At 40.9% G+C, this 144,179-nt stretch overlaps 1 protein-coding gene across 1 annotated transcript; it reads right to left on the bottom strand.

Moving 5' to 3' along the window:
- Positions 1 to 6,223: 6,223 nt before the first annotated feature.
- Positions 6,224 to 97,690, bottom strand: LOC116514615 (AF4/FMR2 family member 3-like). The gene is made up of 4 exons (XM_032226232.1): positions 97,593 to 97,690; positions 55,780 to 55,900; positions 52,465 to 53,259; positions 6,224 to 6,283 (listed from the first exon to the last, which is right to left on the bottom strand). The coding sequence occupies exons 1-4, from the start codon at positions 97,643 to 97,645 to the stop codon at positions 6,224 to 6,226; spliced, it is 1,029 nt and encodes a 342-aa protein (XP_032082123.1). The 5' UTR covers positions 97,646 to 97,690.
- Positions 97,691 to 144,179: the final 46,489 nt, after the last annotated feature.

Raw genomic sequence — 144,179 nt, forward strand, 5'->3', positions numbered from 1 at the left:
CGCACTTTGTTGCTTGAAGGTCTCTCAGATAATCTCCTTGCCCACCAGTTGCTACTAAAGTTAACTTGTCTTTGTTTGTCAATCTTGCTTCTGAAAAAAATTCTCTTCTTATGTCTATCATCATTAATATTTTTTTCTCTTCTGTGTCCTGGAATCTGGGGTAGAGCTCCAATTCGTCGAATTCCCTTTCCCATATTTCCTTCTTTCCATTTTCACCCACATTTGCTGCATTAAAATTCATCTATTATCTTATCTTTATCTTCTATATCTTCATTCTTCCCTTTAATTTTTGGGGATCCAACCCCATCATCTTTTGAAACTTCTTCTCAATTCTCCCATATCCTTCCAATAGATTTTGAATTCCAGCCAAGATATTTTGGAATTTTAAGGTTTCCTCATCTAAGTATTGACCCATGTTTGCAAAACAGAAGAGAGAAAGAAAAAGAAAAAGAAACTAACAATGCCTGCGACTCTAGTCTTCCAGGCCTCTCCTACTTTTATTTTAAATTGACTTGAACACACGTTCTTTTATACTCTTCAAAGCGGAAGGGTTCTGTTCCCCCCTTCCTTCCTTCCTTCCTTCCTTCCTTCCTTCCTTCCTTTCTTCCTTCCTTCCCTTGCCAAAATAATTCTCAGAAGCACCTGTGACAACAGTTCATGCCCTTGGTGATAAAATCAGTTTCTGTAAACAAGTTGCAAACCCTTCAGCTGCAAAGTTGGTGAAGTCAAGTAAGAAGAGAGATACGTTGTTTAAAAAAAAAACTCTTGAGTGGCAGATAATTTTCACCTTCTGTAGGAAACAAAGTTCTTTGGATTTCTTTTAGTGTGGTTTAATAACAAGTAGTAGGAAGAATTGTTAAAATAAAAAGGAAGGTTTTAATCCAGAAGTCAAAAAATAAAGCAACAAGAAGCAGAAGAAAAAAAAACCAGTCTGTTCACTTTAAAAGGAGAACGTTACGAGCATTTCAATCCACAAAAAATAGTTAGAAAGACAAAGGAAAAAAAACTTTCCACAGTGATCCCATTTGGATTATTTTCGCCGCTCAGTTCTTTAGTTTAAGGATCTAATTTGGCTTTAAAGAAACATTTCTTTGGGCAGTCTTTACCAAATAGAAAAAATACCTCACCAGATGGACTCACTTTCTCTTTTCACTTCCTTCCTTCTGGAGCGTCCCGATTTCATCAGCCTAGGAGCTGCCTGTTTTCCGCGGGCTTGAAGCACTTCCCTTGGGTCTATCAGGGATTTTGTGATATCCCTGAGACCAGCAAGGCTTTGTCTTCCTGATCACCGTCTCTACAGGACAGTTTAGGTCTCAATGGACCCCCCAGAGGCAAAAGTATCAACGGTGGTCTCAGAGTATCGAGACAGCACGTTGTAACATCGCAACATGGTTCCTCCCTCTCCACTATCCAACATCTTCTTAAAGACTTCCAGTGTTGGGGCATTCACAACTTCTGGAGGCAAACTGTTCCACTGATTAATTGTTCTAACTGTCAGGAAATTTCTCCTCAGGTCTAAGTTGCTTCTCTCCTTCATTAGTTTCCACCCATTACTTCTTGTTCTACCTTCAGGTGCCTTGGAGAATAGTTTGACTCCCTCTTCTTTGTGACAACCCCTGAGATATTGGAACACTGCTATCATGTCTCCCCTAGTCCTTATTTTTATTAAACTAGACATACCCAGTTCCTGCAACTGTTCTTCATATGTTTTAGCCTCCAGTCCCCTAATCATCTTTGTTGCTCTTCTCTGCACTCTTTCTAAAGTCTCCACATCTTTTCTACATCATGGCGACCAAAACTGAATGCAGTATTCCAAGTGTGGCCTTACAAGGCATTATAATATTACATATCACATTATAAAATGTTTTTATGACAATGAAAAATATTAGGCTAATAGATAACAAAAGCACTATAGGTAGTCCTCAGTTAATGATGGTAAGTGGGACTGGAAAGTGTGACATTACATGACAGAAATTCTGGCGCTTCCAGTTGTCATAATTAAGCAAATCATCATGGGACATTAAGTAAGGATGTCTAAGGTTGCCATTTGCAAACTTTTGCTGATTTCCTTTTTGTCTTTGCTTATAGGAAGCTCACAAAGAACATCGCAAATGGTGACCACATGACTGTGGGGCGCTGTGACATCATAGCTGTGACTGAGTCAAGCAAAAATACTACAACCTATATAGGAGAAGACCAAGCTGAACCTAATGGCAGGGCCAAACACATTAATTGTAGTTAAAGGAAGATTACTCTGAAGAAAAATAAAATATTTCCAAAAATCATGAAACAAAGTTCTCTTCATTCATGCTGTGATTTGTAATGGATTGTGGGAATGACCTTGGGGAAAGAGGGAAGAGGTGCTGCCCAGGAAACAATCAGAAAAGAGAAGCAGGAGTCCCCAAGGGTTTAAAGGTTAAAAAAAAAACCTTAGAGAGGATTTTTGAATGGAATAAGCAGTTAAAAGTGGCAATGAAAAGTTGCTTTTTCAGGATTGCAAGGTTCTGTTAATGTAGTTTTTCACTTTGGATGTTTGAAGGTAGGTAATAACAAGATCCATTATCTCTCCAATTTATAAAAAATAAATTAATATTGGAAAAGTTTTGGTAGTTCAAATGATCACTTCTTTATTTATAAAATATATAAGTGAGATGGCTACTATGAATAAAAATTAATTATTAAATGTAACTAATTAAAGACTGAACAGGCATCAGAAATGGGTAAATGTCTTAATTTTACATAGTTTCCCATTTTTAAAATTCATTTCATAATTTATTTCAGTCAATGGCGTCATAGCCTCGAGGACTTAACAGTTTGTATATCAATTTCCAATGTTTATACAGGGCCATAAAATTGTTATGCTTTATATTCACTTTGGAAATCTGATACTTTTTTTTGTACAATAGTTTCACTCATTGAATATTTCAGCTATACATCTATATATGAATTACTTGACTGGAAAACTTAATCACACAATATTGTAAGGTGACCAGACGTCCCGCTTTTGGCGGGACAGGAACGATTTTTCATCGGTTTTCCCGCGTCCCGCCCGCTTCTCAAAAAACCCCGCTTTATTTCGGCGCTCGCTGGCTCCCCCGCCCATCATCAGCTGCCGCTAGCTCGCTCGTTCCGTTCCCCAATCTATTCTATCTACACTTTCATATCTAAGCCAGCCCAGCCTGCCGCTCACTGATTGGCCTGGACTCCAGCCAATCAGTGAGCTGGCTGGGATGGAAAACTTTAAGCACGCACGAGGGTGCTTAAAATTTTCCATCCCAGCCAGCTCACTGATTGGCTGGAGTCTGCTTAAGCACGCCGCACGAGTCGTGACTCTCACGAGTCTCCATTTCATTTCGCCTTCGCTGTTTGTTTTTGCTGCACTGCCCTGGTGAGTAACTCCGGTGCCAGTGGGAATCGGGAGGCTTCGCCGCTTCGGGTGGGCGGCGGCGGCCTTTAGGAAGGGAAGGGAAGGCCTTCCCTTGCGAGCTACTCATGAGAGGAACTGGGGGGGGGGACCGGGCAACCTGAGAGAGGGGAAGAAGATCGTCCCTCCCCGCAACTCTCCGGATTTTGGAAGCCGGGTGTGTGTGGAAGGCGGGGTTTTTGAGGAAAGCGCTTGGCCGTCCCTGTTAGCCGCAGCCCCAGACAGAGGAGCAAAGCCCGAGCTTTCATTGCCGTTCCCGCCAGTCGCAGCGGGGAAGTCGGCATCGGTGACTCCGAGGTGCACTAACTGAAATGCAGTCTTCCTTCAGTCTCTGCTTGCAGCCTCTGGGATGATCGTTGGCGGGTGGGGGAAGCGAGGGCGCAGCTGAGTCGGGGAGGCAGAGATGAGAAGTGAGGGCTAAAATGCAAAGCGCGCCGAAGAGAGCAAGCGAAGGATCCCCAAAGCGAAGGACGGGCGGGAAGCGCTTGACCAGCATGTGAGAAGGCAGGCTGGAAGTGGCCGCGGAAGGGAAAAGAGGCGGCCACGTGTATCGGTTCTCCTTGCGGTAGATAAGGGAAGTTCGTAGCAAGGGTCCGCTGGCAGGTAGGCTTGGGTGGGGCGAAGGCCTCAGTCGGGGGAGCGAGAATGGGCGGGGAGGAAATGAAGCCGAGCCCAGGGAAAGCAGTGAGACTAGCCGCGAGGAAGCCACGGTGCCTGCCCTCCAGCTCAATGGATACCTGGCCGGTAAACTCATGGTACGGGCGAGGGTTGGCTGGCTGGGGGTGGGGGTGGCTGCTGCCGAGGCCTCCAGCCTTGCAATCCTGGGCAGGGAAGGCGAAGGTTAGCTCCGGAGCTGCGGAAGACCATTGCACCGGGAGGCCTCCGCCCCAGGGATCCCCCGCTCCACCCATTCGGATTAGCCCCAAACCCAAAGGAGCCTGGGCGCAGGGGTGCAGGCCAGGGAAGACGGGGTTTTGGGGGCTCGGAGGAGGAAGGGGTGATCTCCCCCTCCATTCGTCTGTCCCGCTCAGAGCCGAACGGGAAGAAAAGGCGCTGCAGGCCTGGGGAGTGGGGGAGCAGGAGGAGCGCTGGTGGTTTGTTTTTGGGGTGGGGGGCGTGACGGGGAAGGGGGTGACTGCGCGGAGAGGCTCAGAGGCGGACCGTGCAAGCTCCCTTTCCCAGCGCACACCCCTCTCAGCACCGTCCCCACCGACTGCCAGGCGTATCCACCTCTGAGCCTCTCTGTTTTGTTCCGAGAACGGGCTGCTCGGTGAGAGGAAAGGGAGCTCCCTGGGAAGCGAGAGCAGCGAAGAGGTGATGCAGTTGCAGAATTCCCCGACACTCGCTTTTTTAAAAAACCCAGCCTACCTCGTAGGGTTGTTGTTACGGGGCTAGACTAGGAAAGGCAGCCTCTCTCCCGTTTTCGAGAAAAAGTAAGGATGTCCATCTGGTAGAACAACCACCTGTGCAATTTGGTGGCGATCCGTGAACGTTCAAGCCATGTAATGCGTGGGAAGGCATAGAATAAAGTTAGCATACTTGAAATGAAATAGGCTTTGATTATGTTTAGGTTGCATTAGCTAAAATGTGCCAATACCGTCCTTGTTGGTAAGAATTGTTGTCATGTTAGAAGAATGACTAAGGCTGACAGCCTAATCTACTCTGTGTTAAATAAATAAATTGGATGGAAGGAAATGAAAGAATACAGAAAAGGTTGGTGAGGCATTTAGTGGCCTATGGATGACAATGGTGGCTGTTTAGTAAGAAAATCTGTTTGGAATGTGCATATATATTCATATGTGGCCATAGCAAAATAATAAATAAGAGCCGAGGTGGCGCGGTGGTTAAATGCAGCACTGCAGGCTACTTCAGCTGACTGCTAGATCAGCAGTTCAGCGGTTCAAATCTCACCGGCTCAGGGTTGACTCAGCCTTCCATCCTTCCGAGGTGGGTAAAATGAGGACCCGGATTGTTGTTGGGAGCAATATGCCGACTCTGTAAACCGCTTAGAGAGGGCTGAAAGCCCTATGAAGCGGTATATAAGTCTACTGCTATTGCTATAAATAGAAATAAAAAAGCATGAGTGATTTTTACTGTTTTTGATGAAAGTGAGAGGATTAGTGAAGGCTTGGTGCAGCAAGGATCCCACTATCTTACTATTTTATTTTTCTTTATGTACACTGAGAGCATATTCACCAAAGACAAATTCCTTGTGTGTCCAATCACACTTGGCTAATAAACTATTCTATTCTATTTTACTCTACTCTATTCATTTCTATTTCAATTCTAACAAGGAGTTTAGCTTCTCTCTCTTGAAAATGTAAGCTGGCATAAGGCATTATAATGCAAGTCTCAAACAGTTCATTTAGTGACCAAAGTTACAATGGCATTGAAAAAAGTGTCTGATCACCATTTTCACACTTAGCGACCATTTTCACACTTAGCGACCGTTGCAGCATCCTCATGGTCACGTGATCAAAATTTTGATGTTTGGCAACAGATTCGTATTTATGATGGTTTCAGTGTCCTGGGGTCATGTTTGACAAAATATAAAATTTTTAATCACGCCCCCCCCCCCCCCCCCCCGGTCAATGGTGTCCCTCTTTACCAATCTGAAAATCTGGTCACCTTACAATATTGAGAACAGAGAGATCTATTTTACTTCACATGTTAATTTTCAAACAGTAAATTAGGATTAATTAGATTAAAATGCAATTTAGATTTATTTAACTAAACTGAAACATTTTTCTAACTAGCATCAAAAAAGACACATGCTAAACTATGAAATAACTGGTCAATTCATTTTAGTCCTACCCGTAAAATTTCTTCAACACAGTCATCATCACCTACTCCACTGTCCTGTAAACAAAGAGGAAATAGATATAAAGTTAGAATTAATAGCCACCATACATGAATACATGCCTTCTGGCAACATTTATGCAATGCTGGTGGATTGCTTCTGGAAATCATGCCATTTTTCTTAAATGTGTTTTAAAATAGAACACAGAAGATGAATATCTGAGAAGATGAATATACAATTATTATATATGCCTCTTTTCAAAAATGGTAAAAGATAAGAAAAAATGTAAGTGTTGTTTTTTTCACCAAGTATAACATTGGAAATATTATCTCTGCCAAAGCCCATTTAAATTAAAAGTGCCCTACCACAGGTTGGCCATAACCCATTGGGAACTTCTTTGCTATAACAGTCATTGAAATTAAATGACTACTATGTAATTTAGTGTCATGGATATTATACTGGAGATGTTTAAAGTTGCATAACATTTACATGTACTGACACAGTCTGCCAAAACAGTATCTTAACTGATTCTGGCTGCACTTAAAATGAAAGCAACAATTCAACTGCAGATGAAACTAAAAACAGCATGAAAATTACCATCTCCATTGTATAATTGAGCTATCAAATAATATGAGAATATCCTATCTTGAAAAAAACAATGTATCCCAGTTTTTTTAAAAATAAAATATACTTATAATTTAAGAATGAGATTAATATAATGAAAAAATAACCCCCATGTTTTTAAAAGATTGGATATCAGGTTTTATACTTGCATTGTAAAAGTATAACTCAAAATGCACCAAAGATCCCACATTGTAAGAAAATTGAGCGATTTTAAAAAATTCATATGATTTGGTGTAGTCCAGCCATATTTCTATTTTGGTTTTAATTTACAACATACATTAACACAATTTGACAAGTGGGGAAAAGTTCTAAGTTAAACACACTGGACCCTCCATATACTCTAACCCAGGGGAGGGCAATTATGGTTCCTTTATGACCTGTGGATTTCAACCCCCAGGATTCCTGAGCCAGCCAGGAATTTGAGGCATTGAAATCCACAGGTAGTAAAGGGGCCATAGTTGCCCACCCTTGCTCTAACCCAAGCCTGGGGGAAAGAATCAAATTTTCTGGAAATTTTAAACGTGGCCAGGGAGAAGAAAGCAGATTCTTTTATTTTATTCATTGCTGGAGAAAAATTACTGTGCCACAAAGCTTACATATTTATTGTTCTAGATTTGTCCTGAACTTCAAGATAAAAATTAATTCAAAAGCTTATCTTATGAAGGTTTTACTTCTTAGTTAAATTCAACTGTTTGAAATCTGAAAGGAGATATTATGGCTTCATGGAAAGGAAATGCCAGATGCACATGTTTTCTCTTCCTATTATGGGATCTCTACATACTAAAAATAAAAGCTGTCAATGTAATGTATCATGACAAGGAAGTTCCTTCAGGGGCAAAAGTTCACTTCAAATCATCTTCTTGTTTACCAGTAGTATGCTTCTTTTCGTAAGCAAAAAAATATTGAAATGCCTTCTTTCCATTTCATGTTCCTGAACTATACAAATTCAAATTATATGGAAAAATACCAGATCCAGATTTGTTCTGCTTATAACAACACATATTCTGTATGAATTGATGCACATTTAACAACGAGCAGACATACTGAATTAAATAGCCCTTACTTGTGAATAAGTATTTGGGTAGGATTACAATGATGATGATGATGATGATGATGATGATGATGATGATGATGATGATGATGATTTGGACCTTTTGGACCGAAAAACCAAGAAACTAATGACAATGCACTACAGTTTACATCCACGTGGTGATACTGATAGACTTTACCTGCCACGAAAATCAGGTGGCAGAGGATTATTACAAGTGAAGCAAACAGTTGAAGAAGAAAAACATGCACTGGCTGATTATTTAAAAGAAAGTCAAGAACATCTATTAATTGAAGTAAAGAACAAAAATCTACTGAAGGCCCAACAGACCAAACAAGAATACAGAAAAGATGTGATAAAATCAAGAATGGAGAGTTGGCAGAACAAAGCACTGCATGGCCAATTTCTGGAAAAAATAAAAGATAAAGTGGACAGTGAACAAACTTGGTTATGGTTAACAACAGGTACATTAAAGAAAGAAACAGAGTCACTAATCCTGGCTGCGCAAGAACAAGCTATCCGCACAAATGCCATTAAGGCCAAAATCGAAAAATCCTCTGATGATGCCAAATGCAGACTTTGCAAAGAAGCTGATGAAACTGTTGATCACATACTCAGCTGCTGTAAAAAAATCGCGCAGACTGATTATAAATTGCGGCACAATTCAGTAGCACAAATGATCCATTGGAATTTGTGCAAAAATTATAATATCAAAACAGCAACAAACTGGTAGGAACATCAGCCTGAAAAAGTCACCGAAAATCAGATGGTCAAGTTCTTGTGGGATTTCCGTATACAAACCGACAAAATACTGGCGCATAATACACCAGACATCACATTGGTTGAGAAAAATAAGGTCACAATCATAGACATCGCAATACCAGGTGATAACAGGGTCGCTGAGAAGGAACATGATAAAATCTCAAGATACCAGGACTTAAAAATCGAAATTCAACGACTATGGCACAAACCAGCAGTGATAATTCCAGTGGTAATTGGCACACTGGGTGCTATACCAAAAGCACTGGAATTACATTTAAAACAGTTAAAAATTGACAAAATCACCATCAGTCAAATGCAAAAAGCCGCACTGCTTGGATCTGAACGCATATTACGAAAATACGTTACGATGTCCTAGGCCCCTGGGTGGGGCCCGACTAGTAACCAATGCCAAATCCGGCGAAACAACTGGCCGCTGTGATACAATTGTATAATAACAACAACAACAACAACAACAACAACATAATTGCATAACTTTTTCATATGTTTCATCTGTTTAAAACCTTCAAACACTCATTAATGTATTTTATCCTGTATAAATACATACAACCCAGATAGGATAAAAGAAAAGACATAACAAATACATTGTATGGGTTGTGCAAAAAACAGCTTTGTGAGCAAGTATCCTAGAGTATGGGAATTGAAATGTCAATAACTAAAGGTGACATTATGGAAGAAATGTAGCAATATAATGTGAACATAAAATGCTCTGATCAAGTTATTGAAATTATTTTGATTATCTGTGTGGACAGATTGATATGACAATTAAATAATTTTTGACATTTTGTAAAATAACAAGTGAACTTACATAAGAATAATCCTTATTAATTTTTAATTGTAGCCCTGAATCAGTGCTTTCCATGGAAACTATTAAAATCTGCAAGATGGCAGTCATAACAATGTAAGCCCCACCCCTTTTGTGTGCTGGGTAGGGCTTCAATTACAACAATGTATTAGCCATCGTGTAGATTTTGACAAATCACTGTAAATGCACCTGCTCTGAATCTTGAGCAATTTTTTAGAATGTTATCATCATAATATATATGTGAGCTGAGGCAACCCTGCCTGAGATGCTTTCTATTCTGAAGAGAAATCCAAACTGAGCTAATTTGTGTTCAGCTGCCAGTAATATAAACATGCTGGTTAGAATTCTTTCTACAGCAGATTCCTTTGTATTTCATATTTCAAGTAAGTTAATAAGCAGATGTCAAAACTCTGAATTAAAATTCCCAGAAGAGGGAAGAACAAAGGACAATAAAAATGATTTTTAAATAATCATAGCGATAAATAGCATCTACTTCTGATAAATATAAATGCTGGCATAAAATGTTATTAGGCTACAGAGATGTTCTTTTGTTTCAGAAATATGTTTTGTTCTTCAGCAGTGTCATTCATCATCTTAACAAGCTCTCCATATGTAAATTAAATAGCAAAGTTTGATTCATTCAAATACATTTTTGTATTGTGTTAGATCATTTTTTAACATGTATTTCATTCCTTTCACTGCTGAATACCTTCAGAGTATTTGTGTAATTTAAGGATTCAGTTCATACCCTGGAAATGTTTTCTCATTAATGCTTATTCAGTTTTGCTTTCACTATGAAAATTTAAAAATCTTATTTAGGACTATAGTGTACAAATTAATATTGGATCCACTCTCTTTTGTGTTTCTTTTAAACAGAATTGTGTATTTTAAAATATATATATATATATTGTCCTTTTGCATCACCACCCCCAATTAACTTCAATGATTTTATAGTTAAACATGTACAATTAACTGACATGTCAAGTATTTATAATTACCACTTTCATGATCTTTGTAGAACAAGATGTTATTATTTAATTTTCTGGTGGTAGAAAAACCACACAGTCATATTGTATGTTTCTCTACTTTGGGGTAAATAAGCATTTCTTTAGTATTCATTAAAGCACCTAATTTTTTAATTTTATTTTCAAAACTTACCTAGCCCTACTGGCCAGAAATAAAAATAAGTTTCATATTTAAGTTAGTTGAAAGTACTGCAAAGAACGCATATAACATTTTTTTCCAGAGAACTGGAAAAGGTATTATCATTATCATTTGGATATATCATTTGTTATGTGATTTAAAAAGATTTAAAGAAAAATAAAGACAAATTTACATTAAATTCAATGCAATTTAAAATTTACATTTTGCTTATTTAGCCATATCTGAAAAGAATTTTAAACACTGCTTGCATTTTTTACTATGTGGGGTTTAGACAAAACCACCCAAACTTTCTGAAATAAATGAAGTTTAATGCAGTGAGTTTCTCTAGTTATAAGAAACATTTGTGGACTTTATATGCCAGGAGTGGGTTCCAGCAGGCACTACTGCTTGTTGGTTCCTATGCGCGCTGCGTGCTTGATACAATTAAAATTGTTCTGTATATGGGCAGAACTGAAAACAAGATGGCAGCACCTACAGCACCACCTGGGGAACCGGTTCAGAGGCGTGGCAGGCCTGGGTCGCTGCCAGTTCCAGCAACCCAGGCCGCCAAACCACTACCGGTTTGGGCAAACTGGTCTGAACCTGTAGGAACCCACCACTGGTGTACATGAGTATAAATTCATGGAATAGGGTTTCCTGCCTAAGCAGGGGGTTGGACTAAAAGACCTCCAGGGTCCCTTCCAACTGTTATTCTATTATATTATTTCAACTGAAATAATTATATTCAAGGAAGTTTTCAATGCAAAGAATTTATGACATAGGATTGATGCTCAAAACATGGCCTATAATTGCACCAAATATGTCCATGTGACTAAACTTTCCTATGAATTTTGCCTAGATGAAAAAGAAGCTGACTTTTTATGATTACAATTAAACACAAAATCATTTGGTTTATGGGAAATGTTCTGGAATGGTTATTAAAATTCAATATTACAGGAAAGCAAAGAAATATAAAATGCAAAAGCGAAACATTGACAGAATCATGTAGGGTGTAAGGAGGGGAGAAAGAAGCATGTTTCCACTTTATATAACAATGTGAAGTTACCAACTGACATTCCAAGTCAAATGTGATGCAGCCTGCATGTTAAACTTTTAATTAGATTTTAAAGTTAACCAGAGATCAGGCAGCATAATTTTTTTTAATGTTTAGCCCTCAGAATTCCTGTGCTAGTATATGTCTACAAATAAAATGCCTTCTGTTCAAGAAGTAAATGTCTTGGGCAGGCACTGATGTTGTTATATTTCCTTGTTCATTTTCCCTACTTGGTTGCCACGACTGTCATGAAATATTAAGCTATAGCTGTGATGAGTGTAATATGAAGAATGCTTTAGGGTTTTGTTATTTTGTCTGCTCTAATTTATCAGAGATTTATTTGACTAAGACTTAGAACAATTATGAGTCAATCTGTATTTTAAATAAAGCTGTCATTTTAAAAGCCTGGATCCCAGGTGAAAAATAGCAGGGATCTAATACTGGGGTACCACTTTGCCCAAGAGGTTAATAAAATCTGAACAATGAAGCAAACAAGATAGTTAATCAATACCATCAGACCACTACTTTTATCCCTTAAGATCTTCATTTTCAACTCAATGAACATCATTACAGCAGAGAACCTGGACAGTCAATCTCCGTGTACCGACACAAGATAAATAAATTAATTTAGATGGTCATAAAAATTACATTGCTGCATTGTGCCATCTGACCTTTTAAAAGTATTACTCCTGGTGTTAATAACCATTCTAAATAAAAAAGTGAAGCAGCACATGTTATTGCTTTTAGGTTTTTAATACACAAAAGGAAATACTACGTATTATATTTAGGGTATGTTGAAGGACTTTGTTTTTAAGCAAAGCAACTTAATTCATACTTCTTGCACTAATATGGTAGTCAGACTCCTTCAAATTTTTTGTCTTTCATTTATCACAGTCTTATTTTAATGTATGTGTCTGTCTGTGTGTCTAAAGAAGTATAAAATATAAAACATTCATCACTATGTACATTTTTATTATTTTAAGAATTATACAGGGTCATCCATCATAAGAAACACAGCTTGGAGTGGTTCACAACACTGTTTATGAAGAATAAATTAAAAATCATTGAAATAAAATTATTATCTTAGAATGTATTAACGCAGAAATGAGACTTTCTGATATTCATCAGAAATGAGTATAAATTACAAATACACTGAATATTGATTTAGTAATACAGATCACTATAGTTGTAGTTTTTTAGTAATATATCAGTACCATTTCCCTGACAAATTGTTATTTTTCCAGCATGTGTCCTTCACAAAGAGATATTTTGTGCAAGAAGTAAAAGTTATAATACAAAAGGTGCCATCTTTCTTTAAACCATTGTATCTCATTTCTTGAGTAAATATCAGCAGTACTTTTTTCCCACTAAAAGGATGACAAGGGGAGACACCCCCATTTCTTCTTGTACCAAAAGAATGAGGCATATTTTTTCCTCCTTAGCTCAGAACACTTCCTTAATGTAATATCCCTTAATCGCATCAACCAACTTCTTACTATTTTACCCAGATCTGAATGAATACAGATAGTCCTCAATTTACAATAGTTCATTTAGTAACTGTTTGAACTTACAACAGCACAGAAAAAAATGAGTTATGATTGTTTTTCACACTTATGACCGCTGCAGTATCCCCATTGTCATGTGATCAAAATTCAGAAACTTGGCAACTGATTCATATTTATGACGTAGTGACCTAGGCTCATGTAATCCCATTTTGCAACCTTCTGACAAGCAAAGTCAATGGGGAAGCCAGATTTACTTAACAACCATATTACTAACTTAACAACTGTGGTGATTCACTTAACAACCTTGGCAAGAAAGATCAGAAAGTAGGGCAAAAGTCACTTAACAAATGTATCACTTAGCCACAGAAATTTTGGGCTCAATTGTAGCCATAAGTAGAGAAGTGCCTGTAATAGTTTGAATTATTTTTGATGGCCAGACATACAGAGATAGGCAACATTAGCAAAGGAACATATATATTTTTGTTCCCCAAGCTTTGGTCCAATACTTGTAATATCATCACCTATCAGCTACTTCAACACACAAGGACTTTTCTTTCTTTAACAAGATACATACAATCATCTGCAATCAATGCCTCTCTAGATTCTGCACAGGACAAACAAAAAGAATTACTGGATACAAATTTGACATCAGGACTCCAAAACAAAGACATAGTAAAAACAGAACATTTTAATCTGAGAAAATTTTGCACTATAGATTTTAAAGTAGTGCTTTTTGAACAAAAAAGCCATCACACATTTAAGCATGGGGTAGTAGAACTTGAAATCTGAACAAAGAGAAATACAATATGTCTATAATATATTACAGTGAAGAAGAAACCACCTTCTTGGGATGAGGTGTCCTTGGTACTTTCTGAGCTTGGTTGTTTTTTTTGCATATGTTTTATTACCCAAACTAAACTCAATTAATATTGGTAATGAAACATCTGCAAAAAAAACAACCAAGCTCAGAGATCACCAAGGAAACCTCAATCAAGTCCTTGAGTCTTACAAGATTTGTTTTTTGCTTCAACTTCCAGAATTCTCCAGCTACCATCCTTTTGAAATCCACACATCTTCAAGGGGTTGAAGTTGAAAAACACTGCTATATATATATAATAGTCCATTCATTTCCAATGTAGACTTTTCTGTAGTCAAAATGATATCACTGATAACATATGTTTAAGTTTAAGTTTAATGGAATTTATATGGCGCCCAATCCCGAAGGACTCCGGGTGGCTTACAAAAAGAATATAATGGGCTTTGAGGAAATACTAAAAATGTATACAAATCATTATTTCCTTTCTGAAGTCTATGGGATGAAATCAGATTAACCGATAAAACTTAAGGAAGAAAATCAATCTGTCTTCAGTCAGAATCCCAGGGAAAAAGTAGTTTTGCTCAGGTGGTATTAAACACTCCAAATACTAGTAAAGTATCAAAGGTATGATTTCCTTAGAGAGGAATGAGGCCTTCCATCCTTCCGAGGTCGGTAAAATAAGGACCCAGAATGTTGGGGGCAATATGCTGACTGTGTAAACTGCTTAGAGAGGGCTGTTAAGCACTGTGAAGCGGTATATAAATTTAAGTGCCTTTGCTATTGCTATAATCAACACTGTTCACATGTTCACTGCTTAAGAAGATACTACTAGCACAGGATTATTGTGACAGCAATTACTGTTGATACTGAGCAACAAATACTTCACTCTAATGGGACTAGTCAGGTGTAAACATCTGGAAAATGACTAATACAAGTGCTTCCCAAATCTGGGTTAAATTAAAATAAAAATTGTGTAAAAATGTTTTTCTCTGGATAATGACACAAAAAGCCATGTTTTTCTGGATAGTTAGTATTTTACCTACAATGATAAAAAGAATTGCCTGATAAGTGGTTTTGGATAATGGTAAACAAGAACTTTTTGATAAGCAGGGGAATGAATGCAAAAGTTTCAGAAGCATTGGTATAATATTTTCAAACTTGCAAATGTGAATAACACAACCAGGAGTGAAAAAAATAGCATTTATAACAGGGGTGGGTTCCTCCCGGTTCGCACTGGTTCACACAAACCAGATCGTTGGTGAACCCGGAAGTAATTAACTTCCTGAATGCCGGTACCACTCCTGGCCCCTGTCGCTGGGTGCCTGCAGGGTTTTTCTTTTTAAAAAACGCCTCTCCGGATGATCTTGAAAACCTGCAAGGTTGCTTTGGAAGGGGACAGATGGGCAGCATTTCCCCCTGCCCCCCTCCCTGGGAGCCTGCAGCCTTAAAGCAAGCCTTTGCACAGTAAAGAAAATCTCACGAGCGAGAGAAGTTCTTAATTGCCTTTACTGTGCAAGTTGCGGAAGCTTCCGAGGCTGCAGACAACCAGAGATGGGGTGGGGGAATGCTGCCTGTCTTCCCCCTCCCAAAGCAACCTCGCAGGTTTTCAAGATCGTCTGCAGAGGCATTTTTAAAAAGAAAACTGTGTTCTTGGGAGGGGGAATGGGCTGCATTCAGAGGAGCCGGCACTTGGGGCGCCCTGAAACAACACATCCCGGCCGCCTCGTTCTACTCAGCAAGTGGGGACATCCCGTCTGTGCCCGCTTCTGCTGCCGCCACCTCCGCTCCCAAACGCAACTGTCAGCTGCAAGCAGGTGCCTGAAGCTGCTGCTTGCAGTCATTTACGGCTGCAGATAGATTGTGCCTGTAGCGGGAAGCTCTTCGCCCTGTAAGAGCTCCTCTCCAGCACTCCTAGTTTGGTAACATCATCAGTGCTAGAAGGGAGTGGGGTTGGGGGGGAAGGAGGAGAAAGTTAGGACAAATTTATTTATTGTTTATAGAATGTTTATTACAAGAAATGTTATTCCTTTTTGCAAATGTTTTATTTGTGATGCAATATGTTGCTTTTAAGAGTTCAGATCAGGTTTATGTGTCTCAAAGTGGCTGCTTTTCTATGGGTAGGCCAGGTTTGTTGCAAGGCAGTGTGTTTCACCCTCCTTGTTTAGGTAATTCTGAGGTGGTTGATGGTTCTGTGAGCGCCTGTCCTTTATAATTTTCCACATTGCCTTGATGGTTTTTATTCCAGTGACTTTGTCTTTCCTGTCCTTAGGCTTAGGAAAAAAAAACTGGTTTCATTGGCAGTCTTTTTTTGGGGGGAGGATTCTTATTTTTTTGGTGTTTTCCTAGCACTGTCATAGTTTGTGGGTGTGGGTGTGGGTGGGTGTGTAATGTCCCGCAGTTATCTATGCATTAATAATGATCTAGTAATATTAATAATATCTAGTAATTAGTAATATCTAGTAATAACATCGTCTTGGCCACTCCCACCAGGTCACATGGGTGGCAGGCCACTCCCATCCAGTCACATGGGTGGCAAGCCACCCCCATCCGGTCACATGGGCAGCAAGCCACTCCCACAAAGGAGGCCACGCCCACAGAGTAGGTTTGAACAATTTTTGAAACCCACCCGATTTATAACTATATCAAGAGAAACTATTTTCTCATTTTCCATTACTGAATTTTTACTATAGATAATCCTCTATAAAACATAGTATGTCCTTTTCTTTTACTTTTCTTTTCTATCTTTATTTTTCTTTTCTATCTTTCTATGAAAAGATTTAATTAATGGATCCAAGACTTTGCTTTGCCATAAACATAATGCCATTATTTCCATTATGTACAATTAAGAAACATGGATGAACTTTCAGGGCTGTGACTCATTTCAATGTTCTGCATTTCTGTAATAAAACTGTCTTGTTCATTTCATCTTTACAGCAAGCTATTAGCTAACCAGATTTTTTTTTAAAAATCTGCAAGCTTTATATTGTGAATGTCAATATCTCTATTTTTTTAAAAAAAATCACACAATACTGCACTCTTCCAAAAAAGGGCTTAATAAAAACATACTCTAGCACACACTCTCTAATTATAAAATAAATATACAATCTGATAACAGTATTCTAGAATCAGTTTTCTTTTCCTTTTATATGACTTCAGCTATAGGGAGTATTTTCTTCATAAAAAGGTTCATGCATTTTAGCTACAAATGAAAATTTCACAAGTATTCAACTCAAGATCAATATAAATGCTAAATATCTATGCTGCTACTTCTCTTAGCTCTCTCCTGTACTCAATTCAAGGATGTCAGCTATTTATTTGAACCACTGGAATATCAGATATTTTAGAAAGGTATTGATTTTGTTAGTGAAGTGTGACTAAAGGGATAAATAAACTGTTCTTGGTGTCAATCGATCCATTTTTCTTTATTGTTATTTTAGGAGCAGTCAAAGCAGCATAGATTCTGATATATGTTAGACTGTAAGGAACATAGTTTAAAATTATGCTATTCCCTGAATTTCAAAATTGAAATATTATCCCTAATAAGGGTTAACTCCACTATGTGACTTATGATGCTTTGGCAAGGATTTTTTCCCCAAGTTACTGGTTCTTCAAACCAAAATATACAAAAAAAAATTGAAAACTGAAATAAAAATATGAGTTTTTTTAAAGCATTTTCTCACAGATCTAAGTTTGGCCAACAAATACCATGCATTCTGCATAGCTTTAATTACTCTTTAATTATATTTTTATTAATCATTTTCAAAAAAAGAAAAAGAAGAGAAAAAATAAAATGTGATAAATAGGCATTTTATATAATCACAGAATTATATTTAATTTTTTAGTATTTCTATAATTAGTTTTAAGTAACTAAATACATTAAATCTATAGGCCACTGTTAAACTATAGACCACTGTTAAAATTCAAACAATGCATAATATGAACATGTGTCAACATACAGTGTAAATGGTCAAAAGTTTGCATGTTACACTAAATTCTATTAAGTCAGGTGTGACCAACCAAGCCCACCAGTGTTTTAAAAAAAGCTAATACAATCCTTGGTTGTATAAACAGAGGCAAAGAATCAAAATCATATGCAGTATTCGTACTGCTTTGTAAAAACTTAGTAAGACCACTCCTTAAATGCTGCAAAGAATCAAAATCATATGAAGTATTCGTACTGCTTTGTAAAAACTTAGTAAGATCACTCCTTAAATGCTGCATCCAGTTTTGATCACCATATAACAAAAAAGATGTTGAGACTTCGGAAAAAGTTCAGAGAAGAGCCATTAGGATCACTTGGAAACAAAAACATATAAAGAATGGCTGCAGGAACTGAGTATGGTCAGCCTAGAAAATGAAGGATTAGGGGTGACATGATAGCAGTATTCCAGTGTTTGAGGGGCTGCCACAAAAAAGCCGCCAACTTATTTTCCAAAGCAACAGAAGGCAAGACAAGAAATAATGGATGGAAACTAATCAAGGAGGAATTAAACTAATCAACCTAGAATTAAGGAGAAACTTCCTAACAGTGGGAGCAATTAACTAGTGTAACAGCTTGCCATCAGAAGTTGTGGATGCTTCATGACTGGAGATTTTTAAGAAGAGATTGGACACAGTTAATTGTCTGAAATGGTATAGGGTCTCCTACTTGAGCAGGGGGCTGACGAGAATATCTGCACAGTCCCTTCTAGTTCTATTCTGATTGAAATTTTCAAACTAGCTACTTTATTGTTCTCTTACTAATACAGGAATCTCGCCAGACTGGCAGCTTTCACCTGAAAAATACTAGCTAAGGTTCAAACACATTCAAGGGGGTGGGTCATGTTCTGTTATGTTTATGTAAAGAGTCATATAACTTATAACATTTTGAGATAACTTCATATCTCAAAATGTTGAGATATTCAACTGCCCCAGTTGAGAAGAAGACTTAAGCAGACTAATTTCCTGCTTAAGTCTTCTTCTCAACTGGGGGAGTTGAATATCTCAACATTTTGAGATATGAAGTTATTTAAGACATCTTCAGTGAAGCTTTAAGTTACATATAATGTACTTTGAGCTGAAAAACAGAAAGTAAATTTAATCATAATCATAATTATATATATACACAGTAATACATATACAGAGAAACGTGTGATGTAAGTATTAAAAAAAATGACAGGTGTCATTTTTCATAGAGAGTGTAAAAGCCATTACGATTTCGGAAGCCTCAAGTGTGAAGTATACATTACATAACATGTCCACATTAATATGCATTTCTCCCATCCTTGAGTCTGAAGCAAATTTTGCTGGCATAAATTGAAGACCCCCAATAGCTTAACATATTTTCCCTCTAAAATGAGGGAAAATATAGAGCTGAGGTGGCGCAGTGGTTAGGGTGCAGTACTGCAGGCTACTTCAGCTGACTGTTATCTGCAGTTCAGCGGTTCAAATCTCACCAGCTCAAGGTTGACTCAGCCTTCCATCCTTCCGAGGTGGGTGAAATGAGGACCCAGACTGTGGGGGCAATATGCTGACTCTGTAAACCGCTTAGAAAGGGTTGAAAGCCCTATGAAGCGGTATATAAGTCTAACTGCTATTGCTATTGCTAATGAGACCAGGGAATGGTGCTATATTTCCTATTTTAACGTGGAACAAGTTAAGGGAAGAAGCTTCATTTATTGTCCCAGCAAACATAACTACTTGGTTGAAAGAGCATCAATCCATTACTTTACAATGTGGATAAGGCTGGAATGGAGACGAAGATAGTTAAATTAGCACCTTAGCTCTTTATTTAGTTTTGTTCAGGTATTCATGAAGATTGTTCAAATAATTCAACATTTTTGAACACAGATTCAGCCTTGTTCCAGAGTAGCCCTACTCCATGGGCAGGCTGTTGGATGCTGCTATGGCTGGCCAACATTTTATTTATTTATTTGACATGTTTACTGCCCATCTCACCTCGAAGCGACTCTCAGTGGCTTACAATAATTAAAAGCCAATTAAACATTGAAGCAATAAATACTCATAATAGTAATAATTTACAATTAACAAAACGGGGAGGAAGGGAGCAGGACCAGATGTCTGATTTCTCTGATGGCAAGTGAAATGAGGAAAGATGGCTGTTTACTATAGGGGGAAAAGCAAGCTATGAAACAATAAAATTAAAGGAGAATTATTCTGCAAAAGAGTGCACAGAAATAGAAGGGAAAGTGTCTGCCGCAGCTATAATGGACAATGGGAGCTGTACATATATCAGTCCTGACTGCATTATCAATTATATCATCAAAGTATAAATTGTGTCCAGAAAAGAGGGCACTATTTCAAATTAGTTAAATGCATTTTTGATGGCTAAGAGATGAAACAAAGATACATCATTTAAGAAAATTTGTTAGCAAGATGTGGAGATAAACCCTAAGAAACAGTGAAGAATTTGTTTTAATTATGTCTTTGGATAGATTCCAACTGTTAAGGGCAGAAAGGCAATAGATTTATCTTCTAGGATTGGTATCAAGACACTGAATAATGTTAAATAGGGAAAAAGCAGCAAACGATTCTCAGCCTTTCCTCCCTTTTATATATTTGCAAAAAGAAATTGCCTAAGGCAATAATCATAATCTTGTCACTGAAATCTGATGGGATGACAGGCTATTGTTATTCATGATTGGTTCACAATCACCCTTGCTTTTACAACTTTATCAAATTCCTAGTAGATTGCCTAAATCAAGATTGAAAACAGCTTCATGGCATCAAGTAAATATACTATAATGTTTTGTTAATAATATTTGTAATGTATTATATTTACATACAGTATAAGATATAAAACTTAAATTGGTCTTTCTTTGGAAAATATACAACTAAAATTTTATACTACCATATTTGTAATTTTTTCTGAAATATGTTTTTTCACTGAATGATGGAGATATGTTTTAAACTTTCACCTCAAGAAAAAAAGTCATTTAATTGAAACTAATTATATTTGTCACTCACAACTCTTTAAAAAACTATATGCACCTCTCAACATGTATTATAATTATACATGTTCCATTTATAATTTTCAAGGTAATTTCAATAACAGTATTTTTCTAGAAAATTTTCTAGAAATATTACACTTGTATTAAAAGTTTCAGAATTAAGCAATTCACACGACACACCTTTAATATTTATTATATACTGTATATTCACCTGAATATAACAGTGTAAACTGTTTATATTCTTTATTTTCCGAAAAGACTTTTCTGAATTAATGAAAATTTCTTCTCTAGCTAATGTTGATACATTTTAATAATCACACTAGACTCTTAATCTTATTGCAATTAGAAGTAATTTGAGTTAGAATCAAATTATGGCTACGAGATTAGTGACCATCAGAAGCCATAGTGCAGGAGTGTCAAATGCGCTGGCCACGCCCATGCCCAGTTTAACAAAGGGGGAAAGTCATGATATGTCACGTGATACCACCATCATATAATGTGACTTTGACATCCCGGCCATAGTGCAAAAGTTTGTAATGTGTATTAAAAGTCATAGTTCATTCTCAATATGTCAATTATTCCACATTTCTCTTTGAGTCATGCAATAGTTACAAAAACTGCTGCTCACTTTCTCAAATATGTTGAAAATATGGTATGAAAACAAACAAACAAAAATATTTACAGTTATGTTATGTTTCAGATGCAATTCTGAAAGGATATCTCCAGTATAAAATGGTTTCCTACGACTCCTTAATGCAACTGGATCATTTTTTAGGAACATGTCTCTGTCCTCCACAAAGTTCTAATATAAATGTTACAAGCTCAGAGTAACAGTTTCAGTGACAGGACAAACAAAAGTAGGCTTTATTACAACTTACAGAGTTCTAGGCTGTGGTTCTCAAACTTAGAAAAAGTCCCACCAATCTCTTTATTAAAGAAACTTGATTTCATCACGACAATATAAATAAGAGCTTACTTTTTCTAAAATAAATACTGTAATATTATCCTATAAATATATTAATAACGTGCTTAATTAAAAATATTTAATTAAGCGAATTATGGGTGTTATTTTAAGTTTAAATTAACAAAGAGGTTTTTAGATAATGAGTTACATGCATTCCACCTAAATCACTTCTGAATTCTACTGGTGGATGCCATTCTATTGGTGTTTGATATTATGATACAATCCTGAATTATTATTATTTTTTAAAAAGCTACCCTATTTATTTGAGTTATATTTTTCAAAATTGTTCTTTCGTTGTACTAAATGTCTAATAATAAAACTTTGCTGAAGTGATAAATAATGTAAATAGCCCAACAATACTTTTTGTGATATCTATGCTCATGGATACATATATACAGTTCAGTGATTATATATACATTCACACATTTACAAAAACATTGATCTATACTGTTTTATTTGCTAAGATTTGAGAGAAATACTGTCACTATCATGTTTCGAAAGATTTTAAAACTTAATAGAAGCAATGAAGTTTAATGTCCTTTTTATAGCAAAAGACAGGAAATGTTATATTCTTTTAAAGGGGAACAAATTTTGATTACTTCAAGTGATTAGTCTATAAAATTTAAAATTTCTCATTTTTTAACAATCTTGCATTATTGAGGATTCAGGGCAAAGCCAGTTTGACCTGTGGAAAAGTATTGGCTCATAAAAAGAGTAGATCAATATTTCTGTACTTAATTGGAGTTTTATGTGGGATGCCAAATGCAGTTCATAAATGTCACTTCATTTTTTGCAAGATGATTACCAAATGTGGTACACTATTGACATAAGTAAAAATCTTGCATTAGTTGTTCTGTAACTCATTATCTAAAAACCTCTTTGTTAATTTAAACTTAAAATAACACCCATAATTAGCTGTTTCTTCAAAGCAAGGATTTTTCTCAACTGTGAGTTCATTATCTGCAAAAAATAACTTCTTGAACTTACAGTTGAGAAGATCCCTTGCTCTGAAGAAAGCAATAGTTTACAAAATCAAAGAAAGCAATAATTTACAAGAACCATTAAACTTAAATTAGTAAAAAAATTAAATAATGAACAAAATTACAGCTGTTTTATTATGTGCTGAATATAATCTATACCACATTCATTAAATACATTAATACTATTAATTAGAACTACTGAGAGTTCAAAGGTACAAGCCTGTGCAAGAAAATCATTACTGCTTAGCGACTTTATGTTCTATTTCTTCTGTAATAGCTTTTAAATTGTGCTATAACTTTCTTGTTTATCAGTGGGAACTCTTAAAAGTCTTATATAAAGGGATAGCTCGGCTAGCATTTTTTTATTGGATCCTGGCTAGTGAAGTTCAAATAGACTCAGTAGTTCAATACTTATGAAGGACTTCAACATTTTAATACCCACTGAAACAGATTACCACAAATATGGGAAGGTTGACTTGTTGCAGAAAATCAGGAGATTTGGACTGTGAGATCAAGAAAAAGCTTTATTTGGCCAAATAGTTCAGATAGAGATAGCAATTTCTAACATCTGAACAGCGTTCTAATCCAAACATGCGTTCTTATAGTGTGTTCAAAGCATCAAAAACACAGAAATAATAAAGCATTTCAATTAGTTAAATTCCTTATTGCTGGGCAGAAAAGCATGCAGGAAACACTAGTTTCATTCTGGTTTTTGTGGTTAAGCTATATGCCTGACTCGCAAGCGAGACCTCCAATTGACTTGGCCTACTTACAACAGGTGTCACGGTTTGACATTTGAATTTTCTAAGTTCAAGTTTCCTGTTCTTCTTCAAGACTCAGTAAATGTATAACAAGATAGAAGGGATAAATGCCCCCCCCAAGAAATCCTCTAGTCTGACCCCATTTCATGTTCACTCTTACGTCCAAATCTCGCTTTATGTCCTGCCTTAGACTCAGCCTTCCATCTTTCCGAAGTAGATAAAATAAGGATTCAGATTGTTGGAGGCAATATGTGAGAAATATGTAAACCGCTTAGAGAGGGCTGTAAAGCACTATGAAGAGATATGTAAATCTAAGTCCTATTGCTATTATTCTTCAGTTTTTCCTGGGGCTTTCACATGGATTAGTGAAAGATACATGGTTCTTCATAGCTGCTCATGTCTGTTCATCTGATATGTTTATTTATAAATCTATCCCCTTTCTTTAATAGATTATATTTTTAGTCAGCATAAATCTTCCTCTAACTAGCTTTCAATCTGCATTTTATGAATAATGTAAAATTTCTAAACATCTGTTATCTTAATTTTGATTAATTGATTATGTGCTAACAGGTCAATATCAATTCTAAACAGCCACATGGATAGTTTTTCTCTAGCAGAAATCTGTCCTCAGGTCTTCCAATGGTGCATCACTGCTGTAATTGAGTTCATCTATCTTGCAACTGATCATGCATCCTCTCGATCTTTCTTTCTCAACATTATAGACTACAAAATTTATAGAGTTTTCAGCCCTTGCATTGTGTGTCATAAGTATTGTAATTTGATCCTGTTCATTTGTGCCTTGAATAAGAATTCTAGATTGATTTGTTAAAGGATTTTTTTTTCTATGCATGATATTCTAAGGAGTCTTATTCAATGCTAAAGGTACAAAAATCTCAATATTTCTATCATGCTGTTGCTTCCATAGAGTGTCACGGGAAGAAAAATATCTGCATGATCTGATTTTTGTCGATAATAAGGTATAGGGCATCTAAGCATATTGGTCAAAGCCTCCATTTCTATTCATACAAATGCTAGTATGCAATGCATTTCTTGATTGTTAGTCATCTTAACTCTCTTGAAAAATCTTCAATGCTGGGAAAATGAAAAGGAGCAGAAAAAGAGAATAACCAGCTGCAAGATAGATAGATTTGACTATAATGGCAATAAGTCCACTGTTGGAAGACCTTGAAGGCCCAGGGTGGGAACAGATAATTTCAGGGGAAAAAATCTATCCATGTGGTTGCTAAGAGTTGACATCAATTTGATGGCATATAATCAATCAATCAATCATACACAAAAATATTTTGTTCAAACCTTTAAAAATATTTTTAATTATGTACCAATACAGATAAAATATATGGTATTATAAAATCTCAGTAAGAAATAAAAAATGCAGAACTTACTAAATCTAAGATAAAAGTACCTTTCTTCATTTGCATTAAAATAGAAATCTAGCAGTAAATCTTCTATGGATGCAAATATGTATCTGTATCTATATAAATTGTTCACTGGCCCATGTGTTTAGACATGATCCTGCTAGATACTCTTATTTTCCATTTTAACCAACATGAAATCTCCAAGTGCCCTTAAACAGATTTCTCTTGTGACCTCCCTTTTAATACTTTCTCTGAATAGGGAGGCTCCACACCGGTTCCATTCCTTTTTACAAGTTTTTATATATTATACATGAAGCAAAATTTCACATAGCTTAAATGCATACACACATTTATCTTCCTAGAATTCCACAACCTTTGAAAATATATCTCTGTCCACCTTTGCAGATTCTGAATCGTCTGCTTTTGTTTTCTTAAAAAAACTAAATATTCTGAATCTTTTGGTCTTTGTGTTATCATTTTTGTCCTAACTCATGTTCATCAGCCATGCAATAGCTATGAATGCAGAAGTCATAAGACAACATATATATTTCTGTATGTAATTCTTCAATAGTGGACATATTTCTCTTTGTCTGCATGCGTATTCTCAGTTGTCAAAGCTAGACTGCTAGTCTGTTGCTTAAGCAGAAAAATCTCCAGAAACCAAGCTCACAATTCTGTATTCTGGTATCCAATAGGGAGAAACTGTCTTATACCTGCAGGCATGTCAGAAATAATTGAAACATTTATTACAGAGATTAACCTATTCAAAATTTTGGCAGAATAATCTAACAGTTGTATGACTTGAGTGTATTTTATATTCAATTCTAAATTATTAGGTAATGAATTTTAATGCAAGTTACTTTTACTTGATCCGTTACATTAATATTCATTATACTTTTATATTAATTTTTACTTTATTTACATTATTCATATAGACTTGCACACACTTGCAAGATCTCCTGAACAAATGTGGGGATAGTTTTGAATATTGCAGACAGATGTTAAGTTCATACTCATATAAGCTTTGAAAACTCTTTTTGGAAATCAAATCCTTTGTATAGCCCTACTATACAAATAGTCCTCAACCTGCTACCGCAATTGAGCCCCAAATTTCTATAGCTAAGCAAGACAGTTGTTAAGTCAATTTTTCCCTATTTTACAATCTTTCTTTCCATGGTTGTTAAGTGAATCACTGCAGTTGTTAAGTTCATAACACAGCTGTTAAAGTGAATCTGTCTTCTCCTTGACTTTGCTGGTCAGAACAGATGATCACATGACCTCAGAACACTGCAACCGTCATAAAGACAAGCCAGTTGCCATGGGTTCAAATTTTGATCATGGTCTTTGTGTTTATCATTTTGGTCCTCCTAATGACCATGGGGATGCTGTAATGGTTGTAAGTAGTAAAAAAATGGTCCTAAACCATTTTTTTCTGTATCACTGTAACTTTGAATGGTCACTAAATGAAGGATTGTAAATCGAGGACTGTACATACATGCATACATACATACATACATACAGAAAAATATATTTTCACTTTATTTATTTATTTGACTGGGTGGTTTAAAAGCAAAGTAACAAAACATCACAATATAAAAAATACCAAATGTCAATAAAAACAAACATAAAACATAAAAAACATAAAAGGAATAAAACATGAGTGTGTCCCAAGATAGTGGGAGGACAACTATCATTTAGCCTCAGTCAACTACTTTGAAAATTTTCATGGGATCTCCAGGATTGATGGAAGAACCATGTTTTCAAGGTTTTCCAGAAGATTAATAGAGATGGGGGCAACCTCACCTCTGGAGCATGATGGGGCACAATATTCCAGAAAGCACAGGCTATGGCAGGAAAGGCACATATCCTGAGTCCAGCTAGATGGAACTCTTTCACAGTTGGGAGCATATGTCTTCTGCTGAACCTGGGCTTTAAGGGTCAAACAAAGCACTTTGGTTGCATCTGGAAGCTAACTGGAATGCAGTTTGCAGGGTTATAATGGGTGCTGTCCTGGAAGAGCACATAACTGTCTGTACATCCCTAATCTGCACTAGCTGAAGCTTCTGGATGCACTTCAAGGGCAGCTTCATGTAGAGCGCATTCTGTGAGTTACCAAGACATGAATGACAGTGAATAGAGCCTCATGGTCCAGGATTGGTGCACAAGACTAAGATGTGCAAAAGTCCTCTTAGCCACAAATGTCACTTTCAGCAGGAATCAAGATTTTAGAAGGATCTCCAGGTTGCATATTGCATAATGCAATCCCATCCAAAGATCCAGAAGGGCCTAAAGCCACTCTGTCCAGATCTCCACAGCCTCCAAGCATCAGGACAAAACATCAATGGCATCACTTAATTCATCAGAGCAAAGCTGAATGGAATGGAATGGGATAGAATAGAATAGAATAGAATAGAATAGATGGTATTCCTGGCTTGAGAGTAAACGTAAAACTTAAGACATAAAGGGTAAATGTATAATATATAGAGAGTATTTAAATAAGGATATTATTTAAGACAGTGATGGCGAACCTATAGCACGTGTTCCACAGGTGGCATGCGGAGCCATTTGTCAGGGCACGCGAGGTGCTGCCCTTGCGAGTTCACCCTTTTTTTAAAGCCATTTTTCGCCCTCCCCAGGCTCCAGAGGCTTTATAGGAGCCTGAGGAGGGTGAAAACAGCCTCCCCCCCCCCCGGAGGCCTTTGGAGGCTTCATGAGCTTCCCTCAAGCCTCCGGAGCACAAAAAACCGGCCCTACGGGCAAAACGGAAGTTCAGGAACGGACTTCTGGTTTGCTCAGAGGGTCGTTTTGACTTTTCCAGAGGCTTCAGGGAAGCCTCCTGAATGTCCCTGAAGCCTCCGGAGGGCTTCCGGGGGCGGAGGATGCTGTTTTCACTCCCCAGGCTCCTATAAAGCCTCTAGAACCGGGGGAGGGAGAAAAAAGCATGCAAAAAATAGGGGGAGTGCCTGTAGTGCGCACATGCACACTGGGGGGGGTCGCGCATTGCATTATGGGTGTGGCATGCTTGCACACAACGCCCACTGCACTCCCTCCACTTATGGCACGTGAGCCAAAAAAGGTTCGCCATTGCTGACTTAGGACAATCATATAGAAATAGAATTTTTGGTAAATAGGATTGTTATGAAAATATATGGAAAAGCTGTTACAAGTGTAAATTAGTGTTTTGTGTTTTGTGTTTTGTCTTTTAAATGTTGGGAAATGTAATAAAGACTATTTTTAAAAAAAAGAATAGAATAGAATAGAATAGAATAGAATAGAATAGAATTCTTTATTGGCTAATTGTGATTAGCCAATAAAGAATTAGCCACAAGGAATTTGTCTACCAGACATCATCAGTATGCTGATGATGACTTCATCCTATAGCAAGAAATGCTCATCCCCAGTAGTTTCATCTGAATGTTAAAAAGAAGTGAGATACTACAGAACCTGCAGAATAAGAGTCAGAAGACATCAATCCATAGTCCCATAGAAAGGAAGTGAACCAGTGCAAAACTGTGCTCTACATTTCAAGCCCTGGAACCAAACCATAAGGATACCATTGTTGATAGTATCAAAGGTTGCTGAGAGATCAGGAAAAATAAGGACAGGAGGAGGAGCCAACGTCACGATACGGACGTGCGGTCTCGATGCGCTGAGACCCCAGCCGATACTTTTGTCGCTGGGTGGTCCAATCGGACCTAAACATCCCGCAGAGACGGTGAACAGGAAGAATACATCTTGCTGATCTCAGGGACATCACAAAGTCCCTGATTGATCCAAGAGAAGTTCTTCAAGCCGGCAACAAAAAGTCCAGCCACCAGGCTGATGAAGTCGGGACGGCTCCGAAATGGAAGGATACGGAAAGAGAAAGTGTTTCCAGCTGGTGAGGAATTTTTACCGTTTTAAAAGAGACTGGCTATAAAAAACTTAAGTTAATTTAAATTTGAGAACAGAAGAAATAAGCGGTGGAATTAAGCTTTGAATGGTTTTGGACAATGGGTTATCTTACTTTTTAAATGTTATTTTCATGGATGGAATATATGCACGCCTTTTAAAATGAATGGATTAAGTTTTCTTCTTCTTTTTTCATTATTATTTTTTGCAACCAATGGCTAAAATTCTCCGTCATTACTGCATGTCTTTTCCCTTCCCTTCTTCTCTATTTCATTCAGGAATTTGACTTTTTTTAAAAACTTGGAATAAAAAAGATACAAAAAGCAACAAAGAAAATTGTAACAACAGAGGGTAAGATGACACTGCTACCCGGAGGTTGGAGGTTTGTGTATTGGAAACAAAACACTTTTACTTTCCTCACTGATTATTCTGGCTTGGCACTTCAAGCTCTCACTGTTTTGTCTATAGAGTGTGATAAGAAGAAAAGCATACAGATCCTACCAGTTCGCACCTATTCAGTAGAACCGGTTCATCAAATCTATTGAACCGGTTAGAAGAGGTTTCACCAGTGGACCTGGAAAGCAGGCCAACCTACAGAAGAGGTTCCAAAAATTTTTGAAACCCACCATTGGTCCTTGGATATGATTATTCTGCACTATCATGCTCATATTTATAAAACTCAGTGCCTCTGTGAAAGGTAAGGATGACTACTGCGTTTGTGGTGCAATCAGAACATTGCGTGTGTTGAAGTTGTTTTAACGCAAACCAAAGATGCCTTTTAAAAAACAAGTTTACATCATATCCTTATGCATGCCAGTGCTGTGTGAGAGGTAATTTAAGGTGGTTCTGACAAGTGTCGTCAGCATCTTCATATCCGGTCACATGGGGGGCAAGCCACTCCCATCCAATCACATGGGCAGCAAGCCACTCCCACAAAGGAGGCCACACCCACAGAGTAGGTTCGAACAATTTTTGAAACCCACCACTGGCGAGATGACAAATAATAAATAACAATCTTTAAAATGCTAATAATCAACATAAAAAGTCATATATTCTTAGTTGAAGTTTAATCTAATATACCTATTAACTATTAAAAAATCATACCCATATGTTTAACAAATGTAATCCTCAAATCCCCCAGTCAAAAGTTCACTTTTCTCCTTTTCCTATAGGAAATCTATCAGTAATCTCTAAACTACAAGACTACTGAAACTGTGTGCATCTGGTTGGGGAACAGCAGATTTTAGCTGAACCCTAGCAAGACTGAGTGGCTCTGAGTTTGGGGGCACTCTAGATCTGGGATGTTTTCATCTTCGGTATTGGATGGGTTAGCACTGCCCCAGGCAGACCTTGTACACAATCTGGGGGTCCTTGAGTGGTGTGCTTTAACTTAATTTAATTTGATTTTTTTTTTTTTAAATGTTGCTTTGTTTTTTCTGAATTGGTCCATCTGAACATCTACGATGTTAGAAATACTAGGAGGTTTTGGTTTGTTTTGCTATTGCACCTGTGCTTCCAAAAAAAAAAAAAATCTGTACACTGCAAAATAGGTTTATGCATTCAAGTCTCCTCTCTGCTTAGTGACTCAGTTCTCTAAGTTTATCCAAGATTATCAAGGTTATTCACCTTTTCAAAATTCTTTTTCTGTTGCATACAGCTATTTTTATATCCTCCCCTTACTTTTCTATAATTTCTGGTCCAGGGAGGCACACTGCAACTTTTAGTGCTTCTTCAAATGTTCACAAAATAAAACGAAGGGGCTAATTTCTTCTACTCAAGGTCCCAGGGAAAGTGGATGTAAATTGTAAACAGTGATTTGGAAAGGAGGATTAGAAATTTTTGTTACTAAATATTATGGATGTTTAGCCAGAATAGGCCATAAGGATTCAGTGTTATTGGAAGATGTTAGAAATAGCAAATGAAATGCCAGTATGTGGTTATGTTTTAAATCTTGATATATTTTATGATGATGTTTAAACAATTATAGTCAAATAAAAATGGAGGTATGATGATGGTAATATGTATAACTATATCTGAGTTAAAATACTTGAGTTAATATGAATTATGGTTGATGACTGTGGAAGAAATGCACGAAGGTCTTTTCTAACCAACTGATACATTTTCTACAGTATGTAAAGAAGGAGGATTCTTTGTGTTGTGTCTATTTTGAAAAGAAATTTTTTATATATATGTATGTATGTATGTATGTATGTATGTATATATATTTAGTGTCACAACCCCTGGTATGCCCCAATTATGGGAGGGAGCTAACTGCTTCCATTATCTGTCTATTGGCTCGTCACAAGAGTCCATCACGAGAGAAACCCAATATTTTTACTGTTGCCTTTGTTACATTTGTGTTGTATTTGTGCTGATAAATAAGCCTAAGATGTAATAAGATGTAATACAGCACAGGTTCGAATCCCAGTAAGGGTATGGCTAGCTGATGAGAGCTAAATAGCTTGAAATAGATCTATACTAGTCTCCCTTTATTTATTTATCAGCAATATATATATATATATATATATATATATATATATATATATATATATATATATATATATATATATATATATATATATATATATATATATATAATGTTTTTTTATTTGTGCTGATAAATAAATAAAGGGAGACTAGTATAGATCTATTTCAAGCTATTTAGCTCCCATCAGCACAAATAAAAAAACACAAATATAACAAAGGCAACAGTAAAAATGTTGGGTTTCTGTCGTGATGGACTCTTGTGACGAGCCGATTGACAGATGATGGAAGCAGTTAGCTTCCTCCCATAATTGGGGCTTACCAGGGGTTGTAAAAATCTAATATATATATACATATATATATATATACACATACATACATACATACGTACATACATACATACATATATATGTATATATATGTTGTATTTGTGCTGATAAATAAATAAAGGGAGACTAGTAAAGTCACAACCCCTGGTATGCCCAAGTATGGGAGGAAGGTCACACTTCCACTCTCTGTCATTAGGCTCGTCACAAGAGTCCATCCAGACAGAAACCCAATATTTTTTACTGTTGCCTTTTTTGTTACATTTGTTATATTTATGCTGATAAATAAATAAAGGGAGACTAGTATAGATCTATTTCAAGCTATTTAGCTCTCATCAGCTAGCCATACCCAAGTTTTTGGGAATCGAACCTGTGCTCTATTGCCTCCCAGGCAGGGAGTTAACCATTTGAGCTACAGAGAACGACTCCTTATCAGCCAGCCAGGGAGGGAGGTATATACTTAAAGTCACAACCCCTGGTATGCCCAAGTATGGGAGGAAGGTCACACTTCCACTCTCTGTCATTAGGCTCGTCACAAGAGTCCATCCAGACAGAAACCCAATATTTTTTACTGTTGCCTTTTTTGTTACATTTGTTATATTTATGCTGATAAATAAATAAAGGGAGACTAGTATAGATCTATTTCAAGCTATTTAGCTAGCTGATGAGAGCTTTTCATATATATATATGAAAAATAAGGACAGATTTACCACCCAAATCCTTCCAGAAATAATCCAAAAGTGTACTCAGTGTGGTCCTTCTCCCAGGCTCAAACCTGAATCCCAAATGAAAGGGATCCAAATAATCTGCTTTATCTAACATTAAAGAATCATCTTCCCCACAACCTTCCCTAAAAATGGAAACTGGAGAAACGTGTATGGTAGGATCCAGCAGCCTATTCATGGATGCAATAAGACTGAAGAAGTATTGTCACTTTGCCACTCTTACCATCACAAGATAGGCATTAATAATTGGTCTCACCTGTGTTCAATCAAGCCATTTGATCTCTAGCGGTACTCCAGATGGCTCTTCTACCATTTCATCTCCTTCAGCTCTTCCATGAACCATGGGAACCAATGGAATTCACAAGGGAGAAGTTCCATGGAAATGATCTGATCCAACGACATAGCTGCCCTCTCATGCCAAATGATGACCAAGATTTCACTTGGATTTTGCAATGGACCTTACACTGCTCGTGAAAGAATACCTTATGCCACCAGACTTGAAATTTTGGGCTTAGACAACTTAGAACAATGTCACCTTCGGTCTGACCTAAGCATAGCATGATTTAGCCTCCTGAAGCCTGGGAAGGGTGAATAACGGACCTACCAGGCCCACCAGAAGTTGGGAAATAGGCCATTTCCAGCCTCCTGGGAGCGGCAAGGGTGGCTGTTTTTGCCCTCCCCAGGCTCCACGGAAGGACATGTGCGGGGCACAGCAGAAGGACATGTGCACATGTGCAGGTGGGCACAACGGGGGGTATTTAATTACAGGTATGGGCATGCGTGCTTATGGCACCCGAGGGGGGAAAAGGTTTACCATCACTGCCTTAGACTGTCTACTGTCGAAATTACCCCATTCCTAAGAGGTCTGTAAGGGGCGTGCATAAGCACACCAACGTGCCTACTGTCCCTGTCCTAATGTTTCTTTTTATTCGTATCCATTTCATGTATCCAAAATCATGTTTATACTTATATATATTATCTAATACATGCTCGACAATATAAATAAATAAATAAATAAATAAATAAATAAATAAATAAATAAATAAATAAATAAATAAATAAGATATTTATGTAATGTTACTCAGAATAAGGAAGTAAAAACCGATTAAAAGAATATTAATTAAAACAATGCTATAAATGAAATTTGAATTAAAGGTAAGCTCTTTAACTAAAGAATGTCCATTGAGCAGCTACTAATTTATTTTAATCAATTTGTTCATTTAATGTATTTCTTAGCTGTCTCTCCAGGCCATCTTCCCAGGGCAATTTATAATTAAAAACTGTAAAAAAATTAGACTGAACTATAACAACACCTTAAATTTAAAGCACTTTAGAATCAGTAACCATTGAATATTTTTAGATAAATTAACATAAATGTGAAATAAGAAGCAACTCAGAATCACCAGGGATATCAAATTGGGTTCATTAACCAGATGAACTTGGAACATTCAGATCTCTTGTTTCTACAAGGAATACGTTTCCTGGGAGTCATGATTCTTGGCTTCTGAATTTACAAACATAAATTCAGCAATAGAGCCATTTATTCCTTTTAAAAAGAAGAGATGGCAATATTCTCCCTGCTAGACATCATAAGACTTTATTCACCATACTTTATAAAGTATCATAAAACACTGTAATCCATCATATAATCCATTTTCCTCCCTCAACCATCTCCACAAATAATGGTAAATTGTTTGTTTATTTATTCTATTTATATAGCCACCTGTCTCATTTTCATGTGACTCTAAGCATCTTACATTAAAATACATCAAATACACAAAGTTAACAGACATAATCTGGAGGGTTTCATATTTTGTATAAGGGATTCTCCTTTGTGAGTTTGTCCCACCTTAAAAGTAACTCATGGAGATTTGATTTATTTGCACTGCACATCAGAGAGCTATTGTGGTGTAATGATTAAGAATTCAGGCTAGAAATCCAAAGACTAAATTTTAGTTCTGCCCTTGGAACAAATTCAGCTGGATGACCTTGAGCTAGTCATTTTCTCCCAGCTCTAGAAAGGAGGCAATGGTGAACCACTTCTAAAAAACCTGCGAAGAAAACTTCAGGGACTTATCCTGGCAGTCTCCAAGACATGATTGAACAAAAGAAGAAGAAAAACTTCCTCACATTCAACAATGACCTCTATTTTCAGGTCTTCTGACTTGTTAGTAACAAAGCTAAATGGATACACCAGGTACTGGAATTATTAGTAGCCAAAATGTACATGATATATTGTCTTTGTTATAGGATTCTGCCTTATTTACCTTTTGTGTTTTAATTAGACTGCTATTCCCTTTCAGTCCAAAAGCAACTTGAATATAGCCCAATAATTATGTTCACTGAAGGAGGACAATTTCATAATTTCCATAATACCAGGCAGGCAGAAAAGAATTAACAAGCTTATAAAGGTTGGTTGTCACTGTTCAGGATTTCATTTAACATTTTGACTCACAAACAGTAGAGGCCAATTCTAATTTTTTTCTTCCACATTTACATACTGAAAATAGTGCAGTGTAGCATTAGGCAGAATTTTGTTGTAGACGCATATTCTACAGTCACAAAGTATTTATTACCTAAATGTGAATTGGTTTTGCTACTCACATTTATGCTTTATTTTACTTTCTTTTTTCTATTTTTATTCAAAAGAAAATTAAAATACAAAACTCCAAAAAATCTAAAAAAAATACACACACACACCCAAAAAAACAATCAAGACATTTAAAAAGAAGTTGAAAAGAAAATTTGGGGGGAAAAATAGCATAACATAGATTGGGGGTGTCAAACTCGATTTCATTGAGGGCCGCATCAGGTTTGTGTTTGAACTCAGGGGGCCAGGGTAGCCATGGTTAGGGTGGGCGTGGCCAGCATGTCACTCGTGTTGGGGGGGGGTGCCTGTAGTGGCCCAAACGCTCTCCCAAGCTCCATTTTCAGCTGTGATGGCCTCCTGCAACCCTTTGCCAATGAAAACACAGCTTGAGGAGGGCCTCACGCACCCCTTGTGAGCTCTGTTTTTTGCTGGGATGGCTTCCTACAACCCTCTGCCAGAGAAAGCGCATGGCCTTTAAAAGTTCTGTTTACTTTGGTTCTTGGGCAGCCCCAAGAACCATATCTAAGCACCCCGCAGGCTGGATCCAGCCCCCGGGCCTTGAGTTTGACGCCTTTGCCATAGATGGTGTGACACATAATCCTCAGCGGTTGTAAGCTAGCTGGATGACTTTGGACCAGTCACTTTTTCAGCCTACCTACTTCACAAAATTGTTGTGGGGGAAACAGAAGGAGAGAAGTGTGTTGGATATGTTTGCTATTATGACTATTTGTAAAAGTAATAAAGACTGGATTCAAATAAAAATAATAAAAATCCACCAGTTGCTGTGTCTGGATAATTACCTGGAAGATCTCCTTTCTTCCCTCTCTTAAACACACATACACATATCCTAATTAGAATGTTTAAATATGCATGAATTCACTCTACAGCATATGAAGAAAATGAGCCTAGTAAAATATAATAAAAATTAATGACTGTTACTATGAAAAATAATTTACTTGATGAAAACACTGCACCCCATAAAAAGTATTGCACAAAATTATGATTTCATTAGTGGCAATATAAGAACACTGCCAGCAAAAGAACTGCAGTCATACAAATAATTGAATTTGTTATTTTAGCAAAGACCTAAGCTCATTAGAAGCCTCAATGGTGTATATTTTTATCACCATCTCTTACCCAAGTTTGTCTGTACTATTCTTCCAAGTACAAAATAATATTTTATCACAATTATGAAATTTTGTATTAAAATATGAATCTAATACAAAGATAAAGAAAATGAAAATAGAAATCTGTAGCTAGGAATAATGCATTAGGATTTCTCAGGGAAATATCATCTAGCATTATAAAAGGAAAAAATAATTTTCAGTGTCATTTACAATAATGCTCAAAAATCAAGATTGCGCCTTACAGATATGCTTTGAAGGTTTAAAGGATCAAATCCATTGTGTTAGGTTATCAAAGCTTCAATAAAGAAGAACACAATAATGAAACTGTTTTCCTATTGTTAAGATTTGTTGAAGAAAAAACACGTTATAGTATTTTTAGAAGTAATCCTGTTTAATATGAAAAGTCTGACTGGCATTTTTCCTATATCAATGGCTCCTGATATGTACACCTTCTCTCTCTTTTTTAAAGAAGAATCACTATAGTGATGATTGCATAATACAAACTTGTCATACACCTACAATATTTGCTAATATATCTCACTTGGCTGCTATGCATTAAGTTTGACTAATATAAAGGTAAAGGTTTCCCTTGCACATATGTGCTAGTCGTTCCCAACTCTAAGAGGCAGTGGTCATCTCCATTTCAAAGCCGAAAAGCTAGCACTGTCCGAAGACATCTCCGTGGTCATGTGACTAAACACTGAAGTGCATGGAATGCTGTTACCTTCCCACCAAAGGTGGTTCCTATTTTTTCTACTTGCATTTTTACATGCTTTTGAACTGCTAAGTTGGCAGAAGATGGGACAAGTAATGGGAGCTCTGTTACGCGGTGCTAGGTATTCAAACCACCGACCTTTCTGATTGACAAGCTCAGCGTCTTAGCCACAGAGCCACTGCATCCCTTACTTTGACTAATGTAACCATGCCTATATATTCCCAGGAAGTGAAGGAAAAGGCATGAGATTGAAATAGGCATTAAAAAGATGTTACAATGTAAGACATGAAGAACAACCTTGGTAGATTTGTTTCAAGAATTACCATTTGTATCATTTACTTCAATCTTTCAAAAGTAATAAATCTATTGAAATATGCAGAAACAGCAACAATTATTTTTAAGCAATATATCATATCATTAATATTTGAAATTAGATTACATATGATGACTAACTTTAAAATTTAACAAATTCTTTGATTTGAAAACTTGAATGTATATTGTGAAATGCCAGTCATTATTATATTAGTATCATCTGATATAACTGATATGCAGGCAAGGTTCTTGATAAAATGGCAAGATAGTTCGCAAAAGACAGCTGATTGAAAACATTAATTTGATTCTAATGATAAAACTACTGGCCCAAAATCACATGAGATGAACATGAGATGTTCCTGTACATTTCATATTAATTAATAATTTTCTTTATAATATGTAGAGGGGGAAAGGGGGAGATATGAGTAAAAATGTGCTACTAAAATGTTTACTGATGATTGCAACTCTATAGAAGTCAGGGGTTAGATAGGACCAGCCAGCAGGAGGAGCACACTTGGGGAAAATTCTTCCGAAATAAAAACTCTAGGCCAGGATCTGTATTCAGGTGTGCTATTTTGTTTAATGAATTCTGATATTTGAAGAAGGTCTGGGTACTGTTTCAAGGAATTTGCCTCTGATTTTCTATTGCAAATATACTATTTTATATTCTTGGAGCTGAGATCCCACACATAACATCAGTGTTCAGTCTCTGTATATGAGCATCCTCTGGGCAACTATGATGTCACCAGCAATCCTTTCAACCTAGAAGCGTCTTGGTGCTTCCAACATGAAAGTGACAGAATATACCTATAGCATTCTGTGGGAGATTGATATTTGAGATGCTGCTTTATTTTCAGCAATGTTAAATGCCTTACTTCATACAATGTAGCCAAACTAAAGGAGAGTTTTCTTTCTTATTAATTTAAATAAAACTCGTTCTTATATATGATTGATGCTTTTATTTTCTTTCTTCAAAAAGAGACAGGACTGCTATCTCTGGCCTAGCATAGTAATAATAATATAATCGTATCTAGAGCATGGGTGTCCAAACTTGGAAACCTTTTGGCAAAATCCTCTGGCTGAGGAATTCTGGGAGTTGAAGTCCACAGGTCTTAAAGTTGCCAAGATTGAACACTCCGATTCTAGAGCTAAGAAATAGAATTAGCTTCACTTTTTCATCTTTATTATATTTCATATTTATGATTTTATTACTATCACTATCATTATTATTATTATTATTATTATTGTACAATTGTATCACAGCGGCCAGTTGTTTCGCCAGATTTGGCATTGGTTACTAGTCGGGCCCCACCCAGGGGCCTAGGACGTCATAATGTATTTTCGTAATATGCATGCAGATCCAAGCAGTGCGGCTTTTTGCATTTGACTGATGGTGATTTTGTCAATTTTTAACTGTTTTAAATGTAATTCCAGTGCTTTTGGAATAGCACCCAGTGTGCCAATTACCACTGGAATTACCACTGCTGGTTTGTGCCATAGTCGTTGAATTTCGATTTTTAAGTCCTGGTATTTTGCGATTTTTTCATGTTCCTTCTCGGCGACCCTGGTATTGCGATGTCTATGATTGTGACCTTATTTTTCTCAACCAGTGTGATGTCTGGTGTATTATGTGCCAGTATTTTGTCCGTTTGTATACAGAAATCCCACAAGATCTTGACCATCTGATTTTCGGTGACATTTTCAGGCTGATTATTGTTGTTGTTGTTGTTGTTGTTATTATTGATTACCCAGTTAGTCCTTGACTTATGACAACTGAGCCAAAATTTCTGTTGCTATGTGAGACTGTTGTGAGCTTTGCTCCATTTTATGACCTTTCTTCCCATACTTGTTAAGTGAATCACTGCAGTTATTAAGTTACTAACACAGTTGTTAAATGAATCTGGCATCCCATTGACTTTGCTTGTCGTAAGTTTGCACAAGGTGATCACATGATCTCAGAATACTGCAACCATCATAAATATGAGTCAGTTGACAAGTATCTGAATTTTGATCATGTGACCATGGGGATGCTGCAATTGCTGCAAATTGATCATAAGTTACTTTTTTCAGTACTGTTGTAACTTCAAATAGTCACTTTAAAAACTGTTTTAAGTCGAGGACTACCTGTAGCTAGGTAAGATGTGCAGAATGAGGAGCCTCCCCCTTTCTTTAGTGTTGGGGAAAAAGAGTTTGGTCAAAGCATTTTCATTTTACAGGGAGATAGGAGGTACTAGCAGAAGTATTTTCCACATAACCAGAAACTGCTACACTTAGGAAGGCGGTACGACAGAAGGGTACAGTTGAGACACACTCCCTCCAGCCAAGATGTCCATCCATTGCAAACATATAATGATCAGTGAATAGTGAAAAGGATAATTACATACTATGTTAACTTAGTGAAACCAATTGATACTATAGATATTATGCCTTTTTGCTAAAAATAACCTTCTAAATTGTTATCTTTAAATCAGAAGTGAACTCGTATCTCTACCATTTTAAGCATTTTTGTGTATAATAAATTGTGGACAATGAACACAATAAATTATTGTGTACAATAATTTTTCGGTCGCCACCACCACGTAGGTCCATGATGGCGAATCTAGGATCTTTCCATGAGCACGCGAGCTATTGCCCCACAGCTCTGCTGTGCATGCGTACGCTCCAGGGGTAAGTTGCTGCCAGTTCACAATCCACACGCAACCCGCACACATTCGCAGAACAATTTACAGTGAACTGTGCACACGCAGTCACTAAAAACAGAAATGGCGGCAGCCCAGCAGTGGTGGGGGAACCAGTTCAGGAGTGTGGCAGGCCAGGGTCGCTCCCAGGTGCAATCCAGGCCCGAATTCCACTACCGGTTCGACCAAACTGGCCAAACCAGGAACAACCCATTTCTGGAGCTCTCTTTCCGCCAGCCAGCTGGTCATCGGATCTCTGCCGTGCATGTGGGGGGGCAGGGTGCGCACAGAGGAGCATGCACATGCACAGTAGGTTGGGCACATGCAGGGGGGCCACATCCATATGGCATTTGGGGGGTTCAGGCATGTGTGCGTGCATTCACGCACACACAGATGCGCTTTGGGCACTTAGTCCAGAAAAAGTTAGCCATCACTGACCGAGGCCATATATCTTTCCGTTAAATTTAATGCATTTTGCATCTCTTTATTAAAAGTAAATGAGGGGGGTTGTTCTGTGAATCTGTGTTCTGACCTTTCAAACAATATCGACATCAATGTGCATTAATGTAATATTAATCAGTACAGGATGTATCTTTAGAATATAAATTATTAGAGCATGCAGGCCTTTCACCTTGCTTTGTAGTTTCAGCATATTTTGCAAGCTATAAGTTATCACATTGTAATCAATTTACACCTCATGTTGGCAACCTTAATGACAAGATATAATAGGAAAACACTCTTGTACATTAATTAGATTAATTAATTAGATTAATCAAGGCATTAAATGTTAACAACCAAACCTTCTGAAAAGAAAATAGTTTAAACATAATGTTTTTCACAATATTAAAATGTGTTGAAATCTATAGTAATTATTTAACTGGTGCCAAAATGCCTGAGAAAAACAGGAGCTTTTATGAGGATGTTTTTAGTTCAACATCTAACACTATATTCTGACTTAAGATCCTTTTCAATGCCCAATAATATGTTGATGATAAAATTATCGACATGAAACAATCAGCATGTATAGAAATGCCTGATCTTAGTTTATTGCTAATCTGCCCCTTTAACTTTTACTTTTGAGGCTCTTGCATTTGTTTGGTGTTTACCTCCAAGGCATGTGGCATTTCCTCAAAATAATTATATTTTATTTTGAAATAAAGGTTCAAAAATGAAAATGAATACAAATATATTTAATTTCAAATGTTTGCTGCATATAATATACTTACCAAGTATATATTACTTGGTAATATATACATTAGAAAACACAATATTTAATATACAAAAGTCATGCCTTGTTTCTGTTCACTTATGCTCTTTTTGTAGGCAGAAAGACTCATCTTAGAGGAAAATATAAGGCCTAATAAATATTAATTTAGGAGAACTATCAACAAGAAGTTCCATCTATTCAACAATCTCCCTAATGAACTCCCTAATAATGAGAAAAAATATTAATGAGACATACACTTGCAGTTTGGATCAGGTTTCTGGCTGAGAAAAATAATCTTGTGAATGGAGATCTTTCTCATTAATATCAAATATGCAGCTATCAGGAGGAGGGAGCAGCTAATAGTATGAATATAGCAACTGGTTTTGACTGCTCTCCCCCCATGCTAAATTCTATCTGCATGGCAAAGAATATCTGCAGATCAACAACATATACAGTAAGTGAACAAGGAAACTAAGAAACAGCTTAAGTTGACAGTTTGCTCTGGTATGCAGAATGATGGACCAATTTCCTAGGTTTTCTCTCTTAAATAAAACCTGAACTGAACATACTTTTTGAAACACCATTGTCTTAGATTTTTCAACTGGAAGATATATGATCAATCAAAAATTATCTCAGAATATCGGTCAGAACAGCAGCCAAATAATGCTTCAAGAGTCTGAGTAACTCTGTGATTGCCTACAGTTTAATAACATCATCAATGGAAAGTGGAGGTAATAGAAGCGCCAGTGGGGGAGGGAGACAACTATATCTCTTCAGCTCCTCCCCTAGTAACACTAAGTATGGTTCATGAATAGGATAAGTGTCATCTTAGCTATGGATGACATATTTTCTAATGAGAGCAACTTTTGCATCTCATTTGGAAACCAAGGACCCAGAGTATGGAGGAAGGATGGAGAGGCCAATCAAGCACAGTAATCCCAAGGTTATTGAACCAGTTTTTGGTGCTTTTGGCAAAAGTTGCTCTCATCAGAAAAGAGGACTTTGGACCACTGAGTAACAGGACTTTGGACCACTTTGCTTCATTAAGACCAGGGTCAATGCAGCCGTCTACCAGGAGATTTTGGAGCACTTCATGCTTTCTTCCGCAGACAAGATTTATGGGAATGCTGACTTCATTTTTCAGCTGCCCACACTGCCAAAAGCACCAAAACCTGGTTCAATGACTGTGGGATTACAGTGCGTGATTGGCCAGCAAACTCGCCTGACCTGAACCCCATAGAGAATCTGTGAGACATTGCCAAGAGAAAGATGAGAGACATGAGACCGAACAATGCAGAAGAGCTGAAGGCTGCTATTGAAACATCCTGGTCTTCCATAACACCTCAGCAGTGCCACAGGCTGATAGCTTCCATGCCACACTGCATTGAGGCAGTAATTGCTGCAAAAGGGGCCTAAAGCAAGTACTTAGTACATATGCATGCTGATACTTTTCAGAGGTCCAATATTGTTCTATGTATAATCCTTGTTTTATTGATTGCATGTAATATTCTAATTTTCTGAGATTGTGGATTTGGGGTTTTCATGAGCTATATGCCATAATCATCACAATTATGACAAATCACGGCTTGAACTATCTTGCTTTGCATGTAATGAGTCTTATCTCATATATCAGTTTCACCTTTTAAGTTGCATTACTGAAATAAATGAACTTTTGCACGATATTCTAATTTTTCGAGTTTCACCTGTATATGCTTGGTTCCAACCAAGAATAGTAGCATGCTTGGAATCAAAATAGTTGTTCAATCCTAGTATTGTCCACAAAGCTCACCTGTCAGTTTGTATATATGCTATGTCAGTTTGCCTTCAAGAAGAAAAAAAATAGTAACTATGCAATCTGACATATATCTACACAGAAATAATTCCCAATTAGTATAATAGAGATTTGACCCATAGTAACATGGAGGCACATCCTACAGAACTTATTTATAAGAAAACAAACATTTCCTAGATGGGTTTCCATATTCCATTATTTCTATACATACAGATGTATACATACAGAGGTTATATTAAAATCATATCATGGAACCTCTAATAAGAAGATAGCCAAGCTTACTGTCATGAAGACTCTGTCCACTTCTTCAAATCCAATAGGTTTACAGTTGACCCAGATAACAGGGCTGGTCTGTACTTGCATCTGATCTAAGCAGTTTTGTCCAACAGTTGCTCTACAAAATCTTCCATATGCCTCTTTGGATGCACCTACAAGTCCCCCATACCCAAGATGTCTCAGGTCATACTAAACAGGGGTACCAGATGGCTATATCTGTATCTCCATTTCCATCTCTATCTATACATCTCTATCTATTTTACTACATCTACTCCGTACTGATGAACACATTCAACTCTTAATGCTGAAACAAAGTCATTTTACTTAGATGGCTTCAACAAAACGTTTGGAGCACAAACGAAAAAAAATCTGGAATTAGGGAAATGAATTTCTTGTCACAGTTAAGACTGGGCTCTTCTTCCATCTCTTAAATCCTGAAAGGGAGTGGACTTCTCCCCATTTCCTGAGTTGATTAAGGTAAAGAAAGCAAAGATTCCTCCTGCTTGCCCACCATCCATGAGGCAAGCAAGTTGTACTTTATCAACAAGTAGAATGCAAGTTTTAATACAAATCTGGCCACACATCTTTCACCTTTTGCATTGTTCTTCTATTTCCAGGACATGATAACAACCCATACTATTCACAAATGTAGTTTCTAGCCAGTCATAGCAGCAATAAACCTATGCCAACAAGATAATAAAGTATAATGAGGTTAATGAGAGCTTAAATTTGTCAGGCATCACAATATAGCTTGCAGTAAATCTTGACTTTTTAGACACACAAGCCCTTATTGAGAAACAGATTTACTTAGTAGAAATCTCTCAAATTCTCTCAGCTAGATTAGTCTCATTATTGCTGTCAAGAATGAAGCCAAGCATACAAAGATGATTTATTCTCTATAGTACAAGAAGTCAAAGCCTTTATCTCGTCAGACTTAAGTCCAGCCTCTTTAGCTCATATTTCCAAGATAATGGATGTTTGGTGGCCCTGGGTGGCTCAGAAAAGTTTAATAATAATGCTGCCTAGCTCAGGAACTGCTCTGACCCTAACAGTATGTTGCCAAAATGATAAATCATGCATTATTATGTTATGACATAAGCTCTACCTGTTGTACATGAATTGCAGCATTGAACACAACTAAATAAACTGTAGAATTTTTGACATAATGTATGTTTTGTCACATTCCTCTGATGGTCAATTTGTGATCTGTTTATGTACTTCAGTTCTGTAATTTAGTGGCTTACTGGATGATAATGCTTAATTAACAACTTTACTACCTCATATTATTCTGCTGCATCATGCGTAAGGTGAAATTAAACCTGTCTTTTGAAAAAGGTTTATTCAACTGTCTACTCTGTCAGATTGAGACTCATGGGTCATTCCGAAAACTTAAATATTCAAGTCTTTTTATATTTTTAATTAATACTTCATAAACATAAATCTGTTCTAGATTAATTATTTTTGGTACAAGAAAATAAAGATACTGAATATATGCAATTTACTAAAAACAACAATTCTTTGTTTACATATGACAAAAGGTATATCAACAAGAGATGAGGAAAAAGTAACATTTTTCTTAACAAATGTTAAGAAATCATGTTATTTGGCTGCTCTATCTTAAAGACAACTTATTAATACCTTAAAACCAGATATTTCATGATTATCCCAACATTCTCAAGAAGATGGAAATGAAGGATGCTATCAAGTGGCAGGAATAAGCACAAACAGTTCTGATAATGAATTCCATTACTGCAGGGATGTCAAACTCGCAAAAACACATTGTCATCATATGACGTATCACAACTTTTCCTTCTTAGCTGAAACAGGGATGGGTGTGGCCCAGTGGTGGGTTTCAGGAGGTACGCCCCAGTACAGGCGTATCCGAGCCAGCCCAGAGCACCAGATACCGTTCCGGTACGGTGTTACAGAGGGCCCACCTGTCCACTCAAGCTCCTTATCTGTGTTTTAAAGCTCCTATGCTGCCGCGCACGCGCATGGTACATACAGCACCTGCACGACGTTCCACGGAGCAGCTGGAGCATCGCAGAGGCACTAAGACGGTCCCATTCCAACTGTACTGGTCTTAGCGCATCATGTGTCTTAGCACCTCGACACTCCAGCTGAACTTCAACTGTTCATGATAGGATCATATTACTGTCGTATCCATCTGTATACAGATGCAAAAGTTATCTTTCCTTATCTGGTCTTCTCTTTCACTTAGCACTACTGCTTTGTTGCATCTTCATCCTTGAAAATCCCAGTCTGAATTTTTGATTGTTTAAGGCAATCTATTTAGTTTTTGTTACACACAACTTCAATACCAAAATAGATATTCCATTATTTCTACCACCCCATATAACTACATGGGATATAGTTATATTATATCTAATGGCTCCCCCACATACATCTTTGCCACTGACTTGCCAGATTAATCATACATTACATGGATTTGAAGAAAAATCTCATATCATCTAAATCCAACCGCAGTGGGAACAAGAAGTCAGGATTCTGCTCTGCTACAGGTAGGGCATTTTGGAGAGTTACAGCTACCAAGGTGCCATAAAGCTCAAAGCTGTACCATTCTAACATACAATTCAAGCTACTGATTTTAACCTTTACAGCTGGGACCTAGGAATCTTCTCCAATCAAAGTTGATCTATATGAGGTATTCCTCCTGTCAGAAACTGCTAATAGTCTTCTGTTGCTATGCAGTAAAAGAACTAAAGCCAGGGAATGTGATTTTTCAATTCTTTGGAACATCTGTTCTCTTGACACTACCTCCTTCTGTGAACATTTTCCAGAAGTTCATGAAAATGGAGCTTTTCTAGAATGTTATACAGTAGCAATCATAGTATGTTTTTTTTACCATGTTGTAACATTGCTCCATGTGTTTTGTGTTACCCATGGAGAGTTTGGTTAGATTTGCCAGCATACCAATTTAATAAATATTTTTATAAACAAGCCTTCTTCAGACTTTTTTTAAAGTACATATTGTCTTGATATTCAGTTACCTGGTCTTAGATACATTTGAAGCAGAAGCAGTTAAACATACTTGTATGACATACATACTTTAGGCAGCTATGTCTGTGTAGATGGTACAATCATTCTAATCAGCTAGTGATTAGAAAACCCCTCTGTGTGTATGGGCAAATCTGCTTACCTCTAACTGAAGCTATAGTTATTTTTCTAACCCTGTGAGCCACCATACCAATAGTAGTAATTAAGCTACTGTTTCATTAGTGCTATCCTGTAGACAAGCAATGTGATAAAGCATAATTACCTGCAAATGGTTAATGTCAAGATTTTAATAAGCACTGTCTGGCAAAGAATTGCACTGTCTGTGCATATAATTATTGTTAGATGCATTTGTCCCTGGAGTTCTTCTAGAAAATCATTTGCAATATGGATGTGATATTGATGTTGTTGTAGTGATATTGTGGGGCATTTTGTAGGCCATAGTGGTAGCATAGAAATAAGTAATAATAATCTTAATATATGAGTAAAAGTTTAAAGATTCATTACACTGTTAGGAATATATATCATGCCTCTATTATTATTATTATTATTTTGCTAAACATATCTCCTTAAAAAAAAAGTCTGATATCACATATTACAGTATAACTTTAAACCTCTCTCTACCAACAGGAAAAACATTTTAATATTATTTCCAAATCAGAAGCACACTGAAATTTAAAAAGGGCAAACATTTCTATTCAAGTCTTGTTATTGCACTTTCATGCAACAATTTTAAATGAGAAAATATATACACAAACAAATCAAAATCAATATATAATTTTAACAATAGAACATCCTAAACTTACATAAATCCCACATATGTCAAAAGATACTTGTTGACACTTTTAAGTTTATTAGATATCAGCAATGAAAGAACCAAGAAATATAAAATTGTGTAGAAAAATTACCATTCCCTTAATTCAGGGGTGTCAAATTCGATTTCATCAGGATTATGATTGACCTCGGGGGACTGGAGTGGGTCACACTGGGGTGGGCGTGGCCAGCTTGATATCACTCGTGTTGGGGGCACCTGTGGTGGCCTGAGCGCTCTGCCAGAGACAAGAGGCTCCCAAGCTTCATTTTTGGCTGGGATGGCCTCCTGCAACCCTCTGCCAACGGAAATGGAGCTCGGGAAGGCAGCATACGGCCCTCCCGAGCTCCCTTTTCACTGGCAGAGGCACCATGGGCCAGTCCTTCACTGTTTCCAGGGCAGCCCTGTGGGCCGTATCTAAGCATCCCGTGGACCGGATCCGGCCTCCAGACCTTGGGTTTGACATCCCTGCCTTAACTGATGTGTCAGACAAAAATGAGGAAGCTTGTTTTTTTTATTTTTTGTGACCTGGAAAAAGACTATGTGGTGTGTATTTTACATAGTATTAAAAAAAGCATTCTTACATACATATCATGGTCTGTTGCCGTCAATAAAGGTTCATTGCATTTTGCACAGAAAAACTTTCCCCTTCAAATCACAAAAATAAAGCAAGGGCTCTCTTAATGCTCTGGACCAATGAGTGTGGGAGCAGACAGGTCTTCAATGCAAAAGGTTAACAGGATCAAAGCCATCTGGATCTGTGGGGAATTGCTGTTCCCCAGGGCAGGTGCAATGACAGAGAATGCATGACTCCTAGGTCTTACAAGATGGTACCCGAAGCATACCAGTTCCACACATTCTGGAGGGATGAACAGAAACAAACAGGTGGCATCCTGTGAATGATCTGGAACCCCCCCCCCCAAAATCATGTAAGGATTTGTAGGTGGTAACAAGCATCTTGAATTGGGAGCCAATGCAGCTTGCAAAGCTAGAGGTATTAACAGAATACCAGAGTTGGAAGGGAATTTGGAGGTCTTCTAGTTCAACTCCCTGCTGAGGAGAAGACCCATATCTTATAAGATAAATAGTTGTCCAATCTCTTCTTAAAAACTTCCAGTATTGAGGGAAAGAGGGAGGGAAAGAAAGAGAGAAGGAGAGTTGAAAGGAAGGAGGGAAGGAGGGAGGAAAGGAGGGAGATTAAGAGAAAAGGAAGGAGGAGGGAAAGAGGCAGGGAAGGAGGGAAGGTATGTGTGAAGGAGGGGGGGAGCGAGGGAGGGAAAGGAGGGGGAAGGAAAGGAGAAAAGGAGAAAAGAAAGGAGGGAAGGCAGGGGAGAAGGAAGTAAGGGGGGAGGGAAGAAAAGAGGGAGGGAAAGATACCTAACCTTTGATGTTTATAATGATTTGATAGTATGGGAATATCTCGAAATGTAGTTGTATTGTTTTGTTACAAGTTATGGATGTTGTATTTTCTTTTTACCAATAAAATCTATTAAAAAAATAAAAAATAAAAAAAAATAAAAAAACTTCCAGTATTGGAGCACCCACAACTTCTGGAAGCAAGTCGTTCCACTGAGTAATTTTTCACTGTCAGGAAATTTCTCCTTAGTTCTAGGTTGCTTTTCTCCTTCGTTAGTTTCCATCCATTGCTTCTTGTCCTGCCTTCAGGTGCTTTAAAGAGTAAGTTGAACCCGCTCTTCTTTGTGGCAGCTTCTCAAATTTTGGAACACTGCTATCATGTCACTAGGGCTATCATGCCCTAGTTCTTTTTTTCCATTAAACTAGACATAACCAATTCTTGCAACCACTCTTTATATGTTTTAGCTTCCAGTTCCCTAATTATTTTTATTACTCTTCTCTGTACAGTATTCTTCCTAGAGTCTGGACATCTTTTTTATGTCATGGTGACCAAAACTGGATGCAGTATTCCAAGTGTAGTCTTACCAAGGCATTCTAAAGTGGTACTAATACTTCACGTGAACTTGATTCTACTCCTGTTAATACAGCGTAGGACTGTGTTGGGGTTATTTTTTTTGCAGCTGCAGCACACTGCTAGCTCATATTTAAGTGACTGTCCACTAGGACTCCATGGTCTCTCTCACAGTTACTATTATTGAGCCTATTACTACTATTATGTGGGTGTATTCTGAACAAATAATTTCAGAATGCTCTGCAAGCATAGACAGTAATCCAAACAAGATTTGACAAAAGGACGAGTGACTATAAATAAGGCTGTCCGATCCGTAAAGAGGCACAAATGTGCAAAAAGCAAAGTTATGCAAAGGTTTGATAAACATTCTGTGCCTTAATCTGCTTCTTTGATATTGCTAATTTAAGTACTACTTTAATAAGGAGTTGCTGACAAGTATTTAGGAAAGCAGCATATGAAATGAATTTTCTGAAACAGAAGATATAACTAATGAAGCTGACAAATACATAAGTGTGACCATAAATGGTAGAAAACCAAATATTATTTCAGACACAACTGAAATAAGCGTATATTCTGACCACCTCCAACTAACAAGGCCTCGAGATATTTTGGTATTTCAACTTTTCAAATTGATAGCAAACTTCAAAAATTCCTTCAAACTGTAATCATACTTACATCCTTAGTTTAATATACATTCAATTAAGGTAATGGTCTAAATCAAACATATATACTTCTGATTTTTTGAAAGATTATTTTATTCCATATTTATTATTTATGTAAATAATTTAAGATAGCGAATATATCTAGTATTCCTTTTTCTAAGACTGGTGCCTTAATCCCTGGCCCTGGACCAAACTGATGTTCTGATTTCTCCCTCAATTAGAAAAATGATTGAGGTTAAAAAACAAAAAGCCAGAATCTAAATGACTGATTATATTTGTACTTCCATTATTTTTATTATTTTTACCATTAGTTTTACAACAATTGCCATGAAGTATTTTTAATAGGATTTTTTTTAAAAAAGTACAGAACAATGAACAAAAGATTTCAAGAAGATTATATATAGCTGTTCAACCGATAATATAATTAATTGTTAAGTTATATTGACAAGTAAAACAAAATCAAAGTTAAATATTAACATATTAAATTGATATAAATCATCTAAATATATTATAATAACTGTACACTGAATTACACCTAACAATCTATCTTTTCTTGTAAATTATTATGAAAGTTTTTTTACTACAGTTTTTGAAGTTCAAAGACTTTTTCAGTCTCTCAGCATAATTATCTTGGCTATGCCACATTTTAACATCTTATTTGAAGGCAAAAAGGTGTTCTGGGGTGTATCTGACGGATACACGTAGAGGTACAAGTAGTGTGGGGGAGGGTTGGACTGCATTGCAGCTGCAAAGAACACTCATACAATCTTGGGAGAAGATGCAACTCCTTTAGGATATCTGAGTACCTTCCATTATCCAAGTCATTTTTGACATATCCTGTGACAATGCATATTTCTTGTGTAATTCTGTTTTTTTTTTACCCCAAACCTTGAATCTTGACTTATTATTGTATTTATAAAACTGTATAAATAAGAAGTTGGAGATAAATGAGAATAAATGTGTTGATAGCAAATAATTTTAAAGAAGAATACTAGAAAGCAGATTTTCTCTGTAACCTATTTTTTTCTATTCACTACATTATTCTAATAATATATTTTGTAAGCCGCTTACAGTAAAATTCTATATGAGAAACAGCAGCACTTGAGTTGAGAGACTATAATTTATACTAAGAAGTAGGATAATTTTTGAAAAGTGTAGGATATTTGAGTATGCATTTTGATTAATATTGATGAAAATGATAAAAACAATCACATCCTGACTGAACATTTCAAAAATTAATTTAGTGAAATATACTTGTTATGTTTAATGTATAAAGATATTTCACCACATTAAATTTTAGAAATTTTTATGATTAATTTTACGTCAAGCTACCAAGAACCTTCTAAAGCTGATTAACAATATTAAATACAGAATATATCTATAGAGGAAATCAACCTTTCCTGCAAATTTAAAAGTAATGTCCTGTGGTTTGTATTCAAATGCTATTTCCTGTGATTCCTGTGATTCATTGTATTGAAATCAACTTCATGGACTGAAGACATATCAGGTTCCTGAGATAAAAGATATGAGAATATAAACACTGTAGAAATAAATTGATGTTTTATTGACAGAAATAAAGTGACTGCCTGCAAAGGCCCCTGGATTGGGGCTGAAAGATGAAAACTGACCATAATTATGTAGACCAGGTTGCCCTGATAGACTGGTCCCACCAGAGGAAAAAACACTGCAGAAATAACTACATTTTAAAAAGACTACTATTTAAGATCAGATTTAAAGCAATTATTATGTCGACTCAACATGCTTAAACCTAGGAAACCGGAAACTACAGCTAATGCCTTAGCAGATGAACTTAGAATCAATAAGGGTTTTGAGCAATCACAGATTGTGTTTGCAATGTTTCGGCGAGGTCTCACTCGCCATCTTCAGGCTGGTGTTTTCGGCTTAAAGCATGGTCGGAGCTGCCGTCTTTCTATAAATCTTGGTGGGGTGGGTGTGGAGTGCTGGCTTTGTTTCAGTAAGTGGATTGATAGGCTGTGTGGTTGTATCATGATTGGTGGATTGGTGCTAATTGGTGCTGGCTGTTTGTCCATTGTTGTTTTGTCTTGTAACGGCCTAGGTGGTGGGTGGGGCTCGTATACACACACATGCACGCACGCATACACACACGCATACATACATACCATGAGTGGAAAGGTCGTAGCTTAATACTATTCTTACTATGTAACGTTCCTTCTGACAAAGTTGTCTGAATATCTGGGTTCTGAAAAAGGAAATAATTTTTAACTTACTATTTTCTGTGCCTCCTTGAAAATCTTTGAGTATTGTCATAACATTTGATGATGCATTTTAGCTCTGTGATTTCATTCAATTTAAAAGTATTCATTTGGAGAAATGGGTTTTTAACCTAATTTTTATCTAGCTCAGTTCATATTTTTCTCTTTCCTATTGCTTCTTTCAGGAGTGAACTCTCAGCAATCTATTCCAAGGCCAAGTGGAATCCTCACATATGAAGATATTACCCATTTCTAATGTAAATCCTTGCTACCTCTATATACAGTAGTTCCATTTTTAAAAAAAAATCAATTCACTAAATCATTTACCAGAAACTCTTGAAATGAGTTGTCAAATCAGAGTCATCTTCTCATAGAAATATGAATAATTGGAACAACTGCAGAGTTTATAAAACACATAAACCATTAAGAACACACATATTGAATGAAGTCATCTCATTACTGAGCAATACATTGAACTTTTATTATATCAAAATACTGATTATAGTGTATGTTCGCCACTTACAATTTGAGTCATAAAACACTGGAAGTGCAATTAAAAACATTCTTCCTGAAAATAAAAAGCTACATGGGATATTACCCTAAATATTTGAAAAGTGATTCTATTGGTTTGTTTTGAAAGCTGTGTCATAATTAAACTTACCTCTTCTTGCTTGGAAATGTCACACTTTTTCATTTTTGACTTGGTCCTAGCTGATTCATTTTTAACAGAAGACATCTCTCTGTATGAGGTGCAGAGCGTGCTGGTTTCATCTGGCACCTTTAGTCTTGGAGATTTATCAGGAGCCTGATCTTGACCATCCATTGGCCTCACATAAGCTGTTGGTTTCTGCTGAATTATATTTGGTTTTGAAGCAAGTGCAGGATGAAAATTTTGTACACAGTGTCCATTGCTATGCATAGCTGGTCTTTCTTGAGCCTGGACTCCAGTTTCTGTGGCACAGCTCAATTTTGACTGCTGTTGTGTCTGAATGTTCTCTACAAGTAAGGATGCTACAGGACCTTGAATAGCACTGCATGAAGATGATGGTGAGGGAGTGTGAACATAATGTATAATCTTTTCCAAACTGCTCTTTTGGTTAGCTATTTTGAAATTGTTACTCTGTGAATCTGACAATCCATGCCTATGTTTCCCCCTCTGCTGATTCTCTAAGCAACGCCCAGATTTCTGCCAACCTATTGTTGCATTCTTGCTTAGCTGTCCAGAAAGCGTCACTGGCAAAGAAGACTGAGGACTGCAAACAGAAGTCTGAGTATGGGTCATAGTTTCAGCAACAAACTGCTCCTCCATTTTGTTCATAGATGCCTGTGACATACAGGCTTTTGGAACGCCAACAAGCTGGCTTTGATTGGAGTGATCGGTCAACAATTCTTTCATTTCATCATAGTTACCCAGTGTATTCTGGATACGACTAGACAGTTCATCCCCCTTATTTGTCTGTAAAGGAAATAATCAAAATAAATAAAAGGTCAAGAAATAAAATCACTGAAAATCATGAATGTGCAGTAATTTTGCAGTGTAGGATTGATAATTTAAAAAATGCATGTTATTGTTTGAGACTATCTAATAATTCTATTTATTCGAATATTGGTAAGCATTAGATAGGGAACATATAGCAGATGTAAAGTAACTCAGATAAATCTATTGCCCTACAAACATATAGTATTTATGTATTTGTAAATAAATTCAAACTTTATATAGAACAATATAACATCAGTCACATTATATAGTTATTCAGATTAGTTAAAGACGTAAAATCTGTAATGTCTCTAATATGCTATGTAATTTTTACTTTTTAGATGTTCTGAAAATACAGCTGTTTTAGTTAATTTATGTTTTAAGGTATTGCACAACCCACAATACAGATTAATTACATATGTTGTAAAAACATAATGTAACTTTCCAATTCAAAGGAATCCTAGTTCAGGTAAATATGATTCTTTGTAATCCTTCATTATTCAAGAAATTAATAAAGGAATATATTGCACATGGGGTGGGGGGGGAATAGGCAGATTGAATGCCTCTGAAATCATTCATAAGGATGAATGACTGCCATGGTGCTGCAACATTCATAATTTCAGGACTGTGTCATAAATACTTGGGAGGGTTATTGCAAAACTTCAAAACAGTCACTAAATGAACTGTCGTAACTCGAGGATTACTTGTATTTAAGTAGTTAACTATTTATTACACAAATAGTGAAACTTACTGACCTGCCTATTTTATAGACTAATTATAGATTAATTCTCTAATCATAATTTAAATACAAGATGCTCTTTCTTTGGGTAAAAGTAAAGACAAAGGTTTCCCTTGTCCAGTCGTATCTGACTCTAGGGGGTGGTGCTCATCTCTGTTTCAATGCTGAGGAAGCCAGCATTGTCCAAAGACACTTCTGTGGTCATGTGGTCAGCATGCTATCCTCCAAGATGCAGGGAATTCTGTTACCTTCCCACCAAAGTGATATTTATTTATCTATTCACATTTGCACCCTTTCAAACTGCTAGGTGGACAGGAGCTGAGGCAAGTAACAGGAAGTCATCCCGTCGCACAGCATTCAGTTCTCGAACCTGTGCTGTCAGCTTTCCAGCTGTCAAGCTCACTATCTTTAACCACCTATTAGCTCTGTATAACACCTCTTAAGAAGTAGGTTCTGCTGCTGTGATATAGAAACCTATAGGAGTTGTGTTCATAGCATAAATTAGCACTGTGGGATGAGGCAAAGGCATGGGCAAATACAGATTCAAAGAGGTACAGGGACCAAGGTATGCTTCTCTTATTTGGTTAAGGAAAACATTTCATTATTGCATGAAAAAGTACATGAAAAATCAATAGCCTATCCTGAATGGAAATTTCTGGTGGATGATAACATAATCCTGCAAAAAACAAGAATGATGTTAGATTCCTGAAAAACAGGTTAACATTTGTGTCTATATGACCAGATTGAAATTGCATAGTTTGTCAATTTATCTGAAAGATTTATTTTAAAAAGAGATGAAAGATATTGACTAGGCACTATGCAAGCGTAATCTCATTTTAAAACATCTTATTTTTTCAATGCACAGGTAGTTCTAAAATTATGACCATTCATTTAATGATGGATGGAAGATATGATGGCCTCAGAAAAAGTGATTTATGATCTGTCCTTAAAATTTTAATTGTAGCAACACCCCCATGAGCATATGATTACAATTTGGATGCTTAGTAAATAGCTCACATTTACAATGATTGCAGGGTCTTATTGTAGTTTATGACCTTTCCAGTTAAGTTTCTAACAAGCAAAGTCAATTTAATTTGTTTAAATTCTGGTCCCAAGTATGGTCATAAGTTGAGAACCTATAACTGAATATAATGCTGCCCTAATGTTCTATTCCAAATAACAAGCACCTAAATTTATCAATATAAATGCATGCTTTATTAAGTTTGTTCAGTATGTGAAACTATACTTATCTATAATAACCTATTTCTACAGTTCAATCAAAGTATGAACATAAAATAATTAGTGCAGTTGGATTTACTGGATCAAATTATTTAATTTAACTTGCATTGTTCAAAAAAGTTAAGAAAGCAGTCATTCTCACAAGTAGCTTTGTGAGATGGATGGCAACATAAAACAAATTAATTAGTTTTCTAAAAAAAATATCCATGAGATCAGTGATATACTGTCAATCTTAATCCATTCAAGGACTGATGCAGGAGACAATGAAGATGATTGGACAGAAATGTTTAGGAAGGAATATTTACCTAGGCAAGAGGAGTTTAAATGATTTTAGGTTGCAGAAAACTATGTAACATTTGGAACTGTTGAGAAAATGAATCAATGTAACTTGGAAGGCACAATGAACAAAAATCTGCAAATATTAAACTCCTTTGCCTTATAAAAGTTCTACCTAATCTATTTCACTATTCCATAAACAATTCAATCTAACAGATGGGAAGGATAAAGTATACAATACATACCTTGTATGGTTCACTGAAGAGAGAATAACTGGTATTAAATATGCTGTCTTCATGCTGGGTCTCCTGATTTCTCCTTTCCCATTCTTTTCTTCGTAGCATATTTCTGTCAAGATCATAGACACTGCACCAAAAAAGAACAAAAAGTAATCAAATTTTGTGGCAGTATTTAGGTGCAGAAGACCTCCAAAATGATAAAATTGATAAGATTATTCATCCCTTGATCAAGGGATTTAACATAATAAGAAAGGAAGGAAAGCTTATTATTGTCTTAAACTAGTTATACCTATATAAAACACTCCAAATAAATTCCAAGTAGGAATGCTACAATTGTCATTTGCATTAGTCCTATCTAGTGGTGGGATTCAAATTTTTTTACTACCAGTTCTGTGGTCATGGTTTGGTGGGCGTGGTGTGGCTTGGTGGGTGTGGCTTGGTGGGCATGGCAGAAGAAGGATACTGTAAAATCTCCATTCCCTCCCCACTCCAGGGGAAGGTTACTGCAAAATCCCCATTCCCTCCCACTCAGCTGGGACTTGGGAGGCAGAGAATACCTGGGGGGCAGGGCCAGTCAGAGGTGGTATTTACCGGTTCTCCGAATTACTCAAAATTTCCGCTACCAGTTCTCCAGAACTGGTCAGACCTGCTGAATACCATCTCTGGTCCTACCTCCCAAAGTTTACATAAGGTGGCAAACTGTGGAAACTAGAAAGCAGTGCCTGATAATTCTATATCTCATCTTCAGGTTTTTGTCTACAAAAAGGTGATAAAATAAAATATTTAGTTATTTTATTTACTAAAACGTATATATATGACTTTGAGTGGCTTATACTCCTATGTATTAATGTTTAAATGTTTATTTTGATGTGCTTATGCCTATCTACACATCCATCTATCTATCTATCTATCTATCTATCTATCTATCTATCTATCTATCTATCTATCTATCTATCTATCATCTATCTGATTAAAAACAGATTCAGTCCAGCAAAATAACACAAGGTACATATCAAAGAGCAGTCAAGAATAAGGGTAACAGCATTGCTACAGAAAGGTCCAAACTCATATTAACCCCAGAAATCAGGATTATCCTAACAGGATTGGAGCTAATGTAAGACAGTGGTTTTTAAACCTGGCCATTTCAAAATGTGTGGATTTCAACTTCCAGAGTTCCCTTGACAACAGGTGTTTAATAATTTTCAGATATGTCTATCTCCTTTTATAGCTAATAGCTAAGTCAGTTTCTTTTTAATTAAAGAAAAACAAGTTCTCCTTACAAAGTTGCTGTTTGAATAGCTTATATGAATTTTTATGGGAGTGATGATTACTCATTAATGTTAAAAAATATTTCCAAATGAAAACATATACTGCAGTGCACATAAAAGTAATAGACCATCTTTTCATAGTGGTGACATGATTAATAAAATGCTATATTGGGATGCAAGTAATTTTTTAGACTTTTTACCTAGTTCAAATGAAAGTTAATTTGAAGGTTCTACATTATTTTTTCTTCCTTTTACAAACAGAAATGCCACAGGGTAAAGCAATTATTCTGATTTACTGTTTTTCCTTTGATTGAAAATAAAGACATATAGCCTAGCCTAGCATCAAAAAAGCAACAACGAAACAAAGTGTTCTTTCCCTTAGACAAAATACCTACTATGCTGTTTCAAAGTCTTTACCTCTAGGCAGCTGTGCAGGGAAAACATCAATCAGTGACATGTGTCTAAGAGGAGAGTAATGTTTACTTTCACAGCTTTTCATCTTACATCCAATAAATTACTTCTCCTTCACCAAAATACCTGGTTAAAATTTCATTTTTCATTTTGCAATGAGTTCTAAAACTTTTGCTCTAAGCAATTTTAAAGCTAGATTAATTGATTCTTCACTCCTCACGTTTTCCCCCCAAGTTCTTTGTCCATTAAACCTAGAAGAAATGTCTCTGGTTTAATTTGCATATTCATTTGAAGAATCTTCTGTATCTGAACGGTGTTTTACATGTTTATAGCAGTGAGAATGGTTTATGCACAAAAATAGAGAGATATACTAATCCCCACAATGGAAGAATGGTTGGAAAAACTGATGGAACTAGTGGAGGTAACCAAATAAACTGCTTTAATCAAGAACACATCTTGATTATCTATCTGAAACGTGCTTCAGGATTTTGTGAGGGGTCCTTGGTGCTCTCTGAGCTTGGTTGTTTTGTTTCAGACGTTTCATTATCCAAAACTAGTTTGGGTGATAAAGCATCTGCAACAAAACAACCAAGCTCAGAGAGCATCAAAGAGCCCTCATTTCAACCTTGAGCTACAAATATTCTCCTTTATTGAGATTTTATGCTTGAGCGTTTTTGTTATAGAAATGGCTAGTGTATACTGAGTATGCGAAATAAAAAATTGAGGCTGTAACGTTATTAAGTTCATTCAACTGCATTGAGAAGAGTCTGATATTAATGTCTTTTTTCTTTCATTCTACATTTCTCTCTTTCCATTTCCCCATTTTTCCATTATTCTTTTTCATTTGTATTTTATACTCTAATAATAAATAAATTAATAAAATTATATTATAAAAAGAGATTCTTCTCTCTTCATGGGTTTTATGACTACTACTCACTATTTCTGTCATATAAATATCAATGCAGTTACTGTCTTCCAGTAACAATAACTTACGTAGAGATGGAAGCAAAATTGGATGAGAAGAAAATTGTTTCAGGAAAACTCAAGGAATTTTACCAAATCATCTCCAACGTATAATGACATACACAGAGACTGGATTCAAATAGTACAACAAGCTACCATTTACATATTATGGCTTAACACTAATGAAATTAGCTTCATCACTGCATTTTAAGCCATATTTTATAAAACATATTTTGTATATCTTATGAGTTTAAAAACCAAATATTTTATGGATTAGCAAGTTGCATAAATTCAGCTACTTGTGGCCTATTCACTAAATGATACCTTAATGTAATACAAATTATACCTTAATGTAACACTTCAGCTAGGTTAGTACTTGTAAGTATATCTGATCTGTTAATTTTATAAAATAAATCTATGCAATTCTTTTTCTCAATTATAGTACCTAGTCCAGGGAGAATGTAATCTTTATTTAACATATTTCTCTGCTGCCACAATCAAAATTAGTTTAGTTTAGTTTAGTTTATTGGTCTTGTATGCCGCCCACTCCCGAAGGACTCCGGGCGGCTTACAATAAACAAGGGAAGGGGATAAATAAACAAAACAACACTTTAAAATACACAACAGTCACAGTTTCCGTGGGGCTGGATATTTCGAAAGCCCCCCGGGCCTGCTGGAGCAGCCAGGACTTAATGGCTTTGCGGAAGGCTGGGAAGGTAGTAAGGATCCGGATCTCCACGGGGAGGGCGTTCCAGACGGCTGGAGCTGCGACAGAGAAGGCTCTCCCCCGGGGAGTCGCCAGCTGACATTGGCTGGCAGATGGGATCCGGAGAAGACCTAACCTGTGAGATCTAATCGGTCTATGGGAGGTAATCGGCAGGAGGTGGTCTCTCAGGTACCTAGGTCCGATGCCATGTAGGGCTTTATAGGTAACGACCAGCACCTTGAAGCGGGTCCGGAGACTAACGGGTAGCCAGTGCAGCTCGCGGAGGATAGGTGTGACGTGGGTGTACCTGGGTGCACCCACAATCGCTCGCGCGGCTGCGTTCTGGACCAGCTGAAGTCTTCGAACACTCTTCAAGGGCAGCCCCATGTAGAGCGCATTACAGTAATCCAGTCTTGAGGTCACAAGGGCTGTCTGAAGGGCCTCCCGATCCAGGTAGGGTTGCAATTGGTGCACCAGGCGAACCTGGGCAAAGGTCCCCCTGGGCACAGCCGACAAATGGTGTTCTAAAGTCAGCTGGGGATCCAGGAGGACTCCCAAATTGCGAACCCTCTCTGAGGGGCATATAATTTCACCCCCCAGCCTGAGAGATGGAATACTTGGCCAATCTTTGGGAAGAAACATCAGTAGCCACTCGGTCTTGTCTGAATTGAGTGCCAACTTGTTTACTCCCATCCAGACCCTAACAGCCTCCAGGCACTGGCACATCACTTCTACTGCTTCGCTGAGTTGGCACGGGGCGCACAGGTACAACTGCGTATTGTCCGCATATTGGTGGTACTTAATCCCGTGCCGGCGTATGATCTCACCCAGTGGCTTCATGTAGATGTTAAATAGGAGGGGGGACAGGACCGAACCCTGCGGCACCCCGTAATTGAGGGACCTTGGGGTCGACCTCTGCCCTCCGACCAACACCGACTGCGACCTGTCCGAGAGGTAGGAGGAGAACCACCAAAGGACGGTGCCTCCCACTCCCACCTCTCGTAACCGTCGCAGAAGGATACCATGGTCGATGGTATCGAAGGCTGCTGAGAGGTCAAGGAGCACAAGGATAGAGGGGTGACCCCTATCCCTGGCTCGCCAGAGATCATCGATCAGCGCGACCAAAGCAGTTTCCATGCTGTAACCAGGCCTGAAACCCAACTGAAAGGAATCCAGATAATCGGTTTCATCCAAGGACCGTCGGAGTTGAGAGGCCACCACTTTCTCAACAACCTTCCTAAAAAAGGGCAGGTTGGAGACTGGACGATAGTTGCTCAAAATGGCTGGGTCCAGAGATGGTTTCTTCAGGAGGGGTCTCACCACCGCATCCTTTAGGAGGAGCGGGAAAATTCCCTCCTGGAGAGAGGTGTTAACTATCGTCCAGATCCAGCCGCGTGTCACCTCCCTGCTGGTCGAGACCAGCCAGGAGGGGCACGGGTTCAGTATACAAGTGGAGGCACTCACCGCTCCCATGGCCTTGACCACTTCCTCAGGAGAAGCAAGTTGAAACTCAATCCATAAAGTATGCTCAAGACCTTCCCCCGGTACCTTGGCTGGTACCGTGCAATTGGGAGTCCAGCTCTGTCCGAATCCAAGTGACTTTATCCGTTAAATACTGAACAAATTCCTCAGCTCTACCTTGTAAAGGGTCATCCACATCCCTCCCTTTCAAGATGGAGCGGGCTATTCTAAACAAGGCAGCTGGACGCGATTCAGCGGATGCAATAAAGGCGGCAAAATGCGAACATTTCGCCGCCCGTATTGCCATGAGATAGGCTCTGATAAAGGCTCTCATCAGTGCTCGGTCTGACTCAGATTTACTGAGTCACACTAAGTAATATTGCCTTGTTTAATAAGTTTATAAGGAAATTAACAGATCTGTTTGAATTTGGTTATCTAAACTGTTCAGAATTTTTTAAAAATATTTTCTAAAAAGTAAAAATATAGAAGTACTCTCCTGTTACTCGTGTGATTCAATTCATTTATTTCTCAAATAAACTTTCATAAAATATAAAGCAAAGGATGCCTAAATAGCAGGGCGGTATATTTTATTTCCAAGGGACAAGAAAATATGGCATTTCATTATCAGTGTCAAGTACTAACAGCCATAAATCCTATGATGCACGAAAGCTGTCTATTTGGGTTACATTAACCAAGTAGCATTTCCAATTTACTGGTAATGACTTGAAGTTCATCAAATTTAATCAAGAAATGATCTATGTGCTATGTTATGTTATGTTTCACTTGGCTTAAATAGAATTGTGGCATACATTCTGCATGATTTACTGTATTTTGGACTACGCATAAATGCTTGAAAGCAATACATGTATTGAGTATGAGTTTGAAATGCCATTTCAATGTCGTTTCCAATTAAGTGCACTTACATTCAATAGCTACTTAGGATTTTAATTTTTCACCAGTTAATAGTCTTAGATGAAGATGTACAAATATTTAGATATTATGTTTTTTTCAAATTTGTTTTGTTTGTAGAACTGACTTAGAGAGAGTTAAAAAAAAACCAACCCCCTTTTTTTTAGAGAGAGAGAGAAGGAGGGAGAGGGAGGGAGAGAATATGAAAATTTGTTATTGGGCACATATAAATATTGCAAATGAATAAAATAAATATTATGAAATATCTTTCACGTTCATTGATTGCCATTGCAGTCAAAGTCGTCTTTAGATCAGCTCCTTATATAAGTACTATAGGTAGTTCTTGACTTACAACCTTCCATTAGTAACCAAAGTTATCACAGCACTGAAAAAAGTGACTTATGACCATTTCTCACACAATCGTTGTAGCATACCAATGGTCATGTGATCATAATCCAGACACTTGAAAACTAGCTCATTTTTATAATGGCTGCAGTGTCACATGATCACCTTTTGCAATGTTCTGACCAGTAAAGTCAATGGGGAAGCCAGATTCAATTTACAACCATTTTATTAACTTAAAAACTGCAATGATTCATTTAACAACTGGCAAGGAATGTTACAAAATGGAGCAAAACTCACTTAATTGTCTCACTTAGTAACAAAAATATTGGTTGTTAGTGGAGGATTACGTGTACTTAGGTTATAGCAACCCTGGAAAGTAGCCTACCCTCAAAAGGCTATAGCTGCCTTACAGCTTCAAGAGGATTTAGAAGCCTACTTTGCAAGTGAACGAAAGTATGTATATTTCATAAAATAACACAGAATTATGTTGGCATCTCTAAAAAGTCTCAGCAAGATCTCCTGAGACACACTTTCTTGAACAGGAATTGACAAAACAAAAATCTAGATTCTTAATATAACAGTAAAGGTGTTTCTATAGCTTGGTGAATGCAAAGGATTAAGGATTAATATGGTCCTAGACCAGTGATGGCTAACCTTTTGTCATTGCGCACCCACACCCATAATGCAATGCATGCGGTTGGTGCAATACCACACCCCGTTTTGGGCCTGGAAGGCCTCCTGCACCAACCTGGAAGCCAAAATGGGGATGGGGCACTGCGAGAGTCCCCAAAATGCAATGCGAGTGTCCCATGGATACCACCCCCATGCATGTGCACACCTCCCCCACATGCACCCCGCCCCAGCACATGCACGGCAGAGACCTGAAGACCAGCTGACCAGCTGACCAGCGGGAGGTGTGTGCACATGCGCAGTGGGGCTGGGCTGGGGCAATGGCTGGTATGCCCGCATGCCATAGGTTCGCCATCGTGGTCTTAGGGCCTCATGAGACTTAAGATTCTGCTTCAACCATGAAATCCATCATTTTAATACAACCATAATATGCAGCATTTAATATCCATGATCACATAATAAACTTAGTAAGCTCTTTCTTGTTGTTTTATTTTCATTGCTTTGGGACCTTTGTTTTCAATCTCCGATTAAATGCTCTCACAAAAAGAAAAAAAAATCAGCAATATTTATTTTCAAATGCAAATACCAATCCAAAGAATTTAGTGAAGCTATGGATGTGTTGAGAGAAGGAACACTAGGGATTCCAATATTCTATTGCACTAGAGATATGATCTTCATACTTGCTACACATAAAGCATTCTTATATTACCTAATCTTTTAACAATCATGACTTACTACTTGAAAAAGTGAATGGGTTTCCTCTTCATTAATACAGAGCATATATAGCATACCATAAAGAAATAAAAGAAAGCATGGTTCATTTAATGTTTATCAAAGAATATCTTCAACCATAAATAAAGCCACTAAAATTATATTATTGTAATTTGTCAGTAGCTGAACAAATGTTAATTATACAGCATTTAACCATTAGGCTTGTTAATGTCATATTTAATTTAAATGTTACTCTGTAAATGTTTCCCCACCACATTAATTTACTTCTATTATCGCAATTTCCATTATTAGATTAATAATGGCAAGAATACTGCCACTGAAAAGTTGTTCAACAGAAAAACAATTATTAATTAGAAGGCATCTTTAATTATACAGCATTTTATGCACTTGTTTTATAATCTGAAGTTGTACAGAAGCATGTTGTTTGATTCAGTTAGCAAGAAACATTTATGGCATGTAATACCAAATATGAATTGCTTTCAAAAAGCTACTGGATTGCTCTTGTACACTTCTTTTACGGTGTGCAAATGGTTTAAACACTTAAACCTTGAAACAGAATATGGTTGAAGACAGAATATGTCTGAGTTTGGTACACTTCCAGAATAATTGGGACAATATCAGAACACTTCATATAAGGCCCAAACAATGTGCTCTTGTCTATATTCTTGTCCAAAAAAAATCAACTTTATTTTTACTTTCAATATTAATTTTGGGAAAATATTACAAAGAAATAAAAAGATTGCGACTAGCATTTTAAAAATCTGTAGAAGCTAAACACTCATCAATAGTATAATGATGACTTACATTTAAAATATACACTATTCTGTAGAATATACACTGAGATATATTTTGAGCATCTTAGAAAAAATGTTTATTTCATTTACCTAATTATGTATTTAAACTTAGTGGCTTGAAAAAGCATGGCTAACCGCAATTTTAGACATTGAACCAACCATCAGAACCAAGACTGAATTAAATAGATTTACCCCTCTTCAAATGATAGCTGGATAGATAGGACAGTTGAACAGACAATGAATGCTTCACTTTTTCCTTAATTCCTGGCAGCATATAAATTAACAGATCTGAATATATGAATTCATTTCATGCAAGAATAAGATGGTCTCATTTAATGTACATATTAATTAGTATATTGATTACCATGATCTTAGAGATTTTGATTTCCAGTTATTTGACTCTTTCTAACTAAAAATGTATAGGAACTTCTGCCTAAAAACCATGTTCCTACTTATTTTAAGTTAGAGTAATAATAAAAGTAATAACTTATTAAATTTGTATTTAGTTATTTTTTCAATTTCTACAGCCACCTGTCTCAATCATTGGCTCTGGGTGGCTTACATGATACCCATATCTCAATTAAGTCTGAATGGCTCACAATAATAAAACAAAGAAATTCAATAACAATTAAAAGAAGATAAAAGCATGCATAAGTGAGGGGAGGAAAGTCTTTTATTCTGGTTCTAAAACTAATGCTGACTGATATTTGCTGTCAATGCCACTCTGGCAGAAAGAAAGAAATGGTTAATCTACCTAGAGTAGATACCTCCTCTTGATTTTGGAAAAATTAACTTGTTTTAAAAAGTCTGTTTACATGTATTATCTTTCTGCCAATATAACAAGAAAAACTATATTATCCCAAATTTATTTTAAGATTTAAGAAAAAAAACATAACTGGGTCTGGAATAACTGAAATAAAAGGCAGTAATGATCCCTAATGGAGTTTAGAGAGAGCTAAGTAGAAGAAGGAAAAGGATGGGATTGGGAAGCTTGCAAACCATGCTGTTGACATCTTTGATGTGGAAAAAGTCGTTCCTTGCTCTGAGTGAACATCTGAATTACAGGTGTGCAATTACTGGCTGTTGTAAAATGGCAAGAATTCTATGATTCTTTATTGTCAATTGCAATAAATGCCAACACCTGCTTTGCTGCAAAACACAACCAGTTTGTGGTGCACCCCTGTCAATAGTTTCTACCAGCCTAGATTTTTCAAATAATGGTGGGCAATTTCAAATGCTATATTGTGATCTCATCTATGAAATTGTCTGGGGTGCTCAAGTTTATACAATAGAGAGTGATATTTCTAAACCTGAAGCTGAACAAAGGCTAACAGAGATAATAAAACGCATTTGCCTGTCATTGGCTGCTGAAGCTCTTCTTGTCTGGAGGAGACCCCTGTTAAGATAGTGGAGAAGAGCCTACAAAATTTCCCAAAGATAACATTTTAGAATAATTGAAAAACAAGTTGGCCATGTGGCCCGTAGTTCTTTAAGTGAAGCCCTTTCCAGATGATTCACAATCTGGGCTTCAGTGTTGGAAGAAGTGTCCTTCTAGGTTCGGCTCCAAGTGGGGGGGAAAAGACACTGGAGACATGGAGGCTGCTTGGAAAGATGGTTTTAATGGTGGACAGGACCAAATGACTTGAGTCCTGAACAGAAAACGTGATCAAATGCATCAATGTTGGTAGAGAAGAGAAGAGGGGAAGAGAAGCTGAGTCCCTGGTTTTATGCCCTCTCTCATCTTTGATCTTGATCTTGTATTCTGATTGGTTGTCAGACTCCCATGGGCCATGCAGGGACAACTCTCTATGCTGCGTTTTGAATCCAGGTTTGGTTGAGTTCCCAGATGCCATGTGGCGAGTTGGATAAAGGGCCAATATTATCTTGTCTTAATCCCTCTGGAGCTGAAGGGGAGAATTCTTTATTATGTAAAGTAGACTAGCTCAGGCTTTAATGGCTCATTGACAAAGGGGGATGGGCAGGAAGCTGCAGGAAGCTATTCTGTCTTTCAAAACGTGTTTCTTCCTTTTCACATCCAGAGTAATATTCTGCCTTTTCAATATTTCCTAGGATATTTCATTTTTCTGAGAGAGGGCTGGATGATAACTTCCTACATCAGTATTGCAACCTTTGGCTAAATATCCTGGGGCTTTACAGTAAAGTCATAATTGGAGATTCTTCTCTGTTGAAACAGAGGGCTAGTGTCTGAGGAGGCCATTAGAAGCAGGATAGGGACAAGAAAGAAAGAATTTGAAAACTATTTCAGCCTTACTATTTCCTCAGTGCCTCAATTCTTACAACAACTCAATACTTAACTCACAATATCAGAGCAGTTCTTCCAAATTCTCTGATGTGCCTTGTCTCGGTAAGTTATCTTTCAGTTCTTTGGTAGATCCTTTTCAAAGTTGATCAAAGCCATAATGTTCTATCCTAAATTGCTGGCAAATAATTGAAAAGCTGGATATATACTTATGAACTCTAGATTTATCTAGTTTCAGCTTGCAAATTTCTCATTTTACTGTTCCTCTCCTAGTCAAATTTTCAAATGTAGTTAAAATCTTTGCATAAAGTGTGGAAATTATCCAGTAATGGCCATTGCTATTATTGAGAGACAAAGCTTATGAATGCCATACCCTTCAGTAAATACAGAACAAAAGGCACCTTGGAAATTGTAAGAAATTCCACTGACAGGCCATAAAAATGTCCTGCTGGGCTCCTCCAATTTTGACTGGCAAAGCCCCATGAGAGCTAAGAAATATTGGTTAGGCTGAAGGTTGCTCTCCTGCTTCTATTATATTTATTTGTTAAATTTTTAGGCCGCCCAATCGCGGAGGACTCCGGGCGGCTTACAAAGAAAGAAAGAAAAAAGAAAAGCAAAATAAAAAAATAATTTAAAAATTCACAACACGCAACAGCTTTTCTGAAGGCCATGAGAGTGGGTAAGGTTCGGACCTCTGGGGGTAGCTGATTCCACAGGGTCAAAGCAGCCACAGAGAAGGCTCTCCTCTGGGGGCCCGCCAGCCGACATTGTCTGGCTGACGGCATCCGAAGGAGGCCCACTCTGTGGGATCTTATCGGCCGTTGGGAGGTGTGTGGCAGTAGGCGGTCTCGCAAATACGCTGGTCCTGAGCCATGTAGGGCTTTAAAGGTCCATCATAACTTCAAATGATTGTTAAGCAATTGGTTATATGACAAGGATTACTTGTTGTGACAATTGCTTGCCATCGTAATTATGAGAAACATGAGAAAACAATTTCTCCAATATATTACCTTCATGGAGAAAAGGAGGAGGAAAGTGCAGAAATTGTCAAAACTTAGTTGACTCCCAACGTAAGATAATTTATCACCCATTAATAATTTTTAATTGTTAATTTGCTTGATTAAGGAAATTAGGTGGGGTTTTTTTTTGCTGTTTGTAATTTTTTTTACTGTAAATAAATTCCTAATCCCTCAAACAAAATAAATAAATAATGTTCTGCTTTTGTCAAAATGATGTAACTAGTATTGCACCAATAGCTTAGCTCCTTTGGAATACGCCCAATGCAACAATACATATTCAAAAATGGAGGCATTTGTTTATCAGATCAGCTCCTTTACCTATTGTTAAGTCCTGAGTAAGTCCTCGGACTTACAAATGACAGCTCGGCAACAGCCAGGCGCGCCTTAGCCAATCAGGTGCGACCTGCAAGTTGCCGGGCTGTCAAACGCACAGTTGTTGGTTGTCCTGTCTGACAGCTCTATATAAATAGCTGTCAGACAGGGAGAGGGTGCCGGTCTACTTCTGTTGTTTAGCATTGCCTGCAAATAAACGTGTTTGGACTTATGGTTACCTCAGACGCCTCCCGCCTGGTTCTTTCCAAGAATCTAACACTGGCGACGAGCTGGTGGGATAACGGGCTCTGAGTACGACCTACAGGGCAAGCAAACATTTTTTTAGGCGCCCATTGACCGGACAATCTTTCACGCCTCGCTTTTCGCCTCAGCCGCAAATCGCCATGGCCGGAATGCCCGCTTTCGCTCCTTTTGGAACGGCCGGCGAATCCTGGGCTTGCATTTCGCAGGTCCTCCAGCGGCTCCATGTCGATCACCCCGGGATCGCGCGCACGAAGGCGCTGGCCCGGAGCTACGTATGGTGGCCCTGCCTTGACGCTGACATTGAGGCCTGAGTCGGCAGGTGTGACCCGTGCCAGGTGTCCTGCCTAGCTCCCCCCTCCTCATCCTCTCGGGAGTGGGAGATGCCGCGCGGGCCCTGGTCCCGCCTTCACCTTGACTTCGCGGGTCCTTTCCACGGCCAGGTCTTCCTGGTCGCTGTGGATGCCTACTCGCGCTGGGTGGAGCTAGTCCTCATGCGCTCCACCATGGCGGAGAGTACGGTGCGGGCTCTGCGACGCTTGTTCGCTACCCATGGGTTGCCGGACACAGTGGTGTCCGACAACAGCCCGCAATTCACATTCGCAGTCTTCCAGGCTTACCTGGCTGCCCAAGGAATCTGCCATGCCCTAGTCGCCCCTTACCATCCGGCCAGCAATGGCCGGGCAGAGAGGGCGGTCCGATCGGCCAAGGAGGCTTTGGGCCGCATGGACCGTGGCGACTGGCAGGCAAGGCTGGATGCTTACCTACTGGCCCAGCACTCCACACCTTGCCCATTCACGCGGCAAAGCCCCGCGGAGCTGTTGATGGGTCGTCGCCTGCGGACCACCCTGGATAGACTACGCCCCCTCTATTCAGGACTTCAGCCTGGCAACCTGGGGCATCCCTCCCGTTCCCTTTCCCCCGGGGATTTGGTCTGGGCTCGTAATTACCCTGGGGACCCTCGGTTGGTGCCTGCCACCATCACCGAGGTAACCGGACCCGTCTCCTACAGGTCCACCTACCCGATGGCAGCGAGTGGCGGCGCCACCTGGATCAACTGAGGCGTCGCCACCCCCCGGAGGCTTCCGCTCAACCCGACATGCAGGGCCGGCCACCGACGTCTTGCAGCCGGCCTCGGACCCGCAACAGTTCCAACGCATTGCGCCTCCGCTGGCCTTCCCCGAGTCAGGCCATCCTTCCCTGGCCACCGGGTCGCCGCAGCCCCTGGGACGGCCTCCTGCAGGCTCTCAATCCGCTCTCGCTTCCCCTTCGTCCACCCAGTTAGGCCTTCCGTTCTCAGGCCTTCCCCACCCCCTGGCCGCCTACCGGCCTGTTCAAAATCCACCACCTCTCCCAGCCACGCCCCCTCCGCCTGGCCTACCTTCTCCTTGGGTGCCGCCTCCTGAACTAGGCCGCAGCAGTGACGTCACCTGGAGCTCCACTCCCTTCAGGGAGGAGCTCTCACGGGGACGTCCTTACCCTCCGGCGCCGCCTCTTCAACTGCGGCATTCTGGGCGTGTCCGCCATCCCCCCGTCTACCTGCAAGACTACGCATGTGCCCTTACCGACGCATGCGCCTCGCTGGGGGGGGAAGGAGTGTTAAGTCCTGAGTAAGTCCTCAGACTTACAAATGACAGCTCGGCAACAGCCAGGCGCGCCTTAGCCACTCAGGCGCGACCTGCAAGTTGCCGGGCTGTCAAACGCGCGGCTATTGGTTCTCCTGTCTGACAGCTCTATATAAATAGCTGTCAGACAGGGAGAGGGTGCCGGTCTACTTCTGTTGTTTAGCATTGCCTGCAAATAAACATGTTTGGACTTACGGTTACCTCAGATGCCTCCCGCCTGGTTCTTTCCGAGAATCTAACACCTACTTTGTGAATTTTGTGATAGTGTTTGAGTATGTGAAAGAACGAGACCATCCGTTATTTTTACTATGTCTCTTCAAAGCTTTAAAACAATGTCAGTGTTTCTTTGGGGTGGGATATTTGGTTTCTGAGCAGTTGAAATATACTATTTTTCCTTTATATTATCTTTTATTTTTAATATTTTAACACTTTTTCCTTCCTGAGTCATTCTATCAAGAGCTGCCTGGATATTCAATCAATCAATCAATCAATCAATCAAATTTGTTATATCGTGTAAGTCCTACCAATTGAGATTGTCCAACTGATACTTTCGAATTTACACAAGAGTCTAGGTTACACAAGAGCCTTTTGTCTTAAAGTTACAAAATATATATTGTAGTAGGGTGAAATTAGATTTGTTAAATATATTTTTTACATCTTACAAATTATCACACAAATTATGTGTGATAAATTATAATCTGTGGTTCACTTTGTCATCTTTGCCTATTAACAGCTAAGTGTTTTTGCATTCAACATTATTTGGCATTTCTGCTTCCTGAAATTCATTTATTTATGAGCTTATTTTCCTATTTCAATAATACTTGTACTACATATTCACCTTTCATAAGTTCTAACACATTATCTGATCTTCTGCTTTGAATTTATAGTTTTTAAAAATGCAGATTATCCGAACATGATAACGTGGCTATGCTTTATATCCTGCAGATAGAAGAACATTATTGATTCATTTCATACTGAAATGCTTTCATAGTCGAATATTTTTTTAATCCTAAATTTTATAAATCAATGCAGATTCTTCTTACTGCATTCATTGTCTAATTTAAGGCTTACATTCGAGCATAATGTTGTAGCCTTTTCGAGTCAGTCAATAAAAAGTGTATAGGAACACTCAATTTTTGTTAATTGCTTGGTTTTGTTAAACATCGACAACCAATGGATTAAGTCTGGATTACAACCAAAAAAACCTTGTTCTTTTCTTCTTATACAAGTAGGATCCATGTCCAGTTTCAGTTGAGTAGTTTCATGAGGTAATAAAATAAATAAATGAAATAAATAAATAAAAATGAAAATATAAAACAGGAAATACTGCCAGGCAATGTTGGGGGAAAAATCTAAAATCACCCATTACCCTTACCATCGCCAATCATGTAATGTACTTAGCCCAAACACAGAGTTTGTACCACTTATCACTACAACAGGAGTCTAAGAAATGAAACTGCTGATTTTGTTAGTCAGTGAGTATGAATTGTTATCATTATTAGGAAAAAGTAAGATATCCTTATGGCCCTGAGACAATTTTGAGATAAAGGTGAAGGAATCAATTGTAGTTCAGTGGTAATGAAGACAACAAAATTTGCCCCATTTAACTGGACTAAGTCATTCAGGCAGCTTGACTGTGACTATGTAATCAGTTCTATCTGTTTATTTGATGTTCACAATATGGAACATGAACAAATGATTACATATTTGAAAGTAGCAGTAAAATAAATGCAAATGCACTAGAATAATATTTGCGGAACCATTAAAAGCCTATATTTTATCTTGAAGTTTCAACTATCATGGCACATTAAAACAGCGGCTGCATTCTGAAATGATTAATAAGGCAATAACTCTCAAAATAAAGGACATGCCAAGTTCAAAGGAAGAAGGAGAAACATATGGGAGAATAATGAACTGATAAAGAAGAATTTTAACAGAAAAGTCCATTTTGGAGCTAGAATAAGGTGACCAGATTTTCAGATTGGTAAAGAGGGACACCATTGACCGGGAAGGTGGGGGGGCTTGATTAAAAATTTTATATTTTGTCAAACATGACCCCAGGACACTGAAACCATCATAAATATGAATCTGTTGCCAAACATCAAAATTTTGATCACGTGACCATGAGGATGCTGCAACGGTCGCTAAGTGTGAAAATGGTCGCTAAGTGTGAAAATGGTCATCAGACACTTTTTTCAATGCCATTGTAACTTTGGTCACTAAATGAACTGTTTGAAAGTTAAGGCTAGCTTGCATTATAATGCCTTATGCTAACTTACATTTTCAAGAGAGAGAAGCTAAACTCTTTGTTAGAATTGAAATAGAAATGAATAGAGTAGAGTAAAATAGAATAGAATAGTTTATTAGCCAAGTGTGATTGGACACACAAGGAATTTGTCTTTGATGAATATGCTCTCAGTGTACATAAAGAAAAATAAAATAGTAAGATAGTGGGATCCTTGCTGCACCAAGCTCAGAAACCAGCGATCCCACAATCTGCCCCACACCTCCTCTTTCTGAAACTTTCATAAAAAACAGTAAAAATCAATCATGCTTTTTTATTTCTATTTATTATTTTGCTATGGCCACATATGAATATATATGCACATTCCAAACAGATTTTCTTACTAAACAGCCACCATTCTCATCCATAGGCCACTAAATGCCTCACCAACCTTTTCTGTATTCTTTCATTTCCATCCATCCATTTTATTTATTTAACACAGAGTAGATTAGGCTGTCAGCCTTAGTCATTCTTCTAACATGACAACAATTCTTACCAACAAGGATGGTATTGGCACATTTTAGCTAATGCAACGTAAACATAACCAAAGCCTATTTCACTTCAAGTATGCTAACTTTATTCTATGCAAGCTGCAATCTCTAATCTAAAGACCACTTTTCAAGCCAACATGCTGTTAACTACAATTTACTAACCAAACTGCTGATAATATTTATTCCCTTTTGAAAAGGGATCCAAATGGTTACCTCTGATCTTCTACTTCCCTCCCTAATAGAGGTCCAGTTCATCTTTTTAAAATCTTCACATAAGGAGCCTTTCTAAAATTTTGCAAGTAAATTTTGCAAGAATCTTGCCAGGAAAATATGGTCCTGTTTTTTTTATGTTAGCTCTTGAGCCTCACACTTTCTTCACCAGCCAAACAAAGAGGTCAGAGGATGAGCTGCTGATCTAGCGCGAAGCTGGGAGGGTTGCCTGCCTGCCTGCTGCCTATTGTGCTGCTGCCTCCTTTACGGGGATGCGGTGTGATTTCCCAGGCACTCCAAACACGCGGCATTCCCACAATCGATCATCTCACTTGAAAGTTCAAACCCAACCTTGAGCGGAGACGGCAGAGGGGAAGTGAGGCTCCCAGCCTCGGCGATGGCCATGAAGAGGACTGCCGACCACTCACCCATGCGGGGGGGCAGGATTTCGCCAAGAAAAGTTAACTTTCCTGCGAAAGGGGCCGGCAGCCTCTCAGCCCTTCCCGGCCGGGGAGACCTCCCCCCACTTCCACTCCTGCGACCCTCCTCCCGCCTCCTCGGAGCTTCAAGCAAGCTAACTGGGAAGGGCGGGAAAGAAGAAGCGGCGGTGCGGTCCCCTGCAGCCGCCCAGCCAGGAAAGGGGCGCTTTGGCAGGGCTTCCGCAGCACCCCCAAGGACCGCCGCGTGAGGTCAGCAGCGGTGGTGGCTGCTGCTGCTGCTGAGGGCCTTGGACGGGGAGGAGGAGGAGGAGGAAGCGCCGGCGCGGTCCCCTGCAGCCGCCGAGCCGGGAAAGGGGCGCTTTGGCAGGGCTTCCGCAGCGCCCCCAAGGACCGCCGCGCGAGGGCGGCGGCGGCTGCTGCTGCTGCTGAGGGCCTTGGACGGGGAGGAGGAGGAAGAAGAAGCAACAGTGCGGTCCCCTGAAGCCGCCAAGCCCGGAAAGAGGCACTTTGGCAGGGCTTCCGCAGCGCCCCCAAGGATCGCCGTGCGAGGTCGGCGGCAGCGGTTGCTGCTGCTGCTGCTGAGGGCCTTGGACGGGGAGGAGGAGGAAGACGAAGAGGAGGAAGCGGTGGCCGAGTGGAATCCTTTTGAGGGGAGGGCGCGACCTGGGAAGCGTCGGCACGGCCTCCGCCGTTGTCAATCATGCCCGTCCCCTCTCAAAAGGATTCAGCTTTATTTTGGCGCTTGCTGGCCCTGAAGGAGCGGGATGAGCAGCGAGCGGAGCCTCATTTAAAAGCAATGATGGCCGTGGCCACTCGTTCGCTCTGCCGCTCTTGCGTGGAGGTCTGAGGAGGTAGAGAGGTGGGAGGGGCGCAAAGGAACCAGCGCAGCAGCGGCGGCGCTGGGAGGGTGCTGTCCCCAGAGCCCAAGGGTGGGCGGGCTGGCGAGCGGGCGCCTTTCTCGCACACAGGGAAGGGGAGGAGGGCGGCGGTGGCGCAGATTACTAATTCCCACCGGTTACTCACCAGTGAAGCAGCAAAACAAAGCAAACGGCCGCGAAGGCGAAATGAAATGAAGACTCCTGCGACTCATGCGGTGTGCTAAGCAGACTCCAGCCAATCAGTGAGGTGGCTGGGATGGAAAACTTTAAGCACACCACGTGCGTGCTTAAAGTTTTCCATCCCAGCCACCTCACTGATTGGCTAGAGTCCAGGCCAATCAGTGAGCGGCAGGCTGGGCTGGCTTAGATTTTTAGAAATAGAATAGGATGGGGGAACGAACGAGCGAGTTAGCGGCAGCTGATAGGTGGGGGAGCGAGCGAGCCCCAAAATAAAGCGTGGTTTTTGTAGAACAGCCCGGGATGTGGGAAAAATTATGAAAAGGCGTGCCTGTCCCGCCAGATGCAGGACGTCTGGTCACCTTAAGCTAGAACCATGAAAAGCTAACAAGGGTGGGAGAAAGCTGGAAACAACTAGCAGGATAAAAATTGACCACCCATATATTTTTGTCTTTGAAAGGGAACATGAATTCTATTGTAAAAAAGTAACTGTTGCCTAATTCTTTATCTCTCATAGAAATATTCAATGGTTCATATTAAACCACAATAAAAGGATTTACTGAAATAGACTTTCCTGCCTTTTCTGTTCCAGGAGTTGCAAGAAACGACAAACCTAGTTTTTTGAGACATAGAGGCCATCACTTTAAAGGCTGCATTGATAAGCAGATAAGCTGCTTAACAATTTGACTTTAAGAGTCAAAGAAACCGAGGGTTCCTTTTAGAAACAATAGTTCAACAACTAGGAATAAACTTGGTATTTAAAATAATCAAAAGTATCCAACCTGTCTTATTCAATTGTTCCTGTTGAAATGGTGATACTGATGCTGTCTTAGATGCTCACCAAATCACTTGTTTCTTTTAACAGTGCAGATCTATCTAATTTTGTGTACTTGTCCTAGGATGTCCATTAAATATGCAAAAGTCAATATCTTGCATTTGGGATGATCATGTATGTTTCCAAACAAATATCCAAGTTTCTTGTCTTTTTAAAAAAATAAATAAAGTTCAAATTATTGGACAAGTTCAGTGCAAAGTAGCATGCAACATTTTTCCTCTGTATAAGAGAGTATTATCTTACAGTTAGATATTGAATCTTTTTTTACTATGCTGTGCTTATTTTCTTTTTCCTTCTCTTGAGAATATTTAATAATAATTCAGCCCAGTGAGGATACGCCTCTCCTCAAAAAAAAAAAAAAAACTATCTCCAATTGCCAAGTTTCATATTATGCTAACTACTCAAGTATGCTCATTCTGGTCTAATTAGATGAAAAAAAAATTGGCTAAATCTAAATATACTGTATGTGTACATGTATGTTAAAAAATATTTTAAATTTCTTGACCAGAAAAATAAATACTATTATTATGAAGTTAAGGAAATAATTTCCAAAATGCATTATATTTCCATAATACCAGGAAAACATTTTGAAACATTCATGCATTGTTTAGAAAATTTCTATAGAATTTCTCCAAAACATTAAAGCGTCAGTTAAAAATAGGAGCTCCAGCTTCCCCAAATTACACATGGATTTTATTTGGATTAGTTCAAAGTTTGAGCAACCTTCACACTATAAATTATCCTCTGACCTCCTGGAATATTCATGTACTTTACCTTTAGATTTGGGTTCAAAATAGAGTAAATCAGGTATATTTCTTACCATCATAAATATCAGTTTGAAAATTGTGGTATGCTATTTCTAGAAAACTGCATTTTTATCCTTTTTCTTATGCCCAATTGATCCTATGGGGTAATCCAGACCCTAAAGTTGTCAATTGAAAGATCTGTATGGATACTCGTATTTTTATTTACATGAGCTATTGGATGACAATGATAAATTTTTAGCATTTTCTATGTAAAAAAGATAAATACCATTTGTCTACTGCTATCCCCTTACGATATATGAGAACTAAATTTTTTATTGCCATTGTGATTTGAACCAATGACAATCTTAACATCTGTGTCACTTTTCAAAATATCTTTAAATTTATTGATCTAATTACTCAATAGTTTGATGGCCTAATATTACTTGAGACTTAGGAAAAACTTTGTTACAGACACAGATTATATAGTAATCATAACCATTTGTTTATAGCCTGTTCAACGGTATGAATAGCAGTGGGAAAAAACAATGACTGGTCATTATACTTATGACTGTCACGTGCAATCAATGCAGTCATGTGATTGCAATTTGGGTGACTGACAACCAACATTTATTTAGGACAGTCTCATCATCCTGCAATCACACGATTACCATCTGCAACTTTCTCAGCTGGCTTCTGACAAGCAAAGTCAGTGGGGAAGCCCGCAGGAGATCATAAGTTGTGGTCATGTAATGTCTTACTTAAGGTAATTAACTTAATGACAACAGGAACCACTGTTGCTAAGTGGGACAGTGGTGATGCTTTGTTTAATGACCATTTAATACTTAGCAATGGAGTTGCCAGTCCCAATTAGGATCATTAAGCGAAGACTACTTATAATGGATTATGTGGGTGACCTTGAAAGAACTAGGGAAAAAAGAGACTGCGTAGGAAACAATCAGATAAAAGGAGGGAGATCCCAATATCTTATCAGTCAGAAGAAGAAACTTAGGAAAGACCCACTCTAAATTAATCAGATGGTTAAAAATAACAGCAGGAAGATTTTACCCCCAGACTTACAAGATTGTTAATGTAGCCTTACTATTAATAGAATTAGCTCATTTAGTGATGTTTTCTGTCTAATTTACCCAGGAAAGCTGACACTTTCTGTAACAATGAAAGGAATGAAGTTTCATACATTGAAACTGCTGTAAAAACCTTCCTTTCTTTGTTCTCTTCTATTAAACAAACACTCACTTTTTCCACCCACCACATTATTTTTTATCAAGTTAATTTTCTGAAATGTGATTATTTTTATTGATTTTTTGTTTTACTTCATTTTTACTTATTTAGGTATTTAATTGTGAAATATACTGAGATTGTGACCAACTATGTTGATTTTTTTTTTATAAGCAACTAGATTTTATTTTGCTTTTTCTGGTCATTGTGTTAAGATCTTGTTGATTACATCAAATTTACAAAGTATGAAAATATTTTTTTTCAGATACCAGTATACATGTAAAGAAAATCATATCTAATCCTTGAAATCAATGGATTCTATACCCACAACACGTGTGTGTGTGAGAGAGGGGAGGAGGGAGGGAGGGAGAGAGAGAGCACGTGTGTGTGTGTGTGTCTGTGTGTGTGTCTGTGTGTGTGTGTGTATGTGAAAGAGAGGAGGTGTGAATGTGGGTGTGTATCCCCAAGTCAGCATATGTTTCTACATACTGTACCTCTAGATAAGGCAGAGATTTATTCTGTTAGTGTATAACATTTTTAATTACCATCTGTTCCCCCTGAAATCCCTACATTTCTATAGCAAGATTATCATTAGGGTCTCTTTTCCTGTTTGAACCAGGCAGTGAAAAAAACCAAGGTATTTAATAAGGAAGGAATTAGGAAGTATCTTCTTTCAGTATTATTTATAATAGACATGGACCATTTTGCATTTATCACAAAGCAGACAATTAGGTCATAGATGAGTTAATCTTCTATCTCCCATTAAACATTATTCATGCTCGTTTTATACCACACAGCACTCTGATGCCCATTATCCATCATTTACAAGTGTTATTTGTCTATAAAAGTGACACCCAAAAGTTGAAAAATTATTCTATTCAGATTGAATGTGCTTTAATGAATTGTGTGGATGTGATAGGCTTTACATCCTAAGAAGTAATTAGTTAAAGCTGTAAATAAATTCTTAAAGGATGCAAATGATTGCCTGTCCACATAGCAAAATGCTATGCAAGACTGCAATATACTACAGCTACTATCTGCTACTAACATTTAAAACACCATATTCATAGAAATTTGCATTGGCATAAGTAGAATTAATCACAAATCACACAAGTAAGAGTTTGCCATATTTTTCTCTTAGAAAAAGTTCAACATAAAATAATACACTTGATAATTTATGGCTAATAAAGTTAATCAAATTCAGTGCTTCTTATTCAGGCATGCATTTAAATGGGATCTTGAACACGATATGCATATTTATGAAACAAGTACAGAAAGATCATCGTCGGCAGATGGGAAAACATAGCAAGGATAACTGTGAATAATAAAATAAGTATCTCATTCTTTTTACAACATAAATTTGCTTCACCTAAAATACAAATATTTATTTTAATTCATTTTAATATATTTATGTAATTGCATTTCAGCAGAGCTAAACAGAATACTTAACACTATGGATTTTTCTAAACAAAATAAATAAATCAAGGAATTAATGGAAGGAAAAATGTAGACATTTTTATATTCTTATGGTAAAAAAATAAACATTTCATGAGAGTTGTACAGTACATTACTGATTTCATCAGTATTAGCTATGTTTGTAGCACAAAGACATTAGAGATTTCAACGATGAATAAAATAATCCAAATGGGATAAGACATTCACAATACATTATATGTGTCACCCTAAATACATGGGATTATAGTCTGTCTGACTATAAATCAATAAAGTTAAAACTAACCCTGCTCATTTTGGTGGCATGTGCTTAACAGAATTACATTTTTTGAAGCTGCTATGAAAAGCCAGAGCAAAGTTACAGGGAGTTTTATGAATCTTACCCTAAAACGTTTAGCAGAACTCAGTAGTTCAGTTCCTAAATTCAACCCCCAAAACAATTTTGGTATTAAAAAAAACCAAAGGAGGCAGGGTTAATAATCATGGCAGTTTCTGCTAAATTACAGGTGTTCTAGACATGAGCCTACAATGTAGGAGAAATGTGAATTTTGGAATCATTAACTTTAAAACATATGGTTCTAAATTGATAAAGTCATTCCATTAGAAGTGGGGTAAGTCATTCCATTAGAAGTGGGGTAGGAGTTCAATGAGATAAATTTAAATGAATAAAAACTCTTAAGTCAGTGATTTTGCCTTTTACTCCATTTAATGTGTAACTTATTCAGGTAATAAAGAATTTGGCAATTTTATAATGCATGACTCCAGGGCAACTTATTCTACCAGATGCCTTCCAGATGTTCTGAACTTCAACTCCTCTTGCTTCTCTGCCAGCATGGCCAGTTGTCATGGCATGTTTGGAGTGCAAATATTGACAAAAACTCTTCTAGCACAATCAGGACCACAATTGCCCTTTAAGTCCGAACTAGGATTGGTTGTATGGTATTTTGTTTGCAAATGACCTGATCCAATTGTGATCCAATCTATCAATTAAAGCGTCATCTGCTAAGAAAATTTATCTTTAAATATATATATATATAAAATCAAGCAGGAACTTAGTTTAGTGAGTTTCAGGACTTTCTGCTGAAAAGAAAAGAGCAGATTCTTTTTAAAATTACCCTTGATTTTTAAAATGCATCAATGTAAATTCAAGTCAATGTAATTTTTAAGCCAGCTAGGAGTTCTGATTTTTCTTTAATGCAATACCTATGGAATTGAAGAAAATTTTATCAAACATTGCTACCGGCTAAACTTTACTTAGCTAAATTTATACAGCAAGAAGTAATACAGTATTCAGATCTTAAATGTAGAGAAAGCCAAGTGTATAAAATGTATGAAATTGTTATTGTTTCAATTTGTTGGAAATTCTTAGGAATATTTAGTGGCAATATATGATTTTGCTGCATAGGTATGTTGTGTCTTAGATTACTTACTTATTCATAGCTATAATAAAAAGCACTTCCTTTGTTGAAGAATTATATTTCAAGATATCAAAACTGCTGGACTAATGTCAGCCCATAATTTAAATTGTAACATAAAATTTTACATAATTATTAAAGCAAGCTCAATATACCATCAATAGGCAAAATGTGCATATATGTGTTACGTAACTTATAACCAATGGTGGGTTGCAGGCGGTATGCCCCAGTACAAGTGTACCAGAGTCAGCCCGGAGCACTGGATACTGTTCCGGTACAGTGCTTCGGAGGGCCCACCCACCCACCCAAGTTCCTTACCTGTCTTTTAAGGCTTCCGGGCTTCCTCACACGCGCATAGCATGTACAGCGCCTGTGCGACGCTCCACTGAGCAGCTGGAGCATCGCAGAGGCTTGCGGAAGCCTCGCTGACAGGTAGGACACATGCGCGCATTGCGCCTGTGTGCGCGTGCTGTACACGTGCATGACGCCGGGACCGTTGGAACGGAATCCGGAATCCACCACTGCTTATAACATAGGCTATCATTTGTGTAGAATTTACAGGCTGGCAGAAATTCAGTGACTGCATTATCTCTGTTGCCACTGTATCTGATCAGAGAATACCAGCTATGCCATACGGTAAAGGTGTGTTTTTGTGCCCATTCTAAATCTATTATTAAATCACTCTAGAGAAGAAGCAAATCTGAATTCTTTGAAAGATGGCTTTTAGCACATTTAAATAAACAGAAAATATGTGGGAAAATGCAAATTCCAAAAGATGCTGAAACACGTAACATAAGCCTATGAGTTTACTTTAAATGGAAAGTAGGCCAATTTTTAAATTAACAAATATAATATTGAAAAATCACATTACATTACATTGTATCAGGTATTGAATTGATTCAACATTACTTTTTTCCTGCAACCATTTAGCTAACACAAAATAAAACCTAATTAAAATATAAAAAACCAAAAAAACCCACAATTTTTAAAGATAAATAGATTGTAAGACATATGGGAGAAACATCATGTATAACAATGACCTGAAAAAGAGTAATAAAAAAGATGCTTAGCAGACCTTCTACAATGGAACCCATACTGAATGCCCATTTCCCAAAAGTAACGCTCAGAGCAGAATACAGCTGGGCAAATTGTGAATTCACAGATATAAGGTCCGTTGGGATTGTGAAGTTTTAATTATGGAAAAAATTGTATAAAAATTAAACATTAATATTAATTTCTAGTTGCTACAAGTTCCTGTTGAAGTAAAGATTAACTTTTTCAAATTAAGAAGAATTTAGCATAACAATCTCACGAATAAACTAAGTGTTATGATACATTAATTGTGGGTGATAATGAAAGATCCAGTATTATTAACAACCACCACCTAAGAAATTCAACAAATGAAAGAAATTTAGTTACTGAATTAAATTTTAAATTTAACTATTAAAATTTACTAATTTCCAGTATCACTACAATTATACCAAAGTTGAACAATATAAACCTGGCTTAAATATAGTCTTTATTAAGCTACATAGCTTTAACTCTGCCGAAAAACCAGGAATTTCTCAAAATGGTAACTCAGCTCTTTGATACATTACAAATATAGTTAATCTTTAAGACTATGCACCATAATTTAGATCTGATCAATAGCACTCTAGATCTCTATATAATGAAATATCTCAAATGTTAAACACTGCCACTTTATATCATAATACTAATAATTCTTACTGAACAATATTTCACAATACAATCCATAATTTTACATATTTCATTTGTATGCCTTCCACTTATTTAAAATTAAAAAAACTGAACATCTAACAATCTTCAATTGGACCAATCTTTACAATTTAATATAGTATGCCAAAATATATGCACTGTAGATAATATAAAGGCTTTATTATAACAACAATGTTATTTTGTGAACTTTGGTTTATTAAGACAGGAAGAATCTCAAGATCTCAGTTTAGACATCAGCTAATTAAATTACAAAAGCAATTTTTTGGTTTATTGAGCTTTTCCTCCTGCTTGAACAATGCCACAACAATGTGCTTAATCATACTAAGACAAACTTCTGAAGAACTATTATCTCAATATGATATGTGAATACTATAAGGTTGAGTAAGCTATGCCTTTCTTAGTTGCTATATATGGAGATTTTGTAAAATAAATATCTAGTAGACCTTTACAAGTCATTCAACAACTATTCCAACAGAAGTGTTTTCTTGATGTGAACAGACATTCCCAGAAGATACTAGGAAGGCCCAGAAGTGGCTATGCCAAAATGTCAAATGGTGACTTCTGCAATGCATCAAGAGAAACACAAATTATTAACACTGGCTGCTAGCTGTAAATATAAAAGAGAATTGATGCTTTACATTATATAAATATATGATAATATTATTATTTTTGGTCCTATAAAAGCACACACATACACTATTTCTTTTGTCAAAGTATAATCAGTAAAAGAAGTTGAATGAACAATTGTATGGCATAACTGAGAGGTCTATTTGAGAAACTCTCACTATTGTGACTGAATTCACCTACTTGCCTCACTTGTTATGTTTTTAAATAAATGGCTGTAAAGAGTGACTTCTGTGAAAAGCATGGAAGAAATTACAGGGATAAAGAAGTGTTTCCCCTTTCTTATGTTGTCCTGAGGTGACAATATGTCATTGAACAAATTCAGTGGGAGTCCCTACATACCAGAGGTATGGCAAGAGGTAACGAAGCAACAGACTTATCATTCTAAGAGAAAGATTAGATTAGATTAGATTAATTACATTTATATGCTGCCCTTTTCCCCGAAGGGGACTCAATTCATCCAAAACATTTGCATTTTCTGGTATGTTGGATCTATATGCATTTTATTTATAAGACGAAGAAGAACATGTTGATTATACATATTGACTGTGGACATGGGATCTTTATTCCCAAATAGCTGGAAGACAATCTGCAACAATGCAAATAAATTATAGCAGCCATCAGATAAGAAATAATTGAGTGATTTCATTTTGATTCTGAATTGCTATTTAAATAGTAAGATTTACTGAATTTTAGAGGTTAAGGTTGAACTTAATAAAATTACTACTAGAATTTTGAAGTCTTATTTTACCCATACATACAGACATCATAAATGTACTCCATAAGACCATATGTTCCTGAGGTTGGGAAGACTAAAATTATGGGAAGATTTGTTTCACCTCACATCAGAGATGGGCTTCAGCCAGTTCGGTTCCAGTTTGAACGAACCAGTTGCTAAGATTTTGCGCAGTTTTGCAAGAAAAAAAAGCACAAATGCACAGATATAAAACAGGTCCGTGATGGCGAACTTATGGCACATGTGCCACAGGTGGCATGCAGAGCCATTTGTCAGGCTTGCATGCGCTGGCCAGCTGATTTCGGCCTTCTTTTGAGGGCATTTTTTGCCCTCTGGAGGCTTCCCTGAAGCCTCCAAAGTGCGAAAAAACCGACCCTACGGGCAAACTGGACATTCAGGAATGGACTTCCAGTTTGCTTTTATGACCTTTTTTCGCCCTCCAGAGGCTTCAGGAGGCTTCCCTAAAGGCTCTGGAGGGTGAAAAATGACCCTACGGACAAACCGGAAGTTGCTCGTAGGGTCATTTTTCAGCCTCCAGAGCCTACAGGGAAGCCACCTGAAGGCCCCTGAAGGCTCCAGAGGTTGAAAATCGGCCCTATGGGGAACCCGGAAGTTCAGGAATGGTGACTTCCAATTTGACCATAGGCCAAAGCCTCTGGAGCCTGGGGAAGGCGAAAAAACCACAGTAAAAGTGGGGGGGTTGCTGATTGCGCACATGCGCGCACACTGGGGGGGGCACACGCATAGCATTATGGGTGTGGCACATCAGTGCACGACCCCCCTGTGCTCCCCCGCTTTTGGCACAGCAGCCAAAAAAGGTTTGCCATCACTGGAATAGGTGGTGCCTAGCTCAACTGGTAGTAACTGTAAGACAGATCTGTGAGATGGAAACTTATCAAACAGATCCAACCTAGAAATAAGAAGAAATTTCCTGACAGTGAGAACAATTAATCAAAGGAATGGGATGCTTTCAGAAGTTGTGGGTATACAATCACTGGAGGTTTTTAAGATGAAATTTGTCCATAATAGAATAGAGTCTCATGCTTGAGCAGGGGTTGGACTAGAAAACCTCCAAAGTCCCTTCCGATTCTGTTATTCTTTATAAATCTCTCCCTTCAGTCTTACCAAGAGAATAGTGATAAACAATACCTGGGAATGTACATCAGGTCTGATAGCAAAATGTCATCTTATTGGCTAGTATGAAGGGGAAGATGACCTTGAAAAAGCTTTCTCTCTCACCATAACATGCAAGACAAGGTGAGGAGTTTGAGTTTATTAACATTTATAGGCCGCCCTTTTCCCTGAGGGGACTCAGGGCGGCTCACATAAAATCAGGGAAGGGGGATACAAACTATGACATAGACACACATAAGTAAAAATAATAAGCAACATTCATTCATCATTCGGGAAGGGCGGCTATCTTTGTCCCCAGGCCTGACGGGCTAGCCAGGTCTTAAGGGCTATGCGGAAGGCCTGGACGGTGGTGAGAGTACGAATCTCCACGGGGAGCTCGTTCCAAAGGGTCGGAGCTACTACTGAAAAGGCCCTCCTCCTTGTAGTTGCCAGCCGGCACTGGCTGGCAGATGGAATTTGGAGGAGGCCCAATCTATGAGATCTAATTGGTCGCAGGGAGGTAATTGGCAGAAGGCGGTCTCTCAGGTACACAGATCCACTACCATGAAGGGCTTTATGGGTGACTAGTAGCACCTTGAAGCGCACCCGGAGATCGACAGGTAGCCAGCGCAGCTCGCGGAGGATAGGTGTTATGTGGGTGAACCGAGGTGCACCCACAATCACTCGCGCGGCCGCGTTCTGGACTAGCTGAAGTCGCCGGATGCTCTTCAAGGGCAGCCCCATGTAGAGCACATTGCAGTATTCCAGCCTAGAGGTCACAAGGGCCCGAGTGACTGTTGTGAGAGCCTCCCGATTCAGGTAGGGTCGCAACTGGCGCACCAGGCGAACCTGGGCAAATGCCCCCCTGGTCAGAGCCGTCAGGTGGTGGTCAAAGGATAGCTGTGGGTCCAGGAGGACTCCCAAGTTGCGAACCCTCTCTGAGGGGTGTAAAATTTGACCCCCCAGCCTGAGTGATGGAATATTGGTCGAATCTTTGGGAGGGAAGCACAACAGCCACTCGGTCTTTTCTGGGTTGAGTACAAGCTTGTTAGCCCTCATCCAGTCCATAACGGCCTCAAGGCCTCGGCTCATCACGTCTGCTGCTTCATTGAGTTGGCACGGGGCGGACAGATACAACTCGTCCGCATATTGATGGTATCTTATCCCGTGCCTGCGGATGATCTCTCCCAGCGGTTTCATGTGGATGTTGAATAGTAGGGGGGATAAGACCGAACCCCGAGGCACCCCATATGTTAGGGGCCTAGGGGTCGATCTCTGCCCCCCCACTAACACCGACTGCGACCTGTCCGAGAGGTAGGAGGAGAACCACCGCAACACGGTGCCTCCCACTCCCACCTCCCGCAGTCGTCGCAGAAGGATACCATGGTCGATGGTATCGAAAGCCGCTGAGAGGTCAAGGAGAACCAGGATGGAGGGATGTCCTCCATCTCTGGCTCTCCAAAGATCATCGGTCAGTGCGACCAAAGCGGTTTCTGTGCTGTAACCGGGTCTGAAGCCTGACTGGAAGGGGTCAAGATAGTTTGCTTCATCCAAGGACCGCTGGAGCTGGAAGGCCACCACCTTCTCAACAACCTTCCCAAGAAAGGGAAGGTTGGAGACTGGACGATAGTTATTAAGAACTGCTGGATCCAGAGATGGCTTCTTCAGGAGGGGTCTCACCACCGCCGGTTTTAACGCGGCGGGGAAGTTCCCCTCCCGAAGAGAGGCGGTAACAACCGCCTGGATCCAGCCTCGTGTCACCTCACTGCTGTTAGTAGCCAGCCATGAGGGACACGGGTCCAGTACACAGGTGGAGGCACTTACAGCCCTCATGGCCTTGTCCACATCCCCGGGGGCAACATCCTGAAACTCAACCCAGAGATGGTATACTTCATCCTCTTGTGCCTCGGCTGGAACTGCAGAGATGGAGTCCAAGTCCGACCGAAACCGAGCAATTTTGTCCGCTAAGAATTGGGCATAATCCTCAGCTCTGCCCTGCAAGGGTTCCCCCGCTTCCCTCTTATTTAGTAGGGAGCGGGTTATCCTAAACAGGGCGGCTGGGCGGGACTCAGCGGACGCAACCAAGGTGGCTATATAAGATCTTTTCGCTGCCCTAAGTGCCCTGGTGTATTCCTTGGTGCTGGTGGTTACCATTGCTCGGTTCGATTCGGACTTATCGGACCTCCATCGGTGCTCTAGGCATCTCCTCCGGCGCTTCATCTCCCGGAGTTCCTCGGTGAACCAAGGAGGTCTCCGGGATCCGCCGCCTCGAAGGGGCCGTAGTGGCGCAATCCGGTCGAGGGCCTCCGATGCTGCCGAGTGCCAAGCAGCAACCAGAGTCTCTACCGGACTGTGGGCGAGAGTATCAGGAATGACCCCAAGCTCCGTCTGGAACCTTAACGGCTCCATAAGTCGCCTGGGGCGGAACCACCTGGTCGGTTCCTCCTCCCTACAGTGGGGGTTTGGTCCCCGGAAGTCAAGCCTCAGTAGGCAATGGTCTGACCACGACAGGGGTATGATGTCGTTACCCCTCAGACCAAGATCACAAATCCACTGCTCCAAGAGGAATACGAGGTCGAGCATGTGACCCGCTGAATGGGTTGGGCCCCGGATTACTTGGGTCAAGCCCATGGCTGTCATGGAAGCCATGAACTCCTGCGCCCCATCAGAGTTTTCACCGAGCGACGGCAAATTAAAGTCCCCCAGGACCATCAGCCTAGGGAACTCAATTGCCAGCTCGGCTACCGACTCGAGGAGCGAGGGGAGGGCCGCTGCAACGCTGTTGGGAGGCAGGTACGTTAACAGCAGACCCACTTGACCCTTGAGGTCCAACTTTATCAGCAGAGACTCACACCCGACAAGCTCCGGAGCAGGGACCCTACGAGGAACTAGCGACTCCCGGATAACAATGGCCACACCCCCACCCCTTCTCTGGGCTCTCGGCTGGTGCAGCACCTGAAAAGGACTGGCAGGGAGGGGAGGGGCGAGGAGAAGCCAGGCAAGGCGGCCCTCGAAATGAGTGACATTGAGTTGGCCATGACCACCCAGTCACATGACCACCCAGCCACGCCTACCCAGCAGTCACTAGGGCACCGGTTTATTTAACCGGTTGTTAAATTATTTGAATCCCACTACTGCCTCACATCCTTTCTGGTTGAAGAATAGGAGAAAAAAAATAAGCAGAATGAAAAGATTTCATACATAAAATAGAATCCCATTCTGATTTTATGAAATCTGGAGAGGTTGCCATGCTTTACTGTTCTCTTGTATGGTTAGTTGTATGTGCAAGCTTCTATCTTTTGACATAATCTACTTCAGAACTTATTTCTTTCTTCTATAACCCATCCTTTCTTCAGGGTAAAATAAGAACACTAAGCTATTTGTCTAAATGCCTGAGGCAGAGCAGAGCAGGAATCACTTTTAATTTTATGGCAAACTGTTCAGCAATTCAAATGTTCAATTAACTTGTGTGAGCACTGATCTGTCATGCTATTGTATTATTTCAAATTGCCCATATGTGAAGTTTCTTGTTGTTATGCATTTTAGTGTCATTAAAAACTCCTAGTATAACTTTGCATGTTTTATGGGCTCTTTTAGTAGAAGTTTAATGTCATCTACAATGGTTGTTGTAAACTTAACAGTAAGCCTTGCATTGTTGCATGTAGCCTAAAAAATTGGTTTTAATGTAAGTGAAATATGAAAAAAATATTAATAGTGTACTAAAACATTGTATAAAATAGACTTAGATGAATTCTCCATTACTGAACATGTGTTCTTAGAAATTTATTTAATTGATTTGACATTCAGTAAAGCTATATCTATTAAACTAAATGTGTCTCCTGAATTTATACTGCCAGGTTTATGTGACAAAATAATTTTGTATTATCAAACAAAGAAGACAGACACATATATAGAGAGCTAATTGAGGATGTGTTAGCTCTCCCATTTCCATATTTCAAAATTAGCAATATTGGTAAAGAAATTAAAAATATTAAAACATTTTTATAGCCTGGTTTCTCTTGATGTAAGTGATATAATGACTAATTTTTAACTTTGCTTCTTTTTTTAAACCTTCTTTTCACTCATATCAGATTCTCAGAGATTGCCTGGAGAGGACTCTGCAGTTTTCTTGGCAAAATTTTTCATAAATTGCTTATCATTGTCTCTTTACTAGGGCTGAAAGAAAGTTACTGGTCTAAGATCACTATGTCTGTCTTTTGCCTAATGTGGGACCAGAATTCATAGTTTTCCCATTTCTAGTTGATCTTTTTTACTCACTACACCAAACTGTCCCTCTTTTCTAATTATACAAAGAAGCGAAGAAGTTAATTTCCAAAACAATATTTATCTTAACTTTCTATTTGTTCTTTTCCAAGTTGTAGGAGAAAAGTAATTTCCTAAAGGAAATAACATTGTTGTGGCCTCGTAAACAAATTGTTCTGCTCAATCCACCAGATTCCATTTCCTCTATCACTGTCAAAGGACCATTATTTCAGGATCTTTTCCATATAGCAATGGTCCCTAACCTTGTTGGTACAAAGGACTAATTTCATGGAAGACAGTTTTTCTATAGACTGGGAGGGGAATGGGACCACACAATCTAGATCCCTTGCATGTGCAGTTTACAGCATTTCTACAAGAATCTAATGCCTGGTGATCTGAGGTGGAGCTGAGGCGGGATACTAGTCCTGCGGAGCGGCTGCAAATACAGATGAAGCTTTCCTCATCCATCCACCACTCACCTCCAGCTGTGTGGCCCAGTTCCTAACACGCCACGAAACAGCACCGGTCCATGGCCTGGAGGTTGGGCACCCCTGCCATATATTATAGAAAGCAGTAACAGATTCAAATAAACCTATTAATTGAGCAATAATTGCAGTTTCAACTAAATTTTAAGCGAATATGTGAAAAAGGACTGGTTTCTTTTGATGGCATTAATGATCACATTTCAGACATTTTTTACTATGAAACATGTTTTAAAATTATTATGATACAACACTTCTCTACATATAACGGTAAGGTAAAGGTTCCCCCTGCACATATGTGCTAGTCATTCCTGACTCTAGGAGGCGGTGCTCATCTCCGTTTCAAAGCCGAAGAGCCAGCGCTGTCCGAAGATATCTCCATGGTCATGTAGCCAAAGGCGCACGGAATGCTGTTACCTTTCCACCAAAGGTGGCTTCTATTTTTCTAATCACATTTTTTTACATGCTTTCCAACTGCTAGGTTGGCAGAAGCTGGGACAAGTAACGGGAGCTCATTCCATTACACAGCGCTAGGGATTCAAACTGCCAAACTGCCAACCTTTCTGATCGACAATCTCAGCATCTTAGCCACCACATCCCTATGCTCTACATATAGAGCATCACTATATAAATTAGTGATGTTTATCTTGAATTTTAAACATGACATGAAAGAACAAATTATTAATCGAGTAATGTGATTTTAAAAACATGACATTTTTATATATTAATAAAACAATTGATTATTACCGTATTTTTCGGAGTATAAGATGCACCTTTTTTCCTCAAAAAAGAGGCTGAAAATCTGGGGGTGTCTTATACATCGAATACAACATTTTTTGCCTCCCAAATCCCTGGCCCTTTCACCAAAATGGCTGTGCTTACCCTTATGAAGGCTTTCACAGAGCTCCTGGGGGCTGGGGAGGGCAGAAATGAGCAACCCCCCAGCCCCCAGCAGCACTCTATAAGCCTCCATAAGTCTATGCATGCAAATTTTTTGACAAAAAACAGGCCCGTTTTTTGCGGGACATTTTTTGCTCTTTGGGGGGGGGCATCCCCCAGGAGCACTCTGCAAGTCGGCCCAAGGCTATTCATGCCTTTTTCTTTTTTAAGGCCCATTTTCACGAAAAACAGGCCATTTTTGGGAGGTTTGCAGAGTGCAGAAACATTTTTTTTCTTTTGGAAAGCTCGTTAACTGATTGATGAGAATCACATTGATAAAGTGCTGTGCCAGCAGAAACAAAGTCTTAGGTGCTGCAAATTGTCAGCGATTTCCTTCTCCAGCACATGGATAAATACACCTGGAAACATCTACCTACCTACCTACTCTCTCTCCCTACCTACCTACTGTATTTCTCTCTCTCCCTCCCTCCTCTATCTACCTACCTAGCTACCTACTCTCTCCCCCTATCTACTGTATTTCTCTCTCCTCCCCCCTCTATCTACCTACATACCTACCTACTCTCCCTATCTATCTACTGTATTTCTCTCCCTCTCTATTTCTCTTTCCCTCCCCCTCCCTCCCTACTATATTTCTCTATCTCTCTATCTCTCTCTATTTCTCTCTCTCTCTTTATTTACCTACCTAACTACTCTCTCTCTATCTGTATCTACTGTATCTCTCTCCTCCCCCCCTCTATCTACCTACGTACCTACCTACTTTCTCTCTCTCCTTATTCATTTGCTTACATCTTCCAGGCCCTACAAGTTGCAAAGGAAAAGACACATCAGGATCCAATCTAGTTGAGTCACCAGGACCAGAGGTTTTGTCTTCTGAGCTTTCGGACTCATGCTGGAACCCATTCTCAGGGAATAGTCTCTATGTGCTTTGGGCTTTAGGGCACATCATCACACACTTAATGCTGATGTCCACATATACTCTAGTGCTGGAAAGTATCATCAGTTCATTAGGAACAAATTTCTTTAAAAACATGCTTTTATATTAGAAATGTAAAATATGTCCACCTCTCAAAATAGAAAGTATGTGTGGATATGGGGATATTTTGTATTTTTTTAAAAATGTCTGAACTCCTTTTTTGCATTCCCTAATTTCTGGATATATACTGTGATGCAAGACTATGCATACTGAGTATGCATTTCAATATGATTTCTTTTTCTTCTTTTCTTGAAACCATCCTTTTTTATTCCAAATCTAGTATTATTCTGACTTGGATATTTTGTTCAATATTTTCTCAGCAAGGTGAAGTAGCTAGGCATGCATATACATGGAGACAGCTGGAAGCAGCTTCTGAATCAGCCAAGCCAGCCACCCCCACAAAGCTGCACTATTTTAACAATAAAAACCTGCTTCGTGTGTGATTCTGTGTATTCAAATAGACATTTTAATGGTTTTGCACAGCCCTATTCCATGTTCACTTTTCACTGCAAATTAAGCATATTGTAAAAGTTGCTTTGTGTCAAGGAAAACCATTGTTAAAATATTTATCAAATATAATAATTGTTTTGAAGTTCTGGTTAATCCCCTGCTGGGAAAATTAAGAATATTGGGATGCATCAATATTACAAACATATATACAGACCTACAAAGAGCACTATCTTATTCTAGGACTGAAATCTCAGTTTCTTCTCTGTTCTAAAATGGTTTTAGAATTCATGTTATTTATTTTGCTTTGTTTCTCTTGCAAGTACAAGAAACATACCTTTTCCCTTTCTTTTTCAGGGTGTGCAAGATATATGGCAGCTGTGGCTTTTTGTCAAAGGTCAACATACAGCATATAGCTAACAAAGTGTCAATAAAATATATTCTGACAGCAATAGTCTCTGTCTGCCAATGCTAAATTAAGAACTGTCCAACAAATTGGAAACCTTCACAAAACCAAATCATGAATGTCCTTATTTGCACCATACTCTATTTCTGAAGAGAAATCTAAAGGTCATAAGACAACAGTAGCCTTAGCCATATTATCAACTAAGAAATTTACATTTTTGACTGTTTCATAATGCTATAATAAAAGGAAATATATACTTACAATAATAATTAAATAAATCTGGTGGATCATTGTGTAATTTGGTATTTATCTTATCTAATCCTGCTACAGGTTTCTGTTTTTGAAACATAACATTCCTGAACTCAAGAATTCATTGTGAATGAGAGGCTAGAAAGGATAGAATTATCGTGTGTGTGTGTGTGTGTGTGTGTGTGTGTGTGTGTGTGTGTGAATGCATGCACGCACACTGAAAGTACAGACAGGATATTTTTGATAAAAGCATTGCATCTGAAACTGAGAAAAGTACCGCCCTTTATAGTCGGCAACAATTCCTAGAATTCCTCAGCCAGCCATAGAAGTTGAAATCCATCCATTTTAAAGTTGCCAAGGGTGAGAAACTCTGGTTTAGGCCATATGTAATGAGGAGCAATAAAGGAAGAAACTGTGGGTTGATACTGAAGTTTGTTATGAATGTGGCCTTGCCACAATCACTGAGATATATGAAATATCACTAATCTATTTTTCGGGACCATGACCTTAAAATCTAAGAAAATCTAATCTATTTATTTTTATAACATTTTAATCCTGGTTTCTTATTATCTTTCAGAGCAACTCAGAAAATTAAAAAGAAAACTCAAATTAAAAAGAGATCTCAGTCTTCCACTCATCCCATATTTTGTCTTTTTATAGTTAAGCTACACAAGGAACAGAGAATGGAAGATAAGGAATTTAGTTCTTCAACGCTAACAAAAAGAGGTAAACAATATCCTCTCATGTATAGGTAGTTCACTTCCTGGAATTGTCCATAAATGGTGAACAAGTAAACAAACAAATTTCCTAAATAAATTTCCTTTAATTATTTGTATCGTTAATGATAAATATTATTTATTCTAAAGTGGAAGATCATTGCACTGTCATATGCAAATTTCTCACATTTAAAAAATAAGCTATATTAATAAAAGTATTATCTTATTTTAAGCTATTACTGTATTTTTTCTTCTTTTTAATGTGAACCACCAACAAACATTGGGACTTGGGAGGTGTACAAATTTCATCATCATTCTAGCCATTGTCTATCTATCCACTGCAGAATGAAGGCTTCTTTTGCATGTTTCCAACCAATATGATCTTGAGCTTTCCTTTGGGCTCGCAATACTTGCTGATGTTATTGCTCCGTTTTGTTTTAAGTTTCTTTTCTGGATGCTTTTTGTCAAGTGGAATCCATTCTATGACTGCCTTAGTCCACATGCTATCAGTTCTTCTTGCTATGTGACCAGCCCATTTCCATTTCAATTCTTTTACTCTTTTGATGGCATCGTACATTTTCATTTGTTCTTTAATCCACATGCAGGTCTTTCTATCTTGTCTTGTAATACCGAGCATCTTTCCATTGCTCTTTGAACCACTTGTAGTTTTTGTAGTGATTGTGAGTGTCCATGTTTCACTGGCATATGTTACAACAGGTAGCACACACTGATTGAAAACTTTTCTCTTCAGGCATAGAGGGAGGTTGTTCTTGAAAATTATGGTTAACTTGCCAAATGCCTGCCAACCACATTTAACACATCGTTCAATTTACTTTCTTATATCACCTTCCATTGAAATCCCTTGTCCGATGTCTAGTTCTTCTCCAGATACAATTTTGTTCTTTTGTTGGTGAATTTATAAACCTAACCTGGCTCTTTTTCAGATTTATTTTTTAAGCCAAATGGTTCTCCTGCTTTGTGTAGGTCTTGTATGTGTTTTTGTAGATCTTCTGGATCTTGTGAAAAAAACATCATCATCTGCAAATCTTAAGTAGTTTAAATAGGCACCATTGATTTTAATTCCATTTTTGCCCAATCTAGTTTGCAAAATACTTCTTCAAGGCAGAGAAAAGGATAGGTGATTTTGTATCACCTTGCCGTACATCTCATTGTATAATATAAATTTAATAAATAAATAAATCACATTGAAGTTTACTAGTTAGCTTTAATATGGGACTGTAATATCAGGTGTTGTTTTTTTTTCTTACATAGGGCTTCTGGGAAGATAGATAATGGAAAAATATTCTATCACATGCTTAAGAGTCTGAAATGATAACAGCCAGCATTTCCCCCCTTCATGAACTTCATTTTCTTGATTCTTCAAATATAATGGCAATCTGAGAAGCTGCCTTACTCCTAGTCAGATGACTGAATTGTCTAGCTCAATACTGGACACGCTGATTAGCAACAATTTTCCAGATTTCAGAGTAGAATGCCTTCAGTCTAATCTGAACTCATTCCCACAATTTTCAACCAGGAGGGCAAAAGATTCAAATCTCATTTATGTTCTCCATCTTCTCAGAAAAGTCTTATCGTGTCTTATCTTTTACTTTAATTGGCTATGAATAAAGCATAAAGTACTTGCAGATTTTAATGGTAACAGTCTTCATTCCAAAGTTTTATAAGCAGCCATAAAAGAATACTGAAAAAATAAATATCCAAATATAAATGGCACACAAATACACACACAATACATTATGTATGTATAATACATAGGCATTTGTGAATTACCTTGCCTTTTTAAAAGAGTCCTGAGATAGTCTTCAAACAGAAATATTTTCATTAAATGTCTACAATCTGATTTACAGTAATTTTGCAAGATTCTCAGCTTGTTTTGTCTTGCATAAACACAATTGTAGATGCAGTAAAGTGCATTTAGAGTGCAGCCAAATAAAAAGCTGCTTTCCCACCAACATATTATTGCTATGCCAATGAAAAATGTAGTGAATTGATTGCAAACTAACTGCACATTATACATTTTTTTAATGGATACAGAAAATACACAAAGTGCATTATATTGTTTTAAGTGTTTCTTGGGATTAATTATAGTACTGATCATTGATGAACTATTATTTAAATTATCTCAAAGTATAAGCAACCTAAACAACAAGTTATACTACATTTTACGTGTTATATGAATTCCAAAAAAATACAGCAATTTCAGCACAAATGTATTTACGAACAATATCCTGCAGCTGGAATATTATTGAAGAAAGAGAACATAACTAAGAGGAATTATCTGCAGTAACAACATCCTTACAAAATGTGTACATGCCTGTATTATGCATCAATAATAGTGATGTTATGTCTTTCTATATGCAACAATGCAATTTCTCATGTTGCCATTCATTGCTTCATCACATAAGAACATTGTTAGGTTAACCATTTTTATTTAATCATAAAAATTTTATAAGTGGCTATCGAATCTTACATTTTTAAGTAAAGAAGTGATCAAGTACTACACTACTACTAAATGAGCAACCAAATCATTGTAAATACAGTCCAAAATGCAATGCTTTACTGCTGCTACCCAAGAATGTGGTTCCTTTTCACACAATAATATTGATCTAATTGTGCATTTTTCTTACTTGCAATAACAAATAATTTTTAGAAAGAAGAAAACAATGTCATAATATCTAAAACATAATGGTCAAGTTTATTGGATGGATGGAAGTGACAGAAATTCTGTAAATTTCAATAACCCAATTGCTCACTAAAAAGGGAAAGGATGGAGAGAGAAAAACAATGCACAATGTGGCATAAGGCCTCCAATCACAAGAAGCTTGCAGTTTTCTGTTCCATACAGGTCACGCTGTGGTGAAGATATGATGTTATCAATATTAATTTTTCAAAGTATCCACTTTCTACTATGTTTGTAAAATATAATTATTCTCTCAATTAATCTTAAAATGACTGACCAAAACAAGCTCATTTTGCAATGAAATGCTTGGCAACAAATAAACCAAGGCTAATCAGTAAAATACAGAATGTTAATACTTGCCAAGCAAATCCCATCTCAAACTAATTATGCCATTCTCAGGATATAATACACTGCTTACTGCTGAGCATAATGAATCAGTGACAATATCTGCAACTATATAAATCTTATCTCCAAACAAAAGTAATAGATATTTGTGTACAGTTGTCTTAAAGTTGCTCTCTAGACAAATTCACAGTATTTATTTAAGGCTAACTTTTTAACATTAGTGCAAATACGTAACACTGAAATTAATCATGATACTTAAGCTTATGAAAAAATATTGAAAATGCAGAATGCATAATGTACCAAATACATCTAGTCTCCCAACATTTTTGCCAGATTTCTTTAAATACTAACTATGCCAGAGAAATAGCTAATTTCCATTGTAAAGGAAATTAAGGGGGGGGGGTTGGTCCTATTATATTCTTCAATCCAGATAATCAAACCATTCCATTTTTTTATGGAATATTTAAGACTGAATTGGCCTAAATACATCAAAAAGAAAGCAATATAATTGCTTAGTTCCAAAACAAGCATTGACCCTGATAACATAATCTCAGTCACAGTCTACTAGTAAAGTTATAAAGACATTTATAGCATGATAGTAAATTATTGATTATATCTATTCATTAAAATCAAGAGTAATATGGATAGAAAGTATCCATTATCAGGGGCTATATTTCTAGAATCCAATACCTATAATTCATTAGTAATTGTAATGTTCAACTCCATTTGAAATATATTGCATTCCATTTACATTTAAGATTTAAACTTTTCAATAAGCCATTTCTCAATTTGCAGTACTCAGTAGTAGCAGAGCTTATAGAGCACAATCACAATATATTTTTTCCATAGAAAACTCATTGCCAATGTTATCTGTCCTGCTTATTTTGACAGAATGCATAATGTTCAGACAAAAAACACATCACCTAAAGATGGATGGATGGTGGATGGACAGACAGATAGATTTGAACATACTGTATATTGTCAATGAGATATTTCCACAATTCCTAAACCTGAGACAAAATTACAAACAATTTTTCAGCAAAACAACTCCATCATTATCCCAATTACACTAAACATAGAAATATCTGCATATCAGAATAACTGTATCTTCTGAACAGCTTCCTTGCAAAAAGAGAACAGACTGTTACACGGCAATCAGTAATGACTTAGGACATATGTAATAGGAATGTTAAACGAATGTGTATTGTGCTTCTTTAAACTCAGAACATAAATAATCATTCGTTTAACCATATGATGTACTTACTTTCTCCTAGAAGCACACACAAAAGGTTAAGCCATAAAGGCTATAATCAACAGGAAAGCTGGCACAGATTGAAGGGGCACCCAGCAGTTGCAAAAAGTACCTGAGATGCATAAACAACACCCACACACACAGATCAAGGCTAACTCACAGCAATGCATTACTGTAATTATAGGGCGAGAGGGAATGAGCTAAGGGTGCCCATATGCTAAATGCCATCAGTTGCAATTATTGTACTGGAGGCATTCGCTTGTGAAGGCTGGCCCTTTGAATGACAACGAGAGGGAAGAAATTTCCACCTGGAGTGGTTAATGATATTTCTAGAAATGGTTTCTGACTGCTGCCAGATGTCGTTTGGAAATGCAGCAATTTCTATATTTATTGTCACCAGGTGAAGACGCGGGTCAGGCTGGGGAGCCGAGTCTAAGACAGAAAAAAAGGGGGACAATAACTCCAAAAGCAGAAGGCGGAGCAGGCTGGGGAGGGGGGGGGGCGAGAATCGGGCAGAGAAAACCAAGGTGTTTCCAAGGAAAGAAGGGAAAACGGGAAGACATAAATGCGCACGGGGGGGGGGGGAGGAGAGCCCTGGGGAACTTGCCCCGAAAGAAGACGGAGAAAGAGGTTAATAGTTTAGAGGGAGGCGGGAAAATAGCGGAACTGCAGAAGAGGAAAATTGCAAATGAAAAAAGTGGGAGCACAAGAAACTGAGGGGTGCAGTTGCCCAACTCAGCCCCCAGGAAGGGAGTTTGCAAGGACAGCGTGAAGAATATCACTGGAAACGAAAATACGACATGCAATAAGGCTCCGTCATTTTACCCTTCTTAGTACCATTATTGCATCTTTAGCATTCGTGAGAATACTACAATAACACTACCAAAAGCCCATTCCCAACGTGGACTGGAGTAGCCCGTTCCCGCGGCTCTTTCACAACTCCGGCACCCAAAGTGGGAAAAACCGAACAAACGCAGCGCTCTCAACGCGGACACCCCCCCCCCCCCAGCCTTACCACAGAGAATCTAGGTCCCATTCCTGCAGAAGCGCCAAATCGAAGCTGTCCATGGTGAAACCAAGGGAGCTGGAAGATGTCAGCGCCGCTCAGCTACAGCCGCGCGGCGGCCACTGCGCCCCTTCGCAGCGCCGCGGGTGGGCGCACAGCGGGGAGCCGGAGCTCGCGCGGCCCCTCCCTCGCTGCCCGCCTCTTCCTCGGCTAGAGAAAGACGCAGTGACTGGAGGTGTCTCTCCCCCCCCCCCACCTCCCCTTCCCTCTGTCGGCCCGCGGCCGCCGCTCTTCTTCGGCGCGCTTCTTCTCCTTCGGCTGCCTGCCGCCTCTCTCGCTTCCCTTTCCCCTCCTCCACCCCCCCTCCTCCCGCCCGCCCGCTTGCTTGCTCTCTAGGCCCAGCGCGGGGATGCGTGTATGCAGCGTGTGACTCTCTCAGGCTGGCGCGCTCGCTGAGGTTGCTGCAGGAGAAGCTCCCGACGGCTCCTCGGGGGTGGCTTGAAAAATAAACAAACCGAGCCGAGACGCCGCGAGTTATCCGTCTCTGCCCGCTTTTGTTTCCTTGCCTCGACTTCAGTCCTCGTGCTGGGTTGTTTTTTTTGTTTTTTGTATTGTTTAAATGCCACTGAAAATACGCATGTCTCAGCCGCCGAGGGTGGCAAAGCCGTCTTCGTTCAGGAGAAAGGGTTGCGTTGAAGGGGAAGGAAAGGGACGGGATTGATTAAGGTGACCTTTGCTTTCTCAGGCATCCTTCTCTACCCTGGCCCTGCTCAAATATTTTCTCAGAAGCCTTTTCTGGGGCAAATAGAACATCTGACCTTTAGATTGGGAAACAGCAGGACAGGCTAAGGACCCCAGACCTTACCTTATCCACCTTTCCTAAGTGCCCCCATCAAGTTGCAAAGAAGCAAATAATAACGCAAAAGCATGTTTTGGACAGATAGACGTGACTGAAGGAGGGAATCATTAGCTAGGCAAATTAACAAAGAGTCCTCAGATGTGTGGCTTGGTACTTCGGAGCAGTATTCAAGGAAGGAAGAACTCCAGGTTACTTGTCAAGATCAGACTCTACAGGAACCAATGAGACTGCAGCATCTAGTTTTGGTCACCAACACAAGAGTGGTGCTGAAAAAGTAGAAAGAGTTCAGAGAAAAGCAACAAAAAATGGAAGCTAAATCCTGTAAACAACCGAGTATGTTTAGACTAAAAAAGAGAAAGGAAAAATAATAAGTCTTCTAATATCTTACACTCTGTTACATGGAACAGGGTTTTTTGTTTTTGTTTTTTGCATCTGAGGGTAGGACATGAATCAAGGACTAGAAGCTTTACAAAAAAAATCAAACTCAAAATAAGGAGGAATTTCCTGACAATGAGGGCTGTTAAACGGGAACAGCCTGATTCCTGAAGTTGTAAGCGCTCCATCATTGGACATTTTTTTTAAAAAAAAGACTGGACAGCTATTTCTTTGGGACAATATGAGAATTCCTGGTCTGGGCAGAGGGTTAGATTAGAATACAAGTCAGCAAACTCCAGCTCTGGAGCTACATGTGGCTCTTTCATCCCTCTGCTGTGGCTCCCTGTTGCTGGTCGGCTCCACAATTGATAGGGCTTTCGCTTAGGACAGGTAGAGGAAAAAGGATGCAGCACTAGGAAGAGACTCTATGGTGGGAGAACCAGACTTCCAGTTGGCTCCAGAATTGAATGGGGGGCTTCTGGTTAGGACCTTTGTGGCTCTTTGAGTGTTTAAAGTTGCCAACCCCTGGATTAGAAGGCCTCTGAGAGACCTTCTGTTCCTGTGACTCAAGCATCATGCATATAGGCTTTGAGGCAGCAATTTGGAAGTGTCTTCTAGGAGATTAGATAGATAGATAGATAGATAGATAGATAGATAGATAGATAGATAGATAGATAGATAGATAGATGATAGACAAACATATATACGTACATACATACATATACACACACAATCTCTGTTTCTGTCTGTGTGTGTGTGTGTGTGTGTGTTTTTACCCACCATGCATAGATATTCTATCTCTCTAGCTCTGTCTCTAGCTCTAGCTCTCTCTTAAGTTCTGGGATTCCCTATCTTCTATCCTTGTTATAGTAGTTACCTCCAGCCCTCCTTGTCTTTTTCAAGATTACTTAAGGAAGGCTGACAGCTTTTTAAAAGAGTCCAATTCCACCATATCACTCAATTGCAGTTAAGATGACACTGCTCACTTAAATAAACACTTTGGGAGCTGAGGTTAGGTTATTTTCATCAGTAGGAAAGACCCTTTCAATTATCTGTTCTGCCAGATGGTTAACCATCTGATGCACCTACTTGGAAATGACAAGGTGAGTGAGGTTCGGTGACTTTATATTTGTGTTTGAGCATATACTACATGTGTGCCTGTCTTTGACTACTTGACCTCCAATTAGATGCCGGATCTTGAAAAAATCTTTCATCTGTCTTGATGCTAAAGTTTGACTTCATGTATCAGTTTCCCTTAGAGTGAATTTAACTCACGTTAGGAAAATAATTCTTAAACCAAAATCCTTTTTCTTAAAAAAAAGTACAACATAAATATTAAAAACCTTACAAAATAAAGTTACAAGCTTATCTAGCTATTTGATTCCAAAATGGGACACCTCTACATTGCCCAAGTCCATTACCAATACAGACTCTAGTAAACAATTTAATCCCAGAAGAAGAAGAAATATGAACCTTTCTTCTTATTTACATTGCTTGCTTATATGTTGATTTTATAAACATGAATTAATTTTAAAAATCTGTAGTTTAGTAATATAAGCTATTACAGGCACTGTAGTATAAGAATAAACATAAGCAGTGCTTTAATTGTGAAAGAATGACCCATTATCTTCAATGTATTGTAATAAAAGAAAAAGAAGTTTACATTGATATGCAGTGTTTCCATTTATTATAGTGTGAACCGGTATGTTACTACTGTTAACAAGCATAAATGCAAAATAATTTTTAAATAGGTAGTACCTATAACTGCCAAGCCATATCACAATGGAATCCGTCAGTCATAAATAAAATGAATGCACATATGAATTCTGTATTAGCTTTAACTTGTCATATTCTTGAGGGTGCTGTAGACTGCACATCCTTAATTTATTAGTCTCTAGTGTATTCTGCCTAATAATAATTCTGATCCTCTTCTTTCTCTCCTACCTTCCAGAAATATAAAGATCTTCCAGAGACCATGAAGAGTCAGGCCACAGCAAGATTTGATTGAAAGGAGAATGATAACTAAGTGACACTTTCCTGGAAAGATGAGGCTTGGCAAACAGCCTGCACTGTGGTATGCTATGAACCACTGATGCATGGTGCAAACCATTGAATGTGGAAAGGAAAACCAAAATGGATACAGGACAATAGGTTAGACGCACCCTAATAAATAGAAAGCATATTGCTGCCTCTTAGGATTTCTGCTACCACTTTTTCCCTGCAATTAAATATAACTATAAAAGTCCGGATAAGGAAATGAAAGCATGACTGTATGAAATATACAAATTAAGGCTTTTCAGGGTGAGAAGTTAAGAAAATGAATCTTTTTTTTTGTCATCCTTTCAGCCGTCATTTAATATTTTAACTGATTTTGTCCCATCAAAATATTGTTTCTATTTTTTTCTACAGTTGGTAATAAAGTAATAATTATCTTTTGCTATATGGTGGCAGACTCAGAAGCATAGTAACCAGCAAAAGACTTTAGAGACATATTCAGGATGTACAGTTTAGAAGTAATAGATTTTATAGCATAGTCTTGTCTTACAAAAACATAGTTCCTTCTTAATCCTCTAGCCAGCTTCTAACAGAGGTTTTATAGAAGATGGGAAGATAATATTGTCTTCAGGAGTTTCAAGGGCAGACAATATGTTTTCTTCTATACCCCTCCATTCACAATACAGACTTAGTCATGGCTAAAGTCCAGAATCCTCCTATCCCCCCCCCAAAAAAAAAGAATCCTAATTGCTGTTCAAAGAGGCCCCAAATGATTATCCACGGAGCAGCAGCATCTTAGAGCTGAGATAACAAGCCAAGCCCAAATATTTAATCTGACACATGTTGGGACACAAATTAACTAAAACTGTTTGCCCCAATTTTTTTCTTATTTTTTAAAAAATATTTTGTTGTTTTTCTTTTAATTACATATTTTTTCTACAGTACAAGTAAAATTGGGCTTATTGCCAGCTAATTGGCACTTTAAAGGAATTGCTTCCCTATAAAGTCATTAGATCTGAGCTCTAAATTTGCCTAGTTGAGCCTTTACCCCAGTGCTTTCTTCTACCAAACACCACCATAGGACTAAAACTGAACATTTGACTGTTAACTAACAGATATAACACACTAATTTTGGATAGTAAAAAAGAAGAATTGGCCTTTCTACTTTTACTTCTTCAGAAACATCCATGCATAGTAGAGCTTGATCCTTTTTAGATAGAAGCCTCTGTTGGATCTTTGAATAATATGGCAGGAACTAGACTCTAACAATTGAACTACAACTTTAGGGGATCTCAGGATTTAGGGCTTTTTCTGATGCTTCACAATGTTAATTAAGTCTTAATTTATAGTATATGGAAGCTGATTTTTTTAACCCAAAATGTGATTCCTTCTTTGCCCTCCTCATCTATTGGTATTTATTTATTATTAAACATCATATTGCTTATTATCTTCAGTGGTTTACAGCAATATGAACAGGTATTAAAGGCTTCTTTTTTCTTTTATTTCCCCATCCTTCATTTTACCAGACTACTGGATCTGGGCTTCAAAAGTTGGTCTTTGGATGGCACCAAAAAGTTTTCTGTAGCTCATTCTTGCTGTTAGATATTCCCCCCTCCCCCCGCTGACAGACTGACAGAGGTTTCCACCAAGGTCCTCTGTTCCGCAGGAACAGAGGTTGAATCCCATTGGTCAAGAGGTCTGACAGATACCTTTAAAAGGGGATGCTGCCTGACCATTCCTCAGCCGGATGTTTACTTATGTTTACCTACTTATCTAGGATGTTTCCTAGAAGCGAACAATCTCATGGGCGTTCCAGAAGCCCCCAAAAAGAACTTGTTCCTCAGTTACTGTGGCCTGGAAGTGTTCGAGATGGCGAATAACCTCTCCAAACTGACCCCCCTACAAGCAGTGTCCTGGTCTGCACTACAACAAATGCTGAAGACCCACTATGCGCCGAAGCTGTACAAATACGTTCACTGGTACCAGTTCAACATTCGGAACCAGAAGGAGGGCAAATCGATCAACGAGTACATGGCAGCGCTCCAAAAAGCCGCAGCCTACTGTGAGTTCTGTGAACTAGACAAGCTGATTCTGGATCGCATAATTTGTGGTGTGCGAGACATCACTCTGCAGAGAAGGCTTCTGGCTAAATCCAACCTCTCTGCAGATCGTACTAGACGAAGCTAGAGCATCCAAATCAGCCGCCCAATCGATGGAAACTCTCCAGTGCCACAGCACACCTCCGGACACGCGGAAATGTACCTGCGTACACTGCAAGACCACAGAGACCGAGAGCTCTGAGAGCGAGGAGGAAGACAGCTACCGCATGCGCAGTAGCCACACAAAGCCAGCACGAAAATTCAACTCACAAGTTCCGCCTTGCGCCAACTGCAGGTGAGATCATGTCCAATCATCCTGCCATTTCCGTGAAGCAATTTGCCAGCAATGTGAGTAGAAAGGGCACATCACCAAGGTATGTCGCAGCTATTTCCCTATGGCCGCAAGACAGCCCAAGGGGGCACAAAACCGCAAACAGCGACCCAAACCAGGGGCTTGGCAGAAATACCCACAGGAGTCAGAAGGGGACGATAGAATCGCCAACCTCACTTCTGCTACACGAAGCCACCCAGGGAGCCCAAAAAAGCTGAATGTCACTGTTCCAGTTAGACAAATCCGTACCATTCACCTCAAAAAGGTGAAAGCCCCTGTCCTCATCGAGGACTCTCCATGCGAAATGGAGATCGACACTGGGTCGTCACTGATCATAATCTCATGGTCAGTCCTGAAGTAAGCGATCCCCAAGCTACATAAGAGACACCTCAGAAGCCCCAACGTCCGCCTCCGCGACTACCAGGGAACCAGGTCCCCATCATGGACCAAGGCACCTTCCGGGTAAACTACAAGCAATTCTGCAAAAACCTCCCTGTGATGGTGTCAGAGAGGACCTTCAGAGCCTGCTGGGGCTTGATTGGTTCCAAGCTTTGGGGATGGAAGTGACCGGAGTCAACTCCATGGGGGAGGATGCCGCTGAAGCCATCTTTAAGGAGTTCGAGGATGTCTTCAGCACCAGTCTGGGTGAGTACAAAGGAAACCCAATTTCCTTTAGTTTAGACCCCACAATAGCCCCAATTAGGCTAGAGCACAAGAAAGTACCTTTCGCTCTCCACCCAAAAATTGACAAAGAAATCGATAAGCTCGTGAGCCAGGGCATCTTAGAGCCAGTCAATCATGCACACTGGGAGACGCCAATTGTGACACCTGTAAAGCCTGGCAGGTCTGTTTGTATCTACGCGGACTATAAATGTACAATTAATAAAGTGCTACAACAAAGCACTTAACCTGTACCTATTGTACAACACCTATTGCATTTGCTCGGCCCAGGAAAAATCTTTGCAAAATTGGATATTATGCAGGCATACTAACAATTACCAGTAGATGGCGCTATCACAGAGGCCCAAACCATTGTGACGCACAGGGGTGCATTCAAATGCAACCGCCTGCAATTTGGTGTTAGCATAGCCCCTGGACTGTTCCAAAGTGTTATGGAACAACTTTTGCAGGGGATTCCAGGAGTCATCCCCTATTTTGACGACATCTTGGTATTGGCCGCAAATGAAGCACAACTTTTAAAAAGCATATGAACAGTTTTGGCTAGAATCAGAGACAAGGGCCTCCGCTCAGAAAAGAAAAATGTCAAATCAGTGTACCAAAAGTCAAATTCCTAGGGTACATGATCGATGGGTCTGGGATTCACCCGATCTCACAAAAAATTAAAGCCATTAAGGAAGCTCCCACACCTCGCAATCAGACCAAACTACAGGCATTCCTCAGGCTCCTTAATTTCTACAGCGTCTTTCTCAAACAGAAAGCTACCGTTGCTGAGCCACTACACGCCTCCTAGCCAAGAATGAGAAATGGTCCTGGGGAAAAACAGAGGCTGTCGCATTTACCACTGTAAAAAGACTTTTGTCAGCAGACTCGTTCCTAGTAAAATACAGCCAGACCATGCCTTTGGTGTTGACCTGTGATGCCTCCCCTTTTGGTGTCAGCGCTGTCCTCAGCCACTGCATGCCCAATGGAACCGAAGCCCCCATTGCATTTTACTCCATGACATCCACTACAGAGCGGAATTACAGCCAACTGGACCATGAGGCTTTGGCTGCAGTAGCCAGAGTAAAGAGATTCCACGAATATCTCTATGTCCGGGATTTTGAACTGATCACAGACCACAAGCCATTGTTGGGGTTTCTGGCTGGGGATCACCCCACCCCGGTATCATTATCTCCCCGAATGACCAGGTGGACAATTTTTCTAGCAGCCTATTCCTACCGCCTCATCCACCGACTGGGTTCCATGTTGGGGCATGCAGATGCCTTGAGCCGCTGCCCATTGCCTGAAGTCCTAACCGACCCCACCCCCGAGACATTGGTCCTCCTTATTGACTGCCTGGAAACCAGACATGTCTTATCTAGTGACATAGCACACCATCCTGCAAAGGACCCCATAATAAAACAAATTCTGAACTGAGTGTGGAGGGGGTAGCCCAAGGGGCCTGTTGGGGCCGAATTCAAAACATATTTTTCTAAATGGGATGAACTATTGGTTGTTAATGGGTGTCTGCTGTGGGAGGACCGGGTAGTCATTCCCAACCAAGTGCGCATAGCAGTCCTTGAAGCATTACATGTAGGGCATCCTGGGATTGTTAGAATGAAGTCTCTAGCAAGGAGTTATGTTTGGTGGCCTAACATGGGCAGGGAGATACAAAAATGGGTGGCTACATGTACGCCCTGTCAGGAGTTCAGACCGGCTCCCCCGGAAGCACCCGCCAAGGAATGGGAGCGACTACAAGCACTGTGGCCCAGAATACACATTGACTTCGCTGGACCAGTTCATGCCAAACGTTCTTCATAGTTGTGGACACGTATTCAAAATGGTTAGAAGTAGTCCTGATGAGTTCCACTACAGCAGAATCGGTCATCAAGGTACTACAGAGAATATTGTCCACGCACGGCCTCCCAGATGTCCTCTGACAACAGGCCCCAATTCATGGCCATGCCATTCGAGACCTTCCTAGCAGCTCAGGGAATCAGACATGCCCTGGTCGCGCCATTCTATCCGGCCTCCAATGACTAGGCAGAACGAATGGTAAGATCCGCAAAGGAGGCCCTCAATAGGATGGGCCCAGGTGATTGGCAAACACGAATTGATCACTACTTATTCATTCAACACATCACACCCAGGCCTACCACTGGAAGAAGCCCCTCTGAACTCCTCATGGGCCGCCACCTAAGGTCTCACTTAGACCGGCTACATCCAAATTATTCCACCACAACATTCCCTGATTCCACAAGCAAGGTTAGGTTTTTCACCATAGGAGACTCAGTATATGCAAACAACTACACCAGGGGAACGTTGTGGATTCCTGCAACTGTAATTGGAATTACCAGCCCTCGATTGTACACAGTAAAACTCGAGGACGGTAGAAATTGGAGAAGGCATATAGACCAACTCTGCAGCTGCATGTCCAACTCGGTGCTTAGACAACCGAATGTAACTCCTGCACAAACCGAAAGAAACTCACAAAAAATAACAGTCTCTCCAAGACCAAATCAAGCCCGAGAATATTGGAAGACTTATCTGACTTTGATGCAGGCCCACAGCGAGCTCCAAGCGAGTTGACACCAGAAGCTCCAGCCACGGCCTGTGAAAATTTCCAGGAGATTCCATCAGGCGGGTCTGCGGAAGCAACAGGTCCATCCTACTTGTTCAAAGGAAACACCAAGACTGAATTGCGCAGATGAGGCAGAACTACGCAAAAGTCCACCTACCTGTGTGACTATGTCACCAGTTAGATTGTTCCATCCTAGAGGGGAGGGATGTTAAATATTCCCCCCACTGACAGACTGACAGAGGTTTCCACCAAGGTCCTCTGTTCCGGCGGAAACAGAGGTTGAATCCCATTGGTCAAGAGGTCTGACAGATCCCTTTAAAAGAGGATGCTGCCTGACCATTCCTCAGCCGGATGTTTACTTGACTTGCAATAAAGAGCTGTTGTTACTGAAGCCTTGTGTGCCTCCTTTACCCGATCTAACATTTGCCATCTACGGGTCTGGCTATTTATTGCCAGACGGGGAGTTCTAATTTTCCTTTACTTTCAAATGATACTTGAAGAGTCTAATAATAATTATCAACTGGCCATTGAAACTTTTGTAAGATACATGGTGCTATGCACTCTGGCTCTATATCACAACCCTGGGTCTTTCTCTGGTTAACAAAATATAAATTTCTTGAACATGAGAATTTTATGCTTGATCTATACTTAGCTTAATTAAATAAATATACATAAAACACTTTCCTTCATAAACCTCTTTCCTGACCATTCAGGAATAGATTAAGAACTAAGAAATTTGAAACATGATATTTGGGGATCTTGGGCCATAGTCAGCATACTTATAGTCAATGTATCAAAGCAAACTGACTAAAACAGATATAAATCATATACATAAATAAAGACATCAGCTTGACAATCCTGTTTAGGCTTAAAAATTACTGTGGTTATCACTTAGCAACCACAAAATTAGGATCCACAACCTGGTTGTTAAGTGAAGGGATCACTAAGTGAAACTGACTCTGCTTATGATATTACTTTAGCTTTCCTTTGCTTTATAGATCTACAAAGACTGGAAATGTTAGGACTGGTTACTTTCTTATCACTGTCATAACTCAAGTAGTCACTAAATGAGGCAGTCACTAAATGAGGGTTACTTGTATTTTAAAATCATGATTATACACTAAGGAAATTGGAAAAAAATAGTATTACATCAAATTTACCTAGTCCAAAGAACAGGTAAACCCAAATAACTAAGATAAAAATTGCAAGTACAACTCAACTTTTGTTAATAATATCTTGAAAACTAGTACAGAAGACAATAGATACTACAATCTAAGCTGGCTCATTTGCACTTCTTTTTGCAAATTGTAATATATATATATATAATTGTGTGTTTTGTTTTGTTTTAAGTTTGCAAAGTGTCACAACCAATTAAAATTGCTACGCTGGAGTCAGAGGAGTTAATTGCCACAGGTGCTTTTCCACTGGATGTAATTAAAGGATTTGGTCACAGAGACACTTGTTCCATGGAGATTACTTTACTAGTTCTCCATTTCTGAGGAAATAAGGGTCCCTGCATGCCTTACAATTGTCAAAGAAGCTGCTTCTGGGGTTATATCTAGGAGAATTGTTTTTCTATAGCTGAGCACCAACATAGCAGTAGACTTATATACCGCTTCATAGGCCTTTCAGGCCTCTCTAAGCGGTTTTACAGAGAGTCAGCATATTGCCCCCAACAATCTGGGTCCTCATTTTACCCACCTCGGAAGGATGGAAGGCTGAGTCAACCCTGAGCCGGTGAGATTTGAACCGCTGACCTGCTGATCTAGCAGTAGCCTGCAGTGCTGCTTTTAACCACTGCGCCACATGGGACCTCAGCACAATTACTGTCAAAAAATAAAAGTAGATTTTAGTATTATAGCTTGCTTTGCAGATATATTCTTTTCCTATTTGGCAATATGCTGGGCTTTGCCTAAAATTAAAGTATACAGCTTAATTATTTATGCATGTGAGTGTAAGTCTATCATTTATTTTTGCATAACTTGTTTTGCTTCTAAAATTAACATTCTAAATTTTCAATCATTTAGCATTAGAATGCTAGAGTAAGGATTCTGTATGTGAAGAGCAGAGGATTTAAAGGAAGATGGGGAGTAGAGATGAAGTCACTATTTGGCTGTAAAAACTGAAAATAATATTCATGGCAAAGGCAACTGTAATATTCAAAGTTTCAAAGTTTAATGACTTTATATGCCGCCCAATCCCAAAGGACTCCGGGCGGCTTACATAAAAAGAGCTCTAAAAAGAATACTAAGAAAAAAATTTAAAATAGAGAGGGAAAGCAAGTTAAAAAGACACATCATGCACTCAATCTTAGTGGGGCTGGACCTCATTCATGAGGTCAACAGCCCCAGGCCTGCCGGAATAGCCAGGTCTTAGTAGACTTTCGGAAGGCTGAGAGAGTGGGGAGGGTCCTGATCTCTGGGGGTAGATCGTTCCATAGGGCTGGGGCAGCTACAGAGAAGGCCCTCTCTCGAGGAGCCACCAAACGACATTGTCTAGTCGACGGCACCTGGAGAAGGCCCATCCTGTGTGATCTTATCAGACACTGGGAGGTATGTGGCAGAAGACAGTCTCGTAGATATCCGTGTCCTAAGCCATGTAGGGCTTTAAAGGTGATAACCAGCACCTTGAAGCGCGTTCGGAGACTGATAGGGAGCCAGTGCAGCTCGCGGAGGATGGGTGTAACTCAGTACACCCAGTATTGCTTGCGCAGCGGCATTCTGGACCAATTGTAGTCTCCGAACACTTTTCAGGGGCAGCCCCATGTAGAGCGCGTTACAGTAGTCAAGTCTTGAGGTGAGGAGGGCGTGAGTGACCATTTGAAGTGCCTCCCGGTCCAGGTAGGGCCGCAACTGGTGCACCAGGCGAACCTGGGCAAAAGCTCCCCTGGTCACAGCTGAAAAAAAGGTGTTCTAGTGTCAGCTGTGGGTCCAGGAGGACACCCAAGTTGCGGGCCCTCTCTGAGGGGTGTAAAGTTTCACCCCCCAGGCTTAAAGATGGAATATCTGGACTATCCTTGGGGGGCAACATCCATAGCCACTCCATAGTCTTGTCAGGGTTGAGTGCAAGCTTGTTCACTCCCATCCAGACCCTGACAGCTTCCAGGCACTGGCACATCACTTCCACCGCTTCACTGAGTTGGCACGGGGTGGAGAGATACAGCTGGATATCATCCGCATATTGATGGTATTTAATCCCGTGCCAGTGAATGATCTCACCCAGCGGCTTCATATAGATATTAAATAGGAGGGGGGACAAGACCGAGCCCTGCAGCACCCCATATTTAAAGGGCCTAGGGGTTGACCTCTGTCCTCCAACCAACACCGACTGCGACCTGCCAGAGAGGTAAGAGGAGAACCACCGTAAAACGGTGCCTCCCACTCCCATCTCTTCCAGCCATCGCAGAAGGATACCATGGTCGATGATATCGAAGGCCACTGAGAGGTCAAGGAGCACTAGGATAGAGGAGTGTCCTCTATCCCTGGCCCTCCAGAGATCATTGGTCAGCGCGACCAAAGCGGTTTCGGTGCAGTAACCAGGCATGAAACCAGACTGAAAGGGATCTAGATAATCCGCTTCATCCAAGGTCCGCCGGAGTTGGAAGGCCACCACCTTCTCAACAACCTTCCCTAAGAAAGGGAGGTTGAGACTGGACAATAGTTTTTAGGGAACAGCTGGGTCCAGAGAAGGCTTCTTGAGGAGGGGTCTCATCACCGCTTCCTTCAAAGGTTGCGGGAAAGATCCCTCCTGAAGAGAGGTGTTCACGATCCTCTGGAGCCAGCCTCGTGTTACCTCCCTGCTGGTCGAGACCAACCAGGAGGGACACGGGTCCAGCAAACAGGTGGCGGTACTCATCGCTCCCATGGCCTTGTCCACTTCCTCAGGAGTGACAGGCTGGAACTCACTCCACAAAATTTGATCAAGGCCCTCCCTCAGCATCTCTGTTGGCACTGTCCAAATGGAGTCCAGGTCCATCCGAATCTGAGTGACTTTGTCCGACAGAAACTGGGCAAATTCCTCAGCTCTTCCCTGTAAGGGTTCCCCCGCATCCCTCCCTTTCAGGAGGGAGCAGATTATCCTAAACAGGGCAGCCTAAACAGATTCTGCAGACGCAATAAGAGCGGAAAAATGAGTACATTTTGCCGCCCGTATCGCCACTAAATAAGTCCTAATAAAGGCTCTTAGTTGTGTTCGGTCGGATTCGGAGTTACTAGCCCTCCAGCGTTGCTCTAGGCATCTCTTTTGGCGCTTCATCTCCCGGAGTTCCTTGTTAAACCAAGGAGCTCTCCTGGATCCACTGCCACGGAGAGGCCGCAAAGGCACAATCCGATCTAATGCCTCAGCCACCGCTGCATTCTAAGCAGCGATCAAGGACTCAGTCGGATTGTGGGCAAGGGAGTCAGGTATCTCTCCAAGCTCCGTCTGAAATCCAAATGGGTCCATCAGGCGCCTGGGGCGGAACCATTTAATCAGTTTCACCTCCCTGCAGTGGGGGAGTAGCTTCCGAAAATCAAGCCTCAGCAGGAAGTGATCCAACCATGACAAGGGCGAGATCTCTATCCCCTTTAGTTCCAGATCACGTCTCCACTGCCCCGAGAGAAACACAAGGTCGAGTGTGTGTCCCGCTGTATGAGTCAGACACTGAATTACCTGGGTCAAGTCCATGGTTGTCATGGAAGCCATGGACTCCTGGATCCCATCTGAGCGTTCACCAAGAGATGGCAGGTTGAAGTCCCCCAGTACTATAAGTCTGGGGGAACTCAACCGCCAGTTCGGCTACTGACTCTAGGAGCTCAGGCAGGGCTGTTGTGACACAGCTGGGAGGTAGGTACGTCAAAAACAAGCCCACTTGACCCCCCAGGTCCAACTTCACAAGGAGGGACTCACACCCGACAGTCTTTGGAGCAGGGATCCTGCGAGGGACTAATGACTCCCGGATAATAGCTGCCACTCCCCCACCCCTTTTCCTGGTGTTGTGGTTGGTGGAGCACCTGAAATCCTTCTGGGCACATTTCTGAGAGGGGGACTCCTCCCTCGTGATCCAGCCAGGTTTCAGTAATACATGCCAGGTCTGCCCCCTCATCTAATATTAAGTCCCGGATGAGGGGAGCTTTATGAATCACAGACCTGGCATTTAGCAACAGCAACCTGAGACCAGGGCCCTGACTTCTCTTGTCACCTGGTCCTTGAGTTGAGCTGTCAGGGCCAGAACAAGGGATCGCTGTGACGTACCCTCCTCCCCCGATAATGGCTAGCCCTGTAGCTCCCGTTGTACCTGCCCCTCCCAGTCGTAACCACGATGCTCCGGCCCGCCCCCATCCCCGTAGACCTCCCTCCTCCCATGGCCCCCGTTCTTCTCAGCAGGCCATTCATACCATGCACTCTAGGATGAAAGGCAGATCCGGGGCCCCATCCACTTCTGCTTCTGCACTCAGTGGAGGGGGCTCCAGGTCGCGCTCTTAATCCCCTCATATATACCGGCCAGGCATTCTCTACATGCATACCCCACTATAACATTAAAAACATACAATAGTACAATAAAATAGAGAATAAAATTAAATTAATTTAAAAACGTGGGATCATTCAACTACATGCATACCACACATATTCCACATACAGAAAGTTTGCGCAGATGTTAATATTAGTATTGTGCAAGTGGATTCATAAAGTTCATAAGGCGGATTCATAAGTTCGAGTAGATGGAGATCAGCGGTAGTGTAGAGGGAGAGTGATTTGTCTTCCTTCCTTTCTTATGCATCAGAATGGTGTAACAAAGGGGTCAAAAAGTCTGGAGTGGCTGAGGTGGCATCTCTGGGGCATCGGCGGGTGGCAGTGGTCGCAACAAATGAGACCAAGATCGTAAGTCCGGAAGCCCAGCGGCCACGAACCAAGAGAGCCAGATGACAAGAAGAGGAGGACCCGTAGGCGCAAGGGCAAGCAGAGGAAGGGCCGCGCCGCAGGGAAGGCCGAGTCGAGTAGGACGGAGGGGGGGCTCCCAAAGGGGCCGCGGTGGCAGCAACAAAACCAGCTGCCCAATCTCGTCCAGCGCCAGGCCAGGCCAACCACCCCCTCTCTGGAACGATGACAATCCGATGCAATCCAAGGGCTCCTCCCGGTCACGAAAATGAGGCCAGAAAATGCCAGAAAACGCCAGAAGACGCCAGGGACACTGCAAGCCGACGGGGCGGAGGGGGGGCGCCTAGGAGGGCCGCGGCGGTGGCAAACAAGCCAGCTGCCCGATCTCATCCAGCGTTGTCCCGATCCAACCGCTTCCTCTCTGGAACGATGACAGTCCAATGCAAATCCAAGGGCTCCTCCCGGTCAGAAAAATGAGGCCGAAAGACACCAAGACTGCTGAAAACTGCCGAGAACGGCGCCATCAACGCGACGCCACCATTCTCGCTGCCAGACAGTACGAGAGCCGAGGGCGGCCGCACAGACCGGGAGCTGCCCGAAAGCGGTGACCCCTTAGATGACCACTTTCTCGGGTCCCCTGAATCGCGCTCCGTTACTGGGTCCCCTACCCGCATGGTCTCCAAGCTAGTTCGATGATATTTTCAGCATTTTTCACCTACCCAAGTCGGAGCAAAGAAGGCTGGCAGCCATTCCCGTCTTGCACATGCGCACCTATTCAAACCTCGCAAACCAAAGTTAAAAAAAAACATTAATCAAATCAACATCTTTAATATTTTAACAAGTTAATGTTCTTCCCTTCTAAAATAAAAAAGAATAGGGATTTTTTTAAATCCCTGAATAGAGATGTTTTCAGCAAATTTAAATTATGTGTCAAATTATGTCAATGAAAGAGTAATTCTTGAACAATAACATCCATATATCCCCCCATTTATTTCATGTATTGAGGTGAATTCTACATTTTTTCACAATTTCTTATGCCGAGATTATAAATCCCAACAGGGTGTCCATACAGGACCTTCAAAAAAAGTCAAAATGGCAGTAAAAATGGCACCGTGATCGAAGCCTTGCACACAATATCAGTGTATGTAAAATGTTCAGGGCTTTGATCATACTGATGTCACTGTCAACTTTAATTTTTTTTAGCCCTACCCAGACACTGCTGAATCCCAGGATGCTTTCTTTCAAATCAGTTTGCATTATGTCTTTTATATCTGAATTAGGCCAAAAATTAGTCATTGCAAATTTGGAACAAACAACAGGGAAAAGGAGGCAAAGGGGAAAGCTAAAAACACCAACAACCCACAAGCATATATAAAATGCATAATGTTAACCTTGCAAGGGAGTCAAAACAATAAGGAAACCCAAAAACATTATCTCTAACTTTATTATAAGGATACATTAATACAGAGGTGCTTAGATTTGCCATACGGGGCCACCCTGGAAACAATGAAAGACCAGCCATTGGTACCTCAGCCCGACACAGGTGCTGATTTATAACCTGGTGGCAGCTGGCAGTGTGCTGAAGGCAGCTGTGGCAGCTGAAAACAGAGCTTGGGAGGGGCATGCGTGGCCCTCCCAAGCTCTGTTTTCACTGACAGCGTGCTGGAGGAGGCCATGGCAGGCAAAAATGGAGCTCAGGAGGGCTGCATGTCCGGCCGCCCAAGGTCAAATACACCCCTGATACGGCCCTCAATGAAATTGAGTTTGATACCCCTGCATTAACAGAATCCTCGTTTACTGTTATTTTAGTTCAGCTTTCCCAATCTACTACTAATATGGGAACCATAAATTCTCAAATCTCTTAATCATGATGAATTCTGGGAACTATAAATGAAAGAGATCTCGAACATACAGGTTGGGATCAGTTGCTCTAATTGAAGATTGTATCAGTCATCACTCTATTCCAATGTTTTTAAACTTTAGTAAATTTAAAATATGTAGATTTTAACTTGGAAGTCCACAGATCTTGAAGTTTCTAAGGTTTCTAGATGGCCTAAACATGGGAGGAGGAAGTCAGGATGAATGAGTGGGTAAGTGGAGGGTACTGAATAACAAAATTGGAAGGGACCCTCGAGGTCTTCTAGTCCAACCTCCTGCCTAGGCAGGAAACCCTATACCGTTTCAGACAAATGGCTATCCAATATCTTCTTAAAGACTTCCAGTGTTGGGGCATTCACAACTTCCGTAGGCAAGCTGTTCCACTGATTAATTGTTCTAACTGTCAGGAAAATTCTCCTCAGTTCCAAGTTGTTTCTCTCCTTCATCAGTTTCCACCCATTGCTTCTTTTTTTTTTTTTTAATAAATGTTTTTTAATTTTAGTTTAAAACAGGTACACATCTTTCTTTACATCTGTAAAAAATATATCAATCAATTACAGATAAGTTTTGGTACATCTCCTCCACAGTCAACCAACATAACTCATATTAACTAAGGCATTATTATATATCCATTTTCATTTAACTGTAATTATTATTTAGCAATATTGATGAGAGTAATAATCTTAACCAATCCCTGCCCACACCGGTGGGAGAGGAAAAAATCAAAAAAAAGAAAAAAAAAAGACAGATAAAAATTAAAATTAAAATAAAAAATAAAAAATAAAAATAATACAAAAAAAGACAAAAACGACAAGAGACAAGGCAGGAAAAACGAAACAAAACACAGGTGTCTATCATGGAAAAAAAAAGAAGTATATCAACTGGTTACAACATGCTTTGGTGCTTCTCTTCCATTAACTCATATTAATTCAGATATCTTAACTCGAATATTTACCATATCAACCATTATACCTCCAGTTTTAATTACCTATGGTTATTTAAACATCCTTCATCCTTAGCTATGCATTACATAATTAATCCATAACACATGCTGACAATTCATTTACTTATTTATAAAATCCTCTATTATCATCCAATCCTCATATCCTATTTTAGCTGGACATCCATAATATTTAATTATATCATATATCATAACATTTTCCCAGTATTGATTAACATTTGATTGTATGTATTTTATTTAGTTTTTAATAGTGATAATTATTGTATTTAATACTCTTTATGTATAATCTTCCAATTGTTAGTTATCATATCAACTCCACATTATATACATTACTATCAATATCAATTATTATTGAACTATATCTGTTACAAGAAAAAGCAATTAGGTTTAACTAGTTTTCAATTGTGTTCTTCAATCTATCAGCCGGTTCCAAATTATATATATTACTATCCATATCAGTCATTTTTCAGCTATATCTATTACACATTAAGGTAATCAGATTTAGCTAAATTTTAAATTACGTTGTTCCATCTATCAGCCAGTGTCTCTCCAATAGCAAGATCCTCTCCAGCCAATTGCCACGCGTTGGATAAATTTACCAAATGTTTCCATAATCAAATCCAGACAAAGATATTTTGGCACCTTTGGACTCTGAATATCAGTGATGAAATAATAATAATGTTGTCCTGGGCTTGTAAAATTTTCCAAGTTAACTTTAATTCTCAAGGGTGGATTTTCCATTCCTCCTGCACTCTGTTTTTTTAAATGAGTCTTCTTTATAGCTTCCCCCCTCCTTTCTTCCTCTGAGATAGACCAGACACCATTTCTCACATTTTCCGTTTGTATTTCAGGAGCATTTAAACATTCAACAATCTCAGTTTTTGCTTCATATTTTAGAATCAGATGATCCAATTTTCTTTCCAATCTTTGATAAGAATCAAAAAGTCCTCTACATGCGGAAAAAAGTCTCTGAAATGAAATCTTGGAGGTATTTTGGGACGCCATGATGTGTGTCGCAGTTAAAAATTGCAAACACTCTTTTTTTTTTTTTCCACAGACTTCTTAGTCTCTCACAGGCTGTGATTGTAAACAAAGCCGAGTAGTAAAGTAATAAAAGTATCGAATCATGACGGGCTAATTAGTAGAAAATAAATTTTACGATCCACTTAAGGAGATTCAGAGGGGGGAGGGTGTCGAGGAGTTTCTTGAAGCATTTAAGAAGTAAAGTAACCACCAGCCATAAATCCATTAGAAAAAGCCAATTCGCCGCTAAATTTCCCTGTTCTTTGGTTTCAATTATCTTAAGTTTTTAACGCGAACAGTCTCTCTTGGATAATAAAATCAGCTTACCAGATGACATCACTTCTAGCATTCTTAGGGGCAACCTGCAGTTTCAGTTAGCACGCAGCTAATCCAGAAAGGAATTGGCACGAGGAGTTAATACCCCCCCCCAGAGATTTGCGGGTATCTCTGAGGTCCTGGGTCTCTCCCCACCTTCACTGTCGTCTCCGGGACAGCTAGGGTTCAAAGAACCCGTCCAAAAATCCTTCGGTATAGAGGAATTTCAGGAGTAGCCTGAAACTCCATCTTCTCACTGCTAAGCCCCGCCTTCTTCCTCCACCCATTGCTTCTTGTTCTACCCTCAGGTGCCTTGGAGAATAGTTTGACTCCCTCTTCTTTGTGGCAACCCCTGAGATATTGGAACACTGCTATCATGTCATGGACAACATATGGTTGTCGAGTCTCTTCTTAAAGATCTCCAATGATGTAACAACCACAACTTCTAGAGGCAAGCTGTCCCACTGTTAATTGTTCTCACTGTCCAGAAATTTCTCCTTAGATCTAGGTTTGTTCTCTCCTGGATTAGTTTCCACCCATTACTATACTCCTGTCCTGCCTTCAGGTGCTTTGGAGAAAAGATGGACCCCCTCTTCTTTGTGGCAGCCCCTCAAATATTGGAACACTGCTAGCATTTAACTCCTAATTCTTTTCATTAATGACATATCCAATTCTTGCAACCTTACTTCGTGTTTTAGTCTCCAGACTCTTAATCATCTTTGTTGCTGTTCTCTGAACTCTTTCTAGAGTCTCAACATCTTTTTATATCATTGTGACCAAAACTGAATGCAATATTCCAAGTGTGATCTTACCAAGGCATTATAAAGTGATATTAACATTTAATGTGATCTTGATTCTATCTCTATGTTGATGCAGCCTAAGACTGTGTTGGCTTTTTGGTGGTATAGCACACTCCTGGCTCATATTTAAGTGATTACCCACTAAGATCCCTAGATCCCTCTCATAGTTGCTACTCTTGAGTTGGGTACGGTATCTAGATTCAAGTGAAAAAGAAAGTTCACTCTTTGAGTTTTGTAGTTTTAAGACTCATCTGGTCCTTAGCAGTTCTTAAAAGTAGATAAATACAACATCAGATTTCTAGTTTATCAAGAAGTAGGTTATAGTCTACTTTGCTGAATGTCTTACTGAAGTCAAAGTATACTTTATTCTTTATTGGCCAATTGTGAGTGGACACATAAGGAATTTGTCCCTGGTGCGTAAGCTTTCAGTGTACATTTAAGCAATAAGTGATAAATCATGTTCATAGTTCTCATAAAAGTACATTCATCATAAATTATAAGATACAACCCTTGGTGATATAGGATACTAAATAAGCAATCAACATAAATCATACTAGGATACTAAGTAAATAATATAAATCATAACATAGTCAAAAGAAGGAGATAGGTAATAGGAAAGATGAGAAGAATAGAATACAGTCTTACTAGATAGTTTGACAGTGTTGTAGGAATTAGCTGTTTAGCATAGTGATGGCATGGGACGAAAAATCTGTCCTTGTGTCTAGTTATTCTGACATGCAGTGCTCTATTGCATGGTTTTGAGAGTAGAAGATGAAACAGTTTATGTCCAGGATGTGAGGGGTCTGTAAATATTTTCACAACCCTCTTTCTAGCTTGTGCAGTATATAGGTCCTCAATGGAAGGCAATTGGTAGACTTTTTTTTTTTGCAGTTCTAATTATCCGTTGAAGTCTGTGTCTGTGTTGTTTGGTTGCCGTGCCAAACCAGACAGTTATAAAGGTATATATGACAGATACAATAATTCCTCTGTAGAACTGTATCAGCAGTTCTTTGGGCAGCCTGAGCTTTCTGAGTTGTCCACAGCATTTCACTGGTCCACTAATTTAGTCACTTTGTCAAAGAATGCAATAAGATTTGTTTGGTGTGATCTGTTTTTGACAGACTGATTATAACTTTGGGTACTGGATGCTCATGGAACAAAAGCTCCCCCAGATCCCCCCCCCCAAAAGCTGGCTCATAAACATGTCCTCCTAAGGTTGGAAACACCTTTGCTCTGTTCATTCAATTCTAATATGTTCCAAATTGGAAGATATCACTGCATAATCATTCCACCTTTTGTGACCCATTGTTATAACAAACGTTCAAAAATAAATGCCTATTTTTTGTAGAAGCAGCTTCCTTTATTCTAGTTCTTGTTTTATGAAAACACTGCATATGTACCCACTTCCAGTACAAGTAAATTGCCATTTTATCTCAAATCAAATATAATCATATTATATTGTTCACACACAAATAACTTCAACTTGCCATATGCATCAGCATACCTTCTTTTTTATGTGTGAAGTATCTAGCAATTTGTTCCATTGTTACAGCAATAATACTTGCCAGATGTACTGTAATCTGTAATCAGAGAGATATTAGTACTATAATAATGAAATTATTGTTTCAGTTGTATTTCAGTTTTCCTCTTGAAAAAAGTGTTGAAGTTTATGACTGCAAAGAAAAATATCTGAAGTGTAAAACCTCAAATGATTTTAAACTGTGGCAACTTGCCCAAATACAGCATTTTTAGATCATCAGACAATCTGACATGAATAATACGTAAATGAAAATCACTTCAACCTAGACAATGACAGAAATGACAACAAAATGGTCAAAAATATTTTTGGTTCTTTAGTGTTAAGGGTCCTACACTTCATTTCTAAGCAAAAGTTGGTGAACAGGTTGTAAAGTACCCATTAAATATTCAGTCACAAAATTACCCATGCAATAAAGACATCTGATAAAATTCACAGCAGGAAGTTTTACAAGAGACAAAATTTCCGGCAACATTTCCAGTTTGCTGTTTTTCAGCACTGTACTTAATCTTCCACATAAAATTAGCTCATCCTTTTTATTTGATCTTAGAGTTTAATTATCCTGTTTATCTCATTAGAAATTAATTGAGCTACAAGTTGCATCATGGAAGTATAGTTTCTCTATTAAGAAGTTGGAATAATCACAGGTGACAGCAAATTTATCAGCAACTATATTTATATTTATGTCTATATCTATGGTCAGAACTATTTCATTTAAACTTGTATCATCTATATTTATATCCTCTGTTCTTCAGTGGCATCCATTCATTCACTCTTTCTCCAAGTATACGGTATATTACATCTGTTGTAAAAAATTGCTTAAAAAAAAGAAACCTAAGATTCACCATTCAAGAAATATACATATTTCAACAATTTATAAAAATAATCTGTGAGTGATTATTTGCATTTCTTTTGATTCATGAAAAAATGGATCACTTTTAGATATAACACTAAGGCAGAATTCTGAAGAATTTTCACAATTGACCAAAGATGCAGTTGCATATCCACTTGGTTTTTCTTGCTCATAGACAAATAAACCAGAGAGCTTACATTCAGGGTTGTTGTTTTTTAGCATTACACTCAAATGTCATTCATTTCTCAACTTATATAAGGCAGAGGAAAATGATTTACAAAGTTCTCTTCACAGCCTCTTTTGCTGTTGCACAGCATTTAAATAGTCTTGGGACCAGATTTTCAATAAACATAAGAAGCTGAATAGCTTCAGTGAATGAAACCAATCAAAGCCTGTCCATCCTAAAAGAGCACATTCTAATGACACAGAATATAAATAGCATATCTTTGATTTATTTGAATCAAACGTTATTCATCAGACTCATTGACCCAGTTGCTTTATTACTGTATATCATTACCTCAAAACTGATATTTACAATTTCTCCTTCACACAAAAAGTATTAGTATTTTAATCAAGATTCCTGTTTCATAAATTAAACTTTAGAAATATGTCACAAATATATCAAAGCATCATAATTCAAACTCCAATCCTTTGTACAAATCTTTACATCAGACAAGCACATAAAATGCTATGACTTCAGTAACAATGCTATGACTATCTTCTTGCCTGTTTTGACTCCTGCCCAGGGATACTGCTGAGTTTTACCAAAAGCTGGATGCCTTTGCCAACTCTTAAGTTTTAAAGTATCTGTGATTATCCAAAAAATTAGATTCTTTGCAGTTACCTACTCTGAAACCATCTAAAGTTAACTGCAGTAGTTCTGTTCTCCATATTTTTTCCTTTTCATTTTTTTTTTCATTTTCATTTTATTAGGATTTATAGGCCGCCCTTTTCCCTGAGGGGACTCAGGGCGGCTTACAACCATTAGGGAGGGGGTGCAGTTCAAAAATAAACAATATGTGAACAGTCTTTTAAATTTCTCATTTCTACAGCATTCCATCTTCCCTCTAGAACAGTGATGGCTAACCTTTTTCCCATCACATGCCAAAAGCAGGGGGAGCGCAGGGGCGGTCATATGCGGGTGTGCCCACATCCATAATTCTATGTGCACAATCCCCCTGCACATACACATGTGAATCCTGCCCCCATGCATGTGCATGTGACCCCACCACCCTCCCCCCACTTTTGGCACACGATGGACCCAGAGGCTTTCTAGGAGCCTGGGGAGGGTGAAAACGGCCTCCCCTGCCCCCCTGGAGGCCCTCCAGATGGAGAAAAATGGCCCAAAGCGCAAAGCATTCCCGAACTTCTGGTTTGCACATTGGGCTGTTTTTTGCCCTCCAGAGGCGTCAGGAAAGCCTCCAGAGGGCAAAAAATGGCCAAAAATGAAGGCCGAAGCATGCCTTAAGAAATGGCTCTGAGTGCCACCTGTGGCACATGTGCCATAGGTTTGTCATCACAGCTCTAGAATATTAATATCCGAACTTTACTTTCACATCTACATTTTGTTGTACCTAATTTATTTTGTATGCACTAAAAAAAAAGTTTCCCTTGAGTCAAACCTGGCTCCTGATTATTGTATTGACATATTTATTTAGTTCTATTGCAATAATACAGAAATGGGTTCGCCTTTGCCATGTTCCAATTATATTCATTTGGATCTTGGAACTTGGAAATGGGTTTGCCAATGATGTCTTCCAAAATATCTTTCCATCCCGTAAATATTTTGGTAATCTCTCATTCTACCATAACATGTACATATTTACACCTTTGAAAAAGGTCCAGTCATTTTTAGGTGTGTTGTGATACACATACATATACAGATAGTCCTCAACTTACAGCCATTTAGTGACCATTCAAAGTTGTAACAGCATTGAAAAAAGCGAATAACCGTTTTTCACTAACATTGCAGCATCCCATGGTCGCATGATCAAAATTTAGATGCTTGGCAACTGACTCATATTTATAACGGTTGCAATGTTTCAGGGTAATGTGATACCTTTTTGCAAACTTCTAACAAGCAAAGTCAATGGGTAATCCAGATTCACTTAACAACCGTGTTACTAATTTAACAACTGCATTGATTCACCAACTGTAGCAAGAAAGATCATAAAATGGGGCAAAATTCACTTAACTGTCTCACTTAACAATGAAAATTTTGGGCTAAATTTTGATTGTAAGTTGAGTAATACCTGTACCTGAAAGTTTGCAACATGTGTTAAAGAGGGATGATTGGATTCACACTTCCATTCATGTTTTGATCATCCTGTAATGGGCTCTACTCTTCTAATGTGTTAGAATTAGAGTGATATTCCCATAAATGGAAACTTCTGTACCATCCCTTAAGTCCCTGAACTTTGGCACAGGGACGTGCAGTCAGGGGAGGCAGGGGAGGCCGGGCCTCACCACTGTCATCATGAAAAGAAAGAAAAAATAAAAGGAAAAAGGCTGAGGTAGTTGCTGCCAGAGTCACAGTGGATGACTCTGCTTAGTGCTTAACTGCAGGAGGAGGTGAGAGAACCACGTGCCTCCTTTAGTCTATCTTTATGATCACTTGAGCAGAGTTAAGCAAGGGTTAAAAGGTGAAAAATTCCTTATGTAGAGGAGGCACGTGGTTCTCTCGCCTCCTCCTGCAGAGGGCACTTTTTTAGAGGCTTTTTTAAAACAGTTAAGCAGAGTCTTCCATTGGGGACTCTGGCAGCAGCTAACCCAACCTAGCTTCAGCAGCTCTTGCCTTTTTCTTTTTACATTTTCACATTTTCATCATGGTAGACAAGAGGAGAATTGAAATCCTCTGTGACACAGCTGGAAAAGGTATGTGGGTCGGAGGGAGGGGGGAGGAGATCAAAATTATTGTAATTTGTAAGTAATTTAAATCAATTTGAGAGAGAGTTTGTTTGAGAAGAGAGGAAAGGGGGAAGGGCAGGGAGGGTAGCTTGTTTGAGAAGAGAGGGGCAGCCCGCCAGCAGAGGCGGGTCTTTTACCTGCCTCTGCTGGTGGGCTGGCGCTTTCTTTCTTTTGCCAGACCCCTTGCACCCGCATCCAGCCTGCTGAAGCTCGCTGCGCCGGGGGAGGAATGGGCTGGGTGGGCTGGCTGGCTGGGGAGGGGGGAATCATGGCCGCTCAGGTGGCCCCCGCCGCCAGCAGCTTGGGTGTCCCAGCTCTGTCCAAGCTGAAAAAAACAGAGGATTGTTCATCGGAGGATGCTGCTTCTCACCGCCGCCATGCTCCGCCGCCTTGCCCCCCCGCCTCCGACGAACAATCCTCCACTTTCTTCAGCTCGACAGACCCGGGACACCCAAGCTTCTGGTGGCAGCGGGGGGGGGGGCACCTAAGCGGCCATGATCCCCCCTCCCCAGCCAGCCAGCCCACCCACCCCCCGCCCAACCTACTCCCTGCGTCTCGCGTCTATGGCGAGCAGCCTCTTTCTTGAAAGCGCCTTTTGCCCGCTGTCAAGAAAGAGGCTTTTGCTCACCCCGCAGGGCAAAAGCCGAAAAAAGCGCCCTGCCGCTTCTGTCTGACATAGAGGCGTCCCGCGCCCCGCAGCTATGTCTGACCCAACTGCGGGGTGCGGGGCGCCTCTATGTCAGACAGAAGTGGCTATGCACATCTAAAGTGCCTTTCCATTTATTGTTAAATAAGGGCAATCCCTGATCCCAACTAAAGTAACTTTTAGAAGTAGGAGAACGATTTCAATGGCAGACAGCAAGATTGCGCTGGCCTCTTTCTTGTGGAGACGGAAGCGCGAAATCCTGTTCCATGCTTAGAACTAGATCACCTTCGGGGAGAAGGTAAATGATTGCAGGCTGCAGCCTTAAGCCCTGTCGCCTGGTATAAATGGCTTCAAGCAGCCTCCAATAGAGAAGCTGCCTTCGTGGGAAGCGGTGGCTGTACTGGGGGCATGACTGATACCTCCTTCCAGCTGACTGGCCTGAGGCGGGGCCCTTTGCGGAAGCGGTAGCCTTTGCAGTGGCTACGAGGCGAGGATCGCGCAGGAGACAGTTGATTTTGGGTGCGGAGCCTGGGCGAGCTAGAGCCATGGTGCAGGTCTACAACTTGCACCCCTTTGGGTCGCAGCAAGTCGTCCCTCTGAAGCAGGAACTGGCATTCTTCGGCTGCAGGCGGGACGTACTCCTGGTGGCCTGCGGCTCCAGCGCCTGTAAGGTAGAAGTGTTTGCCCTGTGGGGTGGGCAAAAGCCGAAAGAAAGCGCCCCGCCGCTTCTGTCTGACATAGAAGCGCCTCGCGCCCCGCAGCTGGGTCGGACATAGCTGCAGGGTGCGGGGCGCCTCTATTTCGGACATAGTTGCGGGGCAGGCAAAAGCCGCTTTCTTTCTTTTTGCCTCACCAGCCATAAGCTTCACCGCATGTCACTGCTTTGGCAATATAACTGAACTGAAAAAGGAAGTGCAAGGAATAAGACATTACAAATAAGTAATTCAGAGATCTCTGGTGTTTTAAACTTTAAACTCTAATTACCTAGTTGTAATCAGTAAAGCAAGGGATTATGACTGTAGTCAAAATATTTTGAAGGAATCAAAACTTAATCCTGTTGAATTTTGTAATTTAAAGTCAAATATTTTGAAAAAAATGTGGCACGTGTTACATGTATTCTTGGAGGCAGTAAAAGACGTAGATGCAATGCATCCTTTTTCTTATCCCAAAGAGCCACTCTGGCCATATAAAATGATCAAATCCAGAACAAATATCCATTTTAAACCTGCCTCTGGTTTTGGCATAATTAAGAGGCATGTTCCTTTTTTCATAAAATGAGGATAGAATTTACATTGATTCATTTATTGGTTTTTCTGCATAACAACAGCTATTTCCAGATATCTAGCCATTTTTGATTATTTATTTATAAATATTCTTATTGTTTCTCTTGCAAAAAAGCAGACCTTACATTTCAAATGAGGACCTTGTCTGTGGAAGGACTGAAGCACATACCATGAAGAAAAGTTTGAGAGGCAGTCCTATAAATCTGCCATCACATTCAGAATCCTTGGTGTCTTCTCCCTATAATCCAGCAATAACCCTTCTGAAACATATTTAGATATTTATGTTCCTGGTGGAAATAATCTGCATTAGAAGTTTGAATTGGAGTTGTAATTAACCAGTTGTCAAGTGGAAATGTAAAGGTTTATTAGTAAGTTCTAATATGGTGTACTTTCTCTGAACAAGACTTACTCTGAACAAAGACTTTATAATGAATAAATTATTAATTAATAATAAAATATTGAGGGGAAGGTAGATAAAGATAAATCTGGCAATTGTTTACAATTGAGACATTTAAAAAAAACAAAGGCTTGCTTTTTGTTGCTGAAAAGCAAGCTATTCAAAGTGATATGAGGTGGCGCAGTGGTTAAATGCAGCACTGCAGGCTACTGCTAGATCAGCAGTTCAGCGGTTCAAATCTCACCGGCTCAGGGTTGACTCAGCCTTCCATCCTTCCGAGGTGGGTAAAATGAGGACCCAGATTGTTGGGGGCAATATGCTGACTCTCTGTAAACCGCTTAGAGAGGGCTGAAAGCCCTATGAAGCGGTATATAAGTCTACTGCTATTGCTATTGCTATATATTCCAGGCTAGAATTGAAAAATTATCAAATGATTCAAAGTGCAGATTGTGCAAAGAGATGGAAGAAACAGTAATCACTCAGCTCATGTAAGAAGATTTCAGAAACTGATTATAAACAATGACATAATACAGTTAGCAAAATGATTAACTGGAACATCTGTAAAATTTTCATATGATAGTACTGAAAAATTGGTAAGCGTACATAATTGAAAAAGTAGTAAAATATTAGCAGGTTAAAATATTGTGGGATTTCTGAATACAAACTGATAAAAGACTGGCTCATATCACATCAGATTTAACTGTGGTTTAAAAAATAAAGCATAGATAATTGGTATAGCAATATCAGGGGACAGTAGAATAGAAGAATTGGGTTTAATTCTGAAAATCAAAATGGAAAGATTATGAATAAATTGAATATGGTAGCCCCAATAGTTATTGGCATATTATGTGCCATTCCAGAAAATCTTGAATGGCACTTGGCAAATAACACATTGACAAAATTTCCATTTGTCAATTACATGCTGTCAATCCATACTGCTTGGATCTGCACATATACTACACCAATAATTATGTCATCTTAGATCCTTGGGAAGACCACACTAGTTAAAGAATTAGCAGCTATGATTTCATATTCTTGTGTACATAATAAAAATAATATGCTTTAAAACACCTGCATAAAATTTTACTGAAGTGAGGGTAGCATTTGCCAATGAATAAGTTGCATCCAAATGGATGTGGATACAAATTAGGTAATAAGACTTTGATAAGACTCTTTGTTGTGAAATTATTTCTGCATTACCATTTTCCTACTATCTTTTTTCATTTCTTGGGATTCAAGTTCATTGAAATCTAAAAAGCAAAAACTGCAGGAAATCTCTATGGATATTTCACGGAAGTGAATAATTAACATTGATTCTCAAGCAAACAGTGAAAGATTGAAAGCTGCTAGGAATGGTAGAATAAAGTAATGAACAAAAAGAGATGGAAAAACTGTATGAGTTTTCAGCCCTGGGTTTAAAAAAGGCTAGGTAATGGGGGGGGGGGGTAGATTTTGGTGTAACACCAAAATAACAATGCTATTTTTTTGTTTTTGTTGATGTTGTTTGGATTCCGAAAAACATTGGTACTGAAATTGCAACTTGAATCATTCATTCCATCTTTAAGTAAGTGTGCAAACGTTCCCAATCTGGGCCACCCTTTGGTGTGCCCTCCCTGACACGAGCCTTAGACTTGTAACTTCCTGCCAGCTTAGCCATTTTCTCCTAAGCTTCCCACAAGGAAAGTAGTCGTGTAGGAGAAAGACTGGAGGAGGAGTAAGATGGATCTGTTTAGAGTCATTAGTTAGTAGCCAATTAAGTGAACTAAGTTCAGTTTACCTTGATTGTTGTTGAACTCTGCTGTGATTAATGGTGGTGACTGCTCTGAATAATGGTACTGATCATTAGTCAAAAAGATTCTTGCACATAGGCTTTTAGCAAGAAATCAGTTAATTTAAATCATCATGAGTGGGTCTGGTTTTCCATGCCTGACAGGAAGGAGAGGGAAGAGGGGAGGAGAGGAAAGGAAAAGGGAAAAAGGGAAAAGGAAAAGAAAGGAAAAATTTCTGATGCTTGCAAGCTTCTGATAAGAAAATGCAATGGAAGCAAGCAGGAAGTTGGAAATCTGTACTGCTTACATTGTTTGTTTCCGAAGAGAAGGTGTGGGAGGAGTAACCAATGGGTATTAACCCAGCCCTCTTGCCTATAGGAGACTGAGGTAATCTTTTGAAGCCACACCTACGGCTCTCCTCTGACTTCCCCAGATTAACCTCAGTCTCCGGCCTGAAAGGAGTGTTACTCTGACTCTCCCTTCTCTTCGTAGACTTAGGAATTTTCTTTTCAGCTAAATTCTTCAGCAACAAAGGATTACCTAAAGAAATCTTCTCTCCGTCTTACCACTCCTCTGCTGTGCTCCGCGCCGCCGATTCAAGCTTCGCACTTGCCACCGCATGCGCACGCGCCCCATGCGACCGGCTGGTCGCGTAAGAGGGGTGGAAGCCCCAAGAATCGCTGGGGCGATAAGAGACGCCGCGTGGCATCCGGAAGAGCTCAGGAGGACCTGCAGGGACCAAGGATCCATCGAGGATCGTTCCGGCGTTCCTGAGCTGCGAGAAGAAGCCTGGGCTGCAGCAGCGGTTGCCATCTTGGCCGTCGCCATTATGGGAGCACGTGGGTGAGTGAGTGATCAGCGTTTCCCCTACGGATGCCGAAAGCGCTCACAAGGCACCAGGAAGCCGGAAGAGGCTTCCTTTAGGATCTACCCCACCGGTGATCCGGGGGGTACTTCAAGGCAGTGCCTGCCGGCAAATCAGGCCGCAGTCCAGCGGCAGAAGAACAAGGAGGCAGATCCAAGCCCCGGAGGTTCGAATCCGACGCTTTTGCCGGCCGCTGAAGGAGGTGGTGGGGAGCATCGTAACTGTGAGTAATGGCGAAGGCGACCAGAAGCAGGGAGGCCAGGCCCAGAGCCCCAGGGGCCCAGACCCGGACGAAGGGACATCCCGGGGCGTTTCCCCGGTTCCCAGGGGGAGATCCCCAGTAAGGAGGGACAAGACCAGGGCCCCCAAGAAGGCAGCCCCCAGGAAGGAGGCCAGGACGACCAGGGCCTCGGTCAGGGAATTCAGGGCGACCATCAGCCCTTCCCCCTCCAGATCACGATCTCCCCGCAGGCCTCCAACCCGGGTTGAGGCCCGGGCTGCATCTCCAGCTTCACCAAGGGGCTCCCATAGAGGGCACAGCTCCCTATCGCCCCCCTTTCGCCTGCCCCCCCAGTGGAGGCGAGAGCGGACCCCTTTGGACACAGGGCTACCAGTCCTGCCAGGCCTCATTTGGCTCCTCTATCCCCTGATCCCAGGGATTACCCCCAGCCTCCAGAGCTCCAGCCTGCCCTGCCTGATCTCACCAACAGCTTCTAGGGCATGCTAGCTAGGGCTGTGGCCCAGGTAATGGCCTCTAGTTTAAACCAGCAGCCTCAGAGCTCCAGGAGCAGGGCCCCACAGGAGCCTCCCAGGGGACAGCAAGAACGCCCCAGCACTTCAGCTGCCAGGGAAGCCAGGTCTCCCTCCCCTTCCACGGCTAGTGAGGCTTCCGACCTGGAGGAGGGAGAATTGAAGGATGTGGGGTTCTCAGAGGATGAGGATCCCCAGGTAGAGGATGATTCCACGGTAGCGGGCCTCTTTCCCCCGTCCTTATTCAGTTCCTTGCTTCGCAAGGCATCGGCCACAGCAGATCTGGATCCTCTACCAGATCCTAAGGCTGTAGCTGAGACATCTGGGGCTGGGAAAGGTAAAAAGAAGAAAGGGCCCTTCCATAGACCTCCCGTGGCTAAGGAGGAGATTCCCATGCCAGAAATGTTCATGGAGGTGCTCAAGTCCCAGTGGGTAAAGCCAGGGTCCTTCCCCACTCCAGGGGGAAATGAGAGAAAGTTTTACAATCTTAATCAGACCTTTGCCCAAGCTCTCCAGGTACCAGAGGTGGATAATCCGGTGGCCACCCTAGCTTCATCCTCAACAGTTATCGCAGGAGACACCGCCAACTGTCTCAAGGCGGAGGACAAGAAGGCAGACATTGTTCTGCGCAAGACGTTCCAGGCCATCACCTGGGCCATCAGGGCGGCCGCCTCGGCTTCCTTCTTCAACAGGTCCACAGTTCTGTGGTTGGAGCAGCTGAGGGACAGGACTCCAGCCTCAGAGGTTCGCCTGCTGCAGGACATTTCCAAGATGCTGGCGGCAACGCAGTTCTCAGCGGACGCCACTCTGGACGCGGTAAAGTATGTGTCTCGGGCTATGTCTTCCTCAGTTGCTTCTAGGTGCCTGCTCTGGTTACAGCACTGGCAGGCAGAATCCCGGATGAAGTGGCACCTAACAGGGGCAGACTACACCGGGGAGAAGCTGTTTGGGACGGCGCTGGACCCTATCCTTGTGGAGGATAAGAACAAGTGGAAGGTCTTCCCAACAACAACCAGACGCTCAGACTTCCGCCATGTGCCATACCCCAGGAGGACTGCGTACAGACCACCCGACGGGAACAACCAGAACCAGAGGTACCAGAACCCCAGGTTCCACAGGCAGGGGGATAGATAATTCCAGAGGGACAGATTCAGGGGCCAACAGCAGGGCAAGCGGCCCTTTCGAGGAGGAGGCGGTCGCCCCTTCCGCAGGTTCAAGTGATCCATCCCTGGATCACCCCATCGGCGGTCGCCTCTCCCTGTTTGCGGATGCCTGGGAACGTATCACCTCGGATGAGTGGGTACTCCAGACAGTAAGGCTCAGGCTACACCTGGAGTTTCGCTCTCTCCCCCCCAGTAGGTTCTGCACCTTCGCCTCCTCCACGGACCCAACCAAATGGGCCCTTAAGGCCAGGGCCATTAAACATCTACTAAATATCAGGGCCATTGAAAGAGTCCCAGAGGGGGAGAAGGGCTCCGGCTTCTACTCGAACCTCTTCCTAGTCCCCAAGACTTCAGGGGGTTGGAGAGCTATCCTGGATCTTAAACTCCTTAATTCCAGGGTGATATACTGCAAATTTAAGATGGCCTCCCTCAAATCCATACTGGAGGGCATCTGGCCGGGCGATTTCCTAGCCTCCATTGATCTCACAGAGGCATACCTGCACATCAGGATCGCCCCGGAACACCACAAATTTCTTAGGTTTTCCCATGAAGGGAACCACTTCCAATACAGGGCCCTTCCCTTTGGGCTGGCCTCAGCCCCCAGGACATTCACCAAGGTGCTAGCAGTGGCCGCCGGACACCTACGCTCCCTCCCAGTCCGTTTGTTCTGTTATTTAGATGACATCCTCGTCTTAGCCAGGTCACCAGACTCGGCTGCACGGGACTTGGGGACCACCATCGACATCCTCAGGGCCCTGGGTTTCTCCATCAACCTGGAGAAGAGTCACCTGGTACCAACCACCAGGCTCCTTCACCTAGGGTCCATCATTGATTCAGTAGCGGTGGAGGTTTTTCTGTCCCAAGATCGCAAGGACAGCATTGTTAAGATGATCCATGAGGTTCGCAAGTTACGCTCTGTCCCTGTAGTTCTTCTTTCCAGGCTCCTGGGGCAGTTCATCTCGTGCATAGGGATCGTGCCGTGGGCTCAACTACACGCCAGGGAGCTCCAGTGGTTCCTGCTGCCCCACCAGAGAGCCGGGACGAGCAACGCCTCCTTCAGGATCCAAGTGTCCCCCCAGGTGCTGCTATCGTTTCGTAGGTTGCTGTCCCCAGCCCTGAACAGGGGATGCCTGTTCAGAAAACCATCGAGAAAGATCCTCACCACAGACGCAAGTCTCTTCAGCTGGGGGGCCCATCTGTAGAACCAGATCGCCCAGGGCCGCTGGACTCCAACAGATCTACGAAACAACATCAACTGGTTGGAGCTCAGAGCCATCCATCTGGCTCTCCGACACTTCAAGGACACGGTGACCGGACATCACATCCTAGTCCTGACCGACAACGTAGCGGCCAAGGCGCATGTAAACAGACAGGGTGGCACCCACTCCAAGGCCCTTCGCGACAAGGCCCTGCGACTGGGGAACTGGGCAGAGAGACACCTGCAATCCATCAAAGCCGAGCACATCTCCGGAACAGAAAATCATCAGGCAGACTGGCTCAGCAGGGAGACGATCGACAATGGGGAGTGGCAACTCCATCCCTCAATCTTCCGTCAGATCTGCGAGAGGTTCAGACATCCGACAGTGGACCTCTTCGCGACCCCGCAGAACGCTCAGCTGCCAGACTTCGTATCGAGGTTTCCGACCAAGGGAGCTATGGACACGGACGCCCTTCGATGCAGATGGCCACCAGGTCTTCTCTACGCCTTTCCCCCCCTTCCCCTCATTCCTGGGGTCCTGAGGAGGGTGGTGGCGGAGGGAGCAGAGATAATAGTGGTAGCTCCCTTCTGGCCTCGCCGCCCCTGGCTGGCAGACCTCGTGGATCTATCCACAGCCCCTCACTGGAGGATCCCAGCGGGGGAGGTGACCCTACACCAGGGGTCTCTGGAGCATCCGGACCCGGAGTGGCTTCATCTGACCGTCTGGCGATTGAGCGGGAACAATTAAGGGAGGCCCAATTTTCCGAAAGTGTCATCAGGACGGTAGAGGCGTCCAGAAGGCAGTCCACCACCCGCATCTACAACGCTTCCTGGGTGGCCCTCGCAGACTGGTGCCGAGCTAAGGGCCTCTGACCAGCTTCGGCCACGGTTCCACAAGTCCTGGACTTCCTCCAGGAGGGCCACGAGAAGGGTCTGGCCACCAGTACTCTTAGGCGACAGGTCTCCGCCCTCTCCATGGCCCCCCCTTGTCCCAACATCCGGTGCTAAAATGCTTCCTCAAGGGGGCGGCGAATCTGAAACCCTCAGTGGTCCATCGATTCCCCACCTGGGACCTTCCCACGGTCCTCGAGGCCCTGACGGAGGCACTGGAACCTTTGAGGGAGGTTTCCCTTCAATTGCTGACCCTTAAGGTCATTTTCCTGGTCGCCATCACCTCGGCCAGGAGAGTCTCCGAGATCAATGCTCTCTCCAGCAGGGCGGATCTCTGCACCTTCTTGGATAACAGGGTCATCCTCAGACTTGACCCCTCTTTCATGCCCAAGGTCAACTCCCCCTTCCATAGGGCACTAGAAATCATTCTACCGGATTTCTGTCCCCATCCCTCCGGGGAGAGGGAGAAATCCTGGCACAAGCTGGACGTCAGAAGAGCCTTGCACATATACCTGAAGCGCACGGCCCCCTTTAGGCGTTTGGAGGCCCTCTTCATGTCCTACCAACCATCCTCCCGGGGAGCCAAGGTCTCTCTGGCCACCATCAGCAGATGGATTAGAGCAGCCATCTCTCAGGCCTATGGGGCACGGGGACTCCAGGTCCCAGAGGGCATCACAGTGCACTCCACCAGAAGTGCGGCCACCTCAGCAGCCTGGTCCACCCAGGCACCCATAGAGGCGATCTGCCGAGTGGCTGCCTGGGTTTCTCCTTCTCCCTTTATTAAGCATTACAGACTAGATGTCTATGCTTCTGCGGAGGCTGCCTTTGGCAGGAGGGTACTTCAGGGAGTCCTGGACTCTTCAGGGGGCTCAGGCCCATCTAATCCCTCCCAGGACATCTAGCTTTGGTATGTCCCATTGGTTACTCCTCCCACACCTTCTCTTCGGAAACTGGCAGTTGGACTTACTTGAACTGCATGTTTAGAAGAAAGGTGTGGGAGGAGTCACTTCCCCCCCGTACAGGGCGCCCCGCGCCCAGGGGGCCTGAGCAAGTCCAGTTTCAGCTATAACGGTTAGGAAGGATATGTGTTGGCTGTTCTTGTTTGTCCTTCCTTTCAGATGCTGCTACGATCCATCGGTTAATCTGGGGAAATCAGAGGAGAGCCGTAGGTGTGGCTTCAAAAGATTACCTCAGTCTCCTATAGGCAAGAGGGCTGGGTTAATGCCCATTGGTTACTCCTCCCACACCTTTCTTCTAAACATGCAGTTCAGGTAAGTCCAACGGCCATTTTGCCCTCTCATGGTCATTCTGTTTTTCTTTTTAGGTAAAGAAATATATCTGAAATGATGACACAGTGGGTCCTGGACTGTCTAGCACCAATCAAAGTTAATCAGATTCAACTATCCAAAATCAAAAACATAAGCTCAATGATTTTAGTAATTGAAATTGGAGAGGACCTTTCTTTTAGATACAAGGAGGCGCTGAGGTAAAATTGTAGAACTTTATTTAACAGGAACAATACAACTGACAGTTCAGAACACGCGCGCCGGACAGAGCCGCCTGACAGCTATTTATACGGATAGCTGTCAGGCAGCCAGCCAATGGGAGAGGCGCAAATCTCCCACCAGCAGCCAACCGCACCTGGACCAATCAGGTTGTGGCAGGGCGTGGTTTGGCTGCCGGCTGCATCAGGAGGACGCAACACCCCTTCCCCCCGGATGGCGCATGCGTAGTCGTCCAAGCATCTTGGACTACTGCGCACGCGCTGGGACCGCCTCAGTTTGGGTGTGGTCTCCGAGGAGGACGGTCATGGAGGAGGAGCTCCGGCTGGGAGAAGGAGTGGAGGTCGAGGCCCAGCCCCTAGCCTTGCACCGAAACAGGTAGGCACGGCAGCGGACGAGATGGGTGGTGGTGGGCGGTCGCCGGGTGGTGCGTGCTGAGGTTCTTGCAGTTGCGGCTGGAGGCTAGGGTCAGGTGCAGATGTTGGAGTGGCTTGGCCCTGTTGTCTTGGGAGTGGGACCACTGCGCAGCGGCGCAATTGGTCTACATGGCGCTGCCAAATTTTTCCGTCACCAAGTTGGACCCTGTAGGAACAGGGTCCTGTTAGTTCCTGGACCACGGCCAGAACCCACTTAGGCTCACCCGAATAATTTTGGGCGTAAACCTCCTCCCCCACACGGAAGGCCCTAGGGGTGGAAGTCAGGGAAGCAGAGAGGGGAGAGAAGTGAGGGTGTAGCCGGTCCAGGGTGGTACGGAGGCGGCGGCCCATGAGGATCTCGGCCGGTGATTTCCCAGTGGCAGCGCAGGGGGTGGAGTGCTGGGCCCGGAGGTAGGTGGGCAAGCGGGTTGTCCATGGCTGGTGGCTCAAGTGGGCCAAGCCCTCCTTGGCGGAGTGAACAGCGTGCTCTGCCATGTCATTGCTGGCTGAGTGGTACGGGGCCACCAGGGCATGGCGGATCCCTAAGCTGGCAAGGTAGAGGCGGAATTCTGCCGATGTAAATTGGGGACCATTGTCGGTCACCAATGTGTCAGGGAGGCCGTGGGTGGAGAACAGGCACTCCAGGGCATGGATAGTCGCGGCGGAGGTGAGGGAGCGGAGGTGGACAACTTCCACCCATTTGAACAGGGCATCGACGACTAGGAGAAAGGAGCGGCCATCAATGAGGCTGAAGAAGTCGACATGAAGGCGGCTCCAGGGAGAGGAGGGGATGTCCCATTCCCGGGGTGGGGCGGAGGGAGGCGCGGGGCGGACTGCCTGGCAGGGAGGGCACCGCTGCACCCAGTCAGTGATGTCGGCGTCCGAGGGTTCGGAGCCTGTTCGGAGCCTCCCCTACCACTTTACCATCTTTGGTCTTTTCTGGTAGCTCCTGGTGCTGCTGGTGAGCCCCCTGGCCAATTACCTGCTGGCCCCTGGTCCTAGCAGTCATCCCAGAGCAGCGGAACAGCGGCTGCTGAGGCTGGAAGGGAAGCGTGGAGGAAATGGCGGCGCCAAACAGCTGACTCACAGCACTCATTTTTACATCCTCCTCTCCGGCCAGCTTGCTGACTATGCTGGAGCTGAGTGGTTGTGACTGAGATTGTGAGTCTTGGTAACTAGTGAGCTGAGAGGGGTGAATCTTCAACTTAGTTTATTTTAAAGAAGGGGGCTGTCGGAAGCTGTTGGAGGCTGCACTGAATCTGCAGATTGAATGGACGTGCTTGCTATTGCCCTAGACGCCCCCCCCCCCCCTCGGATCTATTTCTGCTCACTTTATTATCCGTTACCTATTTTTACTATTTATCATCTGCTGTTTTACTATTTATCATCGTTATAGCCCCCTCCGGACCTAACTCCCTGCTCACCTAATCATTAGGAGGAGTGGGACTGTGGCCAACCGGCAGGGAGAAATAGAGGATGGCGACTGCAGGGATAAGAACTGAACCCCGAGAATACCAGCATTTTTCCTTCCATTTGCAAGAGCGGTGCAAGTTAGTCTCGAACTCTGGTCTCCTACATTGGGGCCCTTATATATCTTTGGGAAAGAGACTCTCGAATATACAGCCCGCTAACCTCCACCAGTGGGGCAAGACTATACGGATGCCGTTTACGAACTTTGGAGCTCTATACTCAATCTTGTTTGTCTACAGCCACCTTATATACTACGTACTTTTGACTTGGTGGCTAAGGACAGTTCCCCAGGACATAAGAAGGGAGAGGAGCAGACCATCGCTTCCTCCACTGTTTCCATATTATTATATACTATAACTGCGCAATTTTAAATAGAATGTTGAGTGTATGGGAGTTGAATGGAATTGAATGAATGGCCCACTTTTAGTAATTGTTACCTCTGTATTTTATATGTTTTAAATTTTTTATGTGGGAATTGTTAGAGTGGATAAATGAGAATGTTTGACTCGGAGGACCTGCTGGGGAAGGCGGGAGGAACCGGGGTGGTTGGGGGGACCATGGACATGGGAGTGGGTCGGAGCATAGCGGTCGTGACAGGGAGAGGCAGATACGGCGGGGACCTTAGGGCTGGCCATTATCGGGGAAGGAGGGTTCGCTACATTACAGAGATCCCTCCTTCCGGCCCTAGGAGTCCCACTCCAAGACCAGATGGCGCGAGTAGTCAGGACCCTGGTCTCAGGCTGTTGTCGCTAAATGCCAGGTCTGTTGTTCACAAAGCTCCCCTCGTCCGGGACTTAATTGTTGACGAGAGGGCAGACCTGGCATGTATTACTGAAACCTGGCTGGGCACAGAAGGAGGAGTCCCCCTTGTAGAGATGTGCCCAGAGGGATTTCAGGTGCTTCATCAGCCGAGAGCCCAGGGAAGGGGTGGCGGTGTGGCTATTGTAATCCGGGAATCTCTGTTACCTCGTAGGGTCCCTGCTCCGGAGCTTGTCGGGTGTGAGTCCCTGCTGATAAAGTTGGACCTCAAGGGTCAAGTGGGTTTGCTGCTAACGTACCTGCCTCCCAACTGCGTTGCAGCATCCCTCCCCTCGCTCCTCGAGTCAGTAGCCGAGCTGGCAGTTGAGTTCCCCAGGCTTATAGTTCTGGGGGACTTCAATTTGCCATCGCTCGGTGAACGCTCTGATGGGGCGCAGGAGTTCATGGCTTCCATGACAGCCATGGGCTTGACCCAAGTAATTCGGGGCCCAACCCACGCAGCGGGTCACATGCTCGACCTCGTATTCCTCTCGGAGCAGTGGATGTGTGATCTTGGTCTGAGGGGTAACGAGATCATACCCCTGTCGTGGTCAGACCATTGCCTACTGAGGCTTGACTTCCGGAGGCCAAACCCCCACCGTAGGGAGGAGGAACCGACCAGGTGGTTCCGCCCCAGGCGACTTATGGACCCTCTGAGGTTCCAGACGGAGCTTGGGGTTATTCCTGATACCCTCGCCCACAGTTCGGCGGAGACTCTGGCCGCCGCTTGGCACTCGGCGGCGTCGGAGTCTCTCGACCGGATTGCGCCACTACGGCCCCTCCGGGTCAGTGGATCCCGGAGAGTTCCCTGGTTCACCGAGGAACTCCGGGAGAAGAAACGCCGGAGGAGATGCCTAGAGCACCAGTGGAGGTCCGACAGGTCCGAAGCAAACCGAGCACTCTTAACTACCTGCACCAGGGACTATGTCCGAGCATTAAGAACTGCAAAAAGATCATATATTTCTTCCCTGGTTGCGTCCGCCGAGTCGCGCCCAGCCGCCCTGTTTAGGATAACCCGCTCCCTCCTTAATAGGAGGGAGGCGGGAAACCCCTTGCAGGGTAGGGCTGAGGACTATGCTCAATTCTTGGCGGACAAAGTAGCTCGGTTTCGATCGGACCTGGACTCCACCGCAGTAGATCCAGCTGAGACACAGGAGGACTATTTGCCACATCAGCTCTGGGTTGAGTTCCAGGAAGTTGCCTCTGGGGATGTGGACAAGGCCATCCGAGCTGTAAGCGCCTCCACTTGTATTTTGGACCCGTGTCCCTCCTGGCTGGTGGCTAACAGCAGGGAGGTGACACATGGCTGGATCCAGGCGGTTGTCACCGCCTCCCTTCGGGAGGGGCACTTCCCCGCCGTACTCAAAACGGCGGTGGTGAGACCCCTCCTGAAGAAACCATCGTTAGATCCAGCCATTTTAAACAACTTTCGTCCTGTCTCCAACCTTCCCTTTATTGGGAAGGTTGTTGAGAAGGTGGTGGCCTTTCAGCTTCAACGGACCTTGGAGGAAGCTAGCTATCTTGACCCCTTCCAGTCCGGCTTCAGACCTGGTTACAGCACAGAAACCGCTTTGGTCGCATTGACCGATGATCTCTGGAGGGCCAGAGATGGAGGCTATGCGTCCATCCTGGTTCTCCTTGACCTCTCAGCGGCTTTCGATACCATCGACCATGGTATCCTTCTGCGACGACTGCGGGAGGTGGGAGTGGGAGGCACTGTTCTGCGGTGGTTCTCCTCCTACCTCTCGGACAGGTCGCAGTCGGTGTTAGTCGGGGGGCAGAGATCGTCCCTGAGGCCCCTAACATGTGGGGTACCTCAGGGTTCGGTCCTATCACCCCTACTATTCAACATATACATGAAACCGCTGGGCGAGATCATTCGGAGGCACGGTATAAAATACCATCAATATGCGGACGATACACAATTGTATCTGTCCGCCCCGTGCCAACTCAATGAAGCGGTGGACGTGATGAACCAGGGGCTGGAGGCCGTTAAGAACTGGATGAGTGTTAACAAACTGGTACTCAACCCGGATAAGACCGAGTGGCTGTTGTGTTTCCCCCCCAATAATTTGGCTAATATACCAACACTTAGGCTGGGGGGTCAAATTCTATACCCCTCAGATAGGGTCCGCAACTTAGGAGTCCTCCTGGATCCACAGCTGACTCTTGATCACCAGCTGTCGGCTGTGACCAGGGGGGCATTTGCCCAGGTTCGCCTGGTCCGTCAGTTGCGGCCCTATTTAGATCGGGGGGCTCTCACAACAGTCGCTCGAGCCCTTGTGATCTCTAGACTGGAATACTGCAATGGGCTCTACATGGGGTTGCCCCTGAAGTGCATCCGGCGACTACAGCTAGTCCAAAATGCAGCCGCGCGAGTGATAGTGGGCGCACCGCGGTTCGCCCACGTTACACCTGTCCTCCGCGAGCTGCACTGGCTACCTGTTGGTCTCCGGGTGCGCTTCAGGATACTGATGACCATCTTTAAAGCACTCCATGGTAGTGGATCTGGGTACTTGAGAGACCGCCTTCTGCCGATTACCTCCCTAAATCGACCAATTAGATCGCACAGACTGGGCCTCCTCCGAATTCCATCTGCCAGTCAATGCCGACTGGCGACCACACGGAGGAGAGCCTTTTCTGTTGCTGCCCCGACCCTATGGAACGAGCTCCCCATGGAGATCCGCACCCTCACCACTATCCAGACCTTCCGCGCAGCCCTCAAGATCTGGCTCTCCCAGCAGGCCTGGGGATAGGCTCCTAATTACCCGCCCGAGTGTTTGTTTGATTGCTGAATGAAAGTTGGGTTTTATTATTTTTCTGTTGTTCACATATTGTTTTGTTTTGACCTTGCACTTCCCCTCCCCTGTGGTTGTAAGCCGCCCTGAGTCCCCTCAGGGAAAAGGGCGGCATATAAATCCCAATAAATACCTAAATACCTAAATGCGGACTATGCCCGGGTGGCCCTCGTGGAGCCGGCGGAGAACCAGCTGGCGCAGGGAGGGCGGGAGGATGACTCGAGGTCCCCAGAGGAGGCATCCCTGGAGGACAGAAAGTTCAGTGTGGCGGCGGAGGAACGGCTGGAACTTGGGAGTCTGAGAGTCCGCCATCCAGCCCTGGCGAACGGCATCTAACACCCGGGAGAGGAGTGGGTCGGTGGCCGTGGAGGTGGCAATATCCGAGGCGGAGAGAGGCAGCTCCAGGTCGTCTATGAGGAAGACGCCGGAGGCCACGGAGGGGGCTGGGTAGGAGAGTGGGAGGGGCAACGGGCAGCGACTGAGGGCATCCGCGTGGCCCATGTGCTTGCCAGGCTGGTAGTGCAGCCGGTAAGTGTATGCCGAAAGGAACTCGGACCAGCGAGTCATGCGTGGGGAGAGGATAGGGGGCGTGGCGCGGTCCCCTGCCAGGATGTCCAGGAGGGGCTTGTGATCAGTAAGGAGAGTGAAGGGCGGCCGTAGAGGTAGTGGTGGAACCTCTTTACGCCAGCTACGGCCGCCAGCACCTCCTTGTCCAGGTAGCTGTAATTACGTTCAGCCCTGGACAAGGTACGCGAGTAGAAGGCAATGGGTGCCTCTGAGCCGTCCGGGAAGGAATGGCTCAATACAGCACCCACACCAAAAGGGGAGGCATCGCAGGCTAGGAGGAGGGGCAACCACTCATCGTACTGGGCTAGTACGGGAGCAGCTGTCAGGGAGCGGAGGAATCTAGGAGGCGGTGCAGGGGCTCCACCACCGAAACCTTATGGGGGATGAAGGCGGCGTAGAAATTCAAGAGCCCCAAAAAGGCTTGGAGCTCCGCCTTGTTAGAGGGGGTTGGCGCGTTAGTAATGGCCTCTATTTTAGTAGGGGAGGGGTGGATGCCTTGGGCGTCCACCCGGAACCTGAGGAAATCCACGGCGGGCACGCCGAGGCAGCACTTGGAGCGCTTGAGGCGCAGTCCAGAGGTTCGGAAACGGGAGAGGACAGCCTGCAAGGTGGAGATGAGTCCTGATTGGTCCGGAGCGGCAATCAGGATGTCATCGAAGTATGGCGTCATGCCAGGGATCCCATGGAGCAGGCGCTCCATGAGTCCCTGGAACAGGCCGGGGGCAACGCTGACGCCAGACTGAAGGCGAGTACAGCGGAACTCCCCCCTGTGAGTAACAATCGTCTGGGCGGTGGCGGTAGCGTTGTCCACAGGCAGTTGCTGATACGCCTGGGCCAGGTCCAATTTGGCAAAAATCTTGCCCTGGCCCAGGGAATGCAGCACATGCTGGACTACGGGGATGGGGTAGGGGTGGGCTTGCAAGGCCTTATTGAGGGTGGTCTTATAGTTGGCGCAGACACTCAGGGAGCTGTCTGACTTCAGGGGAAGCACAATGGGGGTTTCCCAGAGGGCGTGGTCCATGGGTTGAAGGATGCCCTGGGCAATGAGCTTGTCCAGCTCAGCGTCCACTTTAGCCCGCAGCGCCAACGGCACTCTGCGGGCCTTTAGGCAAATGGGGGCTACCAAGGGGTCTAGGTTCAGGGAAATTGGGGTGCCTGTATAGCAGCCCAGGGTCTCGCTGAACACATCAGCGAATTCCGCCACCAACAGGTCAACGTCGAAAGCCAGCTGGAGGGAATTGATGCCAGCAATGGACTGCTCCCGAAGGCCCGGAACCAGTCCAGCCCTAGGAGTGAGGTCAAGGGGTTCCTGACCACAATAAGGGGCAAGGGACCCTGGAAACAGCCATATCGGACTGGCAAGGTGATGAAACCCAGGACTGGAATCGGGGACCCCTGATAGTCCCGAAGGAGGCATGGGGAAGCAGCGAGTCATTTCTGTGTGAAGCGGGGAAAAAGTTTTTTTAAAGTGTCCCAGGAGACGATGGTCCTCGCGGAGATGGAGCTTACGCCGGGCGCCTGAAGTGGAGGAGGCAGAGTCAAGCAGCCAATCAGGAGCGAATCCGTCTGGTTTGGACACAGCATAGCAGCGGGAAGCCGAAGGCAGCGTAGAGGCCGGCCGATGGCCGGTGGGAGCCCTGGAGGCCCGAGGAGCCGAAGCAGGAGACTGGCAGGCGGCGGCAATGTGGCCCTTCTTTCCGTATTGGCGGCAAATGGTGGCGCGGAACCGGCAGGAGGAGTGCTGCTGGCGGCCACCACAGCTGAAGCAGGACCCGGCGTCCTTGAAGGATAAGGAACGCAGCCGGTCCACGGAGGCATCGAAGTCGGGCCGAGGATCTTCATGGGACACCCGGCACTGATAGGAAGAAGGAGGAAGCGAGGCCAAGACCGAGGGCGGGAACCGGCGGTAGTCCGGGGTGGACTGGCCGGCCATCTCGTACGCCCTGGCCTCATCCACGGCGATCTTCAGGGACAATTCGGTCCGAGCGAGGATGCGCCGGTGCAGGTTGATGTCACACATGTCGTATATGAACTGCTCCAGGATGGCATCGTCCAGGTCATGGAATTCGCAGTCCATAGCGGCAGTGCGGAGAGCCGCTACATACTGGGCAATCGACTGGCCCTCCCTCTGGATGCAGCGACGAAAATGCTGTCGCCTCGAGTAGCGGGAGGGAGTCGGCTCGTAATGGACCCTCAGGCGGCTGAGAAGGGTGTCGAAAGGAATGGCGTGGGACGGAGAAGGAATGGCGAGGGCGCGGGCAGTGGCAAACATTTCTGCCCCGCAGTAATGTAAGAAGACACCCTTCTTTCATCCCTCAGGCAAGTCAGTCATGCCGTGGGCTTGAAGAAAAACTTCAAATAGTTTGAGGAACGAATCCCAACTTTCCATTTCAGGGCAAAATGGAGCGAAAGATGAGGTGGCGGCAAGGGCCGGAATGTGGAGCAGTTTGGTGTCGCTCATTCTCGTCGCCAGGTTTTAGATACGAGGAGGCGCTGAGGTAAAATTGTAGAACTTTATTTAACAGGAACAATACAACTGACAGTTCAGAACACGCGCGCCGGACAGCGCCACCTGACAGCTATTTATACAGATAGCTGTCAGGCGGCCAGCCAATGGGAGAGGCGCAAATCTCCCGCCGGCAGCCAACCGCGCCTAGACCAATCAGGTTGCGGCAGCCAACCGCGCCTAGACCAATCAGGTTGCGGCAGGGCGTGGTTTGGCTGCCGGCTGTGTCAGGAGGACGCAACACCTTCCATTGACATGGGTTTTAAATATACCTGCATTCTAATTACCAATTGTTTCTCTACGATTTGAAAAATGTTCATATTTTATTAGTTCTTAGACTCAGTAAAATATCAATATTTGTCATGACATAACATATATTGTTCCCTGGTCCACATTACTATCTTAAATTGATGCCTAGAAATGTTTGCATAAGCAAGTTAGATAATGTGATATTAGCTAATATCCATTAATATTAACATTTGAAATTAATTAACCAGTCTATACACCATAGTACAAAGCCAAGAATGATGTACATATACTCAGTTTTTCAATCTGAAAAAAACCTAAGAAGAAATGCTTTCACTTACATTAATTCTTTAAGTAAAAGTACTTTTCAGATGTTTTTCTTGTATTTTTAAAAAGTAATTAAAATGGTTCAGTATTCTATAACAACAGAAACATAATTATGATCATCAGTTCATAACTGATATTAAATTCTGCCTGAAAATATAATAAACTCATAATAAAATCTGATCATTAAATGGATTTTTGTGACAGTTTTATAATACAGAGGCAGGGCTTTATAAAATCATACCAAAGACCTAACATATATTCAGTCAAATGTTTTCAGTGGTCTGAAAAATAAATATTGTGTTCTGTTTCTGTATTTAATATATTTATGTAATTTATCACTATAAGCCTCCTATTTCTTTTGTGATCGTACACATATGATTATGTTGCTCTGTTGGCAGAAGTGTATCTCTTTGATTTTTGCATTTTATTGTCTAGAAGGAGAATAACTTTTGGAATAGCTGCTTCATATACACCACCCTCCAGCCAAAACCTAGTCTATTACTATAGCTGGAATAGGAACAGCAATGGATTTTCCTTAGTACATATATTCTACTTTCTTTTCCAACTATTGAATCTACTATACATTTTTTATTGGACTGAATCTAGAATAATATAATTTAAGAGTTTGGAAATATTGTATCACTACTAGATTCAAAATAAACACTAGTCTAATCTTAAGGCTTCTTGCAGCATCTAATAAATTATCTGCCTACCATAAAGAACCAGTCTGTAGTTAGACTTTACCATGGCACCATCATACATTGACAACACAAACACTTCCTCCTTGATTACAGTTATTGTCCTGGTCCTGTCTCCAGACCATGCATGAAACAACCTTAAATTATTGTTGAATCTTTCAAGTTAAAGTTATTTTTACTATTAAGATGACACTGACGCAGCACAATCTCAGGGTATGTAAAATCTGTAACACATTATCAACAATTATTTTGGAGGTGAGAACTGATGAGCAACTGTAGTGTGACCAGAAATATGTGTGAGCAGTACTGATGATTCTCTCTCTTTATCATTAGCCAGTCTCAACCAGAGCCATTTCCTTCTAGCATTTGCCTAGACCTCTAGCACACTTTCATGAGTTCTTTTTATATAAGTTAATTTCCTATTTTTTGAATTTACAAAGACACCACCCCCTTTTTTGTATTGGAAAGAAGCAGCATATTTATACAATTCTGTATTGAAATGCCATCAGTAGGAATTGATTACTTTTAGATTCTACAGATTTTAGATTACTTTTAGAGTCTTTACCCATGCATGTACCTGGAATTGGGCTTGTGTTGCCTATTGCCCATTTCCCTTTGTTTGTCCATTTCAATCAAGTAAGAAATGTGATGGTCCAACTAGTAATAAGTTTCTGTTCTCCCAGTCTACAGGACCTTTGGATTGCACAGTCAAGACATAGTCTCCTCATATTGCTGCTATAAGGTTTTCCTAAAATCACCTTATATGCCCAAATAGGACATGGGAGGAACTGCAGACAAAGGAATACAAGCAAAATCCTGAGTCAGATCCTTTTTATGTTGTACTGTCCTCCCCGCTCCCATCTACATTGATTCCCCTGCTAGATAGTAACACAGTAAAGAGGAATGGGGGGAAAACCCATCAAAGTAAACCGATAACCTTGCCTGTAACAATTAAAAGCAGGACAACAGCATTCATCAATTTCTCCCAACAGCCAAAGCAAGAATGAGGATGGCAAGTTTTATCCCATCATTATTTTACATTGACTCAAATAGGAAACTTAGTACATAGTTCAATTCAGTAATGGAGAAAAAATAGTAATCTGGCATTTATGTGATAGTCACAATTTAATCTAGAACTGCTGATGGCTTGTATTCCACACTTGGTTTTCTTTGGAGGAGAAAACATTGGATAGTTAGTGTAATTAACAAAACAGATAAGAAAAGATTGGGAAACTATAACAATTACATTTTAAAATGTTGAGGGAAAGATTTGAAT

Source organism: Thamnophis elegans, chromosome 11, assembly GCF_009769535.1.
Source record: "Thamnophis elegans isolate rThaEle1 chromosome 11, rThaEle1.pri, whole genome shotgun sequence".
Lineage (NCBI taxonomy): Eukaryota > Metazoa > Chordata > Lepidosauria > Squamata > Colubridae > Thamnophis > Thamnophis elegans.

Excerpts from the sequence above, each read along its gene's own strand:
- LOC116514615 (XM_032226232.1), bottom strand. The coding sequence starts at position 97,645 with ATGGACAGCTTCGATTTGGCGCTTCTGCAGGAATGGGACCTAGATTCT. Across the intron at positions 55,901-97,592 it reads TGGGACCTAGATTCTCTGTG|TGTCTATGATCTTGACAGAA; the intron begins GTAAGGCTGGGG and ends TTTTTGGTGCAG. Across the intron at positions 53,260-55,779 it reads TCTTCAGTGAACCATACAAG|ACAAATAAGGGGGATGAACT; the intron begins GTATGTATTGTA and ends TTTCCTTTACAG.